Below are 144,179 nucleotides of genomic sequence, written 5' to 3'. Positions count from 1 at the left end.
CTCCCAACGTGGGAGGGGTGCCCATCGCACCATGACCCCCCTAATGTTCAAGATCCTGGCGGTGGCCTACCTGGAGTTGGATGGGCGCTTGAGGTCATCACAGCAGACACAAGGGGGTGAGTACACTCTCATTCTGCTGACTTTGTGCGCAGTGGCGTTGTCTGGGTGGGGGAGGAGGGCTGTGGGTTTCTCTAGGCCAGGGCGAGTTCCGTAGGCTAGGCCCATCCGTAAGGCAGGCCCTGTGGCACCACACCCCACCTCTGTAGAGTGCCAAGTACAGCTATTCATGCCCCTGTGTCATCTATGTGTGCAGATGTCGTCCATAGCCTTGTGGGCCATTTCCCAGGAAATGAACTGTGGAGCCCAAGAGCGCGTCATAGTGCAGGGGGCTTCTGTGTCTGTCTTGTCCGCCAACGGTAGCGGTAATCCATGCACTCAACATGTCTTTCTTCAGTCTCCCCCCCCCTTTTTGTGGTCTTCCTGTTCTTGTGTGCATTAGCATCATCAGGCGGAGGAGCAGTGGCACCGGAGCAGGAGGGAGCTGCATCCCACATGGCCCTGGAGGGCGAGACTACAGACTCGGAATTCACCAGTGGGACGGAGGGGGAGGTGAGCTCCACGGCAGAAACAGGAGCTGAGACCAGTGACACAGACTCGTCCTCTGATGGGAGCTCCCTTGTGGTGGCGGCAACATCTGTCCCCCCGCATCTACAGGTACAGCCGCCACCCCTCCTACCAGCACCGCCCTCCCAGCAGCCCCTCAGCCTTCGCCCCGTGCCCGCTCACCCAGGAGGGTGGGCATCACCTTCGCCCCAGGCACCTGACCTCCTCAGGTCACTCACTGTTGGGCAGTCTACCATTTTGAATGCCATCCAGGGTGTAGAAAGGCAGTTGCAACAAACTAATGCATTCCTGGAGGGCATTCATTCTGGTCAGGCTGCCCTTCACCGACCTTTTCAAACTCTGGCCTCAGCAGTGATGGCAGCCATTGTCCCCGTCTCTAGCCTCCCCCCTCCAACTTCCTCCACCCAGACCCAATCCCCTGTACCTCTGCCTATCCCAAGCACACCATCAGACCAGCCTGCACACACCTCACCACACAAGGGAAGCTCAGGCAAACATAAGCACCACACATCACACAGGCACTCACGCAAGCAACACACACATGAAGACACACCAACATCCACTGCCTCCACTGTGTTCCCCTTCTCGTCGTTTTCCTCCTCCCTCCCAGTCTCGTCTACACTCACACCTGCATGCACTATCTCTACAGCCACTACGTCCCTCACCAGCACACCCACCAGCACACCCCGCTCACGTGCAGTCACCACCCCCACTACCATTCACACGTCCCCTGTGTCCTCTCCCAGTGTGTCTGTGACGCCCCCTCCCAAGATACACAAACGCAGGCACACATCCACCCAACAGCCATCCCCCTCACAACAGCCTCCAGCGCATGCACCTGCACCCAAAGTCACCAAACGTACACCTCCTACAGCCACCACCTCTTCCTCCACTCCCAAACCCCCTCCAGCTACCCGTCCCAGTGTGTCCATAAGAATTTTCCTGTCCAGCTTTGACCTTTTTCCCACACCTCCCCCACCCCGTCCATCTCATAGGTCCCGAAGTAGCACCTCAGCCACAACATCTCCGGGACCTGTGGTGCATGTAGTCACAGGTATGTGGAGTGCACCGGCCACGAGGACAGCCAGTGTGGCACGGAGCCCCAGCACAGCCAGTCCCCCACCTGTGAAGCATCAGAAGTTGGCCAGTGCCCGGCGGGAGAGGGGGAAGACTCCAGCCACCAAAGCCGCTCCCAGGGGTCCCGTTGGGAGTGTGGAGTCAGCTGTGACACCTTCCAAGGTGGGGAAGGGCCACAAGAAACCCAGCAAGTCTGGGAAGGGCTGCACGGCGGAGAAGACCGCCTTCATACCCGCTGCCCAGGGGGCCACCGCCAGCACCAGCACAGCTGCCCAGGAGGCCACCGCCAGCCCCAGCACAGCTGCCCAGGAGGCCACCGCCAGCCCCAGCCCAGCTTCCCAGGAGGCCACCGCCAGCCCCAGCACAGCTGCCCAGGAGGCCACCGCCAGCCCCAGAACAGCTGCCCAGGAGGCCACCGCCAGCCCCAGCCCAGCTGCCCAGGAGGCCACCGCCAGCCCAGCTGCCCAGGAGGCCACCACCAGCCCCAGCACAGCTGCCCAGGAGGCCACCGCCAGCCCCAGCACAGCTGCCCAGGAGGCCACCGCCAGCCCCAGCCCAGCTGCCCAGGAGGCCACCGCCAGCCCCAGCCCAGCTGATCCATGAAGGACCGCCAGCACAAGCCCCGCTGGGCCATGAAGGACCGCCAGCACAAGCCCCGCTGGGCCATGAAGGACCGCCAGCACAAGCCCCGCTGGGCCATGAAGGAACGCCAAATCAAGCACCGCTGAACAGGGCACCGCCTACTCAAGCACAGCTGAACAGGGCACCGCCAAATCAAGCACCGCTGAACAGGGCACCGCCAAATCAAGCACCGCTGAACAGGGCACCGCCTACTCAAGCACCGCTGAACAGGGCACCGCCAACTCAAGCACCGCTGAACAGGGCACCGCCTACTCAAGCACCGCTGAACAGGGCACCGCCAAATCAAGCATCGCTGAACAGGGCACCGCCAACTCAAGCACCGCTGAACAGGGCACCGCCAAATCAAGCACCGCTGAACAGGGCACCGCCAACTCAAGCACCGCTGAACAGGGCACCGCCAAATCAAGCATCGCTGAACAGGGCACCGCCAAATCAAGCACCGCTAAACAGGGCACCGCCAAATCAAGCACCGCTGAACAGGGCACCGCCTACTCAAGCACCGCTGAACAGGGCACCGCCAAATCAAGCACCGCTGAACAGGGCACCGCCAAATCAAGCACCGTTGAACAGGGCACCGCCAAATCAAGCACTGCTAGCCCATGAGCAGCAGGGGCACTGACGCAACTGGGTCAGTCACGGGGTGAGTGATGCACTCTGGGCACCAGTCCCCCTCCAGAACCAGTGGAGACATCCATCCACTACCTCTGTCCTTCACAGGATGAAGCACTCTGGGCACCAGTCCCCCTCCAGAACCAGTGGAGACATTCATCCACTACCTCTGTCCTTCACAGGATGAAGCACTCTGGGTACCATGCCCCCTCCAGAACCAGTGGAGACTGTTATACACTTGTGAGACTGTGGCTTTGCACTCCCAGGATTGAACAGTGGGCAACCCACCCACTGTAGAGACTTGAGAGACTGCGGCTTTGCACTCCCCAGGATGTTACAGTGGGCAAACAACCCACTGTATAGACTTGAGAGACTGTGGCTTTGCACTCCCCAGGATTGAACAGTGGGCAACCCACCCACTGTAGAGACTTGAGAGACTGTGGCTTTGCACTCCCCAGGATTGAACAGTGGGTAACCCACCCACTGTAGAGACTTGAGAGACTGTGGCTTTGCACTCCCCAGGATTGAACAGTGGGCATGTGGCCCTCTCGTGGATTTGTCGTCATGCACTCAAGCGGCTGAGGTGCCCCCCCTTTACCTCCCTCTGAGGTGCCTGTTTTCTTGCTCTCTGATGCCCCTGCAGTGTTCTCTCCATCATGGTCGGGGATCTTGTGTGGGCCTCGCCCATACCGTGGGGTCCCAGTGTTCCACGGAATTTCTTGGTGCAGTACCTGGACTTCTATGCCTGTTATATATTTTGTACATGGTGTATATATATATTTCTGCCTACTTGTTTGTAATATATTCCGATGGTTACACTCATTTTCTTTGGTCTTTGCATTCTTCCTGGGGTGTTTGGGGGGTGTAACTGTGATGTATTGATATGCATTATTGTGTGTGTTGTAGTGGGTGAGGGTGGGGGTGTTGCGTGTGTGTGTCCCTGTTTTTTGCCTCCCCCCTCACCTGTGTCGTAGGTGCAGTACTCACCGTGGTCTTCGCTGCCGGCGTTCGTGCTCCTGGTAGAGGAGCAGGAAGACTATCGCCAGTAGGATTTGTAGTTCCGGTTCCATGGTGTTCTCGTTCCTCGTGGAATGTGTAGAGGTGAGCATTTTCCCTTCGAAATTCCTGTTTTCACCGTGTTTTTATCCGCGGTGTATCCGCCCAGGTAAAGGTGGCGGATTGGCCTGTCATAATAGTGTGGGCGGTACATTGCCTCCCGCCTGTCTGTTGGCGGTGACCGCCGCGCTGTTTGCTTGTACCGCCGTGGCAGTCGGAGTGTTAAAGTGGCTGTCTTTGTTGGCGGTTTCCGCCACGGTCGTAATTGTTATTTTTTTACCGCCGGCCTGTTGCCGGTTTTACCACCGCTTCAACACCGTCCGCCAGGGTTGTGATGACCACCTTGGTCTCCTCTCTCCACAGGTCTTCAGGTCCAGGAATCCATCGTTGGCTACTTGCAGTCTGTTCTGAGGAAACTTGCTGTACTTTACTCCTGCTTTCCTGGCCTCTTGGGTGAGGTAATTTAGGTGTTTTCCTACACTCCCAGCGCCCCTCTACACACTACATTTGCTTAGGGTGGAAACCGACATTCGCATTCCACTATTTTAGTATGTGGTTTGTGCTGCCCCTAGGACCATTGCAATCTATTGTGTTTTCCACTGTTTGCACTATTTTGTGACTGTTTACTTACCCGATTTTGGTTACTAGTGTGTATATTGTGTATAATACTTACCTCCAGATGGAGTATTGCCTCTAAGATATTTTGTGGCCTTGTGTCACTAAAATAAAGTACCTTTATTTTTGGTAACACTGAGTATTGTCTTTCTTGTGTATATGTACTGTGTGACTATAGTGGTATTGTAAGAGCTTTGCATATCTCCTAGTTCATCCCTGGCTGCTCTGCTACAGCTACCTCTAGACAGCCTAAGCTGCTAGACAATACCTACATGCCACTAAGGTGGATCAGTGGACCTGATGTAAGGTGTAACTACCTCTGGCACCCACTACAAATCAGACCAGCTTCTCACAGGGAGAAGAAAACGAACTCGACCTGGTAGAGCCAAACCAAGGGATGGTGGGGAGGCACATGACTCCCAGGCCGCAAGGTTGTGTGCAATACTGTCATGTGCAGCCCAAACATCGACAGGACCAGGAAGCCACAAACACAGGCAGGAAGCTGGACCAGCCCATGCCAGAATAGTACAGCATAGGCAGGGGCGGCCCATGCCAGAACAGCATGGCCAAAGAAGGACCTGCCAACAAACGCCCACAGCCTACTCCTCAATCCAGGCCCGTAATGCACGGAGGCCATGTGCATCCACAGCACACCAAGGCCCTGTGCCCCCCTCACCCCAACAATCAGAGGACAAGGACATTTGCCAGAAAAGGGGAACAACCCTGCCCCGCAGGGGCAGCCTCACCCTTTACCAGGTGCGCTAACCACAAGCAGAGGCACCAGTAACACTCACCCCGAGGAAGCAGCAGCACATGACCACCAGTTATCCAATGCCCTGACACCACCAGCAACAGCCAGGGCATGTGGCCACTCATCACACAATACCACTCCCCCAAGCCACGGAGGGAGGCAGGTGGGAATCCAGCCAGCAGACACCCGTACCCAGCTGGGATGCTGGCCAGTGACGAGAAACGCAATCCAGGAGGAGCCCCGGCCCTGCAGGAGCCACCATCCTTCCTTGTGTAGAACATCTGGTCGGCAGACAGAAAAACGAACAGGTGGAATGCTGGGTAAGTACGTCTTATGTACTTCCAGTGGGAGAGGGTGGGAGGGTAGGGTTCCCAGCATTCCTTGTTCTTTTTTTTCTGTAAGCGAAGTAGGGATATCTCACTAGTAATGAATGGGACAAGGACAGTAGGCACTTGGAGGTAATCTCACATTAAATTGTTTACCTCATAGATGCATTGCATACGAAAAATAGCTTTTTGTATTTTGCTTTTTTCACAGGTGCAGGTTTTTAATTGTTTCATTCAGGACACAAAAGTGGAAGCCCAGCTTATTCACTTTGCCAGTGGTAGTTAAACCAAGAAAATTCATTTTAAGTGAGAAAGAGCGTAAGAGTAGGTTGTGGGTATTCTCACTTGAACGTAAACTTTCCCTTGTCATAAGAATCACTCATAGACAAATATCTTACAGTGCACTTCATCTGCAATCTCCTCCACTTCAGCCTAACCCAACTGCTGTTGCTGAAAGCAGCATTTGACACCTCGTTTGAACTACTATGCATCCCACAGTGTGGTGAACTACTGGATAATCATAAATAGGTTTGCAAACCTATTTGCTGCACCATTAACTCTTACTGTGAGGAATTATTTTAATGTAGTTTTTATTGCTTTATAGTTGTTTTACTCTGCCCCATTAGGGCACTTTTTATGACTTGATTTCCTCCAGTAAGTTTCGACGCCATTAATTTAAGTTAACACACATAAATGAAAAAGTCATGAATAAACTGCCCATGCTGTCGGTGCCTCAGTCAGCCAATCATTTTTGATAGTGTGATTTATGAAAGAAGAACAGCTCCTCTCATTCAGCTATTGAAAAGAGTGATGAGGAGCCACTTTAATGTGGCTAATCTAGATTCCGATGCCCACATTTACAAACGTTTTGTATTGGATTTGCACAAAGTGTTCAGGTGGAATTTACAATCAATACAAAGTGGGAAAAGTCTTGAAGCACAGTATTTTCTACTGGAAGGGACTCTTTTCAGTACAAAAACTATGCTGGGCCTGAATGGCACACTGGCACCCAGATTTACATTGCAGCCGTGCAACGCAGGGCAGCAAGCAAAGTTGCCATGTTGTGTGAATGGGAAAGAGTAGAATAGCATCATTTCTACTAATATTTGTCTGCTCTCTACTTGAGCTGGCACACTTTAGACAGCCATGTGCCAAGGCAGTCATGCTTGACCCTTAGTAAAAGGGTGTCTGCGTTGTCCAAAGATTAGGCCAGATTCACAAAGAAGTCAAGCAACGCAGTGCAGCAAGTAAAATTGTTGTGCTTCTTTGGGTGGAGGGGAGACAACATAATAGTTCCATATTTACTAAGGTGTCATGCCAACGCAGACACCCTTGTGCCACAGCGCAATGGTGTCTGCATTGACTGAAGCTTAGGCCCAGATTTACTTAGAAGTCAAGCAACACAGAGCAGCAAGTAAAGTTGTTGCACTGAGTTGCATGATCAGGAAAGAGCAGAAAATCATCATATCTACTAAGATAAAGCACCAATGCACGGTAGTGGAAGGATGTTTGCATTTCTGAAGCATAGTTTTAGCACTGAAAGGGCTCCCTTCTAGTAAAAACACTATGCTTGTAGGCTTTTTCCACTTTGTATATGTGCTGTACAATGCACTACCCATGCAAAGTGGGAAATCGAGGAGAAATGAAATAACATCATATTTCTTTTTTACGTCTGCTTCGAGGAGGCACAGGATTTTGGTGCATAGCCCTGTCTACAGTTATTATTTGTAGACAGGTAATTGCATCAAAACTCATGAGATGTAGCATGGGAAAACCCATGTACCCCGCATAGAACACCCTCTCGATGCAAAGTAATTCAAACCAGCACATTCTGCAAAGTTGCATTACTTTGGGTTGCAAGCCAAAATAAATGTTTGAGTGGAAATCGTACCACAAGACTTTGGGCCCAATTCACAAAGGGCCTCCGCACTCGTAGTGGGGGGCCCACACTCCCGGTGGAACCTCTGCACTGCAGTTACCCATTGGGGAGGTCCCACCACAAGTGCAGGGCCCTCCCGCCACAACTGTGGGGCCTCCACCATGAGTGTGAAGGAGTTTTGTGAATCAGCCACTTTGTGTCGGGCTTGAATTAGAAAAGTAATGCAAACCACACATAAAACATTTGTAAATCTGGACCTGAGTCCATAGGAGCCTCCGCTCTGCTTCATGTCCTTTTATCCTTTTAATAAACAGTGAATGGATGACAAGAGAAGCTAGTGTTGAGTTGTGTAGAAATCTCTGAGTGAGTTACAAGGCTTAAGTTCGAATATCACCCTGAGCTTCTCAGATTTCTGCAGTCAATAAAATGATTGAACTGTTTAGCAAATATCTCTGCCCAGTTTTTCAAGATCCTAGGCAATATTTGATGTATAACTGTTATAACATGTTAATTGTTAACCTATGATTTTTCCAGATTAGCCAATGGCTGTAAAGTACCAATAATTATATGCACTAAATATTATATATTGGGTTCTGTTAAAAATCAACCTTTTATGGAATTGTTAGTATTCTTCAAAAATAAAAGGCACAATGCATGCTGAGGCCTCAAATGGCGCTTGACTTTGATGATACTTTAAGGGCAGAATAAACATTCCTCTGGCTAGAGTGCAAGGACGTCATTAAGGAGTTGCCAGGGGTCAAACCTGCAAGTACCTAGCTTGCCCCCTTGCAACATCTGGCACTGCATTTGTGACCCCTGGCCTCAGAGTTAGTGAAAAAAGTGCCAGAAACACAGAGGCAGTTCGCCCTTATCGGCATCGGTTGGGACACCAATCTTCTTGTTTTTTGTCAATATTTTTATTACCTTAATAGTCTGTAATAAAATATTATTCATCACTAGTGTAATAAAAATAGATTACAATTAGATGGAATATAACCCTCCTTGGCAGGAGAGTTAAGTAAAAAACGTTTCTAGATATTTGTGTGCATAAGTGCAGGGGAGTGTGTTTATGTGAGCGAGAGTGTGTGCATGTGTGATGATGTGTGCTTATGTGAGTGAACGTAAAGGGATAAATGGCGTATGGTGTCACTTCAATCAATCAGTTAATTTTTGAGCGCGCTACTCACCCAAGGGATCTCAAGGGGCTGTGGGTTATGTCCTCAGGGTTGAGTCGAAGAGCCAAGTTTTGAGGTCCTTCCTGAGTTGAGATAGCAATGGCGACAATCTGATATGGAGAATTAAGGTATTCCAACCTTTTGCTGCCAGGTAGATGAATGATCTTCCTCCATCTGAGGACTTCTTAATGTGGGGTACGCTAATGAGTGACTGCTGGGAGGAGGCGAGAGATCTGGAAGGGGAGTACCAGGTGATGTGATCGTTGAGGTAGCTGGGTCCGATGTTGTGGATGCTCTGTAGGCCTGTACGAGGAGTTTGAAGTTGATCCTCTGCTCGACGGTGAGCCAGTGAAGGTCTTTCAGGTGTCCTGTGATGTGTTCTCAGCGGGGGATATTCAGGATGAGTCTGGAAGCGGTGTTCTGGATTTGTTGCAGCTTTCTCAGGTTCTTCTTGGTGGTTCTGGCATAGAGGGTGTTGCCGTAGTCAAGCCTGTTTGTGATCAAGGCGTGTGCCACGGTTTTGTGGCTGTCACTTGATATCCATTGGAAAATCTTCTGTAGGAGTCAGGGGGTGTGAAAGCAGGTGGATGCAATTGAGTTGACCTGTCTGGTCATGGTGAGTGCTGAGTTGAGGATGACATGGAGGTTTTGTGTGTGGTCTGTGGGGGTGGGCAGCTGCCAAGTGTCAAGGGCTACCAGGAGTCATACCCGGCTGAGGAGGAAGGTCCCAGTATGAGGATCTTGGTCTTGTCCGAGTTCAGCTTAAGGAAGCTCTCCTTCATCCAGGTGGTGACTGCTTCCATCCTGTCTTTGAAATTCCCCTTGGTTTTTGAGGGGTTTTGGGTCACAGAGATGATCAGCTGGGTGTCCTCAGTGTAGGAGACAATGTTCATATCGTAGTTCCTGATGAATGGGGTGAGCAGTGTCATGTAGATATTGAACAGGGTGGGGCTCAACAGGGACCCTTGGGATACTCAACAGCTGATTTCAGTAGATTCTGACAGGTGTGGTGAGAGCCTGACTTTCTGTGTTCTGCCTGTCAGGAAGGAATGTATCTATTGAAGGGCCTTGCTGCATAAGCCTGCTGTGTGGAGTCTGGTGCATACGGTGTGGTGGAACACTGAATCAAAGGTGACTGAAAGATCTAGTAGGATAAGGGCTGCTGTTTTGCCACAGTTGAGGAGGGAGTGGATGTCATCTGTGGCGACGAGCAGGGCGGTCTCTGTACTGTGGTTAGTTCTGAATCCTGATTGGGAGATGTCCAGGATGTTGTCCTCGATGTATTGGTGGAGCTGATCGTTGATACCTTTCTCAGCAACCTTAGCTGGGAAAGGCAGCAGCAATATGGGATGGTTCTTGAGATCTGTTAGCCGTTTGGGGGTTTCTTCAAAAGCAGGCGGACCTATGTATACTTCCAATCCTCTAGGAAGATTGCTCACTCTAGGGAGAGCTCGGGTGCGATTGAGGCACTGGCCTTGTTGAAGGTGTAGTAGGGGCAGGGGTCATTAGAGTCTCCAGAATGGATGCTGCTCATGATTGAGTGAGTCTCGTCAGTCGTGAGGGGTTCCAGGCGTGCAGGAGCTGTGTGGGTTTGGTGGATCTTGTTTGAGGTGTTGTTGGTGAGTTCGGACAGTCTTGGGGTCCAAAGCTGTCGTAGATGTCCTTGATTTTCTGATGGAAGAAAGTGGCTAGTCTGTTGCAGAGGTCCTGAGGCATGTTAGGGGTCTCAGCTTGTGGTTTGGTGAATTCTTTGATGATGTTGAAGAGTTCTTTTGTTTTGTGTGTGGTGGTGTTGATGTGGTCCTGCAGGGTTGTTTTCCTGGTGGATCTGATGAGGCAATGGTGGGATCTTGTAGCGGCACTGAAGGCTGCAAGGTCTTCTCGGAATCTGCTGCTCCTCCATTTCTTCTCCAGCCTCCTGCAGGTGCGCTTTGATTCCTGGAGTGTGGGGTGAAGCAACTGGCTTTCCATTCGATGTTCCCCTGTGGCCATTTGGAGAGGAGCTAGGGTGTTGGCACAGTCGGTGAATCATTTGTGGGGGTTTCGTGCTGAGGTGTTGACATCTGTGGTGTCTATGAGTGGGATGTTGATGAGGGTGCTGACGAGTTGCTCCTCTGTGATCTGGTTCCATTTCCTGTGGGGGGAGATTTGTGTAAGTTTGTGCTGTAGGTGTGGAGATGGAGAATTGGATGAAGTAGTGGTCAGTCCGGTGCAGCGGGTTGGGTCGTTGATGGTGATGTTGCTGCTGGAGAGAGGATGGGGTCGAGAATGTGTATGGTGGTGTGTGTTGGTGAGGTGACCAGTTAATTGAGCCTGATTGTGTCCAGGTTCTTGAGTAGCGATGAGGTGTTGTGGTTGCTGAGATCGTCAGTGTGGAAGTTGAGGTCTCCGTGGAGTATGTAGTTGCTGGAGGTGAGTGCGTGGGGGGCCATGAGGTCGATGATGGAGTTGCTGAAGGCTAGGTGTGGTCGGAGTGGTCAGTAGATGGGGGTGTTGTGAGTCGTGGTTTTCGGGGTGGTGGGCACTTGGAAGTAGAGGTGTTCCAATGGGGAGTATAATTCCTGTTTGTTGATCTTTAGTCAGAGGGTGGTCTTGTGGGCGATGGCTATGCCGCCTCCTGGCCTGGAGGGTTGGTCCTTGCGGAGCAGCTTGTACTTGCTGGGGATGGCAATGAAAATGTCCGGATGTTGTGTTTGTCCATGTCTTGGTGAGGAAGGCGATGTCCGGGCAGATGGCGTCTATCAGGTCCCAAAGCTCCACGGCATGCTTGTGCAGCGGATGTTGAGGAGGATGCACTTGAGATGGTCTGGAGGAGGTTTTGGTGGTTCTGCCGCTGGGAAGCCTGGCGTTTGACATGCGGAGAAAGTGAGGTTGCAGTGGTGGCAGGAAAAAGATCTGTGAGTGTCCTTGGGGGAAGCATGGTGGCAGGTGATCTGATGTCCAGGGTTCAGTGCGTGAAGGGTTCCTGTGTCGTATCAGTGGATGGTGCAAGATCTAGGGTGTGTGGCGCTGAGAGCGGTCCAGGAGAGGACGGGCGCAGAAGGGTGAATTGATGTTCAATGGTATAGCACAGAAGTGACTTGCAAGCCACTGTAATAGGGAGAAAGTAGAGAAGTAGACCTAACTGATGAGAAGTGGACAGGAACTATAAACCTTCTTCGCGGTGTAAGTATGAAAAATTTATATATTTGCTTAGGTCAATTTCAGACCCTTGGTGTGATCGGTAAGGGTGAAGCGTGACTTCCGCATAGGTAATCTCTTTTGGAGAGTCCATCTGGCTCTGGTCCAAGATGTCCCTAAGTGGAGGAAAAAGAGAGCGCCTGGCAACTGAACTGCTATGTTGTGAAAAACATTTCTCTGGGCTAGCTATGCAGCCTAAAGCATTTCTTTCATCGTGTGCAGCAGGGCGGCCCAGATACATTCAATGATTGAATTTTCAAATAGCAAAAACAACGGTATTAGGCACAAAAAAATTAAGCTATTATTATTTTGAGAAGTAGTAATATAGCTCAAATCTATTATTATTATTGCTGTTGTTGTCTGTGAATTCCAAAGGACGGCGTTAGTGTGAATAACCGGATAAGAATCTAGTAATTCACTTTTGTGAAGTCACAACAGCAGTTCAAAGCAGGGGCTGATGACTCTGGGGACCATACATTACATGAAAGTATCCACGGGTAACAAGGGAATAACCTTAGGGTTCCCAAACACCCCTATTATACACTGCTACCCATCGATGATTTTCTATCATTTAAAATATTATTAGTTGTGGTATTATACTAATCATTATTCATAATTCAATTACTGCAATGCTGCAGCCACTGTCATTATTATTATTTTCAATACTACTACTAGTAAGAATAGTATTATTATCATCATTTTTATCATCATTACTATTTTTATTATTAATAGTAATATTATTCACAACGCTTTCTCGGTTACAGCACCCATCCTTTTTATTATTATTATTATTATTTGAATTGCACTCTAAGGTCAGGCATGTGTTAGAAATGCAGCAATGCACTTCCTACACATACGTGACCAAGCACCAAGTTACAAAAGACTACTTTCTAGGGTACCATGTGTAACACATAGGCACATTTTGCATTAGGTGATTTACTGCGTGATTTGGAAATAATTAGTTAATGCTCATGCAATAGTATTTCCTTTTCTCAAAAATTCGTGGGTTTTCTGTGGACAGAACCAGAGGACTGGGATATTCAGCAATCCAGTTGCTTTAAAGAAAACCAGGTAGCAGGAATGATTTCTGATGAGACACAACAAAACTTTGAGTAAACCTGAATCTTCATTATGATTCCCTCATGATAAAGATATGGGGCGGTGCAGCAACAGCAGGACTCCCTTGATCAGCAAGCTTCAGAGTCTTGAACTGTAGATTGGGCTATGCCAGTTAGAACCTGCTCGTCCTGGTTCTAATTCTGGGTATTCCAGATTCTTTGAGGAAATTACCAGCTAGAAGGAATAGAGGCCATCAAGATTATCAAGAGGGAGGCCTGTGAGCCAGACAGGCAATATATTGTCATTGCAGGCTATATATCCACAAAAGTTGCCAATTTACCATAGAGGGGTTTCACCTGTAGTTCCAACCTGGTATATTAATGGCTTTATGCTACTTCTGTGCAACCACACGGGCGCTCCAAAAAATCCAAGTTGTATTTTACTTCCACTTAGATAGCCACGTTATGAAGTATTGCCCATTGCCATCATGTGAAGTCACAGCATAGGCTAATCTTGTTGGTCAAAGGCCCAATCAATTATGTTTACCAGCTGTGATCTACAATGATAGTAATATATAATTTTGGGGATGGGCTACTGCATAATCCTACACACTATAATAGAGAATGTCCTGACAATCCTTTGCGCCTCCATCCCAGAGCTACACAGTTTTTAATCTGGCCTTTTTCATGGAATTTCTACATTATCTCACAAACGCAAGAACAATCTGCCAATGGAAAGGAAACAATGACCTAATGACCTTACATTCAGAGAAATACAAAACACTATTATGCAGTAATGTAGTATTTAAGTTGCAATAGTTTTGTTGTGATTTTAGTAGGTGTAAAGAACAACATCCAGGAGGGCATACCCATTGACATACTCTCCGACCCCTTCCCTCATACCAAAACGAAGAACTCCCTTGTACCTTCCCCTCCTCCATCATTGCCCAATTGCTTTTAAAGTTAACAATATTACTGTACTGTATTCACCCAGGCATGCTGGTGTCCCAAAAGGGAATCTTGTGGTGTAGTCAATAAGGCCTAGAGCTCTCAGAGACTGTGGACAAGTCATCTTTGTTCGGGTATATCAAATCTGAATTTTATAGACCATTAAATTGCCAGGCCTTTTGTGCCACATCGTGTGCAATTTTCTCATAACCCCAAAGTTCATAGGATGGTGTGGTGGTCTGAATCCACAGTGACAGAATTGTGTGCTTGGTGCCAACAAGAGGTGGGATATTCATCTGGACACCGAGGAGCGAAAAAGGTTCTCACGTAATTTGTCTATGGATTGGCCGTGGAATTGTGAAATGGCTAGAAAGATCTTGTCCTAGAAACCCCTCAGCCATGGGCAGGCTGACGTTATATGTAACAAATATTCCACTTTCCCAAAGCCCCTCCAGAAGGTGATGGGATACGCCTGATTAATGATGTGGGGCCATGTAGGTGTGAGGTGCTATTGGAATAGAATGTTGTTAAGAAACTCCTTGCCTTGGGAATGGTGAGTGATATTATTGGCACAAATAAATATTTCCTACCATTGCTTTGCTTCAGTGGCGATATTAAGATCTTTTTCCTATTATATTTGAAAGGGGATCTTATGTGTGTTTGCTAGGGAGTTTAGGAGGACATATATTTCCAGACTAGGGGCCAGATTTATCAAGATATTGAGTTGCACTTGCACCACATAGGGTGTCACAGGGGCAATGTAATCCATAAATCAGATTTACTAAGCAATGCTGGGCCACCTTGCATGGCTCTGTGTTGCTTGGTATATCTGGAGTAACGCAGGGTGGCGCAAGCTGCTGCCTTGTGTTACTCTGCCTGGGTAAGGCTTTCCATAGGTGGAACATTCTGCAGCACACTAAAAAAGGTGAAAAAGCATTAGAGGATTATTTGTGTGTAGAAAGGTGTTCCTTCCTGCACAAAAACAATTGTGCCTGTAATGCAGGCACTATTGTATCTTGGCTCAACAGTGCCGACATGGCCACTAAGCAACAGATTGTGCACCAGCACAGGCAAAGAGCAGGAATGTGCCTTATATATTGGTAAATATGGTACATTCCTGCCTTCTCCCTTTCACATGGTGGAGCCTAGCAATTTGCCTTGCTGCATTGTTTTGCATGAAACCTTGACGAATCTTGTGCTAGATGTTTAGTGGTGTGAAGATGCTGGAGGAACTTCATGAAACATGTGCGTTTCCTGGTGTCACCATCCTTAAAGCCAATCCATGGTACCAGTGGCCAGATGTACCAAGGTTTCTTGCAACACAATGCAGCAAGACAGCTTGCGCGACCATAGACTATCATTGGCGCTTTGTGCTTTTTGGTGCTATCTTCCCTTAAATCTTTGAAAACTCATATCTCTAGTTCTCCTTAAGGGATAATTGTCATTTCAGTGTCATTTTGTCAATTAATGTTTACTCTATGGTGCTATTTGTGTTTGGGATTTTTATTGTTTTGCATTTTGGCTTTATCACTGTTTCCTTACTGCATAAATACTTTATACATTGCGCTATGTTAGGCCTGCCTGCTCTGTGCCATATGTAGTAGGGGGTTGAGCTCATGTTCATTTAGTGAATTTGAAGGTTCACCCTAACAAGGGTTGATTTTATTCCTTGAGGTAGGTAGTCACCCACCTCAAATAATAATCCAATTTCTTACAATTATGTTAACCTTTTATTCTTGTCTGTGTTAGCTAAGGTGGAAGGAAAGTACTGTCTTTCTTTGTCCAATTCATGCACTCATGTTATGTTACACGAGACAACCTCGGGACAGTTATGGCCAAGACAGAGTCAGTAAAAGTGAAACTTGCTATTGTACCTGCATTCTTGAAGCGCTGCCAGTATGTGAGGGTCTGTTAGTTTTTACTCCACACAGCCTACAGGAGTATTTTCTATTTACAGTGCACACAACATAAACTACATTAAAAGACACAAATATTTCCTTTAATATGAAACTTCAGCCATGCTGCAAGAGGCACCGGCCTACCTGCAGATCTTTCCCAGAGCGCTCTTGTTTGACTGAATTGATCTAATTCAGCTTCCCGCATCTCTGTAGTCTGCCAAGCTCCACTTTGCAGCCCCTTCCGTTTTCTTTTACCAGAGTCGGGATGGTAGGCACTGAGAACATTACATCTCTCATTCTATTCTAGACTTGGCCTACCTCTGCCTCCTCAACGCACCTGCAACAGTTCCACCGCTGCTTCTTTCTCTGCTTAAAAATGTCAGTCAGGGAATTACAAATATTTGGAAACCATACCAGTTTTCATCTCTGAGACACGTTATCACTCCCCTCCCTAATAAATATTTTGAGAGATACTCTCTTGCCCGAATTCTTCAGCCTAACAGAAACATAATTGATCAGTTGTCAGTTTTGACTGGACGTGATTTGCATCTTTTCTTAATGCCGCTATCCCTCAGTTACAAGAGGAACAGTATCACAGGCATTGCTAGATAGTGTCTTGTGGCCGCTAGCTATTGCAACATGCAATGCTCGACATTTTTTGAATCTCATTTATACATTAAATAAATACTAAAGAAGTACCGGATTGGTATGTTGTTGTGTAGCATCTATATGATGTGCAAAACTCCTACTGGCCTCCAAAGTGCCCGGCCTTCTTGTAAATCTCCGGATTTATGGGATGCTTAAATTGTGTCTTGGGGCTGGGTACTGGTAGATTTATCTGCAATCTCATATTTTGCAACTAGCAGGATTTGCAATGTTCTTTCATCTCCTAATCCTTAAAAGACTGTTTGCTATTTTCATTCCAAAAATGTTGATGTAGTATCAGCTAGGTCGTTCTGTAGTAAGGATTACGGGAATGCAGGACCCACTCACTGGTCCTATCTCACACACAAACTTGCCATTCAATACACTTTTTCTTATTGAAAGTAGTCAGACCTATTCTTTGCTGATGGGTGTTTAGATTTGACTGTGAACGGCTTTAGGCTTTACGGCAGTTCTTTAGTTAGTCTGCAAACATGTAAGAGAACTTTCAGGAATGCGAATGGAATGGCGTTTTCTTTCGGTTCTCATTGGCCCATTGCACTGCCTTTTTGATTGATGGAGAGGAAAATTGTGCTGTGTCTGTATCAGATTCAAATCCAGTGCTTCATTTATCATTAAAACAAGGCCTGTAATATTATTTTTGCTTCAGGAGAATGTTGTGGAATTATTTTAAGCTTTTCTCCATGAGTCATAATATCAGTAACAAAAACGACACCTCAACAAACCATGCATTTTCTTTGCTCCAGTAAACAATATTTTCAAGATGTATTGCCTAGTAACCAACTCGTGATCACTTACATATATAATGCAGTAATTTTCTTTAGGTCTCGTCTGAGACAGAGCATGCTGTGTTGTTTGCAAATCATTTTGTTAGCTTACAGTTGGTTTGTAGTCAGTCCATTGTTTAGAATTGGTTGGCTTTGATGATCGCCTGCCGCTCTGCTGCGCGACGCATGCTAACTTTCTCCTGCTGTTTTACTCTGGGATTGCGACTGTGGGACGTGGGACTGGGGGCTGGTGGCGAAAGGACTGGCTGTCGAAATATGAGTGAATGGTGAACGAGGCCTCCCCAGTGGAATAGCTGCCGGTGGAGGCTGCGGAACCCCCCCTGCGGAAGCAACTAGAGACAGGGATTTGGTGGAGAAGCAGTGAATGGTGAGAACGGGCAAAGGACATCTGGTTGCTGGACATCGGCTGGTCATTGGCTTGCACCCCACTGAAGAGCTGCATGGAGCGAAGGGAGAGGCCCAGAAGTAGAGTGTACAGCAGTGCTTAATTTGTAAATAAAAACTTGTCGGTGCTCAAAGCCCTCCTCTTAAACACGGAGCTGCAGCAATTAAATGTGGGAACACAGAATACTGAGGCAGCTTAATCCTGAAGCCAACTCGGGCCTCTTCAATCCATTTAAACCACTCTCCGCCCCTTCAGCTCACTCTAGCATCTTTCTGCTTTCTCCCATTGTGACGCCTTTTTGTTTTTCTCTTCCTCCTTCTTTCCCATATGTGTCTTTTGCTCGCAGCAAATGCTTGGGGCAGAAGAATAAGCGCCAGACCTTAAAAAATAAGTGGCGGTGCTCAGCACCGGAAACAACAAGCACAAATTAAGCACTTGTGTACACTGGTCTCGTTGCTCCCGGCCCACCAGATCTTTGTAGATCTACTTGTTTATCAATACATTTGTTGCCTTCACGTCTGCTGTCTGTGTATCCTGAGTATCTGTCTGTTGCTCATTGGTTGTTTTCCTGCAGCCGAGAGGCAGAGACTGAAGTCAGGGACTTAAGGGGGTGGCTAATATTATCTGTTAGGATGGGACAAGTTTCTGATTCTAAGCCCTCCATGCTAGAAGCAATTGTGTGGTGCATTCAGGTAACGCGACAGGGAGTCTAGGGCTTGAGGGTTTGACCGCGATCCTCCTTGACCCCCTTCCCCTTTGTCTACTTGTCAACTATTTGTGAAGACAGAGTGGTAGTAAAGAAGCTCGTCCTTTGTTTCCTCTGGAATTCATTGTGATTCTTAATGAACAGTTTTGTGTAATTTGTGTAAAACCTAGGCCCATATTTATGCTTTTTGACGCAAACCAGCACCGGCGCTGGTTTGCATCAAAAAAATTACCGCCATCTAACGCCATTCCTACGCACCATGCGGGCGCCTTATTTAAGGAATTACGTTAGCCGGCGCTGCGGACTGGTCAGAGTAACAAAAAATGACTTAAACCAGGCAGCGCCGGCATAGGGGAAAATGGGGGTTGTGCGTCAAAAAATGGTGCAAGTCAGGTTTGAGGCAAAAATCATGCCTCAAACCGGACTTGCGCCATTTTTTGACACACAACCCCCATTGAAATGACTCCTTTCTTAGCAAAGACAGGAGTCATGCCACCTTTCCCAATGGCCATGCCCAGGGGACTTGTGTCCCCTGGGCATGGTCATTGGGCACAGTGGCATGTAGGGGGGCCCAAATTAGGCCCCCCATGCCACTTTAAAAAAATAAAAGAAAATACTTACCTGAAGTTACCTGTACTTACCTGGGATGGGTCCCCCCATCCATGGGTGTCCTCCTGGGGTGGGCGAGGGTGGCAGGGGGTGTCCCTGGGGGCAGGGAAGGGTACCTCTGGACTCCTTCCATTGTCAGAGACCATGGAAGTGAGCCCACAGGTCCCTTAACGCCTGCCCTGACCCAGGCGTTAAAAAACAGCGCACATCAGGCCTTAAAGTCATTTTTTGGGCGGGAACGCCTACCTTGCATGTCATTAACGCAAGGCAGTTTCCCGCATCCAAAAAATGACTTGGAGGAATTTTGGCGTCCGCGGACTCCGGCGTCAAAGTTTAAATATGGTGCAAGGTTTGCGCAGAATGTGCGTGAAAATGTTTGACGCACATTCGGCGCAAACAGAGTATAAATATGCCCCCTAATCTTTAGCCTCAATAGTGAGCATTACTTATATCACTTATATTACTGAAGGACTTAACGTTAGATTAATGATTGAATTAACTTAATTCAGTTTGTTTTGCTCCGATTCGATACTGACAAGGTGTTGAAATGGTGTTTGTAGAAAATATGAGGACCTTGAAGAACAATATAGAAGAAGTTGTAAAATCTGAGTCCGGTATGAACACTCCATTCGAGAGTAGTAAAGAAAAGAGATATGGGAAATAAACCTGGCCCCATAAGACTGGGAAGAAATCAGTTAGGAATTATATAACACCTGTTGTGGAAAGTGGTGATGATGAGAATAAAAAGGGTTATTATGGGTCTCAGGGCAATGTAGCATTTGACAATCAGTGGAAGTTCAGAAAGATAAAACAGCATTACAGGAAGCCATAGAAGGTATTGCAAAGGCTGATAGAGAACAGTTGGAAGAAATTAGATTGAAATCTGATCAGGTCTACGAGACACCAATAAAGATATTAAGTTATGAAACCACGCCTGACTTGGAAGAAGAGAGTGCCTCAAATAAAGAGTATACCCTGTCTAGTGTAGAAGTTTAATAAACTAAAAGGTACCCAGGGTTGACGTGTACAAACTGGTGCAAGTACATTGTGCCCGGAATAGTGACTCTACCTTGAGTATAAGTAACCAGCCTGGGCTCTCGGTTAAGAACACAGAAGCAGGGAGTCAAATAAAGTCTTAAGAAGTTGATGAAGTGTTCATTACAAATGCTAGGGATGTCCACAATGAGTTTAATGTGGTGAATGATAAGTCAGTGCTCGGGGCAGAATTAGATGCCATTGTGTTCTATGTTATCAGAAAATACAGTGGGAGAGATCCTGTAGCCCATAAGACTGAACAAGGTAAACCCTATCTCAAGAACAATTGATAGGCAAGGTAATTAAAGAAGGCTCTCTTTTCCTTTTCTCATTGATTTGTCCTCTATGCAAGAGGGAGAGGAGTTTGGGGTGGTAAAAAAAACAGAACAAGAAAGAAATCTGGAGACTCAAGAAGGAGAAATTGCATTACCTCATGATAAAAAACTGCAAGGGGGTGAAGTGCTAATAACACCAAATTGCTACACTCAATGAGCAATACACTGAAATTTGTAGCCTTTTTGCTGGTAAAACGTACTAACCATATTCACCATAACCAAGATACAAATATGTTAATATTACAACTCTCATGAAACTAAAATCCTTGCATCAATTGCCAAATAAAAATGAACCCGATATTCATATTCATGTACAGCAACGAGAGGGTGAAGGCTTCACTCCCTGTCAGACAGCTGCACAAACCATTGAATTGGAAGTAGAAGGCTGCGCTCCTAATCAATTTCGTATATAAAATTAATGACTTAGTGGGAGGGTTAGGGCAAAGGCATCACCCTTCCACAATGTCATAAATCATATGTGCAACTTAATACCATTGCCCGGGTAGAGGATACAAACATGAGTCCCTAGCAGTACCAACTAAAAAAGACACTTTGCATAAGGACTTTGAGGGAGGTATAGAAGTCCTAAAGTTTGAGAAAGAGGAGGGCAGGAACATAAGGTACATATTGATGTATTCTCAATCTTTCAAAAGAATAGGGTCTGAAAGAGATGCCAAGAACAAACTTGCCTAAAAAGGTCTAAGACAAGGAAAAATCAAAGAATAATAAAAAAGGTCAGAAGAATCATTAGGATCACACCTTAGAAAAGAAGAATATCTGGAAAAAGCAAAGTTCACGAAAGTAAGAACAGATATTGATGAGCAGACTATTTATAAACCAATGTTAATGGAAGGACATGATGAAAATAAAATCTTAGACTCAACCACAAAAAATCGGATTAATGTAGCAAGATTTGAAGAAAAGCCAGATGATATATTTTTGGAAGACCCAGCCTAGTTACTAAAAACCTCCTAGCTCCTGGGCCATCAATAAATCATCTCCACTAAAGTCTGGAATTCAGAATTGCTTTGGAGGATGAGCCCCCAGGAGACAAACCAAGATGTCAAGACAATGGTGTAGTGGGTTACTTATGAAACATCAGGAATCATGATAGGCATGACATAGATGGCAGAATAATGTTGCATATGAATATATTTTCAGGTAGGGATCATAAATGTTTCTTAAATCAATTATTTTGACAATAATAAAATCCAAAGATATAACATTGATCACATTACTCAAACAAAACAATCAAAGATATAAAGGCCAAACTGCATTGATACTCTTTCACTGAAGAATAGTTTCAGAAATGGTCTTGAATTACACAGATGGTTTATGAAATTCTGGTTTCAATATTTATGAAAATAATGAAAATATTGATTTCCATTTCAAAGGAAATAATATGTATTGGGAAGATCGAGGTCAATTTAATCAGCTAGGCAGTGCACCGCTTACAGACAGAGACAAGACTGGTGAGAAATATAATTTTGGGGAAAGTGAGTGGATTGTCATAACCAAAACTGATCAAGGAAGACTAATATTTAAATAGCAATGACAGTACCATTCTGAAAATTGATAATTTAAACTGGATAGCAACAGCTATGAACTTTGAGAGCCAGATCCCTAAATTACTACCCCGGAAAAAGTGGTGGCAAATCAATATGTTGTATGTCTTGGAATTTTGCTGGTTTAAGAAGGAACTGGCAATGGTTTGTTAAGAAATTGAGGGATATGGATATGGACATTTCTGTAGTTACATTACAGGAAACTTGGGAGTCATATGATGTCATGATGAGTGATTTTATTACCTATCATGTTAATGCTGTGAAAGGGCAATATGGTAGGTCGTCTGGTGGTCTCCTAACATTAGTATCTATGTAGAGGGATTTAAGGACCTGGAACATTTTAAATACATTTAAATACTTTTTAACCGTCCTAAAAAACAATTGTTTATTGGAAGCCCAGTGGAGCTAATGATTTTAATATTATAAGTACATAGTTTCCCCAGAACAAGCAAGCCCAACAAATGGTACTCCTCTTGCCACTTGGTGATTTCAATGCAAAAATCTCTAATCCTGACCTGGGTGATAAATTTCAAGCAGAAAGGGAAGTAACTGTAAATATCCCAACTCAGTTACTAATAAATAAAACTAGGCATCCCAAAGGGAGGAAAATGTTGAAAATCTTAAATGAATTTAGTTTGATAGTTATTGATGGAAAATGTAAAGGGGATCAACTGAGTAAGCCTACATTTGACAATGGCAAAAACATCCTTCTTGACCGATTATGCAAAAATGTGTATAGAGAAGTTCTGTTTAGTTGATGATTTGATCATAAGGGAATTAGCTGGGAGGAGTACAAATCTGATCCAGAGGCCAAAAATACGCTGATTAAGATGTATAGGAGAGATGTCGGATGGGAAATAAGAAAAGTAGATTGGAAAGAGAAGGATAGTTTACGGACGAAGGATATTACAGCCCTCTCTAGTGGCAGAGCAAAAATCTTTTGGAAAGTACTGGGTAAAACAATAGGGGTGATAAAGAAATTCAAGGCCTGTTCAGTAGATGAGAACAGTAAGTAAATTATGGGCTTTTATTGTGTTAAAAACAAAAGTAACAATGAAAATGAACTGCAGGAATACCTGGTTTGCTGTCAGCGGAACACAAATTCAAGTAGGGACGAGAAGAATCTAGTACCCTCAATAAAAGTGGTGACAACTATATTAAAGAACTTACAGTGCTCTCGTGCCCAAGGCCCGATGGGCTGTCAGCAAAAATGTTAAAATTGGAACCCAAGCTCTGGGCATGCATTCTAACCCCTCTGATTGCTAATATAGTTGGCGGGGATAGAATACCGGATTCCTGTCAGAGTAGTATTCATGTCCTTATCTTTAAGAAAGGATCAGGAGAAACCCCTAATAACTATAGAATGATTATGCTAATGGATATTACAAGTAAAATATATGAAAACCAACTGTTACAGGCCCTATGAAGCATGGGTTGAAAATGAAAACATCCCCAAAAGTCCAATTGGGTTTCAGAAAGAATCATTTAACCACTGATGGGTGCTTTGCCTTGAAACTGATAGTGGAAGACTATGGTCCTCATTATGACCTAGGCAGTAAATCCCGCCTACCGCCACGGCGATGGCTTCCAAAAGACCATCGCCATGGCTACCTACCATCTGTCATATTATGACTGTAGCGGGAATTCTGCCAGAGGGCTGGCAGAATTCCGGCTACGATCATGGTGGCGGACGGCGGTAAGGTGGCGCTGCTGCAAGCAGCAGTGTCACGCCAGTAGAACACCGCCAACCATATCATGACACATGATACGGCCTGGTGGTGTTCCGCTGGCGAATGCTGCTTCTAGCAGCAGCGCCGCATCCCATCCCCTGCCAGAGGACCCCCTGCAAGCAGGTAAGTCGGGTTCTCCAACAGGGGAGGGGGTGGGGGTGTTGTGTGTGTGACTGTTTTGTATGCATGCATGGGGGTGTGAGGCGTGTGGAATGCATGTGTGCAGGAATGGGTGTGAGTGTACGTGTATATTGTGTCGTGTGAATGCGTGTGTGCTTGTATGTTTGTCAGTGTGTGTTGCTGTGTGTGAATGAATGTATGCATGTGTGGGTGAATGTGGGTATGCGTGTGTGTATGAGTGTGTATGTCTGTGTGTGTAGGTGTGTGTATGGGGGGGTCGGGTACCATTGCACCAGTGTGTAAACCCTTGAGCCGCAGTATACCTGCGCCAGGTATATTGTATGCAAGGGAGGAGTTACCCTGCAAAAAGGCCAGTGGGAATCGTGCAGTGAAATCTACAAGATTTCACTGCATCATTCAGCATAATTTTTTTATGCCTGCTCAGTGCAGGCGTTAAAGTGACGCTAGGCTGTTTTCAATGGGCCTCCTCAAGCTTTGCTGGACTAGTGTCAACATTTTTTAAGCTAGTCCAGCAAAGCTCGACAACTACATCAGAAATTCTGATGCAGCTGTTCTAACGACTGCCATGGTGCACTGTATTGTAAATACAGCACTACCATTGTGTTGTTAGGGGCTGCAGGGCGGCGCAAGCAAACTGGTGCATTGTTATCGATGTACCAGTTTGTTGTAAATGAGACCCCATGTGTGGTGGGTATTACTCGCTGGCCTCATGTCATTCCTTCCCCTGTAGCGCCTTTCTGTCTTCAGTACTCTATTGCTCCCCCCCAGAAAGCCTGGACCATTGGCCCTTCAGTTATGTTGCTATGCAAGTTTAGGCTAGTTAGCACCTCAAGATATTACATGCCTATTTAGGATTGTCACGCTTCCACTGTGAACCACAGGATTGTACCATTATGCACTTGAGTTCTGTTGTACTTGTTGTTGTCCATTACCGTTTTCACCTGCTGGCTGTTAGGCCTCATATCCATTGTATGTAACACATGATTTTCCCAAGGTTCATCGGAAGATTCCATGCTTCCATGTAGGACACATGAGTTTCTGGAACACTCTTTGCTTCCTATACAAGTAAACCATTGGAACGTGCATCAGTGCTTGGTATTGTACCAGTACCCATCCCAGCCCTGCACAAACAATGTCCCTGCACTTATCTCCTGAGTCGACCAGATCTTCCTGCGTTCCTGTCCAGCACAAGCTTTGTCCCTGCACTCATCTCCTGAGTCACCCGGACCTCCATCACTTCAGTCCTGTGCAAGCATTGTCCTTGCACTCATCTCCTGAGTCACCCAGAAACTCCCAGCCCTCTACTCTTTCAAGCCTTCCTGACGACTCTGAGATCTTGACTTCTGTGACGCTTCCAATGTCTCCCTTCATGAGCTACAATTCTGCCTTTTCTTGAGCTTCTTACACCGACCTGATTATCTTTTTCAATCTCCAGTAGAGTACTGGTCAGGGCTAAGTACTTGTCTTCAGGTTAGTGTGCACTAATACTTAATAGTAATTGCAGGCCTGTCTGTCAACTTCTTCAAGGCTCTAGACTTAGCTCCAGCTCCATCTCAGTAATTTTCCTTCAGTGCTCCTCACTTGTCCTTGCTCCGGACCCTCCCTCCAAACCTTGGCACCTGAACGGTGTTGCTCATGGACCAGAGGCTGAATTCTGAATCATTCATGTAACCTCTACACATGTACTCAGTGAAACCTTGTTTTCTTCTATACCTTGAGAGTGTCCCCAACTCAAACCTATGCACTGAGTGTAACATTGTTTCTATCATACTCTGGGAGTGTCCCTGACTCCAATCCATGTTTCGAGTACAAACTTGGAAGTGTCAGTAGCTCCAACCTTGTGCAGAGAATAAGCATTTTCCGAGTATGATGCTTTTCTCCTCGTGTTACCTCGCTTCGAGTTTAACATTGTTTTTTTTAAAACAATTTTGTTTATTGGCATTTCAAGTTTTTTTTGTTCACAGAGCCATAGTATAATACTCGGGTGTCTCATTCACATTGCTGTACAGTTTTTGAGTGTCTATTACATGCATTATAATACCATTACCACAAAGTGATCTTTATTGCATTCAGACCCTAGCATATGGAATTGCATTGGCAGTGACTTAGTTGTCTCAGTTTCTCAGTGGCATGTGTGCAAGACAGGGAGTCATTGTCCACCGATGATAGCTTTGCAGACCTGCATACTTATCTTCCCCCTGAGCGTATACCAATAAAGAGATATAAGCAAACATAACTAAATAACCATAAAACCTATTAACTCGCCTATACATCTGTAATACATCCAGGTGGTGTGTGGATGCGTTGCCATATTGTGTCCCATAGCGCATCTCTGCACACTCCTCCACTGATCACCATCCAGTGGGAGCCACTTCTGAAGTGGGGGGTGGGGCCAGGGCACAGGGCCTGCCAGGTAGCCTGGGCACCGAGTGGCAGGGGGGGCGGCAGGGAGGGAGGGGGAGGCCCCCGCTCCTTATGTTGAATCGTTGTGGACTGGCCGGGGATTAGCGCTCATCTGTCACTGACTCACATCGGACTGATGTCCCGTCAGAGTCATCATCCGTGGAAGCATCCAGTGTCTCCGAAGTGACTACCACTTCTAGCCACATGGGGGCTATCAGTCGGCACCTCAGTCCCCTCGTCTCCTCCCTCCATAGTGCCCTCTCTTCTTCCCTCACCCAGTGAGTAACATCTGTTACCCACGTGTCCAGCCGAGGCCCATACCTATTTTTCCTGGTCTTCACCACTCTCTTGCGTGTCAGCACCAATGCTGGGTTTGCAAACCTGTTCTCCACTTTTTTAATTGTAAGCCTATCAAAAAGGCTGAGTAAACATACCACATGGCCATCGTCTAATTGTCTATTTAGGACGTTGTTGAGTCGAGCAACCACTCCCCCCCAGTATTGTCTTAGTGTTGGACATTCCCAAGTCATGTGGTGTAAGTCGGCGTCAGTCAACTGACATCGTGGGAATGCTCCTGTCGTCACCCCATAAATCCAATTAGTTCTGTTTGGGGTGAGGTATGTCTTGTGAACGTAATTGAACTGTATATACTTCAGTTGCGTATTACGTGTGCAGAGGCTAACATTTTAGGCCATTAGGTGTCTGTTATGTTCCTGCCTATATCTGTGTCCCATTTGAGTTGCAGTCCGTCTAGTGGTCATTCAATCATCCCATTCAGTGCCCTGTAGATCCAAGTGATCAGGTGAGATCCCCCCCAGCAACTAGCATAGTCTGGAGGGCCGGCATTGTGGGGGCCTTTTTTACACTGTCCCCCCACAACTCCTTCAGGGCCCGTGCAAAAGCCTCATAAGTTAAGAATTGGCCAGTATGTAAACCCCCCTGTTCCGCCAAGTCACCAAAGGGTATTAGCATCCCCCCTTGGTAGCAATCACCCACTCTAGTATTCCCTACTTCTGTCCAAGAGTTTAGTTGTCTGGGAGTGAAAGAGGTACAGGGTTCGCCATGTCGACTGCCAATGAGAGGTAGTGCTGGAGCATATGGGATAGTTGTGCTTGTTCTCTTAAGGGCCCTGTGCCACACCACCATGGCTGTGGATACTAATATATTTGGTCTAAGAGGTACACGTCTCCCTCTGAGAAGTCATACTAAGAAGTCCTCCCCTTGCTCAGCTTCACCATCCAGGGTGGTTTCTAATAAGTCTAATCCATTTAGCCATTGCGCCGGGCACTGTAATTGAGCCGCAGGTAGTATAGCTTGAAGTCAGAGACTCCAAGTCCCCCTCTCTCGGGTGACAGATGGAGAGTCCCCAGTGATACCTGACAATGTCCCCCATCCCACACCAATTCACGTAGTAAGGTGTCTAGGGTTCAGAACCAAGATGCTGATGTCTGTAGTGGCAGGTTGGTGAAATAGTAAAGGAGTCTAGGGAGCATCACCATCTTGGAAAGTGTGACCCTGGCCATGACTGGCAACTTTAACGAGTGCCAAAATGCCACCGCAGTTTTCAGTGCGCGGAATTCCCCCACCCAGGTTGCCCTCTCTAAGGTCCCGGCGATCATGATGTATCTGGATTCCCAGAGATCGAAACATTCAGGGAGCCCATTGTACGTCTTCCGGGCACAAGAGTGGGTGCGCCACTCCTTCGAGCATCAGGAACACACATGTTTTCCTTCTGGTATGTCATAAGCCCGAGTGCCTAACAAAGTCCTCCAGCATCCGGAGTACCTGGGGTATCACAGCATTCCCATTTCGTACATAAATAAGGAGATCGTCTGCATAAAGTGAGCTGATGTGTGGAACCCCTCCTCTATATACTCCCCACTCTGGTCCTTTCACCCAGAAACTCTATGCTACGGTTCTATGGCCATAGCAAACAGCATGGGCAAGAGCGGGCAGCCCTGTCTAGTCCCCATGTAGATATCGTAACTGGTGGATATCGTGCACCCAGTCTTGACCTTTGCTGTAGGGTGGGTGTAAAGTAATTTAACCCCCCCCAATCCGGTCCAAGGTCCATGCGCATCATCACAGTCTCCAGATAGTCCCAACGTATTGTATCAAAGGCCTTTTCCAGGTCCACCGACACAATCATTGCTACAGGGTCAGGCGGGTGTCTTTCGTTATACAGTAGCGTGTAGAGCCATCGCAGATTGTTTCACATGTTCCCCGCAGGGATGAACCAATTCTGGTCCTCATGTATGAGGTCCCTCATACATGAGAAAAATCGGTTCACTAGTACTTTGCTAAGTACCTTAAAGTCAGTGTTTAGTTTTGAGAGTGGGCGATTGTCGGCTACCGTCGCCTTGTCCTGTTTCCCTTTGGGCAGGGGTATCACCAATGCCTCCCTAGTGGAGGGAGGCATTTCTCCCTTCGCATAGGCCTCCAAGTACATTTCTACAAGTCGTGGTGTCATTGTTCTTACAACTTTTTGGTAAAATACAGAGGGGAGGCGGTCAGTTCCAGTGGTTTTCCCCGTCCCCAGAGCACTGAGAGCCATCTGCACCTCTTGCATGTCCACCGGTGTCCCTGGTTGTTTGCTATCCTGTGCTGAAAGTGTTCTCAGGTGTAGGTTTTGCAGGTAGTCGTGAAGTGTGTCCACCTCGGCGGTTTGCTGTATAGGGTCATGTAGTAAGATCTCAACTCATCATTGATATGTATCGGTGAGTACAGCATAGCCCCATCCCTAGCCGTCAGGTGAGTGATTGGCGTGCCCCAGCTTTCCCGTTTAATCAGCCAGGCCAGCAGCCCCCCTGCCCTCCCCTCCTCTTCATGTACCCGATTCGTGTGCATTTTTTAATTATAGCATCTAAGGTGCGTCCTGTTTTTCTAAGAGCTGTATCGGAGCCTCCGGATTGGTTCCTAACTCCGATTCCCACCTGCATAAGGTTTTTTCTATAAGAAGGTTGTCAGCCGTCAGCTCCCTCCTGATCCCTACCGTTTGTCCCATGCAGTGGCCTCGGACCACCACTTTTAATGCCTCCCATTCCGCCCTCCGGGTCGAGGCCGTTCCTGCATTTAGTGTAAGGTATTCTGTTAGCTTGGCCGGTCAGACGCCCCAGAAGACCTCGTCTTCCATAGGGTACAGACCGCCAGGCCGGGATCGGTGGAAGTTTCTCAAGTGTCTGCATTGTTTTACTAAAGGACAGCGATCGGACACTGTGCGGCCCAAATATTCTGATTGTATGAAGGTACTGCTGATGCCAGCTGTGCAAAACACATGGTCAATCCTGGTGTGTATTTGATAGATGTGGGAGTAGTGGGAAAATTCCCTACAGAAGGTGTGCTGAATCCACCAAATGTCCTCCATGTCCCACCTAGATCTCCACAACGTCAAGCCCTTTGCCACATTTATTGCCGCTGCCCCTTGCACAGGAGACGCAGAGCGGTCCAAGTCTGGGTCAGATACGCTATTGAAGTCTCACCTCAGGAGGTATGGGCCATCTGGCTAGCCGGGATGACAGCATGTGGAGGAAGGGAACCTGGTCTTGATTGGGGGCAGACATGCTCCCTAGCACTATTAATCTTCCGTACAGGCAGCCCTCTACCAAGACATACCGGACCTCCTTCTCTGTGTCTACCAAGAGAGGCTCAAAGGGTACTTCTGCCCGCACCCACACCAATGCTGCCTGTGCATAGGAGGAGTAAGAAGTGGCAAACAGCTGACCCCGCCAAAGTTTATGGAGGCGGTCAGTTTCCACCTTAGTAAGATGTGACTCCTGTAACATAGCAATGTGGAGATGCTATGTCGCTTTGAAGCGGTGCCCATCCCCCGTATATATTACAGGACATCAATTTAATAGTAGTATTGGCGTGCATCATGGATCTATTATGTCCATCCCCACCTTCCAATGCCCCTCCCCCCGATCCCAATCCCACACACCGATCACATATTTGGGCACCAAAAATAACAATAACAATAACAGGACTATTTGATCACCAATGTTATAAGATAGAATTTGCTAAAGAATGTCTTCTGCTGTCTGAGGTGTCACGTGTGGGAGATTGTCAAGTAGACTTGCAACCGAATCATGGTCAGAGGAGTCTTCTGCCTCACGGGCATCCATGTGGGAGTTTTTTTCTTTGTTTGATGAGGGCAACTCTGTCAAGGACGCAGCTGCCCTGATCACCACATGTTTTGCCTGACTTGCTTGCATTTGTGTCGTCCGTACCATTCTGTCATTTCGGGGCCGATCCCTGGACCGGTGTCTCTTTCTCCGGTGTCAAGGTGTGGCGGATTCATGCGATCCCAGGTCATCCTTTCCAGCTTTGTATGTTTTGAGCAGGTCCAGGCTTCTTCTGAACTCAGGCAGAAATAGGTGTAGCCGTCCCATTTTATCTTTAATTTTGAGGGAAATAAAAGGGCGTAGCGGATTCCTTCTGTTCTTAGAGCTTTCTTCACTTCCATGTAGGACGTCCTTTTGGCCTGCATTGCTGCTGTATAGTCCAGGAACATATTGACTCTGCTGTTCTCTACCTCAAAGGAGCCTGTGTCACTTGCTCTCTGAAGCAGTAAGTCCCTGTCCTTGTAGTGCAGCAGCTTGGCCACAGCTGATCTGGGAGGTCTTCCTGGCATGGGAGGTCTGGCTGGGACTCTGTGTGCTCTTTCCAGAGCAAAGAATGGTGTGAATTGTTGCTTGCCCATAAGCTCTTTCATCCAGGGCTCCAGGTAGGCTATCATGTCAGTGCTCTCTATACCTTCCAGGAGGCCTATGATACTTACATGATTATGCCGGCTTCGGCCCTCTGCGTCCTCCGCCCTGTGCTCCAGTTTCTGTACTCTGTCTGTGAAGTGGGCGAGTTGAGATTGCTGCACCCGCTGCCCAGCTGCCCAGCTCAATCAGTTGTTCCTCTGTGTTTTCCACCCTATCCGTCAATTTCTGGTGATCAGTTTTCAGCAGGCCCAACTCGGCCGACACTTTCCCTATCTCCTGCCGTAGTGTGTTCTTAGAGTCCTCAATCACCTCTAAGATCTTCTGTAAGGTGTCTTGCATTTGGGGCGGCTGGGTTGCCATCTGCAGCATCATTGTTCTGGCACTTTGCCTGTACTCTGGGCTAACCTCACACGACTCCTGTGGTTTAGGGCGTTGTTTCCCCATTAGGATCCCTCAACAGTATTTGACTGGTTCTAGCCTGTGTATTCCTGCTCGGATTGGGTGGGGGACCTCTTGCCACCAACATTGGTGCCCTCTCTGCTGTTAGGGACTCCTGGTGTCCCAACGTTTCTTACAGTTCCCTTCAGCGTGGGGCCTCTGGGGTTCTGAACCACCTGCTCATGTGTCTTCACCTCTGCCTCTGGTTGCTAATGCTAGCCTTGCAGTTTCCTGCTCAGGCAGGTAGCCCCTGCGTGCCTGAATGCCCTTGCCACTCTCAGTCTCACTTGGGTCCACAAGGGGTGGGGGGCTGCTCCCAGTTATACCAGCACTGGCCCTGTCCGCCACTCACTTTGAAGCTCTGGCCAACATACGGTTGCGCCTTGGCAAGGTAGGAACCCTTTCTGATTCATCTCAGGGTGTCTGAATGGCCACAAGTTTACAGGCACAGGAGTGTCAGCAGAAGTGACAGCGCAGAGCAGAGGCATCGGGAGCCTCAATCCCCTTGAATTGAGCTGCTGAGGCACAGCAGTGCAGTGGTTTCAGTGGGTAGGTGTGTCTGCGGGCCCCTGTCTTCACAGTGAGTGGGGCACTTTCTCAGTGTGCAGCCCCCTCGCCCAGAGCCATCCTTCACTGGCTCTCCCCCGGCTCCCAGATCTGAAGGGTGAGCTCGCCGCAACCAATCGCTCTGCTCAATAAGGCCATTTCCAGAAAGCCCCATTGGTCACACACCACTCCCAACACGCCTCACCTCTTATGTTTTGAGGGCCACTCTCCCCCACGTGGCTCATTTTCAGTTTGACCTCTGCTGGGGATGAGGAGAGGGAGAGGCAGGAGAGCCGCTGTTTCGTAGGCTCCCTCCGCTCCCTTCAGCTCACTTCGTTGCGCTTCTGCTCCTAAGGATCCCAGGGGCCTTATACCTTCTTCCCTCCTTGGGGCTGCGGGTGTTGGGGCACCCGCACCGCGACTGCATTCCCTGCTCGCAGCCGGCACCCACGGCCGTTTACTTTGCGCTGCCTTGCACCTGCCATCTTGGGCAGTAGAGTCTACACTGCTCACCATCTGTAACACGGCTGTGCGCCTGGCTGAGGGGGCCGCCACCAACCCTTCCCGGTCAGCTCGGGCCTCTGGCGTCTGTCTTCGCTCATGTTGTGTTGTTCTACCGGGAGCAGCACCGGAGTGTTCACGATTCTTAGAGGGCCAGTCCAGAGCTACTCCTCTATGTTGCCGTCGCGGTTAGCTCTGCCGCTCGAGTATAACCTTGTTTTGAGTTTAATCTTGATCCTAGTGTAACCAATGTACTAAGTACAACCTTGGTAGTGTCAGTAACTCCGACCTTGTGCCAAGTATAACCTTGTTTCAAGTATAACCCAGTTCTGTGTGTAATCCACATACTGAGTGTAAACTATTTCTGAGAGTAACCTGGTGCCTAGCATACCTTGAGAGTCTGTGTAAATTCCAACCTATGTACCTAGAGCAACCTTGTTTCTAGTATCCGTTGGGAGTATTCCCAATTCCAATTCATGCATCAAGTATAACCTTGGGAGTGCCAGTAACTCCAATTTATGTTCGGAGTTTACCCGGGAGTGCCTTAGACACCAACCAGTATTTCAAGTTCTTCCTCAAGAGTCTCAGAAGATTCTCTTCCAAGTATCTGGGTGTTCCGCTCTTATGTTGTGATTATGACGAAACCTGAAAGTGTTGATTATTGAAGCATTGCAGTGTAATTTGTGTAGAGGATGGTTGATGTATTAATGGTAAAATGCCTACTCTTGTTTCCAGTGTATTGCGTCTTCATGAAAACCAGAAGCGATGGTCCCATAAACGTCCAACTTTACATAACCAGAACGTCCCAGAAGTGACAATCCTGTTAAACAGAGTAGTACTGTTGCTGAGTGGAACCAGTACCTCTAGCGTTCTTTTATTATTCTGTCCGTTCCCCAACTTCACCCTCTGGAAGTAGGCAGATCTAGGCGTGGCATTATCTGGGGCCGCGTCTTCCTAACAGGGAGTGGCAGTCCAGCATCAGCTCCAGTGTTGCCCCCCGGTTGGAACCGGGTGAGTTCGTGGCAGAACCATTATTCTTCTTGCTACATATACCAGATAGCTTGTAAATGTAAGTCCCAGTCGTACTTTTCTACCAAAATTAGGAACGGAGTTAATCCCAGCTATATTATATGCTGATTAGAATATTATATTGGATCATACAGTATTAGGCCTTCAAAAGCGGTTTGACGTTTTCACTACTTGTTGTCTGCTACCTAATGAATGAAAAATTAGCATTTCAAAAGCTAAAGTAATTATATTCTCGAGAGAAAAAAAGAAGAGAAACCAGGTAAAATGGTGGATTACATCCAAAAACTTTGTGGTCCTAATTGAATATAAATACCTGAGTATACTTTTTAAAGATAATCTTGATTTTAAGCCTCATGTGGCCTGCCAAGAGCAGAGGGACAAGGTTGTTGCTTAGTCCTTAAATAAGATTAATGCTGCTCTGTTGCATAAGTCTGTTGAAGTTTTAAGAGAAACATCTACTCTAAAAATAGTAAATCTAATACTTTACTGCACTGGAATCATGGTGGAATCAGATATATTACACCTGCAATCAGTAGAAATGTCTATTTAGAAAAACTGGCTGAATCTTCCAAAAGACTCAATTAGAAGTACACTTAGACTGGAATTGGACCTTATTAATATTAAACAAAGATATTGGCAGAAAATTTTGAATAATGGAGTAAAATTATGTTCAGCGCCAAAAGTTGGGTATGTTCTCAAATGTCAGTTACAATTGAAGGATACAACCTGCTGTCAATATTCTAGCCATGAATCTGTTCTCTGTTTTTACTCCTAATGAACTCTAATTGCACGTTACTTAAAGTAAAATAAAAAATATGCTAAAACAACACGCTCAGCAATTTGATATTATTGATTGCAGGAAGAGACCACAGCTTGCCCATTTTATTATATACAAATCAAAATGGCAAGTTACAGCAGCACTTAAAAGATATAAAAGCGAAAATTGTAAGGTGATCGATGCTGAAGATAAAAATCGACCAAGTGCCGTTGTTTATAAAGTGTAAATATAGCACTTTGATCTCCAAAAAGGATCCCCAAATAGAGGTTTTCTGTCTGTGCTGCACATGGTGCGCTTTAGCCTTATGTCATATATTAATAACTTGTAGTGCTTTTAAATGTGTAAGACAGAAAGTGTTACTTCCTGTTTTTAGAGAGCTCCAGATACCACATACACAAGGCTTAATATTGGCATGTACCAATATTAAGCCATTTAATAGGGTTGGGAATTTTTAGGAACAGTAAATAGTAGTTTAAGCAAATGTTGTGATTAGAACTAGAATTTGAGACATGTTTCAGGGGTGACAAAGTATTGGCTTATTTATTCAATTGCCTTTGCATTTTATATTTTTATAGGCATACTATAAATTATATTAATTAAGGTTATTATGAGTTTTATGGAGTCAAATTGTATTTTGATTCATATATTTATTGTTTTTGTAATGTATGCACAAGAACACTTTATCCTGGAATAATATGCACTTTGTTGCAGTTGAGGGATGGGAAAGTAAAATGAACTATGGTAAAAAGATTGTTTCATTTGTTGTAAGTAGAAGCCAAATTACAGCTGATTGAGGAGGGGTATTGTTTCATTTTAGTTTAATGTGAATGAATTTGTAATGCTTGTGAGCCTTGTTTGGTTCACATTAAACAATAAATAAATGATGTTGGTTGGCTTAATCGTTACTTCCATGTGCTTGCTTCTCATTTGTTAAGAAATGCAGCATTCACGCTGTAGGAAAGTACCATCTTGCCTGGCATGTTACCCCCATTTTTACATGTATGTAAGTTTGTTTTCGCCTGTCTCCCTCGGATCCTGCTAGCCAGGATCCCAGTGCTCATAGTTTGTGGCCTGAATGTGTGTACCTGTGTAGCGACTAACTGTGTCACTGAGGCTCTGCTAACCAGAACCTCAGTGCTTATGCTCTCTCTGCCTTTAAAATTGTCACTATAGGCTAGTGACCATTTTCACCAATTCTAATTGGCACACTGGGACATCCTTATAATTCCCTAGTATATGGTACCTAGATACCCAGGGTATTGGGGTTCCAGGAGATCCCTATGGGCTGCAGCATTTCTTTTGCCACCCATAGGGAGCGCAGACAAATCTTACACAAGACTGCCACTGCAGCCTGAGTGAAATAACGCACACGTTATTTTTTCAGCCATTTTACACTGCACTTAAGTAACTTATAAGTCACCTACATGTCTAGCCCTCACTTAGTGAAGGTTAGGTGCGAAGTTACTAAGTGTGAGGGCACCCTTGCACTAGCAAAGGTGCCCCCACATAATTCAGGGCAATTTCCCCCGACTTTGTGAGTGCGGGGACACCATTACACACGTGCACTACATTTTTTTTTTTTAAATAGTTTTATTGCTTTTTATAATAGTGCAATGAAATACACTTAATAATAATATACTGTACTGAAATCCCCAACCTAACTTGACCCCACCTCCCCCCTTTTTGACACAAGATTGTTCATGACGGATTTTTGCTTAGCAATTCACATGCGTAAACAATTGATTCCAGTGTATGTGACGCTTAAGTTATGGGTATAGAAGACTGTTCAGTTTCAGATTCTGAGGTGTTATTTTCTTCTTCCGTTATGGATGCGTCTATATTTCTTAAGTTTTGTAGGATTGTATTCCATTGTGAAATATCGTCTCTGGGTCTTTGCCCATGTACGGCTTCTTTTAACAACGCTGTTCCCTCTGCTTCTGCTTGAGGGCCCACTGAGTCCTTCCAATGTGAGGTTATCTCTCTTCTGGCTAAAATTAAAGCGAGGTCCATGAATTTGCTGGTTATTTTATGAGCTGGTGGTCGGGTGAAGTCCCCCAGCATTGCCACGATTGGGGAGGGGGATAGATGTCTCCCAATACAAGAGGTAATTTTCTTAAAAATCTCCATCCAATAATTTCTGATTGAGGGTCAACTCCATAGCATGTGTAGTAGGTCTACTGTTGGTTCAAGACATCTAGGGCAGTTGGCATTGGTTGTACCATCCATTTTCGATATCATATGAGGGGTTAAGTATGCCCTATGATATATATATACATTTATCAGCTTAAATCTTGCGTTTCGCGACACAGTGTATATATGGGAGGTTATCCTGGTCCATTGCTCATCCTCTATGGTAGTTCCCAACTCCATCTGCCATTTGGTTTTAAGTTTGTCTAGGGGTAGGCATGCATTGTTCGATAGGGATTTATATATTCCTGAAATCACTCCTTTCTGTTCCCCTATTGAGCAGAGTAGGTTACAGCTCTCATGTGTATGTGGCTCGAGTATACCTGTTCGCCATCTCTTATTAATGGCTCTGGTGATGGTATTATGTATTAGGAACATTCCAGGTGGGAGTGCAAATTGTTCTTGAAGTTCCGCATATGTTCGAAATTTCCCATTTTCATACAAGTCGCCCAGTTTTGTAATATTATGTGTCACTAGTTTAGCGATGGTGTTATCGTGTCCTCTCCAGTAATGTATGTCAGGCTCGTTATGGGGGCTTCAGGTGTATATGGTGTCATGTTTCGGGTACGTTTTAAATGTTTCTCCCAGCAATATCTGGATGGTCCCATTCCATAGGAAGGGGTCTTTTCTGTTTTTTCGGATTCAGTAATATCCCCAGGATTTGCGCTGGTGGGCAGTTCAATGGGATCTGTAAGTCCCCAGGTATTGAAGGTTTAACAATTGTTTTTGCTAGCCATTGTAGTTGCCCCGCCCAGTAGTAAGTTTCCAGGTTCGGGACCGCCAGGCCTCCTTCAGCCGTGGGCCTCTGGAGGGTACGTAGTGCGATTCTGTGTCTGCTCGAGCCCCATATGAAACTTGTGACCATAGATTCTATATTTCTAAACACCGATTTTGGTATTAATAGTGGAATGGTGGAGAAGTAGTAGAGTAGTCTGGGCAACACTATCATTTTGATTAGAGCAACTCTACCGGAGACTGTCAGAGGGAGTGTCCTCCAAAACTGCATGTTCGCTCTGATCTTCAAGAGTGCACTATGTATGTTCCCGTCTAATAAGTCAATTGTGTTATGGTATATATTTACCCCCAGATATTTAAACGTGTTCGGGGTCCAGGGTAGACCTTTGGTGTCTGTGGGTTCTACAGTGCCCTTAATTGCTGGGAAGATGGAGGACTTCCTCCAGTTGATGCGGAGGCCAGATGCTGCTCCGTATGCCTCTAACATGCTCATTGCTCCCGGAAGATCCGCCTCCAGATTCTTAAGGAAAAGCAGCATGTCATCCGCGTAGAGAGCAATATGATGTGTCCAGCGATTTACTAATATACCCTCATAGTATTCTCTGGTTCTGGCCATTTGGGCCAGTGGTTCTACCGCTATTGCAAATCGCAGGGGTGATAGTGGGCAACCCTGTCTGGTACCTCTACCTATGAGGAAGGAATCGGATACTGTTCGACCCGTTCGTACTCGCACTGTGGGGTTGGTGTACAATAATTTAGTCCAACGGAGAAGCCGTCTCCTAGCCCCATTCGCAACATGACCTGTTCCAGGTAGTCCCATCTCAAGCTATCAAAGGGTTTCTCGATATCTACCGATATGATCGCTGCCTGTGGTGTGGTTGGTGAGATGTTATTAAGGACCGATAGAAGGTGCCTAATGTTTTGTGCCGTGCTGCGTGATGGTATAAAGCCTGACTGATCTTGGTGGATCAGTGAGGTCATGTGCGGTGATAACCTATCTGCTAATATTCTACTGAGAATCTTATAATCAAGGTTTAGCATGGATAGCGGGCGATATGATCGGACATCCGCTGGGGGTCTATCGGGTTTCAATAATGGGATCATTATGGCTTTGGAGGTTGATTGGGGTAAGTTATTATTGTTCCATGCTTCTGTATATAGAATGCAAAGTTGTGGTGCTAGTAAATCTTGGAATCGTAGATAGAACTCCATTGGAAGTCCATCCGCCCCTGGTACTTTACCTCTTGCCATATTTTGGATTGCTGATTTGACTTCTGCGCTCGAAATGGGAGCCGCCAGAGTCTGACAGTCCTCAGCCCCTAGTTGTGGGAGATTGAGGGTCTCCAGTTCCCTTATTTGGATCTCGGTTATCCCATCTTTAGGGGGAGCGTATAATGCTGAGTAATAATTAGCGAAGCTTGTGTTTATTTCATTCTGTCCAAATACTCTATGACCAGGGGTGTCTTCAATTTCTAATATAATCGTTTGTTGCGAGGGGGGTCTGGCTAACCAAGCCAGTAGAGCTCCTGACTTGTCCCCCTCTGCGTGTTGTCTGCTTAAATAGAGTTTGTAATCAAATCGGGACAGTTTAACATTCGATTCAGCATTCTTATTTTTAGTTTCGAGTATTAGGGAGGTCAGGTCAGGTTGCTTAGGGTATTTACATTCGAGTTCTCTGAGGGATTCTACTAGTCGCTGGAGTTCCCCTTCTAGTACTTTCCTAACACCCAGATTTTCGCTAATACATTGGCCCCTGGTGACTACTTTGAACGTTTCCCATTCTATAGTTCTAGAGGTGGCAGTTCCAGCGTTTTGTTTAAAAAAATCTTTAATGTTCTTGTGTAGGACTTGTCTAAATGCTTCGTCTTCTAAGGATTCTGCCCTCAAATGCCAAGTTGGTATTAAGGGTCTCTCTCCAGTCCATGCCAAGGAGATCATCAGTGGGTTGTGGTCTGATATGGTGCGGCTAAGATATTCAGCTGTTTCCACTCTACTATACACTTCCGGTGACACCAGTATGGTGTCAAGCCTTACATGTAGGGCGTGTGCTGCCGAATAATATGAATAATCCCTAGTATGTGGGTTGAGGTGTTGCCAGCAGTCTGTGAGGTGCCAGTGTAGCTGCCATTTTTTAAATATTTGGGCCATTTTACATATCGGGGACTGTGGGAGGGGTGGATGTGATCTATCTAGGTCAATGTTGGTTATGCAGTTAAAATCACCTCCGATTAACTTTGGGCCTGTCATGAGTGGGCCTATGTTACATGATATCCTGTCGAAGAATTTCCCTTGGTCTTGGTTTGGTGCATATGTCCCACTGACAGTTATCTCTTTCCCTTCCAGTCTCCCTGTGATCACCACATATCTCCCCTCGCTGTCTATGATCTTGTGTAATACTTGGAAGGGTACCCCTGGCCGGATCCATAACAATACTCCCCTCGCGAATGCTGAGCACGTAGTTGCGAAGATTTGACCTCTCCACCTTTTTTTCAGGGCACTAACTTCTTGTTCTATTAAGTGTGTCTCCTGTAGGATAACTATATGGATACCCCCTCCGTTTAAGGTAATTGTGTACTTTGTATCTTTTAGACATATTATTTAGGCCTCTAACATTCCAGGTTAGAATTTTATATAGTGTAGTCATGATCTATTTTAGTGGTGTAATGTAGATAGATTCCTTGTTCCTGTCGCCGTGTTTGGAACCATAATAATAGTTTCAATGTTTTGAATCGTGAATTGCTCATGTCGTTACTTACTTGTGTTTTTAGTACCCCAAGAACTAACTTAATTAACTTGTTCCCCAACTCCCATTCCCCAGGACCGGCACTTACAACTCCTTCCGTCCAAACTATATTTACTGTCTTACTTAGCGTCCTATTGGTGGGTGGCGTGGCAATGGCCGAGAGCCGTCGCCCTGGGCCGCTCCCCGAGCCCTTCCATGTTATCCCCATTGCACAGGCTAGTGTGTTTAAATAGTTTTTTTAGGGTCTGCGTCGTGTGCTTTTTTACTTATTCCTTGTTTTGGTGTTTTGTGAGGTAGGTCGGTATTCACAGAGTGGTTCTTCTTTTCAAGAGAGAGGTCAGATAATCTCATCTGCTGTTCTCAGCGTCACCGGAGGCAGGCTAACAAGGGTGTTCTGTGAGCACCTCGAGGAACCCCCACTGCACGAGTCTATATCTGAGACATTACCAGAGGTAGGAGATAAAGGTGGGATCCCCCCACTCAGTCTCGCCACTGTGTTTATGGCTTCTCTCATTTCCTGCAGGGATTGGTGCCGTGGAGGCGCTATCTCGGCGATCCGTCTCCTGGATCTGCTATGTTTTCCTTTGTGTGCACGGGAGAGTCGAGGGCCGGTTGTCGGTTTGGTTACGTTTCGGGACTCTAGCCAGTCCTCTACTGATTGTGGAGATAGAAAGAAGTGTGTTGTATTGTCATATTCCACTCTAAGCTTGGCCGGGAAGAGCATATCGTATTTTATACCATTCTCCCGCAAGATCCGCTTGGGCCCGTTGAAAGAAGCTCTTTGCCCTTGTGTTCCCCTGGTAAAGTCGGGGAAGATCATGATTCTTTGGTTCTCATATAGGATTTCGCCACATAGGCGGGACTGGGCTAAAATATGGTCTCTGTCTTTATAATGTAGTAGTTTTGCCATTATTATCCTCGGTCGGGCTCCGGGAGGAGGTAGTTTGGTGGGTATTCTGTGTGCTCTCTCCACTGCAAAGAATGCGGTGAGGCCCTCTGGTGCTACTTCATTTCTGAGCCACTGTTCTAAGAAGGCTTCTATGTTAATTGCTGATGATTCCGCTCCTTCTGGAATGCCAATTATTCTGAGGTTGTTCCGGCGGGCTCGGTTTTCAGCATCTTCAGCCCTGGATTCCAGTGTTTTAACCCTTGATGTGAGGTCCATAAACTCTGATGATGCGCTTTTTTGCGTTGTGGCTACGCTGGTAATAGTTTTTTAATTTGGTCCTACTATTTCTGCTAATTTCTTATGGTCGTCTCGCAGTAGAGAGAGGTCTATTGTTAAGTTGTCTATTTTGCGTTCCAGCGCTTCCCGTGACTCCTTAATGGCTAGGAGTACAGTGTCTAGGATTGTTACCTGGTTTTCTTGTGGGCTCGTGTGCTGTGACTGTCCCTGCTGTCCGGTAGTTGAGGTTCCATCTTGTTGATACTCTTCTCGCTTTTTGGGCTTTCCTATTGTTAGAGCTAGGAGATCTGTTGTTCTAGAGCGGGTTTATTCATACAATTTCAATGGGGTCGCTTCTTGAACAAAGTGCTCAAACACCCAGGAGATCGACTCTCCTCTATCTCCTGCAGGTCTGTCTGTGTAGAGCAATCCCTCTTCCCCCTGGAGATGCCAAGATTTTCCCGACCGTTCTTTCCGTCGCGGACCAGCTCAGCACTAGCGTTTAAATGCCTGATCTCTGATGCACTCCCTTTGTACTGCCGGGGTCGCGCTCATCCCCAAGTGGCTCAGCCCAGTGTTGGTGTTTAAGTGCCGGTTCCCCAATGTGATCAGTCTGCGCTGCCGTAGTTACGCGCTTCAGCAAGTGGGCCTTCCCCTCCGTCTACAAACTTCTGTGACTCTCATGGTACTCCCCCAGGGGCGTGCCGCTTTCCTCCACTGCGGCTTGATGCTGGGTTCTCTCCGCTCTCTGCTCGTCCTCCAACGCCACTCGGTCTGTGTTCTCACCGCCAATCACTATCACTGTGCGTGTCGAATAAGCGGTGCTATATCTGCGGGGGCGCCTCTTTCCAGAAGGTCTGTCTGTGTAGGGTAATCCCTCTTCCCGCTAGAGGTGCCAAGTTTTTCTCGACCGTTCCTCTCGTCGCGGCCTAGTTCAGCGCTGGTGTTTAAGTGCCGGAGTTACGCGCTTCATCGAGTGGGCCTTCCCCTCCTTCTACAAACTTCTGTGACTCTCATGGTACTCCTACTAGGTCGGGCCGCTTTCATCCAGTGCGGCTTGATGCAGGGTTCTCTCCGCTCTCTGCTCGTCCTCCGCCGCCACTCGGTCTGTGTTCTCACCGCCAATCACTATCACTGTGCGTGTCGAATAAGCGGTGCTTTATCTGCGGGGGCGCCTCTTTCCAGCAGGTCTGTCTGTGTAGGGTAATCCCTCTTCCCGCTAGGGGTACCAAGTTTTTCCTGACCGTTCCTCTCGTTGCAGCCTAGTTTAGCGCTGGTGTTTAAATGCCGGTTCCCCAATGTGCTCCGTTCACCTTACCGGAGTCACACACATCACCGTGTGGGCCTCTCCCCCTGTCTGCGATCTTCAGCGAACCTCATGGTACTCATCAGTGGTCGGGCCGCTTGTATCCAGTGCGGCTTGATATCGGATTCTCTCCGCTCTCCTCCCGCTCTCCGCCGCCACTCAATCCGCACTCCTTCCGTCGATCACTGCCCCTGTGCGTGGTAGGTAAGTGGTTCGAAGTCTGCCCGAGGCGCCTCTTTGAGTCAGGGGTGTTTCTCCTCCTCGGTATCGCACATGGTCCCTTCTTGCCTTTGCGGCTCCTCAGCAGGGGTATCGCTCGGTCGCGTCCGCCATCTTGTGCCTCAGCAGCATCGGGGTAAGCAGAGCATATCTCTCCGATTTCTCCTGTGTTCCTGACTGGCGGTAGGTCCACTATGTGCTACAGGTCTTCTGATCGCTATCCCTGTTATTTTCGTCAGCAATAGGGGTCTAATTATTGCTAGTATGATGTTCTGGCCCAGTTCGCAGCCCGGGAGCTCCACACTAGGCGTGTTGCTGCATCGGCTGCAGGCAACGCCCCCACACGTGCACTACATATAGGTCAATACCTATATGTAGCTTCACAATGGTAACTCCGAATATGGCCATGTAACATTTCTAAGATCATGGAATTTTCTCCCCATGCCAAATCTGGTATTGGGGTGCCAATCCCATGCATCCCCGGGGCTCCATTATGGACCCCGAGTACTGCTAAACCGGCTCTCTAGGGTTTTCTCTGCAGCTACCACTGCTGCCAACCCATAGACAGGGTTCTGCCCTCCTGGGGTCTGGGCAGCCCAGTCCCAGGTAGTCAGAACAAAGAATTTCCTCTGAAAGAGGGTGTTACACCCTCTCCCTTTGGAAATAGGTGTCAAGGGCTGGGGAGGAGTAGCCTCCCCCAGCCTCTGGAAATGCTTTGAAGGGCACAGATGGTGCCCTCCTTGCATAAGCCAGTCTACACTGGTTCAGGGAACTCCCAGTCCCTGCTCTGGTTCGAAACTGGACAAAGGAAAGGGGAGTGACCACTCCCCTGTCCATCACCACCCCAGGGGTGGTACCCAGAGCTCCTCCAGTGTGTCCCAGACCTCTGTCATCTTGAATCCAGAGGTGTAAGGGCACAATGGAGGCCTCTGAGTGGCCAGTGCCAGCAGGTGACGTCAGAGACCCCTCCTGATAGGTGCTTACCTGACTAGGTGGCCAATCCTCCTCAGAGGGCTTTTTAGGATCTCTCCAGTGGGCTTTCCCTCAGATATCGACTTGCAAGAATTCACCAGAGTTCCTCTGCATCTCCCTCTTTGACTTCTGCCAAGGATCGACTGCTGACTGCTCCAGGACGCCTGCAAAACTGCAACAAAGTAGCAAGAAGACTACCAGCGACTTTGTAGCACCTAATCCTGCTGGCTCTCTCAACTGTTTCCTGGTGGTGCATGCTTTGGGGGCTACCTGCCTTCATCCTGCACTGGAAACCACGAAGAAATCTCCCGTGGGTCAACGGAATCTTCCTACTGCTCCAGCAGGCACCAAAGTTCAGCATCACTGGTACTCTGGGACCCCTCTCATCCTGATCAGCGTGGCCCCTGGAACACAGGTGGTAGACCCCAGTGATCCAGACTGTCCAGTGGTCCAACTGTCCAAATTTGTAGGAGGTAAGTCCTTGCCTCCCCTCTCCAGACAGTAATCTTGTGCGCTGTGTGAACTGCAGCTGCTAGGGCTTCTGTGAACTTTTGCAAGGAATCCTTCATGCACAGCCTAGCCCAGGTACCCAGCACTCTGTCCTGCATTGCTCAACTTCCTGTGTTGACCTCTGGCTTCGTGGGACCCTCTTTTGTAGTGTTGAGATGACCGCCATGCTCATATTTCTTAAATGACTGTTCAAGTGCTTCTGCAGGTGCTATCTGCTTCTGCATGGGCTCTCTTTACTGCTGAGCACCCCCTCTGTCTCCTCTTCCAAGCGGCGACCTCCTGGTCCTTCATGGGCCCAGGCAGCACCCATTTTCTTCAACTGCGACCTTTGCAGCTAGCAAGGCTTGTTTGCGGTCTTTCTGGATGGAAATAACTATGCATCCTCCAGCACGCCGTGGAACATCTTCTGTGCAAAGGAGAAGTTCCTGACATCTTCTGTTGTTACAGAATCTTCAGCTTCTTCCACCCGGAGGCAGCCCTTTTGCACCTGCATCCGGGGTTTAGTGGGCTCCTGCCCCCCCTGGACACTTGCGAGACTCTTGGACTTGGTCCCCTTCCTTTACAGGTCTTCAGGTCCAGGAATCCGTCTTCAGTGCTTTGCAGTCAGTTGTTGTCTTTACAGAATCTCTTATCACAATTTTAGTGTGTTTCTGGGGAAGTAGGGTAACTTTACTCCTACTTTTCAGGGTCTTGGGGTGGGGTATCTTGGACACCCTTAGTGTTTTCTTACACTCCCAGCGACCCTCTACACACTACACTAGGCCTGGAGTCGATACGAGGTTCGCATTCCACTTTTAGAGTATATGGTTTGTGTTGCCCCTAGGCCTATTGCATCATATTGTATTCTACAGTGTTTGCACTACGTTTCTAACTGTTTACTTACCTGATTTTGGTTTGTGTGTATATTTTGTGTATTTTACTTACCTCTGAAATATTTCTGACACATTGTCACTAAAATAAAGTACCTTTATTTTTAGTAACTCTGGGTATTGTGTTTCTTATGATATTGTGCTATACGATATAAGTGGTATAGTAGGAGCTTTGCATGTCTAAGCTGCTCTCCTATAGCTACCTCTATGAGCCTAAGCTGTTAGAACACTACTAATCTACTAATAAGGGATAACTGGTCCTGGTACAAGGTGTAAGTACCATCAGGTACCCACTATAAGCCAGGCCAACCTCCTACAGCATTTTCTTCTGTATGTGCAACCTCTTTAGAACCATTTAGCATGCCAAAGAAAAAGGTGCCCTGCAAATTGTTCCATTTCAACCAGTTTAGAATATTCTTGCCTAGATCGTTATGTCTGCTCCATGCAAAAAATGTATTCTGTTTAAGTCAAATGAGTGGTGTGCATGCATTTTATCTGGCAGTGTCACCAGCATTTAAAATACAAAATGTAGTTTTGGGAGGCAAGAGCCGGGCGTTAGCACAGCTCGAATATTTATCCACACTGATTGAAGATGGCGTTAGCATTTTCGGAAACTGGATGCTCCTTTTTTTGATAGGTTTAGAATTCTGACAGGGTGGGATCCTTTTTAAAGTAATATCAGATTTTATTCTAGGGTTGCTACCATCCCTTTGTTCTGATGAATACCTTGTTGACGTTGCAATAGGGGTTCGAAACATCAACGCAATAAACTGTTGACTATGGTTAATTGTGGCTGTATGTACAGTACATCCAATCAGTGGGCCCTGTATGGAAAGATGTATTTTCAATTGGTTGACAGATCTTTTATTTTGTGTGTAACACCAACTATCACCACTATCGCAGCTCACTTGCACATCGCTGTTTTGTATGAAGCGCCTATTTGTTATTGACTAAAAATGTAGTCATTATACATCATGCTGCAAAAATAACTGTTTGTGTATTTGTCTTTTCAAAATCATTGAGTTTCACGTGTTGTATTTTCTGCGCTGTGCCAGCACAGAAGGTGTCTGCTTCCAAGTTAATTTTATAACAGCAGAGCTTGGAAAATAGGGCAGTAACCCCTATTATCTGAACTCTGCTTTTAGCAAAACAAGCATTAACTTTGAAATTTGTCCAGTTAATATATGTGCTGAAGATGCCAAAAAGAAGTGCACAGAAGCTTCTACACTGATGCAGCAACCTGCATCCTCATGCGTCCCCTCCCCCAAGGATTACAACTCCACCTCTAATCACACTCCCTGTGCTTGCTTGCCAGCACAAGTTTCAACATGCATACCTGATGCAAATCATAAGGACAAGCGGCACCACCTCTGAGTTTGTGCACACTGGAACAAGGGAAACATGCTCTATTAGGGCATTATCCCCTATTCTGAGGTTCACAACTTGGGGCATATCATGACGGGCTGTGCTGGCTCAGCTCAATGGAGCACTTGTTTTTATGCACCTTCAGTGTGTACATGAATTCATGCAACTCAATATTTCTCTTAGTACATTATTTTAGACAGCACAGTTGGGGAACAGAAAGAGGCAAACCTTGCTCACTGCTTCCAAGCTGTACTATTAGAGAATTATCAAGTTAAATGAATTCACTTTACAAACTGATGGCACCTAAATCCAGGTACTCGGCTCTGTGCTAACCCAGCACAGCACATTAAGTAATGTTCTTTGAATGGTTCAGCCACAGTGCACCTTCTAAAAACGAGACTCCACAATGGGCTGTATCATGATGGCTTTGTTGGCTCAGCGCAGGGCCCAGCCAGCTGTTTTTATGTGCCTGCGGTGACTAAAGTTAATTCATTTAATCTGATATTTATTTGAGTTAGTGCTTTATTTTAAGATTTAAGGCAGTACAGCTTGGAAACATTGACCGAGGCTTGCTTTTTTTGCCTCAGAGCTGTGCTTTCTAAAACAATGTGCTATCTCAAAGAAATATAGCATACAATTAATTCACTTTACACACCACAGGCACAAAAATGGGGGCTTAGTTCTAGACTGAGTCAGCAAAGCCCACCGTGATACCTCCCCTTGTCGGTATTTACAGCGTGCACGATTACTTCTAGGGACTTGGGAAATTTTGGAAAGAAATCCAGCCTCAGATTGGCAAGGTGGACAATCGGCCACCGGCCGATGGGCCTATGGTTGAGGCCCGCTGGCAGCCCAGTCTTTTGGCAGCCCTCTCCGTCTCAACCACAATGGCACAACTTCAAGGACAGTAATTAAAGCTTTTTAGCATATATATACATCTATATATAATTCACGAAAGTAATTAGCCGACCGCCGAACACTTTCCAAGTAGATGCATTCTTCCACATTGGTGACACCAGACCAATATTGACAAAAACTAACAAGAGGGGCACTCCCAGGTTCACATTTAATAAAATCGATTTCCAAGCAGACTTGTTTTGGCATTACCTCCCATCCCTTCCGCGCCTTCCTTAACAACCAATGAGGCTCCTTTGCCTTACATAGACTCCTCCCCTCGCTTTTCAAAAGAGCCCCCCCGCCCACTCCTGTTTTCTTTTGACTCTTTACCTAGTGAGACTTACCTCTTCTCTCCTCCTTGGCATGGCTAAGGGGGGCGTCGTCCTCTTCTGAGGCGCTGGTCTCAGTGCCTCTTCTGCAGTTTTTCCCTCGCTAGGCAACAGCATGGTAGAGGTGTGTGCGGCTGCCTCTCTGTGGTTTCCTGTAGCCTTGTCTGACGCGGTCGGATGGCTCTGCTGTGGCTGGGACTATGCTTCCAGGTTGAAGGTATTGCGGAGCACATCGATCACCCAGCAGCAAATTTCTACCTTTTGGGGTAAGGCAGGCATTTGGCCTGCGTTTTTTTTACATTTTTCGTTGGTTATCCTGATTGGGGGTGCCTATTAGGGATCAAGTTATGACTGGTGATCAGTGAGGTCGTTTTAGGCCTTTTTAAGCCCGGGAAGGTGGTGTTGGACATTTGTTTTGTTTCATCAAGTCGGGGAAGAAGGGTGCAAAACGCAGGAGAATGATTTCTTCCTCTTCCGAGGATGGGGGGGGGGGGGGTTTCTGTGCCATTGCAGTCTAGTAGAGTGGACAGGACTGATATGGCTAGTGCTACTCCTCATGTCTCGTGAGGAAGTTCAGGACATGATTGAGGTGGCAGTTTCCAGGGCTCTCCAGGCTGGGGCTGTTGGTGCAGGTTGTCCCTCAGCTGCTAACACCTCCATGGAGGTTGCGGGTTCCTCTTCTTCAGAGGAGGATGGTCCTTCTATGTTTTCTGGGGTCAAATATGTGCCTCGGAAATGTGGGGCATCCTGGCTCACGTCCGGGACAATTTGGGTTTTCCTGCTTTTCAACCTGCAGGGGAAAATTCTACCCTATTTCCTCAACATGTTACTCCTTCTCGGTTTGCTATGCCTTTCCTGGGGCCTGTAAAGGACATGGTTTTCCAGGAATGGAAAGAGGTGAACAAAGCCCAGGTTCCACGTTTTCGCCAAAAATTTTATTTTCTGGAAGGAGAGGATTCTCTGCCTCCTTTTGTGTGTTTAGATTCTATGCTGGCTACTTTGATTGGTAAAACAGCTGTTAACCCGGAAGACTGTACTCTTTGTGATGCCACTGATCGGAAGGTGGACTCTGGTTTGAAGAGGGCTTTTTCTGCTGGAAATTTGACCTTTTGGCTGGCATTTTTTTGGCTTATTCTGTGCAGTCCCTGGTTCAGGACTTTCACAAACTTGCGGTGGCTGTGCAGGATGGGTCGGAATGTTCTGAATTACTGTCCGTTGTGGAACACCAGGCTTGTTTATTGGCTGATTTTTCTTCGAATATTATCCGCTCTTTGGCTATGGCTTCTGGGGTAGTGATTTGGGCACGCTGGTCTCTTTGGTTGAGACAATGGAAAGCTGATCCAGGGGAGAAAGTGGCTCTCTTAAGACTTCCTTTTGAGGGTCAGGCTCTGTTTGGGGATCAAATGTCTCCATGATTTCTAAAGCTTTTAAGGACCGCAAGCATGCATTACCTTATAAGGGAAGCTCTGCATCTGGCAAAGGGTGGAAGCACCCCAGGTCCTCTCCCAAGTTTGTTCCTCGGTCCTCTTCTTCCAGGAAGCATAGGTTTCTGCCTAGGTTTTCTCCTAAGAGGTCAGTTCCATCGGCGAAAGGGGCTGCCAAGAAGGGTTCCTGTCAATTAAGGTTTTGGAGAGTGGCCAGGGGGAGGAAGGCTGAGACATTTTCTGTCCGAATGGAGAAAGGATGTCGCCGATCAGTGGGTCCTGACCATTTTAGAATATGGAAACTCCATAGAGTTCGATCTTGTTCCTCCAGACACTGGGGTTCGTCTGACTCTTTTACCTGTGGAAGAAGGCAGGCGGGAGGCTTTGGTGGAGGGAGTCCAATCTTCGCTGTCACAAGGGGCCATTTGCAGGGTTCCAGTGGAGGAATGGGGAAAGGGGACTTATTCTGTTCTGTTCCTTGTTCCAAAACTAACAGGGGGTTTCCGTCCTGTTTTGAATCTCAAATGGGTGAATTCTTGGATCAAGGCTGTGCACTTCCGGATGTTGTCCATTCAGGGTATTCTTCCTATCATTTTGCCAGGGGATTTTTTGGGGTCTCTAGATCTTCAGGATGCTTACCTTCACGTGCCTGTTGCAGTGTCTCCTCAAAGGTTTCTGCGCTTTGCAAGAGGTCTGGACCATTTTCAGTTTTGTGTTCTTCCCTTTGGCCTGAAGTCAGCTCCCAGGGTCTTCACGAAATCGCTGGCTCCTCTGGTTGTGCTTCTGCATGGGGAAGGGGTGTTTGTACATCCTTACCTGGACGATCTGTTGATTCAGGCTCCAGACGCAGATCTTGTGAGGTTTCATGTGGAAAGGGTCTTGGGGAACCTACAGGGTCATGGTTTCTTAATCAATTGGGGGAAATCAGGTTTGGTGCCTTCCCAGGAACTGGTGTTTATCGGGGATCGATTTCTGACTTTGCAAGGGTTGGTGACTGTGCCAGAGAGGAGATGGAAGGGTATTTAGGCTCAGGTGAAAGCTGTGCTGTCTCAAGTGGCTCCCAGGGAGCTTAAGTGGTTACGGCTTCAGGGTCACTTGGGTTCAGTGATCTTCTTGGTTCCTTGGGCGAGGTTTCATCTTCTTTGTCTGTTAATTGGTTGCTATCCTGATGGTCTCCGGATCCTTGCACTCTGCGGACTTGCATTCCTGTGTCAGTTTTCATTCGCCGGGAGTTGGGTTGGTGGATGGTGCCGGCTCCTCTACAGATTGAGGTTCCTTTGTCTCCTCCGATGCCTGTGGTGTTAACGACCGATGCCAGTCTCTCGGGGTGGGGGGCATGGCTGGGGTCGGGGCAGGTTCAGGAGTTTTGGTGCCTGAGAGAATCGGAGAGGTCTTCGAATTGGAGGGAATTGACTGTGGTCTGGCTAGCTCTGGTGCATTTTCAAGCACTCTTGCAAGGGGAGGTGGTGTTGGTACAGATGGACAACTGGGTGGCCCAGTCCTATATCAACAGGCAGGGACAGACCAGGTCCTACTCTCTGAATCTAGTTGCTTGGGTGATTTTTTTGTGGGCCCAGCATTCGGTTCTGTCTCTTCGGGCCACATCCATTCAGGGGTCGGACAATGTTCGGGCAGATCAATTGAGCAGGGTCATTCCTTCCTACCGGGAGTTCTCCTTTCGGGTGTCTCTATTCCGTTGTCTGGTGCTGAAATGGGGTCGTCTGGTTGTGGACTTGTTTGCATCTCTGGAAAATGCGAAGGTGGGGAAGTTCTACTCCCAGTATCGGTGTCCTCAGTCATGGGCAGTGGACGGTCTGAAGTGTCCATGGCCGCAGGGTCCTCTTTATGCGTTTCCTCCTTTTCAGTTGATCCAATCCTTTCTTGACCGGGTACGGCAGGTGGGGGCTCAGGTGATTTTGATCGCCCCCCCCCCGGTGGCCTCGTGCGAATTTATTTCCTCTACTTTAGAGGTTGGCCTTCGGGATGGAGTGGGTTCTTCCTCTCCATCCCTCTCCTCTGGTGTTTCCTCGTCTCTCCCGGGGATCCTAGCAGAGACTGCACTTGACGGCTTGGAGGTTGAACATCAGGGTTTGACTGTACTGGGGGTTCCTGGTCCTTTGGCTGTGACTTTGCAGGCTGCTAGGCGTAAATCCACGTTGCATTCCTATGGACGTCAGTGGAAGGGTTTTACCTCGTGGTGCTTGCAACAGCATATTGACCCTACGGTTGCTTCTCTGTTTGTGATCATGCAGTTTTTGCAAGAGGGTGCATATGGGGTTGTCGGTGGCTATGCTATGTGCTCAATGGGCGGCAATCCAAGCTTTTCGGGGTCCCTGGTGTAATTTGGAAGATGATGGTCATTTGATGCCTACATTTTTTCAGGGTCTGGTGAGTTTATTTCCGAGACCTGTGCGTACTTTCCCTGGCTGGAATCTGCCGTTGGTGTTAGATGTATTGCTGGACCCTCCTTTCGAACCTTGATTTAAAACATTGGACGCTGAAAACTTGTTTTTTGGTGGCTACTACTTCGGCCAGGCGTTTGGGGGAGTTGGGTGCGTTATCCTGCTCTTTTCCTTTTTGCAAAGCTTTTCCTGATCTGATTGTGCTGGTTCCTGTAACCTGTTTTGTGCCTAAGGTTAGTTCGGCTTTTCATGGTCGACAAGAGGTGATTCTTCCTGCTTTTTGTCCTGACCCATCCTCAGAGGAGGAGATCAGATTACATGCTTTGGATGTGCGATGGGCCTTGTTGTGTTATTTGAAGATGGTACTGTTGGCCTATGATTTGAAAGGGGTGGTGTCTCCTGCTGGGATTCAGGGATGTTCTACGCAGGTATGGCTGCTACCGTGGCTGAGTTGTAGGGCGCTTCCGCTACTTGGGCGTCTCCGTCCACTTTTGTAAAACACTACCATATTGCTGAATGGGGGCTTTTGGAGGTGGTTTTGGAGCACAGGGTTTTGTCCTCTATGAAGGAATAGGGGTTTCTCTGTGTATGACCTGGTTGTGATTAAATATGTTTTTTTGTGCATTGCAACTCAGTTGTATGTCTCCTGTTTTTCTTGCTATGTCTCATTGGTTGTTAAGGAAGGCGAGGGAGCGACGGGAGGTAAGGCGTCCATTACTTACTGTTAACGGCATTACTCCTAGTCCTCCTCCCTCGCCATCCTTACAGTTCCCTCCCTCTCTCCTGGTACAGGACAACTGAGTTGCCATTAGCTTCTTTCTGTACAGCAGTAGGCGGGGGTTGGGGTGGCTCTTTTAAAAAGAGAGGGGAGGGTTCTAGGTGAGGCAAAGGAGCCTCTTGGTTGTTAAGGAAGGCAAGGGAGGAGGACTAGGAGTAATGCCATTAACAGTAAGTAATGGACACATTTCCCATGCCTTTCTCAGTGCCAAAATGAATGGGCTGCAATACCGTTCACCTTTATATAAACATCCTTTACTCCCATTGGTTCACATAATTGATATTGAAATGAGTGGGACTTTTTTTGACTTGAACAAAATGGATTGTGGGCTTTGGAGGCCAGGGAATCTACTAGAGAGATCGTGAGGTTCTTGTACCAACCTGAAAAGTAATCCACCAATGGGATAATGGATGTTTATATAAAAGCCTAAACATTGATTTTTTTGGGGGGTGAGGGACCTCAGGTCGATCTCAGCCCCGGGTACCCCATCCCCTGGGGTGCGGCCTAATTATTATTATTTTTTTAGGGGAGGGGCCATGCAACCTCCCTCCCCAGGCCGATCTCGGCCCTTGGGACCCTTTCGTCCAGGGCCCAGTCTAATTATTGTTTTTTGGGGGGATGCGGCCCCCTCCCCATACTGATATCTGCCCTGGGATACCATTCTCCTGGGGTGCAGCCCAATTATGTTTTGGGGGGGATAGCTGGCCCCCCTCCCCAGGGCTGATCTTGGCCTCGGGACCACATCCACTGGGGCCAGGCCATGTGACCTGGGTGCCTCCTGGGGCAGCCTGTCACAATGTTAGGGACTGTGGGGTGTGCTGGAAGGCCCTCACAGTCCCAGCTGACTCCCCACCTCCTGCGGTGGCCAGCATTGCTGTCACAGAGAGGGCACTACTAAAGCAGCTCCCTCTCTGTGTGAGAGCAGCTTCCTTTGTCTCCGTGCCTACATCTCCTTGGGCAGGGAGACAGAGGAAACCTCTGATGCAGTCAAACAGCTCTCTCTGATTGTGAGCAGAGTGTTTGCGGTGGCTTCTCAGCAGCTGTCAGAGCTGCAGCCATGCAACCCTAACAGGAGCATGTCCTGGGGGTGGCAGTCCCCTGGGACATCATTTTTAACTTGTTTGGGGATGCACGGCCCCCCTCCAACAATCAATTTAGCTCTGGGGAGGTGGTGGTCCCTGGGGTTACGAAATCGCCCCCCTTGTCTTTTTTTAACATTTGTCCTGAGAGGTGGTGGTCCCTGGGACTGCTAAGGGACAGGAGGGCCCCCCACATTAAAAATGTATATGCCGCTGGGACCTGACCCACCAGGGCCTCACAGAAACAAGCATGGGAGCCCATGCTTGTTTTTTTCAAAAACATTTGCCAGAAATTTGCATATTCACTACAAAAAGTTTCCAAAAATGCTTTTAAGCCCTGGGTGGTACCTCTGGGACCATATCACCAGAGCTTAAGTGTCAGGGTGTTCCTACATGTAGGAAAGTAACATCTTTCTTGCCATGTTACCCCCAATTTCTGCCTGTTTGTCAGTGTGTTTTGCCTGTCTCACTGGGATACTGCTAGCCAGGACCCCAGTGCTCATAGTTTGTGGCCTAATTTGTGTATTGTGAGTATGCTAGACTGTGTCACTGAAGTTCTGCTAACCAGAACTTCAGTGCTTATGCTCTCTCTACTTACCAAACTAGTTTAGTGACTCCATATTCCAATTCCAATTGGCACAATGGACCCCCCTTATATGTCCCTAGTATATGGTACCCAGGTACCCAGGCCAGGAGATCCTTATGGGCTGCAGCATTTATTTTGCCACCCATAAGGAGCTCAGACAAACCTTTTTTCAGGACTGCCACTGCAGCCTGAGTGAAATAGTGCCCACACTATTTCACAGCCATTTTCACTGCACTTAAGTAACTTATAAGTCACCTATAGGTCTAACCTTCAATTACTGAAAGCTAGCTGCAAAGTTACTAAGTGTGAGGGCCCCCTTGCACTAGCAAAGGTGCCCCATGCTGTCCAGGGCCAATTCCCCGGACTTTGTGAGTGCGGCGATACCATTACACGTGTGCACTACATATATGTCAATACATATATGTAGCACCACAATGGTAACTCCGAATATGGCCATGTGAGGTGTCTAAGCTCATGGAATTGTCCCCATTCCAAATCTGGTATTGGGGGGCCAGTCCCATGCATCCTGGGGGCTCCACCATGGACCCTCAGTACTGCCAAACCAGCTCTCTGAGGATTCCATTGCAGCCCCAGCTGCTGCTACCTCACAGATAGGTTTCTGCCCCGCTGGGGACTGAGCAGCTCAGTCCCAGGTAGGCAGAACAATGCATTTCCTTTGGGAGGAGGGCGTTACACCCTCTCCCTTTGGAAATAGGTGTTACAGGCTTGGGAGGGGTAGCCTCCCAGAGCCTCTGTAAATGCTTTGAAGGGCACAGATGGTGCCCTCCTTGCATAAGACAGTCTACACCAGTTCAGAGACCCTCAGTCCTTGCTCTTGCACGAAACTGGAGTCCAGAGTCCATCACCCCCTCAGGGGTGGTGCCCCGAGCTCCTCCAGTGTGTCCCTTGCATTAGACATGTTGGATTCCAAGGTGTGGGGACACTCTGGAGACCTCTGAGTGGCCAGTGCCAGCAGGTGACGTCAGAGACCCCTCCTGAAAGGTGCATACCTGGGTAGGTAGCCAATCCTCCTCTCAGGGCTAATTAGGGTCTCTCCTCTGGGGTTTCCTCAGATTCAGCTTGCAAGACTCCTCCAGGAATCCTCTACATCCTCTGCTTCAGCTTCTGATCGTCGGATCAACTGTAGACTGCTCCAGGAACTGCTGTAACTGCAACAAAGTATCCAGGATGACTCCTGTGACCTGCAACTTCAGCTCCAGCCAGCAACAGTTTCCAAGGTGTGCACGCTCTGAGGACTGCTTGTCTTCATCCTGCACCAGAAGAACCTAAGGAATCGCCTGTGGCACCCTTCTATGATGATCACCGGTACTCTGGGACTCCTCTTCTGACGACAAACGTGCTCCCTGAAACACAGGTGGTGGACCGACGTGACCCATCTGTCCCTGTGCTGTGACAGTACCCCTGTGCACTGCATCTTCTCCAGCTCCTTGGGCTTCTGTGCACTTCTTCTAAGAATCCTTTATGCACAGTGTAACCTAGGTCCCCAGCACTCCAGCCTGCGACGCACAACTCGCATCTTCTTTGCACCTTGTCCTGGGACTCCTGTGGGTGCTGCCTGGCCTTCTGTGGGCTCTCTAAAGTGCTGGGAGCCCCCTCTGTCTCCTCAGTCTGAGTTGAGAACCCCAGGTCTCTCCTGGGTCCAGGCAGCTCCATTTTGACACAGCCCGCGAACTTGTGTGAACCTAGGGTTGTTGGTGAGGTCCAGCGACGCAAACAGCCTGCATCCAACAACTCAACGTGGGACATCTTCTGCACCATGCAGGAACCTGCAGCCATCTTTGGTGCTCTTCTGTACTCTTCTTCTTACCGGAGAATCCACTTTTGCACCATCTTCCAGGTTGGCAGGGGCTCCTGTCCTTCCTGGAATCTTCTGTGACTTTTCGACTTGGTCTCCTCTCTTCACAGGTCTTTAGGTCCAAGAATCCACTGGTTGTTGTTTCCAGTCTTGCTTGGTTCTTTCAAAATCTCTTATCATGACTTGTAGTGTGTCCTGAGGAAACTTGCAGTACTTTACTCCTACTTTCCTGGGCTTTGGGTGGGGTACGTTACTTACCTTTGGTGTTTTCTTGCACTCCCAGCTTCCCTCTACACACTACACTTGCCTAGGGGGCAATTTGTGATCCGCATTCCACTTTCTTAGTATATGGTTTGTGTTGCCCCTAGGCCCATTAAAATCCATTGTATTTTCTACTGTTTGCACTATTCTTTGACTGTTTACGTACCTGATTTTGGTTACTAGTGTATATATTGTGTATAATACTTACCTCCAGAAGGAGTATTGTCTCTAAGATATTTTTGGCCTTGTGTCACTAAAATAAAGTACCTTTATTTTTGGTAACACTGAGTATTGTATTTTATTGTGTATACGTACTGTGTAACTATAGTGGTATTGCAGGAGCATTGCATGTCTCCTAGTTCAGCCTAATCTGCTCTGCTACAGCTACCTCTAGACAGCCTAAGCTGCTAGAACACTGCCTGCATTTCACTAATAAGGGATAACTGGGCCTGCTATAAGGTGTAAGTACTTTAGGTACCCACCACAAACCACGCCAGCCTTCTACACTACCCTGGCCCTTTTTTCTTTTTTTTCACATTTTTTAGTGGGGCTCAACTGTAGCCAAGTCCCAAGATGGCTGGCAACACTTCCTGGTTTGAAGTGTTGGCAGACAATCAGAGCTGTGCATTTCCCTGCACGAGCTAGTCATTATTTGTGAATACATCACAAAGAATCCGCGCCTTTAGATATACACTTTTATTTTCCCTTTATTTTCTAAAAAAATACTGAATGGATTTACACCAAATAAGCAAAGTGTAATCTGCGTACCGAAAGCTAGAAAAATTCATGAAGATTTTTCAAACAGTGCCAAATATATAGGCAAGTCAAAAAACGCTTTTTTTTTATGGAAACACAGTCCTAACTATAGCTATCTAGTGGTGACTGCCACTTTGTAATATATATATATATTTTATAGATAGATAGATAGATAGATAGATAGATAGATAGATAGATAGATAGATAGATAGATAGATAGATAGATAGATAATTAATGAGCTGACTTGATGGACATTAAGGTCAGGCTGCTGCATGCATTATCAGTGGCAGAATGACAATGGGCTGCTCTGGCTGTCACAGCATGAGGTCTTCTTGCCTCCTAGTACCTTTCAGGTGTGACAGAGGCCTCAAAGAGCTGCTTTTGAGAAGCCATTAGCATTTGCTAGGCAGAGGACCGGGGCAGGAAAGAGGACTGGAGAGGGTGCTGTGGGAGTTGCTGAGGGCCAACAAGGGGGCCCTGGGGTCAATTTTGTCTCCCTCCCCCAAATGGAACAGGTGGAGATAAATTAGCCTCCGTTGTTTTCCTTTGCCTGCCATAATTCAATTACTGCAGTCAACAGGGAGAGATTGTGGCGTTAGCCAAAAGTGGAAAACCAGGTGTGAGTCCCACGGTAAGCTCAACATCCTGTGTAAAGCACTCCAATGCCTCTAGGGCTAGGCCAACATTGTGCTATATAAAACTGCATGTATTTGAGGAAAGTGACACTACTTTTTATAGTTGCATTTACATGCTATCATCGTTCCCTTTATTGGAACTTACACATGATGTTAGCAATGAAAAAAAACAGATACACCTTGTACCAGTCTGACCATTGGAGGGCCTGTTTTAAGTAAAAAATGTAAAATAAATATCTGAAAGCCCGTGGTGACTGTTTAAGACAGTCTAGGTCTGTGCCATTACTGAAAATGTTTGCCAAAACTTAGCTCCAAGATCGTAACCAAGCAGTTTATTGCGCAAGGTTGCGATCTGCGAATGTTGGCCTTAATGTAGCCTCACTCCAACCCTGAAAGAACCCACTTATTTCTCCCTATCGGTTAACATTTTCGATTTGACGTTTGCTCCCTGTTATTATGAAGTGTGTATTACCTCAGTATTCTTGTCTACTCGCGTTTATATGAGAACCTACACTTATAAAATACCTGCACAGCCACTTTCCCAGACTGCACTACCAGGGTAATAAAACTACAGGAGTAATCCAAGAAACTAAATGCCGGGCAAATTTGACGAAACCAATGCAGCGCATCAAAGCACCTGCAGGTGGAGCTCTCCGCCATTTATCTGCAGTCTTTATGGTAAACGACAATTGAAATCCCAAGTGACGAAACCTTAGACCTCTCACCCCCCCTAATGAGATCAGGATTTAGCTACAACTAATATTCTGTTAATTATATCAGTGGCACTCAGAGGAAAAATTGCTGCAGAGAGGAGCACTGTTTTAGCGACTCTTCAGACAGCTATTTAATGGTCTGCTTTATGGCCTCATTAAAAGAACAGCGTCAGTGCTTTGAAAAAAAGAAGGTTTCTGCCGTGCTTGCGTTCAGAATGTAATCCCTGTCACGCACAAAAACACTAAAGGAGCATGGAAACATTTATTATATTATTGGATCCCAGAGGAAAGAGCAGGATAGGTTCTTCCCTCGCCCCTTCCCTTGAATTTGTGCATAATTAGCCAAGGCAAAAGGGGATATTAGCCGATGCCTTACTGCCTTTCCTGCAGGTTGCCTAGTGCTGACCCAGTGTTGCTAAACCAATTATTTTTTTGAACTTTATAGCTTGAAGTAATCCTCTCCTCTAAAACTCCCTCTACCCCTCATCTTCTTAACCGCAGGCCCGGCTGCCCTAAATCCCTGTTTTATACTTTGTAGCTTTTTAAGCAAGGCCCCACTTTAAGTAGGCATAATCCCTTCTCTGTGGAAAACATGAAAGACCTTGAACAAATCAAGATTTCTCCATGGAGAATTCCGTTAATCCCGTGCTTAGCTCTTAACACGAAAATCCATCTCTCCACCAAGCACCCCATTACCAGGCCTAAAACCTGACAAGAATTACAAGCAAACGAGTCTGTGCTCTCGTCGCCACGCCGCTGTCACATGCCAAGGCGAGCGGCGACGTGACTTTCGTCTAAAACAGTTACCACCTTTATTTTTAATATATTTATTTTTCTTTTCACTGTATATTACCACTAATGTTCCAAATTAGGCTAAATTGGCGTCAGTGAATTTCGCACACAAAATAAATAATGAGCGCCAGCGGAGTCTGTCAGGAACGTAGCAGATAGTTATTTTGCCATCCTTTTGCTGTTTTCGAAAGATGGTTATTATCACTCATTACTCACAGCAGAGAGGTCGTCGTTTTTTTTTTTTTTTTAGTCATACTATCACATTTATATGCACGCGGTGTCAGGGCGCCGTCGTCGAGCCTGAAAGGCAGCGATCAAACACGGAAAATGAAAGGCCACGGAGAAGCGCAAGAAGGGCTCCCGCTGAGTTCAGTTGGCAAAGTAAATCACGAGGCCGGCTGCCCAAGATCAAGCCCTGACAGTCTCTCATCTCTGATGGTCTAAAATATGGATTCTGGTTCTGATGATTGGTCTCCCTTTCTCTTTTTTTACACTTTGCCCGAGTTCTTTGAAGCGCCGCATCCATATGCATGCTGCTCGTGGGCTGGAACAAGGCGGGAACATAGCGCCTGAATCAATAAAGGCGGAGGCGAGTGCTGATAAGCGGTAGCTGAACACGATTAGGAGTATGGAGAAGAAAAAAGACCAGACAAGGGATGAAAACTGGAGATTAAGGGCCGTATTTATACTCCGTTTGCGCCGAATTTGCGTCGTTTTTTTCGACGCAAATTCGACGCTAAACTAACGCCAACTAACGCCATATTTATACTATGGCGTTAGAGGCGTATAGCGCCAAAGTTCCCGGAATGTGCGTCATTTTTTAGCGTGAACCCCTTCCTTGCGTTAATGATATGCAAGGGAGGCGTTCCCGTCTAAAAAATGACTCCCAGGCCTTTACGTGGTATTTATACTCCCGGGCAAAAGAGACGCCCGGGAGTGTGCGTGGCTAAAAACGGCGCATTTGCGCCGCTTTTTAACGCCTGGGTCAGGCATGGCGTTAAGGGACAAGTGGGCTCAAAATGAGCCCAGAGTGCCCTCCCCTGCCCCCAGGGACCCCCCCTGCCACCCTTGCCCACCCCAGAAGGACACCCAAGGCTGGAGGGACCCACCCCAGGGACATTCAGGTAAGTTCAGGTAAGTATTTTTTTTCTTTTTTTTAATAATTTTTTTTGGCATAGGGGGGCCTGATTTGTGCCCCCCTACATGCCACTATGCCCAATGACCATGCCCAGGGGACAGAAGTCCCCTGGGCATGGCCATTGGGCAAGGGGGCATGACTCCTATCTTTACAATGATAGGAGTCATGTTGATGGGGGATGGGCGTCGAAAATAAATGGCGCAAGTCGGGTTACGATGATTTTTTCGACGTAACCTGACTTGCCCCATTTTAAGACGCCCATGCGCCATTTTCCCCCTACGCCGGCGCTGCCTGGTGTACGTGGTTTTTCTCGCGCACACCAGGCAGCGGTCAGGGTAGGCGTTAAGGGGCCTGTGGGCTCAAAATGAGCCCACAGGTGCCCTCCCCTGCCCCCAGGGACCCCCCCTGCCACCCCTGCCCACCCCAGGAGGACACCCAAGGATGGAGGGACCCACCCCAGGGACATTCAGGTAAGTTCAGGTAAGTATTATTTTTTATATTTTTTTACTTTTTTTGGGTGGCATAGGGGGGCCTTATTTGTGCCCCCCTACATGCCACTATGCCCAATGACCATGCCCAGGGGACACAAGTCCCCTGGGCATGGCCATTGGGCAAGGGGGCATGACTCCTGTCTTTACTAAGACAGGAGTCATGAAATGGCGTCTGGGCGTCGTAAAAAAATGGCGCAAATCGGGTTGAGGCGATTTTTTTGCCTCAACCTGACTTGCCCCATTTTAAGACGCCCTAACGTCATTTTTTCCCAACGCCGGCGCTGCCTGGTCTACGTGGTTTTTTTCCACGCAAACCAGGCAGCGCCGGTCTGCTTGCGCCGGCTAACGCCATTCCATAAATACGGCGCCCGCATGGCGCTTCAGAATGGCGTTAGACGGCGCTAAATTTTTTGACGCTAAACTGCGTTAGCGCAGTTTAGCGTCAAAAAGTATAAATATGGGCCTAAATGACTGAGGGTGGGTCCAGGAATTAGTTTGCATAATATCTGAGTAATGAGATAATGAAAATAGATTAAAAAGTTGTGCGTTGGCATAATGAAAATAGATTAAAAGGTTGTGCGCACAATGAGTCAAATTGGGCTGGCTTCTTTTTTCACAAGAGGCTGACAACAGAGGGTCAGCAGGTGGGCAGATGAAGGCGACAAGGCGCATACCAAGAACCCATTACATACACTGCATTCAATCAATCAATCAGAGATTTGTAAAGTGGGGATAATCACCCATAGGGTCTCGATGTGCTGAATGTAGGTGTGCTGCTCAGTTGAAGAACTAGGTCTTGAGGTCCTCCTGAACTGCTTCAGTAATGTGGTCTGCCTGAGCTTGAGGGGAAGGGTGTTCCATGTCCGGGCTGCGAGGTAGGAGAGGGATCTTTTTCCTGCTGTGTGTTCCCGGATCTTGGGGACAACTGCAAGGGCGAGTCAGGAGGAACGGAGACATCTGTTGCATACGTAGAAGGTGAGGCGGTGGTTGAGGTATGCTGGTCCTATATTGTGCAGTGCCTTAGAGGTGTGGATCAGGAGTTTGTATGTGATGCGCTTGTTGACTAGGAGTCAGTGTAGGTCTCTGAGGTGGGAGGAGGTTCGGCTATGTCGGGGGATGTCCAGGATGAGTCTGACTGCTGCATTCTGGACTCTTTGTAGTCTTGATTGAAGCTTCTTGGTAATACCAGCATAGAGTGCGTTGCCTTAGTCCAGATTGCTGGTAATGAGTGCGTGGGTGACTGTCTTCCTTGTGTAGGGGGGAATTCCTTTGAAAATCTTCCGCAGGAGATGGAGGGTGTGGAAGCTTGATGAGGAGACAGCGTTAACTTGATTGTTCATTGATAGAGAGGAGTCCAGGATGATAACCAGGTTGCACACATGGTCAGTGGAGGTGTAGGCGTTATCCAGAGTTGTGGGCCAACTGGAGTCTTTCCAGGCAGAAGAAGTGGAGCCGATCACGAGGATCTCTGTCTTGTCCTAGTTGAGTTTGAGGCAGCCAGCCTCCATCCAGGTGGCGACTGCCGTCATCCTGTTGTGGAAATCCCTCTTGGCTTGTGCAGAGTCCTCGGACAGAAAGAGGATCAATTGGGTGTCGTCGGCATAGGAGACTATGGCCCTCATTCTGACCTTGGCTGGCGGCGGAGGCCGCCCGCCAAAGTCCCGCCGTCAGGTTACCGTTCCGCGGTCGAAAGACCGCGGCGGTAATTCTGACTTTCCCGCTGGGCTGGCGGGCGGTCTCCTTCAGACCGCCAGCCAGCCCAGCGGGAAAGAGGCTTCCACGATGAAGCCGGCTCGGAATCGAGCCGGCGGAGTGGAAGCTGTGCGACGGGTGCAGTTGCACCCGTTGCGTATTTCACTGTCTGCGCAGCAGACAGTGAAATACATGTAGGGGCCCTCTTACGGGGGCCCCTGCAATGCCCATGCCAGTGGCATGGGCACTGCAGGGGCCCCCAGGGGCCCCGCGACCCCCCCTACCGCCATCCGGATCTCGGCGGTCCGACCGCCGGGATCTGGATGGCGGTAGGGGGGGTCGGAATCCCCGCGGCGGTGCAGCAAGCTGCGCCGCCGCGGAGGATTCAATGGGGCCGCGGTACACTGGCGGGACCCCGCCAGTGGTGCCGGTCCGACCGCGGCTTTACCGCCGCGGTCGGAATCCCCATTGGAGCACCGCCGGCTTGTCGGCGGTGCTCCCGCGGTCCTCCGCCCTGGCGGTCAAAGACCGCCAGGGTCAGAATGAGGGCCTATGTTTGGCTCATGTTGTTTGATGATCTTTGCGAGTGGGGCTATGTAGACATTGAAAAGAGTTGGGCTGAGTGAGGATCTTTGAGGCACTTCGTAGCAAGTGTCTATAGGTTCTGATGTGAACTGTGGTAGTCTGACCCTCTGTGTTCTTCCGGTGAGGAAGGACATGATCCAGTTCAGGGCTTTGTCTTGGGTGCTGGCATCGTGCAGTCTGTCTCAGAGGGCAGAGTGGAAGTCGGTGTCAAATGCAGCGGAAAGGTCAAGGAGAATGAGTGCAGCTGTGCCTCTGCGATCCAATATGATGCATATGTCGTCGGTGGCTGCTGAGTGCAGTTTTGGTGCTGTGGTTGCTTCTGAATCCAGACTGGGAAGGGTCTAGGATACGGTGTGCCTCAAGGAACTCGGTGAGTTGTTGGTTGACAGCTTTCTCTGTTACTTTGGCTGGGAAAGGGAGCAGAGAGATGGGTCTGTAGTTCTTCAGCTCCCTAGAGTCGGTGGTGGGTTTCTTGAGTAGCGGGCTGATTTTGGCTTGTTTCCAGTCTGAGGGGAATGTGGCAGTCTTGAAGGATAGGTTGATGGTTTGGCAGAGCTCCAGTGCTATGGAAGAGCTGGCCAAGTTGAGGATGTGATGAGGGCATGAATCCGAGGGTGCTCCTGAATGAATGGAGTTCATCAGTCTTTGGGTGTCCTCTATGGTGATGGGGGTCCAGGAGTTCAGGATCTGGTGGGGGTGCTACATCCGTGGAGGTGAGTGGTGCTGGCGGGCTTTGGTTCCTGGCTCCTTCGTAGATGTCCTGGATCTTACGGTGAAAGGTGGCGCGGTCGTTGCAGAGGTCATGGGAGGGAGGGATGGATGGATGAGGTGACTGTAGTTGTTTTCTTAAAAGATCGTCCACAGGAACATTGCTTAATTTAATTCATAAGACCTTGGAGAAATCACACTTTATGCAGTCAGTTACATTCCGTACATTGAACTTTTATGGTTAAAATTCCTTCAATAGATTCTCAACATTTTGGTCCTTATCACGAAAATACAAAGACTGCTTGTGTGAGTGGACGCATTGGATAGTGCCTAACTAACTACAAAGTAAAACAATGCTCACAGGACATGGGTGTGTGCAGAACATCGGTTCTGAAAAGCTTCAGTAAGCAACTAAGGACCATATTTAAGAAAAAGTGGTGCATTAGAGCTGATGCGCCACTTTTTCTGCTCTCCCTCTCCCAGCACCTAACGACACCATGGTTGTGCCTTATTTATGGTACAGTGCACCATGGCAGCTGTTAGCACAATAGCGTCAACATTTTTGATGCTATTGTAGCGCTGTAGGAGGCTGGCCTGGCTTGTAGTGGGTACCAAGGGGTACTTACACTCTGTACCAGGTCCAGTTATCCCTTATTAGTGTAGAAGAGGTGTTTCTAGCAGCTTAGGCTGATAGAAGGTAGCTTTAGCAGAGCAGCTTAGGCTGAGCTAGGAGACATGCAAAGCTCCTACTATACCACTGGTGTCATATGCACAATATCATAAGAAAACACAATACACAGATATACTAAAAATAAAGGTACTTTATTTTTATGACAATATGCCAAAAGTATCTCAGTGAGTACCCTCAGTATGAGGATGCCAAATATACACAAGATATATGTACACAATACCAAAAATATGCAGTAATAGCAAAAGGAAGTAATGCAAGCAGTGTAAAGTTACAATAGATTGCAATAGGAGCACATAGGTATAGGGGTAACACAAACCATATACTTCAAAAGTGGAATGCGAACCACAAATGGACCCCAAACCTATGTGAGCTTGTAGAGGGTTGCTGGGACTTTAACAAAACAGTGAGGGTTAGAAAAATAGCCCAGCCCAAGACCCTGTAAGGTAGGTGTAAAGTGCACCTACAACCCCCAGAGAGCACAGAAGACGTGATAGGGGGATTCTGCAAGGAAGACCAACACCAGCAATGCAACAACAGTGGATTTCCGGACCTGAGTACCTGTAAGACAAGGGGACCAAGTCCAAGAGTCGCGACAGTGTCGAGAGTGGGCAGATGCCCAGGAAATGCCAGCTGAGGGTGCAAAGAAGCTGCCACCGGATGGAAGAAGCTTTGTGTTCTGCAAGAACGAAGAGGACTAGGAACTTCCCCTTTGGAGGATGGATGTCCCACGTCGTGAAGAAGCTTGCAAAGGTGTTCCCACGCAGAAAGACTGCAAACAAGCCTTGCTAGCTGCAAGGGTCGCGGTTAGGGTTTTTGGATGCTGCTGTGGCCCAGGAGGGACCAGGATGTCGCCACTTGGATGAGGAGACAGAGGGGGCACCCAGCAAGTCAGGGAGCCCTCACAGAAGCAGGCAGCACCCACAGAAGTACCGGAACAGGCACTTGGAAGAGGAGTGAACCGGAGTCCACCTGAAGTCAGTATAGGGAGTCCCACGATGCCGGAGGACAACTCAGAAGGTTGTGCACTGCAGGTTAGAGTGTCGGGGATCCAGGCTTGGCTGTGCATGAAGGAAATCCTGGAAGAGTGCACAGGAGCCGGAGCAGCTGCAAATCACATGGTACCCAGCAATGCAGTCTAGCGTGGGGAGGCAAGGACTTACCTCCACCAAACTTGGACTGAATAGTCACTGGACTCTGGGAGTCACTTGGACAGAGTTGCTGAGTTCCAGGGACCATGCTCGTCATGCTGAGAGGGGACCCAGAGGACTGGTGATGAAGTCTTTTGTTGCCTGCGGTTGCAGGGGGAAGATTCCGTCGACCCACGGGAGATTTCTTCAGAGCTCCTGGTGCAAGAAGGAGGCAGGCTACCCCCAGAGCATGCACCACCAGGAAACAGTCGAGAAAGCCGGCAGGATGAAGCGATACAAGGTTGCAGTAGTCGTCTTTGCTACTTTGTTGCGGTTTTGCAGGCGTCCTGAGCAGTCAGCGGTCGATCCTTTGGCAGAAGGTGAAGAGGGAGATGCAGAGTAACTCTGGTGAGCTCTTGCATTCGGTATCAGAAGAATTCCCCAAAGCAGAGACCCTAAATAGCCAGAAAAGGAGGTTTGGCTACCTAGGAAGGAGGATAGGCTAGTAACACAGGTAACATCCTATCAGAAGGAGTCTCTGACGTCACCTGGTGACCCTGCCCACTCAGAGCAGTCCAGTGTGCCAGCACACCTCTGAATCCAAGATGGCAGAGGTCTGGGGCATGCTGTAGGAGCTCTGGGCACCTCCCCTGGGAGGTGCAGGTCAGGGGAGTGGTCACTCCCCTTTGCTTTGTCCAGTTTCGCGCCAGAGCAGGGCTGGGGGATCCTTGAACCGGTGTAGACTGGCTTATGCAGAGATGGGCACCATCTGTGCCCATCAAAGCATTTCCAGAGGCTGGGGGAGGCTACTCCTCCCCAGCCCTGACACCTTTTTCCAAAGGGAGAGGGTGTAACACCCTCTCTCTGAGGAAGTCCTTTGTTCTGCCTTCCTGGGCCAGGCCTGGCTGGATCCCAGGGGGGCAGAAACCTGTCTGAGGGGTTGGCATCAGCAGCAGCTGCAGTGAAACCCCGGGAAAGGCAGTTTGGCAGTACCCGGGTCTGTGCTAGAGACCCGGGGGATCATGGAATTGTCTCCCCAATGCCAGAATGGCATTGGGGTGACAATTCCATGATCTTAGACATGTTACATGGCCATGTTCGGAGTTACCATTGTGACGCTATACATAGGTAGTGACCTATGTATAGTGCACGCTTGAAATGGTGTCCCCGCACTCACAAAGTCTGGGGTATTTGCCCTGAACGATGTGGGGGCACCTTAGCTAGTGCCAGGGTGCCCACACACTAAGTAACTTTGCACCCAACCTTCACCAGGTGAAGGTTAGACATATAGGTGACTTATAAGTTACTTAAGTGTAGTGGTAAATGGCTGTGAAATAACGTGGACGTTATTTCACTCAGGCTGCAGTGGCAGGCCTGTGTAAGAATTGTCATAGCTCCCTATGGGTGGCAAAATAAATGCTGCAGCCCATAGGGATCTCCTGGAACCCCAATACCCTGGGTACCTCAGTACCATATACTAGGGATTTATAAGGGTGTTCCAGTATGCCAATGTGAATTGGTGACATTGGTCACTAGCCTGTTAGTGACAATTTGGAAAGCAATAGAGAGCATAACCACTGAGGTTCTGGTTAGCAGAGCCTCAGTGAGACAGTTAGTCATCACACAGGGAACACATACAGGGCACACTTATGAGCACTGGGGCCCTGGCTGGCAGGGTCCCAGTGACACATACACTAAAACAACATATATACAGTGAAATATGGGGGTAACATGCCAGGCAAGATGGTACTTTCCTACAAGTGCTATGCCACACTAGCATCAAAAATGTTGACGCTAGTGTAGCAAAGTGCAAGGAGGCCCATAGGTTTAATTGGGAGTGTCATTTTACCACCTGCTCTGAGCAGGCAATAAAAGTGATGCCGAAAATGGCGCAGTGAAATCTAGTAAGTTTCACTGTGCCATTTTTGCGGACCTCCTAGTGTCAGAACGCCCCTCTTGCATACATTATGCCTGGCGCAGGCATAAAGTGGTGCAAGGGTTTACAAAGTGGCACAATTTATGCAGGTAATATGGTGAATGGAAAACATCACTCTAGCACCGCCTCAGCATAAACAAAATAATGCTATGGTGGTGCTAAGATGGTGCTAGAGGCTCTTAAATAGGCCCCTAATATTTGCAAAGTAGAGGACTTTTGATAAGTTGACTGTGACCTGTCATATAAAGCACTGAGCATCTAACATTGTGCAGCAAATTGTTCAGAAACATATGATTACATGATGCATCAAATATTTCAAATATCGCATGGGTTTGTCCTGGCATTGCTTTTGTTTATGATTATTGATTTGTTTCGATTTATTGTGTAGAGTTGTATTATTGATTATGTCAAATTAACTGCGCCTTTTACCAAGTATGATATGGATTCCAGTCAGAATATTTTGTATTGAAGACTTTCACAATGGCTGTATGTCACATCATAGAATGACAAAATATGAATATGCAATTATATTGAGTGTAGAATATCGTCTGCTGCTATATCATCAAGATAAGTGTATAAAGATAGCTGTAGCTTTCCTATTCTCACTTCGTATGTTTGCACTTTGACACTATGGGGCATATTTATACTCTGTTTGCGCGAATGTGCGTCAAACCCTGCCCCATATTTATACTTTGACGTCCGACCCCGCGGGCGTCAAAGTTCCACCATGTGCGTCATTTTTTGGAAGGGGGAACCAGCCTTGCGTTAATTATATGCAAAAATGACTTTAAGGCCTGTGCCCCATATTTATACTGTGACGTCATTTTGACGCACAGGAGGGGGCACGCCTTAAAAAACGGCGCCCAGCCTGATGGGCGCCGTTTTTTAACACCTGGGTCAGGGCAGGCGTTAAGGGACCTGTGGGCTCGGAAGGAGCCCAGTGGTGCCCTCCCATGCCCCCAGGGACACCCCCTGCCACCCTTTCCCACCCCAGGAGGACACCCAAGGATGCAGGGACCCATCCCAGGGAAGTAAAGGTAAGTTGGGGTAAGTATTTTTTTTCGTATTTTTTTTGTGACATAGGGGGGCCTGATTTGGGCCCCCCTACATGCTACTATGCCCAATGACCATGCCCAGGGGACATAAGTCCCCTGGGCATGGTCATTGGGCAAGGGGGCATGACTCCTGTCTTTGCTAAGACAGGAGTCATTTCAATGGGGGTTGGGCGTCAAAAAAAATGGCGCAAATCGGGTTGAGGCCTGAATTTTGCCTCAGACCTGACTTGCCCCATTTTTTGACGCACAACCCCCATTTTCCCCTACGCCGGCGCTGCCTGGTGTGAGTCATTTTTTTGGACGCACACCAGTCCGCAGCGCCGGCTAACGTCATTCAATAAATAAGGCGCCCGCATGGCGCTTTGGAATGGCGTTAGCCGGCGGTAAAATTTTTGATGCACAACTGCGTTGGCGCAGTTGTGCGTCAAAAAGTATAAATATGGGCCTATATGTATCACCAAAAGTGCACAGATGTGAAATTGAGAAGCATACATTTACACTTACCATTTCTGCACTCAATATTGTTGCAGGTCGATATTAAAAGCTCAATATTGTGGGAGAAGACATCCCGAGCCACTCTTCTTCATACAATTAATTACTGAGGTTTCACAAGGCATATTGGATAGTATTAGTTTATGGTATGCGCTGGAGTTAGGTCAATCAGATGGTGTGAGGTTGGTGGGAGTTAGCCCTGTATTTTTCCCTAGAGGAAGCCATTTTACTGGTTTCGGAGAAGAACCAAGACTTATGGACCCATGAGCCTCAAGTACTGCCACTACTTCACGGGCCCCTCAAAAGAAACCCCAAAACATGCAGTTTTGTGAAATGTGCACATATTTTACAAACATGAGCTGTGAAATTCAAAAGAGCCATTGATGGTGGGCCTATGACCCTAACACTGGCTGCTTTATTCTGAGACTCTACTGCCCGTTGTCTCCAGTCACATCTTTATATCTTTATATCTTCCTCATTTCTCTATGAAACAGCATCCTGCGTCAGAGATTGTTGATGCATCCTACTGTGTACAGGTGCAGCATTGTGGTTGGCACAGCCCTGCTCTGCCACAGATGGACCTGCCAGCCAACTTCTCCTCTTCAGACACTGATGGCTCCAGTGCAGGCATGCAGGCTTTCAAGATGTTAAATCAGTTGCACACTATAAGGCATTGTGCTTGGCTTGAACTCTGCTCTGCCACTTAGCAAAGCTTTCCAGGCTCCTGGCTCCTGGCGTTTGTGCCTCACCACACCACCTGTGGCAGTGCAGTGAGTGGAGCAACCGGTTTTAGAGATTTCACTGCAGCTTCACTCACTGTCTTTCACTGGCAGGTGAGGATAGGGGTGGGAAGCAATCTTAGGGAGGCTTTTTTGGGTTTGTGGTGTGTTTTATGTGTTTCCCTGTCAGAAACATTATATGGCCCAAAATGTCACTCGGTGGCAGTGATGTAATCAGTCAGTGGGAGGTGGGCGGGACTTAATGGTTTAAGGTGTTTAAAACTCCAAGTCCTGTTCAGCTACCAGCTTCACCACTCTGAAAAATATGAATGTCTACAGTTTACATGCTGTGACTTTTATCTGTGGGTACAAGACCTTTTGTCTGATTTTGATTATGCATTGGCCTTCCAGGAATGAAAAATCAACCCCAGCTCTAATTTTTTCTCCATTGCATGCAATCATATCCCACTACTGAAACACCTGCAGACCCTCAGCACTATTCTGCACCATGTTGCGATAGCCCACCCCTGATATATTTACAGGACCCTACCCATATCCTGACCTTGCACTGATAATCCGAATCCCGGCATGGATATAACACAGAGCTTTCACTATGCCCTCTATTTTGCCTTCCACCAGACACAGATATTCCAGTGTGGTACATCTGTGTTATTCTTATGAAGCACATATGTAAGAGGCTGGCCTGGTTTGTAGTGGGTACCTATGGTACTTATACCTTATACCAGGTCCAGTTATCCTTTATTAGTGAAATTTAGGTAGTGTCTAGAAGCCAGGCACTCTAGGGGTAGCTGTGGATGAGCAGCCAAGGCTTATCTAGGAGACATGCACAGCTCATGCAATACCAGTGTACTCACACAGTACTCACACACATGAAAGAAAATACTTAGTATTACAATAATAAAGGTACTTTATTCTGGTGCCACTAATACTAAAATACCATAGAGACTATACTCCCTTAGGAGGTAAGTAATACACAAATTATATACACTTACACTAGTATGCAGAAAAAGGCATACAAACAGTTAGAGAACAGTGCAATTAGTGAAAATCACAATAGTTAGAAAAGGGCCTGGGGGAGCACAAACCATATACTAAAAAAGTGGAATGTGAAAGCCAGTCTCCCACCTAGGCAAGTGTAGTGTGTAGAGGGGAGCTGGGAGTACCAGAAAACCCCAAAGATAAGTACTAGAACCCACCCCAGTGACCAGGAAAGCAGGAGTAAAACACAGTAACTTTCCCAGAACACACACAGAAACGAAAAGGAGAATTATGCAAGAACCAGAAGAGACTCCAAGACACCAACAATGGATTCCTGAACCCGAAGACCTGTGGAAGAAGGGGACCAAGTCCAAGAAGCACAGAAGAGTCCAGGAAGAACAGGAGCCCCTGCTAACCCGGATGAAGGTGCAAAAGAAGAACCACCAGTGAAGAAAAACAGTCAGTATTGCACCCAAGAAGATGGAGTCGGTTGGTACGAGTGATGTCCCACGCCGAATGGAGGATTGCAGTCTGGTCTGCGTTGCTGGAGTCCACCAACAAGCCTTGGTAAATGCAAATCTTGTGATTAGCAGAAAATGGCGCTGCCCGGGACCAGGAAGGACCAGGTGGACTCTACCCAGGAGGGGGAGTCAGAGGTGGCTCTCAGCAACTCAGAGAGCTCACAGAAGACCAGGAAGCATGCACATTAGTCCCACAGCATAGGGGCAAGGAAGGTGCAAAAGAGGCACACACAACACTATGACAAAGGCCCCCATGTCGCTAGAGTACCACTCTGGAAGCTGCGTTTCGCAGGATAGAGTGATGGGGCGGAGCTGCAAGATGCATGAAGAACTTCATGGAAGGATGGCAACAAGCCTTGGTAGCTGCACAACACAAGGTGCATGGGGGTACTGTCTTGCGTGGGGAGGCAAGCTCTTACCTCCACCAAAGTTGGACAGTTGGACGTGAAGACCGTCGGGACCACTTCAGTCCACCACCCATGATACAGGATCCACCCAGCTCAGCAGGAGAGGGGATCCACGCAGCCAGTCGTCATTGCAGTCAGTGCCTGCTGAAGCAGGGGAGTGACTCCTTCACCCCGAGGGAGATTCCTTCGCTCTTCTGGTGCAGACTGAAGACGGGCTGTCCTCAGAGGATGTACGACTGGGAAACAGTTGCAGTAGGTGGAAGGAGCTGAAGATACAATGTTGCAGAAGGCGTCTTGCTTCTTTGTTGCAGTTTGTGGAGTTCCTGGAGGGTCCAGATGCAGTTTCTTCAATGAGAAGTCGAAGTGGAGGATGAAGAGGATTCCTACTGGAGGCTTGCAATCCGAATGTTATTAACCACCCAAAAGAGAGACCCTAAATTTCCCTGAAAAGGGGATAGGTCACCTAACCAGGTAAGCACCCATCAGGGGAGGGCTGTGACATCACCTGCTGGCACTAGCCACTCAGATGCTCCCAGTGTTCCCGTCCAATCTTGAATCCAAGATGGCAAAGCCCAGGGACCCTCTGGAGGAGCTCTGAACACCACCCCTGGGGTGGTGATGGACAGGGGAGTGGTCACTCTCCTTTCCTTTGTCCAGTTTCCCACCAGAGCAAAGACTGGGGGTCCCCGAACCAGTGTAGACTGGATTATGCAAGGAGGGCACCAAATGTGCCCTTCAAAGTTTTTCCATTGTCTTGGGGAGGCTCCCCCTCCCAAGCCTGCATCACTTATTTCCCAAGGGAGAGGGTGTAACACACCTCTCCCAAAGGAAATTCCTTGTTCTGCCTTCCTGGACTCGAGCTCTTCAAGCAACAGGAGGGAAGAAACCTGTCTGTGAGGTGGCAGCAGCTGGGGCTGCCTGAAAAACCTCAGAAGGCTGTTATGGCAGTACTGGGGGTCCTCTAAGGAGCCCCCAGAGTGCATGGAATCATGCAACCAATGCTTACAAAAGCATGGGGTATGATTCCTGCATGTTTGATACCAAACATGCCTATGTTTGGAGTTACAATTATGTAGCTGGACACATGTAAAATGGCGTCCCCGCACTCACGAAGTCTGGCAAAATGGTCGTGGGGGCACCTCTGCTAGTAAGGGGGTGCCCTCACACAGGTACTTTGCACCCTGTCCTCCGGATTGGAGGGGTGCCTGCTATAGGGTGGACTTAAAAGTGACCTCGTGCAGTGTAAATGGCAGTGAAAGGGTGCCTTCACCTTTTCACGTAGGCTGCCATGGCAGTCCTGCAGAAGCCTTTGCATGGGTTCCCTATGGGTGACAAAATATATGCTGCAGCCCAAAGGAATCCCCTGGAACCCTAATGCCCTGGGTCCCTAGGTACCATATACTAGGGACGTATAAGAGGTCACCAGTATGCCAATTGTGGGTGAAATACTGCGTTAACAGTATCCTACAACCAATTTTAGAAGGAGAGAGCATAACTACTGGGGTCCTGATTAGTAGGATCCCAGTAGAGACAGTCAAGCACACTGACATAAGGCAGAAAATGGGGTAACCATGCCAAGAAATAGGGTACTTTCCTACAACATATACTGTGACAAGCCCAGCAATCCATTTACTGAGACTTCATGTGATCACACTATGCACCATGCACATGGATACAGACCATGTTTAAAAGGGCTGCCCAAGGCTTGGCACACAGCAGATTTGGGCTCTTAGGGGCTTATTTATGAGGGGTTTGTGCCATGCTTGCACCACGCAATGTGGTACATGCGTAGCGCAAACCAATAAGTCATATTTTTAAAGTCATGAAAAGCCACTTTGCGTGACTTTGAATTACTTCAAAAATATGGAGTAAGGCAACGCAGAGCAAATTGCTGCGTTGCCTTACTCTGCGCTAGGGAGGCATTTCATGGGGATTGCTGGGGTGTTCCTATGCAATTCCCATGGTGCAAGGGTGTCTGAGTTGGCGGCTAGGGAGCCAAAGGTGTGCCAGCACGGGGGAAAGGATAGGTATGTGCCATATTGGATACATACAGCACATTCATGCCCTTTCCCTGTGATGACTTGCTATGCTACCCTGTGCCACATAGCAAATTAATCTGGGCTTAATGTTTAAATGATGTATACAATCAGAATCGCATGTTTAAGCTATCTGACCTGGATATGGTACACTGTGTATAATGGTGTTTCTTTCTACACTTTACATCCCCAATTGCTTGCTATGACAGAAAGCCTTCTCCCAACACACTGAAAATTCTGCATGAAAAATCGACCTTAACTTACTTACGCTTGATTCCTCTCCTTTGTTTTTTAAGAGTGACCACCTTCTTACATTCTATCCTCTGCATGTCTTCTATTTCTGACTATAGCCTCCTCTCAGTCTCATGCCTGTCTGCCTTAATCTCTTATTGTAATTCTGCAATTGGCTGAAACCTCATTTCAAAGGTCATAGCCTCTCCTCTTTAAAACCCTATCCCTGTAGCCTAATATTATTTAATCTCTGCCAGCCTATCCATCTCACTAATGATCACACCTAAATGGTATTAATATAATCTATTGCCAAGTTAATGGAGTAAATGCATGCAATCCTTTCTTGAGTGCACGACTAATCATAATAACCACTGGATTAACCAACAACCTTGGGTGCCAGAGTAGCATGGTAGTCATCCGAAAGTGCTGCAGCACCCCGTCAGGGGTAGTAAGCACTACATAAATACAATACAATACACTCTCTATACTGAGAAAATCATAACTCTGGACCTGCACCCTGCACTGATATTGCAGTAGGGAGATATTTAGACCGCGCAATAGACATTGATATTCAGCATGCATTTATATGCCAGCTTGAGAGTATAAAATAAAATGGCAGTAATCCAATGAGTTGAACATGTGCATGTGAGGTTGATCTATGGGGCATGTGGAGTAATACATAAGACAATCAGCCGACTTTGGACATATGAAGGTTAGATTTGGGCACTTTGAACTATACATAGACAGTTTTATAGAGGCACAGTAGGAAGTATCATACAGATTTGGGAACACTTATTGATGATAATATGGCATGCTTTGCGTGGTGCCAGGGTGGACTTTGTAACTCCAAGAGATTTAATGATTCACAAGGATGAAATCTAAGCTTTAAAGGCCTTTTTGACCCTAGTACTATTTGAGTTTATAAGATCTGTCAATCCTGAGTTGTAGTTATACTCAGTAAGAACTTAGATTTTGAGACATGGGTTACCTTTAATTTTTCAATCTTGCACCTCCAAGTAGATCCCAGGGGAAGGGTCAAGATTGGAAAATGTAATACCGATAGTCAACAGACAAACAAAACAGCATTGGCAAAACAAATAGGTCTCACTTTTTTTTCAGAGAGTGTGCTTGCATGCCTTTGAGAAGCAGCAATTGTCACTTTGCAATGCAGGCTGCAGTACCTTAGATTGCTCTTATACGCCCCTCCCTGAATTGCTTGTTCTGGTAGGCTGCAGTGCCTTGAACTGTTCCTAGAGGTCCCTGAAGTACTTGCTTTTGTAGATCCCTGAAGTACTTGCTCTGGCAGGCCACAGGATCTTACACTGTTCTTCGAGGTACCCGAAGTACTTGCTCTGGCAGCACCTTATACTGTTATTAGATGTCACTGAAGTACTTGCTGTGGCTGATTGCAGCATCTTATACTGTTCTTAAAGGTCCCTGAAGTACTTGCTGTGGCATGGCAGGCCGCAGTACCTTGGACTTTTCTTAGAGGTCTCTGGAGTACTTGCTCTGGGAGGTCGCTGAAGTACTTGCTTTGGCAGGCCGCAATACCTACATGCTTTGGCAGGAAGCAGTACCTTAAACTGTTATTAGAGGTCACTGAAGGACTTGCTCTGGCAGGTCCATGAAGTAGTTGCCCTGGCAAGCCTCTGAAGTACTTGCCCTGGCAGGCCACAGTACCCTAGACTGTTATTGTAGGTCATTGAAGTACTTGCTCTGGCAGGCCACAGTACCTTAGGCTGTTATTAGAGGCCACTGAAGTACTTGGTCTGGCAGGCCGCAGTACATTACACTGTTAATATAGGCCGCTGAAGTATTTGCTCTGGTAGGCAGCAGTGCCTTGGACTGTTCCTAGAGGTCCCCGAAGTACTTTCTCTGGCAGACCACAGTACCTTGAACTGTTCCTTGAGATGCTGTAAGTACCTGCTGCTCTGGCAGGCTGCAGTGCCTTAAACTGTTGTTAGAGTACTTGCTCTGGCAGGCCAAAGTACCTACGACTGTTCATAGAGGCCCCCGGAGTACTTGCTCTGGCAGGCAGCAGTACCTTATACTGTTAAAAACCTCTGCAGTACCCTAGACTGCTATTAGTCGCTCAAGTACTTACTCTGGCAGGCGACAGTACGTTATACTGCGCTTTGTGATCCCCGACGTACTTGCGCTGGCAGAACACAGTACCTTAGAATGTTATTAGAGGCACTTAAGTACTCACGCTGACAGGCAGCAGTACCTTAGGCTGTTATTAGAGGCACTGAAGTACTTGCTGTGGCAGGCTGCAGTGTCATAGACAGTTCTTAGAAGTTCCTGAGGCATTTGCTCTGGCATCTCAATGAAGTACTTGGTCTGGCAGGATGCAGCGCCTTGAGCCATTTGCAATGCTGCAAACAGCCCAACATTACAATAGTGGGAACTTGTAATTTGTTTTGGGGAGGCTTGTTTCAGCTACATATTGAAAACAAAGGGATAGAAATTGTTTAAAGAGGCATCAAGTGAACATATATCCAAATGTTCCGTTCTTTCTTTTGCACTGCTTCGATTATTTGGGACTAATAGGTAACAACACTGGCACAAATTCATAAGTAGGTGGTGGTACTGTGCCTTATTTCTTGCACTCAGTTCTTTGTAGCAGGTGCACTAACTAACTGAACCACTGTCACCAATCCATGAACCCTCTGCACAACATAATTCTGCAGATGCACGGATTATGTTTATGCAGCTAGCTACAAAAGTATGCTCTGTGGAGGAGAGTGACAGGGTGACGTTTACCTCAGTCCCTAGAACTGTGTTCTCTCTCTCTCGGCAGTAATAGCTTCAGTGATGCCTTCAGCAGATTGTACAGTCCACACAGAGGAGCTGCACTACCACCACCACACCCAGCTTCACAGAGCTGCAAACATTGTCTCCCATTGAATGCTCCAGCCAATGCTCACTGTCATTGATCTCTCTGAGCTGACAGATAAGCCATCCGTGCTGACCAGTCACCTCGGAGAACCCCAGAGAACCACAATGTTGGTTCCACACTGGGGACTTACTGGAGGGTCGGAGTATGGCTGCTGGTGTCACGTGGGCCTAGGGGGTATGAATTTGACAACACAAGGTACCAGTCAGGTGCCTCTGGAGACACTCGCCTGAGATTTCTTCTGCTAGAGCTGGTTTTACTTGAACTTTACATCGAAATGCTTTAGCCTGAAGGAATAATTTGGTGGGTCATAGAAGGAAAATTGTATTTCCTTTGTAGCTACGAGTGTAAATGCTAGTCAGACCTACCATTTTATAAAACAAATCAGACTGTTTTCCAAATGAGAGTGCCCATAATATGACGTTGGTCCAATATCAACATTTTAAAGTCAGAAAAAATAAAAAATGGCCACATTCCCAACAGCAATTAGCCCGTACGAGATGGATTGGGAGAAAGAAGGGTGAGTGATTGCATGGGTATGGCATGGTCCCCTCACCACCTCCTCCCACTATGAGGTTTTGTCTACCCCCTGCCCCATGGGCTAAGGATAATCAGAGGCAGTGGTCGGTGGCTAGAGGCAGCTGCTATTGGGATTACCACCTTCAGGTAAAGTGAACTTGGACTTGAAGCCCCACTCGTGAAAAAGTTACACCTCTTTCCAACACCTTTCTTACCACATAGAATATATATATATACTTAAGAAAACAAAGGTTAAACGGCTCTGTTATAGTTAGAAGGTGAAATGAGGCTGAAAAAAAACTACTGGTTAAAACACTGAAATTCACCAGTCATTTCATTTTATTGAACTAGCTGTAAATTGTGCCCCTGCCCTACACTACTTATGACCTCATATATTACGTCATTCATGACATGTTAGATGACATAATTGATGACATCACTGATAACATCTCAAATGACATAATTTAGGACACCACTGATGACAGCATCCAGTCATTGACATCATCCAATATGGTTAGTGGACGTGAAGAATTTCTACATAATAAATCTATAACCATCTGTTGTGAAGAGTATGAGGACTTCTTCCAGTGGTCCTCACCACAGATGCAAGTCAGTGGGGGTAGGAGCCACACTGGGCAACATGGAATTTCACCCAAGTTGGTTGTAATCAGAAAGGCTGTAGTCTTCCAATTGGAAAGAATTGGCAGCAATCCTGAATGTTCTTCAGGGTTTTAAAAGAAGCTAGTCCACAACTCAGTTCTTGTAAATACCGACACCCAGGAGCCAAAGTCCTACATAAAAAGGCAGTGGGGGGGAGGGGGGCAAGAAGGCAATCCTTAGCCTGGCTTGCCAAGAGGATCTTTGTTTGGTCAGAGGAAAATCTGCTGTTGATGAAAGCAAGGTAGATTCCACCCAGAAACAATGATCATGCAGATAGTTTCAGCAGAACTATCCTGTTGTCGCAGAATTTTGATCTCAGCCTACAGGTTTTTCAATTGGTAGTAAACTGGCTCAGCCCACCAAGAATATATGTGCATGAATCCCTGTGCAGTGCTCTTCTTCCCTGATTCAGTTCCAAGACATGGTGCCACGGAGGGTAGAGTATGGATGCTCTAGCAGGGCATTCCGTGCCCCTTTTCACCAGTTCCCCTGCTGAGTTTGCTTCAGAGGATTCAAAGGGAGGAGGTGCTTGTGATCTTGATTGGTCTTTTTTTTTAGCCCAGGGGGCCATGGTTTTCACTACTGATATAGTTTGCGATAGGCCAGCGTTTCCTTTTGCCTTTTCAACTAGCTCCTCTTCAATCGCCAAACCTGTTAATCCAGCAGTTGCAACAAATGATACTGACGGCTTGGAAGTTGAGATAGTGGGTTTGCAACAGCGAGGCTGCTCTAGGGAGGTTCTTTAGAAGTGTATGCCACACACTAGAAACATGTCTAGTTGTGGTGTACAAATAATGACTCTGATCCAATTCCAGATGACTCCTTATGTAGCTTGGAGTTCTTGAGAGAAGGATATATGAAAGATTTAGCCCCTGCTTCACTGACGGCTCAATGGGCAGCTATTAAGACCTTTAGAGGAGCTATAGAAAACTTTTCAAAGTTAGTCCCATTGACAATAACACTTGTGAGTCCCTGTCCACCGAACTCTATAAGTACCATCACCAAAAAGATCTGTAAAATATCTGTGCTGAATAACTGGGGGAAAGGGATCAACGGAACCAGAGGTAAAACTATGCCCTGTAACCTCTCAGGCCAATATTGGCATCACTGTTAATTGATAGGACAAAACTGATAAGACAAGATGTTGAAAGGGGCACATACATATTGCTGTATGGCCCCACCAAGAGGTAATGATTGAATGTTGAAGCAGAAAGCGTTTTAAAGTGAAATAATGCAATGTAATAAAAGCAAAAACAGTATATTGGTCTATATAATTACAAAGAATTACATGCGTTGGTTAACTCATAGTTTTGCTTAGCGAATGCTTACTGAATTGTAAATCAACAAGCATTGGCAAAGCCAAAATACGACTCAGCCTATGTAAGGTTGATCGCGGATAGGGTGGGCGCAGCGTGGCCTGTCTCCTGCAAAGAAAGTTCTTGGGGTGGGGGATTGATGTGGGGAAAAGATTGCGAAGGGGGGGTCGGCACTGTGCAGAGGCTGACATAGTGATTTCTTTAAACCCCTGTAACCTTATAAAAAAGGCCATGACTTTAAGGTCAGCCCACCCAACTAATAGCAAATCTTTTTTAAAAATGCCGGTGGCTGAAAGGGTCTGACCTAAACCCCACTCTTCTGTATTATATGCATATGTACACTGATGACATAAGGTCTCTGACAGACAATGATAACTGTATGTAGGTGAGAACTAAAAAGAGTGTCATTGTCAAAAGGACACGGATATAAGCGTATTTATGTTACTATACTTTTCGCAGTGTGGAAAAGTATTGAGCCTTTCTATGCTGCATATTGTGCTGCGCCTCCATGCCTTGTGATCTAGCACAATCTTATTCAGCTCTGCAGCTTGAGCATGATAAACAAAAGCATTATTTGTAATGTGTTATATTACTTGTTAATAAAACTGGGATTCAAAATGCTCAACTTTTATACAGGTAATGTAATCAATCAATCAATCAATTAGTGTCTGTAAAGCGCAGCTACTCACCTGTTAGGGTCTCAAGGCGCTGGGGAATGGGGGTAGTGTAGTGTGTACCGGTGAGGTGGATTAAAAAGCCATGTCTTCAGTTCCTTCGTGAAGCTGGGAAGGGAGGTGGTTTGTCTGATGTGGATGGGTAGGTTGTTCCAGGCGGTAGCTGCGTGGTAGGAGAAGGAGCGTCCTCCTGTTCTGGTTTTCCTGATGCAGGGTATTTCTGCCTGAGAGAGCTGGGCCGAGCGTAGGGCCCTGTGGGGTACTTGGAAGTTGAATCACTGGTTCAGGTAGGCTGGTCCGGTGTTGTGGAGGGCTTTGTGTGCTTAGGTGAGGATCCTGAAAGTGATTATTTTTTCTATGGGGAGCCACGGCAGTGTAGGTAGGTTTTGTGAGATGTGGCAGTGTCGGGGTAAGTCGAGGATCAGTCTGGCGGCGTTCTGGATGCTTTGCAATTTGCGGGTGAGTTTTTTGTTGATTGCGGCGTAGAGTGTGTTGCCGTAGTCCAGTCTGCTGGTGATGAGGGCGTGTGTGACGGTCTTCCTATGTTCGAGGGGGATCCATTTGAAGGTCTTGCGTAGAAGGTGGAGGGTGCTGAGTTGATTTGATGGTTCATGCTGATGTCGGGGTCCAGGATGATTCCAAAGTTGCGGGCTTGTCTGGCAGGGGTGGGCTGTTTTATCCACATAAATTCATCCTGTGGCACAGAGACTTTTTGAGGCATGGGCTAGCTGGGCAATTGGCAAGGGCCTCCACCTTCCAAGTGCCTTCTGTGAAAGTGATTTTTTTCTCTGTTCAGTTATCGTTCTCATCTTTGCCATAAAATTCAACGCTGTTTGGCATCATGGGGCTTGAATTAGCAAAAAATGGGTAATGAAATTCAAAGTTGTTTTTACCAGGGGACCCGAACATATTTCTTACCCAAGGCCCCCAACATCCTTAACATTACACTGCCATGGCACTGATAGTACCTGACAGTGAAAATGTCACCTCACGTGGAAAGCCTTTCCTGATTTTTTTTTTTTTTTTTACTAAACAGCACTTACACCGAACAAAGTGATGCGGTTTTACAGAAATCCGTTAGATGGCGGTAGATCTTTATAACACAAAAGATTTAGCTGAGCGTTGACCAACAAAGACCGATATGTCACAGAATATTGTGCAATCATTAAAAGCTTCGTCAGCCACAAGGGAAACCGAACACTGGCCTCGTCTATATACTAAGCAATCATCTTGCAAGCATGCAGAAAACTGTAATTATCAACTGAAAAAGGATGTTGCTGCCAACTAATAATTTGCTCGATTTTGATTCACATTATAATTTGTTTAATTTGTTTCAAGAAAATTACAAGCAGCTTAACTCCTCTTGAACAATCTTGCTTGCATAATGAAAGATAGCACTCCTATAATTGACGTTCAATTTGTTTAAATAGATGGCAAACTCGGCGAAATAATTCATAAAATGTATTGACTTTTGGGTGTGTTTAGACTCTGGTGAAATATTTCAGAACGTGTAGATTTGTTGTGTCATGGGATGTCTCTTTCAGCTTGCAACCGTAAAGCTACGTATTAGTGCAGAAGGTGCAGTGGCACGGGGCTTGAGGGGCCTGCAGCATCCCACTTATCGTTATCCTTTACAATCCAACTGGGAGCAAAGGAGATTATTTTGCTTGTTCGCATTAGGGCCCCTGTCTGCCTTGCCACACCACTGCTCACGTTGCTGCCCGGAGGACACGGTGAAAGCAGCTTGATTCGGACAGCAGCCAAATGCGGCAGCCCATGTTTCCCTTTGCACATAATGCACACACGTGTGGGCGCATGTTTCATGTGCATCAAATAATGGGAAGGTCAAGCAAGCATTGTTTTACTTTATTGGCATTTTACATGTATTACATTCAAACACAAAACTACCTCACAGGTGTTTATGTTTTACAGAAAGAGAAGAAGGGGAGCACATCGTTGTACTAGGAGGTTATAGGTTTAATATTTCAAAGTGTCAGGAAACGAAGCAGCGAGGGAAACTAACAGCGGCAAAAACTGCGGCCCGTATTTATACTTTTTTTGCGCCGCATTTGCGTCGTTTTTTGACGCAAAAACGGCGCAAACTTGCAAAATACCATTGTATTTTGTAGGTTTGCGCCGTTTTGCGTCAAAAAGCGGCGCAAATGCGGCGCTAAAAAAAGTATAAATACGGGCCTGCATTTGTTTCTCCATTACCTCTGTATTTGACTGCCTGGACCGAGGTGGGTTCCCGAGTCGTCCTGTCCTGGTTGCTGCACCAATGAGCTAACAGATCTGCGAGTTTCACCCTCACCAGGCATCTACTTCTGACCGCACAGCTCGGTTCCTTTGGCTTCTGTCCGTACAGAGGAATGCGTGAGCTAATTATGAACCATATTGGGCCATATTTATGCTTTTTTAGCACCACATTTGCGTCATTTTTTTACGCAAAAGTGGCGCAAACTTACAAAATACAATTGTAGGCCCATATTTATACTTTTTTAGCGCCGCATTTGCACCGCTTTTTAACTGAAAAGTGGCACAAACGTACAAAATACAATTGTATTTTGTAAGTTTGCGCCGCTTTTGTGTCAAAAAATGACGCAGATGCAGCGCTAAAAAAAGTATAAATATGGGCCGTATTTTGTAAGTTTGCGCCGCTTTTACGTCAAAAAGCAGGGCAAATGCGGCGTTAAAAAAGTATAAATATGGGCCATTATGTCATAACTCACATACATGCATGCAGACATGCATGCATATCTGAGCTAGTGATTACAGAAGCTCTGAGTGTCACTAGGTCCTCAGAAACTGGGTGGCATGTCTCAACTCCGCACGGTGTTAGTACCTTTAGGTATGTAGTAATGTTTATATATTAATGGTGATGTCTGGGTAATTGCCTCCTGTCATGGGATTCTGTTTCAGAACCAGAGCCTCTTTTATTGCATTGCCATCTTCACTTTTCAACACAGCAACAAAAATTGAAACAAAAATGTATTTAATAAAAAAAAAATCAGAACATAAAGCGGTACCTACTTAAGAGCTACCGCCTTTCAAGGGAGGAGGGAGCTTTCTACAGTTCTCCAAACCGAGTATCGCCCACGGGGTAGCTTTCTTCACTCGAGAAAACATTTCCTCTTGTGTGCTTCTCAAACACTGTTTGCTCTGAAGCTCTGATTTTGTTGACGTTTTATTTTTGCTTATTATATTTCAATACGTTTTAGTTGTCATTTATTACGTTTCATGAATACTATTGTTTAATTGCAACAGAACAGTACAGGCTCCCATTTGGTTGGTATTCTGATTTCAGACGAGGGCGCAACTTGAGGCTGTGTGTCTGTAGATGGTAGGTTAGAGGTTTATTTCTTGCTTTTCTCTTTCCTTTTTTTAAACTCTTCGACCACGCACCCACCACTCACTTCCCAACTCTCTCTTTTTCACTTTTACCCTCTTTCTTCTGAGAGCCGAATCCACAGCAGTTGCGTGTCTGAATTCAGTTACCTGAACATGCCCAGTTCGTCTCTTTGCCTCACTGGTGTCAATGAAAGCGCGAGCTAGCTCTTCTTTCAAAGAAGACGCTGGGGCTTATGTACATATTGGACACAATGAAAGGGGCAGCTGGACGTAGAGGCCCAATATTGCTGTGCAGTGCCCTGTGAAGGAGATGAAGCCACTGTTTGGCACTATAAACGAGCGTTAACATTCCTGAGGCATGGGACGCAATGAAAGAGGCTGCTTGTGCACTGCCCAGTTGAGGAGACGGGACTGTAAAAACGCGTTAGACATTCCCTTGCCGCGGTACGTGCCCATGTGCATGCCTGGACCTAGACTGGGCCAAGGCTGGGCCCATCTGTGGCCATCCACTGCCGAACAAGACTAGACCGGGACACTGCTTATTTGTTTGCTCTTTGATTCTCCACTCATCATGGGTAAGCGTCGGATCACTGCATATTGCTCTACATCCAGTAGCATCTCGCAGCGAGCCGAAGGGGCAGGGTGGCATGCATGAGGGGGGGGGGGGGGGGGGGGCAGCCTCAGGATTGGCTGGGAGCGCCATAGAGGAGAGCTCCGAAGCAGACTGGGAGCCTTTGCAGGCTCGCTCCAGCCCGGCAACTGTGTTGCTGGGCTGGAGAGAGCCTACTGCTCATGTGTGTTTGCCCAGCCAAGATGGACGACCAAACACACATGCACTCTGAGGGGGTGCACTCCCCCTCAGTGCTCGTCACTCCAGTGGCTCTGCCCGCTCCTCCACCCTAATGGAGTAGTCGCCCCTGTCTACATCTAGTCCTATTTCTCACCCTACTACTGCTAGTAAGGGCTGATGGTGTTTGGAGATAAGGACAGTGTTTACACAGTACAAATGTGGCGCAAATTCAGATCTCCACTATGTCTACTGGATTGTACATTTATCTCGAACTGACGCTAAAATAAAAAAGTCAGCAACATTTCAAAAGCAGACCAGCAGATTTTTTCTCACAAGAATGACCGAGAGAAGTAGTGTTACAAACCATGAAGGCGTATTACCAAATTAGTAAAATTAAAAAGCATTGGTTGTCAAGAGAGGGAAAGGGACGTTCTCCTGCAAAGGTGGACAGTGGCAAGTGTTGTAACTGAGTAAAAAGTTTTAAATAGGCAAAACATGATATTTAATCCAAGTGATACATTCTCCAAGTGATACATTCCACAGGTTTCCACTAACCAAGAGCCAATCAAAAAACTGTTCTCTCGCTACTTGGTATCTGCCTCCTTATCTTGGATAATACAATGGCAGCTTCTTTCATCATTGTGACCTTCATAATGCCTCACAAAGGAATATTCACTTCCTCTGTCTCCTATCCTGTGTAGGTGCTGAGAATCATTGTCCAAACTAGTTAATTGCTACACTACAACTTACAAATTCCAGACTAACAAAAACAATATTTCTAACAAGACCACAGTGACACTGGTGCCTGAAACAAAACAGAAAGTTATGCACAGGAAGCAGACATACACTGTTTACCTTTCAGTATGGGGTCAGGCACTTAGTCCCGCTTATGTAAATGTTAAGATACATATACACTAGCTATAGTTAAAGAACCATGTAAATCACTCGTTTCACTAAATCTAGGTGTAGAATAACCTGTGCAATCATATACGTAATGGTCATATGTACTACAGGTTACTATTTCATTAAGTGCAAATACATGATGGTAATACTGCATCACCAGGGCCACCTCCAAAAATCTTCAATAAAGTCATTTTTAATGATAGAGGTGGTGGTCATAACTGAGAAAATTATAAGTGTGCAGGAGGAATTAGGTCTCAATGGTAGGACCAGAGCGTTTGACATTATGAGCAGTGGGATCATTAAATCCACTTGTTCAGTGAGATGTCTTACTTCAAACTCGACTAACCCTGTGGATACTGTAAAGGAGGCTGTTCCCCTACTAATGCTCATCAAGTCAAAGTTGATATCTTGCATGAGTCTCAGCCGCCATGCTGCAATAGGTAAAAAAAAAGGAAAACCAATCAAGCAAAGCCTTTAGGAAGAGTTCATAGGCTGGACAAAGTTGGCCTACAGTCCTTTGATAATTTCATTGAAACTCTTTTTTTTCGAAATGTACAGGACATTGAAAACATTAGTAAAAACGTATTTTGATGACTGTACGAAAAGGTTAATTGAAATTGAAAATGAGATTTATAGCTTGACTGGAACAAATAATTCTAATTTTGTTCATCCAAATCTTGTGGAGGGCACAATGATGAAAGATGGCTGCTCTGTAGTTAACTGTCACGCATTGCCTCAGCCTGAGATCATCAACAGGGATGTTCCCAGGGTTCCGGTACAGCTTTTAGCAGTGCCTTTTTTCTTAAGGTACCCTCAGTGTCTAGCATTGTCCCTGCTGCTTTGCCGCTACCTACACCTCCCCAAATCTTTCATTAGTGGTCAGGGGAGGGATGGTGGTGAACTGAAGTGGGGACATTCTTCTCATCTATTTTTAGTTATGACCCCCTCTAGAGTAAATTTGCCACCTGATGCCACCCATTATCTGGTCATTCTGGTTAATGTCCTGCCATTAAAAAAAGGGTCAGTAGAAATATTTTCCCAGTTAAAAAACAAAGTAGTTTGATAGACATTTTGGGGTATGTTTCTTCCTTTTTCATCACATTAACATGGGTAGACATATTGGGTGGATTGGTTCAGACTCAAATTCTTAAGATGGAGATCGGGCAGTTGTGGATTTGTATCAACTTCACCTGGCAGGCAGTCTACTGTCACATCTTTCTCATATCCAACGTTTCCTAATAGTAATTTAGGTTCACCCACTACTTTTATAAACCTCACCTGAATCCAGCTGTCCCTAGCCCCTTCCCCTCCAGTAATCAGGAGGGCTCAGTTCCTTTGATAATTTTATCATGCAATTGTCTAACAGATTTGACTCCCCAGCACCCTAGAGTATCTTGATAAACTGAAATATACTCCTGCTAAAAGAATCGCCGCATGTTTTCCTGATGTTTGTATTTGATTTGCATTTCTAAAGCACATTCTGGCCATAACCATCGAAGCACTGAGGAGAAAGATGAGGTGGAACAGAGTAAGAAAGAGCAACAATTACTAGGAGGATAGTCAAGTTTTAAGATGTTTACGAAAAGATATGTGAGCCTCCCGCCTCCTAATGTACTTACAGGGATTTCCAGAGCCTTGCCACTGCAACTGAAAAGGCCTTGTCTCCCAATCTAGCTTTCTTACAGCAGGGCACAAGGACCTTCCGAAGGCCCGCTGATCTTAAAAGGCAGCACAGAGCATACCACCTTATCATAGATTGGAGGTATCCAGATCCTTGGGCATGAAGAGCTTTGTGTGTAAGACAACGAGCTTTGAAGGTGATGCGCTTCCTAACAGGAAGCCAGTGGAGCTGTCTGAGACTCTCACTAGCTGAAGCAGACCTGGGTAAACCCAAAACTAAATGAGCTGCAGCATTCTGTATGAATTGAAGCTTATGCAAAGAACATTGATTGATATTCAGAAGTAAGCCATTGCAGTGGTCCAGTCTAGAAATGATCAGAGTGAGGACCACTGGAATTCTGAGCTCAATAGGAAGAAGAGGTAAAACTTTCTTTAAGGTTTTAACCATCCTAAAACAGGCACTAGCTGTTTGGTTAACTTGTAGGTAAAAAGTCAGGGAACTGTCAAACAAGATGCCTACATTTTTTACTGCTGGCATCGGGAATGGTAGAGCCCCACAGGATTCTGGCCACCAACAGTTGCCCCATATAGTCCTGTCTGTGCCAAATACCAAAATCTCAGTCTATGCTCCTTTAATTTTAGCCAGTTCTGGCTCACCCATATGTTAATTTCCCTCATACAATTGTGGAACCTGTCAGCAACCTCTTCCAAGTCCCTATTAATAGAGACAAAAAGCTATGTGTCATCCGCATATGAGGAGGCCTGGAAACCATAAGAACGAACCAATTTCGCCAGGGATGACACATATAAATTAAAAAGGGTCGGACTAAGCGAAGACCCCTGAGGGACAGCACAAGGAAGTTGAAAAAGGACAGCTCTATAGTCCCCACAGCTCACTACAATAGATCTCTCAATCAAAAAGGACTCCAGAATGCCTAGTGCAGAGTTTCTCACCCCTGCCTATGGTAATTGCTATACCATGAGCTGCAGGGAAATGGTGTCAAATTCAGCCGAAAGATCCAATAGTACCAAGATGGCTACTCCTCCCTGGTCCACTTGTCTGCATATGGAGTCAGAAGTGGCAATTAAGGCAGACTCTGTACTATGGAACTGCTGGTATGTTGGGAGTAATCAAGGCAGCCATTTTCTAGAAAATATTTAGCAAGTTCAACATTCAGATGATTTTCAAGAATCTTAGCAGGTGCAGGCAGGAGGGAAATCAGGCATAAATTCTTCAAATCACAGGATCACCTCCAGGTTTCTTTTTCAGCGGTATAACAATCACCTCTTTCCAAGCAACAGGAAACACCCTAGACTCCAACACTTCTGAAAAGACAGCTTCTAGAACTTTGGAAGTATGATCCAGGACCAGTTGTAAAACCTGAGGTGGACAGGGATCATCCAGATAACTGGAAGTGATTCCTGCAAGGAGAGACTTGATCCTACCAGCAGAAAGCAGGGAGAACCTAACTAGTGATGCCATACTATCTGCTCCTACATCTGCTATAGATACCTTGTTAATAAGATCAGAAGCATGCTAGGGGAAGTTAGAATGAATCTGTAAGATTTTGTTCTTAAAAAAAACTGCCAACTTATCACAAAAACTTGTGAATTCTCTGCATCTTGAGAGGTAGTGAGGGATGCCAGGGAGCTTACCACTTTGAAAAGTTCTTTGGGGACATTAACGGGCACCTTAATCTTTTGAGAGAAGAAATCTGCTTTCGCTTTCCTGATGGCCTGTTTATAGTTACAAAGAAGTTCCCTAAGCTTATCTCTCTCTGTCGAATCTTGAGCCAACGTCCATTTACGCTTCTGGCATCTATGCAGTCTTTGAAGTTCCTTAAGCTCCTTAGTATACCATGGGGCTGAGGCTTTCCTAATGCGAGTCGATCTCTCCACTCTGTTTGGGATGATATCTTCTGCCACCACCCTGATCCATTGGTCATATTTCTCAACTAGCAGGCTTTGCCGCCCTTCTTCAAGTACCCATTGTCTTAGTGACATCATTATTGTATTGTATTGTAATAGTATTTATATAGCACTTACTACCGCTGACAAGGCGTCAAATCACTTTTCAGCGAGTAGCACGCTACTCCGGAACCCAAAAGGAATTAGTGGTGGATTAGTATGGGGAAATATGAGTAGTTTTAGTATTATTATGAGTTAATTTGAGCCACGGATATGAGAGTTTGTTAGTTAGACTGACTGGAGTAATGGAGGGGTGGAGGAGGGAAGAATCCAGAAGTGTTAATTGGGAGTATATGGTAATAGGATTTAGGCTTGGGATGAGTAAAGGGGGGATGGAGGTGGGAAGAGGCTGTGGAAAGGGTTAGGGAGATCATAGTAGCAGGGTGAGATAAATGAGGAGAATATAGTAGAGTTGTTCGGGAGATCATGGTAGAAAAGTGAGGTTTGGGTGAGTTAGATGTGGAAGCGGAGGGAAGAGCTTAGGCAGAGTTATTTAAGAGATTAAAGTAGTAGAATGGATTTGGGATGAGTCAGAGTGGGAATGCAGGATAGATTGATAGAGACATGACATATGTTGATGGGTAGATAAGTTTGATATAAGATGAGAGCAGGGATTCATATATATATCTCCCCTCCCCCCCCACACAAGGTGATACTATTTGGGAACAATGGCTAGTGAATGGAAATATGTGGAATACTGTCCACTTGATAATATACCATACGTTTTAAATGTTAGCCTTGAAAAAGCCCTAGGCTTGCATGCTTAAAAGGGCGAAACACATGTCTATATAAGTACTAGCTTTGAAAAGCAACAAAAGAAAGATAGAAATAAAAATAAATAAATCACAGAACGGAAAATACACTGCTGGTTTTGCTTTCAATCATTAAACCTATTCTAAAAACTGCATGACCAGGACTATTGGAGGAACCACAGAGGAATTGTTGCAAGGTAAAACTCATCATCCCCTGAAATAATTTAGGAAAATCTATGCATACCAAACCCTTATTGTCTGTTTGAGCAAGGCCTTAAAGAAAATACTTCTATAGCAAAAGCCTTTCAGGAAACCCAGTACAGCTAGAAAATAACCTAAATGTACTTCTTGTGATCTATATACCACCATTGGCTTCTTTTTCTTTAATGTTTCTGAGTTGGAACATTGCTGGTCTGGGTAAAAAAGAAAAGATACACTTTGGTTGGATCTTATTAAATGACATAGTATTGTCTGTTTCCAGGAAACCTGGCAGGTCTCTAACTCTTTTTTTGGGCTGATTTGGGGCCTCATTACGAGTTTGGTGGAGGGGATTACTCCATCGTGATTTTGCTTTGTGTTTAAACTTGGACTCGGAGGCTGGAGACATGTTATCCTCATTCAGTTCGATTTGTGAAAAAGTCAAAATGAACTAACTAGTTCAGCAATCTTAAATCTTCCATCAAACTGTAGATGGATTGACTGTAAATGCTACGGCCCATCGAGGCTTACTGAGGATATTAGAAAACCCAACGTCAGAGCAGATGTGTCTGGTTGCTGCTCATACTACAAAGAAGTGAACAGAGAGTGGAAATGCCTCCTGAAATAGAAACCTTGGGACTAGCTTCTCTAGGCAAGTACTCTCACTCATAGCTCCTTATTTTGGGAGATTGTTAATCTTCCCATCTTTACCCAGGCAGAGAGTATTTGTTGTCTTCCCATATTTCAGAGGATGGTTGGGTGAGACATTTTGACATACCACCCTTGAGTAATGAAACAAGGCTATTCCTAGGAATTTTGAACATCGTATGTTATCTGGAGAGGGTTAGCAAGGCAATATTGGGCTTATGAAAGAATAAAACACCCATTCCAGATGGGGTCACCTCTGATTTATACAAATTCTAGCCATATACTTGGGCCCTGCTCCTTACTCATAAATATTACTATTAGAGTGGATACACCGCCATCTTGGTCCCATTCCACAATTATTCCTGTGTTCAAGAAAGAGGACAAGAATGATCCCCTCATTACAGACCTATGTCGCTTATTGACACGGTTGTTAAAGTAATTGGTCAGGTAGTCTTATATTGGTTATCTCTACGGGCGGAAGACAATTGTATAATCTCTCATATTCAATATGGTTTTAGGACCTGCGTAAGCATACTCAACGAATGCCTAAACTTACACTTCCTCATTAACAAACGCACTGTGCCCAAGCAGGAATCATTACCCATGACGTTTATGTACCTCACATCAATAAGGGAGGGGCAGACAAGGGTGCATACTAGCCCTATTCCTTTTCAAATTATACATAAATCATCTGGAGGCAACTTCAGTGTTGGAAGGACAGGACATGCCTTGTTTTGGCTCTCGACCCATTCCAGCATTACCTTATGCAAACGATGCAGTCCTACTCTGCAGGAATACTCTGGATTTACACCAGTTACTCTATTCTTTTGTAACTTTCCTGAATTCTTTGGACCTGAGCACCAACTTCGGTAAATCACATATCATGGCAGTTGGTCCCAGATCCACAAAAACAAGATTGTTTAAAGTACAAGGTACCACGTTAGTAGGGTAGACTAATTTTCCTATTTGGGTGTGCTGTTTGACCATGCTAAATCTTGGTCCATGTTAATAACCTTGAAAAACACAAACAATTGGTTAAGAGCATCATGCATCATGATTTTAGTGCCAGATTGGGTAGTACACCCATAAAAGCCTTATTAAAAGTCTATTTGGCTAAATGTGTTTTGGTCATCTCATGTGGAAGTGTCATACAGGGTTATGCAGATCCTATTAACATCTACACTGTGAAAAATGATTTAGGAGATGTTTGTTATCTCCAGACCATAGCATGCTGTTCTGGATACTGCATACAGAATTAGGCCTAGGTTATATCTCGGATGTGTGTGCACTTTGCCCCTTTCTAAGAGAGATCTCAGTTTGGCTTAAGAAGGAAACAGAATCAGGGGCTAGATGTACTAAGATCTAATTGCAAAACACTGCTTGCAATTTGAGATCAGTATTTTTATGACCAATATAGTAATTTATGAACTGCTCCATATAGTAATAGGTCGGTTCATAAATTACAGATTCCCAGTGGGTTGCAATTCGACCACCCTCATGAATGTTAATGAGGTAGGTCAGAAACTGCGACCCATTTGGAATCACAACTATTACAGAGATGGTGGCTTTCCTTAAGGGAAAACAGGAGCATTAAAACATGTAAATAAAAAATATACATTTCTCTTTTTAATAGTAGGCAGTGGCGCATGGGACCGTTGCCTTTTTTTGTCAATGTTCACAAAGGGGAAAGGATATCTTGAATCACAGGAACATCAAAAGCAACCTGTTTAATCTTAAGGGCCTCATTTATGAAGAAGTGGTGTTAGCGCGTTAGACCTTATTTGTTTAACTGACATTAATTTGTAAGGGGATGCGTCTGTAGGTTGATGTATCTTTTGACTGTGCTTAGAGTAGTTCCCACCAAGAGACCCCAGTCCAATACAAATCAATAGCAGTAACAATCAATAGCTGTAGGAGGCTGGCCTGGTTTGTAGTGGGTACCTAAGGTACTTACAACTTTTACCAGGTCCAGTGATCCCTTATTAGTGAAATGTAGTAGTGTTCTAGCAGCTTAGGCTGTCTAGAGGTAGCTGTAGCAGAGCAGCTTAGGCTGAACCAGGAGACATCCAAAGCTCCTGCAATACCACTATAGTTACACAGTACTTATACACAATAAAATACAATACTCAGTATTACCAAAAATCAACACATTGTCACAAGGCCAAAAATATCTTAGAGGCAATACGTCTTCTGGAGGTAAGTATTATACACAATACATACACTAGTAACCAAAATCAGGTAAGTAAACAGTCACAGAATAGTGTAAACAGTAGAAAATACAATAGATTGCAATGGGCCTAGGGGCAACACAAACCATATATGAAAATAGTGGAATGCGAATAACAAATTCTCCTCTAGACAAGTGCAGTGTGTAGAGGGGTGATGAGGGTGTAGGAAAACACCAAAAGTAAGTAAAATACCCCACCACAGAGCCCAGGAAAGCAGGAGTAAAGTACAGCAAGTTTCCTCAGGACACACTACAAGTTGTGATAAGAGATTTAGCAAGAACCAAGCAAGACTGCAAGCAACAAAGGATAGATTCCTGGACCTGAAGACCTGTGGAGAGAGGAGACCAAGTCCAGAAGTCGAAGAGAAGCCCAGGAAGGACAGGAGCCCCTGCCAACCTATAAGAAGGTGAAAAAATGGATTCTCCGATCAGAAGAAAAGTACAGAAAAGCACCAAAGAAGATGGCTGCGGTTTCTTGCTTGGTGCAGGTGATGTCCCACGTCCAGTTGTTGGATGCAGGCTGTTTGCATCGCTGGATTCTGCCAACAAGCCATGGTTCAAGCAAGTGCGCGGTTTGCGTTAAAAAGGAGCTGCCTGGACCCAGGAGGGACCTGGGGGTCTCAACTCGGACTGAGGAGACAGAGGGGCTCTCAGCACTTCAGAGGGCCCTCAGAAGACCAGGCAGCACCCACGGGAGTCCCAAAACATGGGGACAAAGAAGAGGCAAAGAGCGCTTGTTGCAGCACTACACAGGAAGGCCCCACGTCACCGGAGAACAACTCAGGAAGCTGTGCATTGCAGGATTGAGTGTTGGGGACCTGGGCTATGCTGTTCATGAAGGATTCTTGGAAGAACTGCACAGAAGCCCAGGGAGCTGCAGAAGACGCTGTGCACAGGGGTACTGTCGCAGCACGGGGAAGCAAGCTCTTACCTCCACCAAATTTGGACAGCTGGACCTTTAAACAGTTGGGGTCACTTCAGTCCATCACCTGTCCATCACCTGTGCTCCAGGGAGCATGCTTGTTGTCAGGAGAGGAGTCCCAAAGTACTGGTCGTCATCGCAGAAGGGTGCCTGCAGAAGCAGGGAAGTGACTCCACAGGAGATTCCTTCGGTTCTTCTGGGGCAGGGTGAAGACAAGCAGTCCTCAGAGCATGAACACCTTGGAAACTGTTGCAAAAGTAGGCTGTAGCTGAAGTTGCAGGTCACAGGAGTCATCCTGGATACTTTGTTGCAGTTACAGCGGTTCTCAGAGCAGTCTGCGGTTGGTCCGATGGTCAGAAGCTGGAGCACAGGATGCAGAGGAGTCCTGGAGGAATCTTGCAAACCGAATCTGAGGAAATACCCAGAGGAGAGACCCTAAATAGCCCTGAGAGGGGGACTGGCTACCTACTCAGGTATGCACCTATCAGGAGGGATCTCTGGCATCACCTGCTGGCACTGGCCACTCAGAGGTCTCCATAGGGTCCCAACACCTTGGAATCCAAGATAGCTAACACCAGGGACACTCTGGAGGAGCTCTGGGCACCACCCCTGGGGTTGTGATGGACAGGGGAGTGGTCACTCCCCTTTCCTTTGTCCAGTTTCATGCCAGAGCAGGGACTGGGGGTCCCTGAACTGGTGTAGATTGGATTATGCAAGGAGGGCACTGTTTGTGCCCTTCAAAGCATTTCCAGAGGCTCTGGGAGGCTACCCCTCCCAAGCCTGTAACACCTATTTCCAAAGGAAGAGGGTGTAACACCCTCCTACCAAAGGAAATGCATTGTTCTGCCTTCCTGGGATTGAGCTGCTCAGACCCCAGGAGGGCAGCAACCTGTCTGTGAGGTGGCATCAGCTGGGGCTGCAGTGGAAACCTCAGAGAGCTGGTTTGGCAGTACTGGGGGTCTATGGTGGAGCCCCCAGGGTGCAGGGGATTGGCCCCCCAATACCAAAGTTGGATTGGCGTACAATTCCATGATCTTAGACACCTCACCTGGCCTTTTTCGGAGTTATCATTGTGAAGCTACATATATGTATTGACATATAAGTAGTTCATGCTTATAATGGTGTCCCCACACTCACGAAGTCCGGGGAATGGGCCCCTGGTGAACGTGGGGGCAGCTTTTCTAGTGCAAGGGTGCCCTCACACACAGTAACTTTGCAACTAGCCTTCAGTAAATGAAGGTTAGACATATAGGTGACTTATAAGTTACCTTAGTGCAGTGAAAATGGCTGTGAGATTGTGCACAATTTCACTCAGGCTGCAGAGGCAATCCTGATAAAAGGTTTGTATGAGCTCCTTATGGGTGGCAAATGAAATGCTGCAGGCCATAAGTATCTCCTGGAATGCCAATGCCCTGGGTACCTAGGTACCATATACTAGGGGCTTATAAGGGGGGTCCAGTGTGCCAATCAGAATTGGAATATGGAGTCACTAAACTGTAGTGACACATTTGGTGAGTAGCGAGAGCATAATCACTGGAGTTCTGGTTAGCAGAACTTCAGTGACACAGTTTAACATACTGACAACACACATAGGCCACTAACTATGAGCACTGGGGTCCTGGCTAGCAGGATCCCAGTGAGACAGTAAAAACACACTTACAAACACTCCATAAATGGGGGTAACCATGCTAGAAAGAGGCTACTTTCTCACAATAGCATTAACAATCATAAGAGTCAGTAATTTCCACACACCATGACCGCTCGGCCATGAATAACCACACCTTTATGTTATAGTGAGAGTGTTTATTTCCCTATATTAACAATGCTAAAGTTGTGTAACTTAGGCGGTCATTCCGACCCTGGGCCGGGGACCGCGGGAGCACCGCCAACAGGCTGGCGGTGCTCCCAAGGGCATTCTGACCGCGGCGGTACAGCCGCCGTCAGAAACTGAAAACCGGCGGTGTACCGCCGGTTTTCCGCTGCCCTGGGGAATCCTCCATCGGGATTCCGAACCCCATACCTCCATCCTGTTCCTGGCGGCTTTGGCCGCCAGGAACAGGATGGCGGTATGGGGTGTCGTGAGGCCCCTGGGGGCCCCTGCAGTGCCCATGCCAGTGGCATGGGCACTGCAGGGGCCCCCGTAACAGGGCCCCACCATGATTTTCAGTGTCTGCCATGCAGACACTGAAAATCGCGACGGGTGCAACTGCACCCGTCGCACCCCTTCCACTCCGCCGGCTCCATTCGGCTCCATTCCATCCTTGTGGAAGGGTGTTTCCCGTCGCCCGCCAGCCCAGCGGGAAACCCAGAATACCCGCGGCGGTCTTGTGACCGCGCAGCGGTATTCTGGCGGCTCCCGCCGGCCCTGCGGATACCGCGGCCGGCGGGAGTCAGAATGACCCCCTTAGTCTCAAAATCTAATTATAAGTATACAGAAACAACACTGGCTGACCAAATGTCTAAAGAATCACAATTTAATCAAGGCTTGGACCACTACACATTCTAAGGTTACAGTACACATTAAGAGCAAGAATGACTGCGCAGGAGAAATATCATACATTTAGATTCAGTAAAGAAAAGACATCATCTGTTATTACATGTGACGAGCATCATCAGTGAGAATCCTAACTAACCTTCAGATTAGAATGGCATGTTTGGGCTTCATCCAAAACAATTTCGTCAACACCAATTTGGAAAACATCCACCTATGGCTCTGTCAAAATTAGTGGTTGGTACCTAGGGACAAAAGCAAATATACGTGACAATCAGTAAGATCGCCTTATACCTAGCCTCAATTTGGTTCAGCAAGCTGCAACAGTCTTTGTCAACTTGACATCTGTTCGGTCAGCAAAACGTCAGAATTCAGCATTAAAGTTCAGGAAAGTAAGTCTCCTCATGCTATTTGGAAAAAGTTAGAACTAAACACTCAAGAAGAATGGGGAGAATGGCCTCTCTGGACCATTAGGAAAGAAAGGGTGCATGCCAAATGGCAAATCTCCTCTCGGAGCAGTCTGACTAAGTTAGATACCCTAAAGATACTTCCCACATTGCTATTGGTCAAAGAAACACACCTTTACATTTAGTCCAATGAAAGTAGCACCTCAAATTTAAGAATTTACTAGACAACTGTTCACATGTTGATGATAGGCTCCTCTTCTCCTATTCCCATCATTGGGCTCATCAGGTAACAAATTTGTATCAGCTTATACTCCAGTCAGTGCATCCATTGTCCGCTCCTGGGAACATCTTCTTTACACACACTAAGTTATACAATGTATCCTTAGCTAGTACAGCATATTCTAGCAAGCAGTTCTCATGGGAAAGTATTTGAGCTACTAACATTTGGTCATTGCAGTGGAAACTCACAATTTAACTCTCTAAGTAGCCATTTTATAGTTTGTCTAAGAAATGCAGCTTGACATGAGGCCGTGCAACTAGGCCCAAAACCTCGCTAAAGTAAGGCCTATTATTAATAAAGCATATACATGATAAATAACCTTTAATATGACATACTACTACATTAATCCAAACACGAGCGCAACGTTTTACATTAATAAGCTATTAATAAGTATACTTCCTGATCATTGGCGGCCGCTGAAGTCTGCACAATTACATATGTGTGTATTATTTTTCTATGTTAGCTTATTTTCTATGCAGATTCAACTCTCAGAATACATTTGATATTAAAAATTCAGCGTTAACACTCCCTCCTGTGATGACTAAATATGTCATCACATCTACATCTTCTGACCCAAATTTTCTGCATCAGCTAAAATGTATCATCTCTATTCCTTTTAATCTTCGTTCCCTCTTTGAATTTTCCCTAAACAAGTTTTCCCTCTTCATTTCTTACCTCCTCTGATCATTTTTCATTTTCCCTAATTTAATCATGCTACACAATTTACATATTCCCATGCTAGAATTATGCAAATCACAATAATCAATATTGCTTGTATTATTTTCAATATTATCCCTTTCCCAAAGTTGCTGAGCCAATTTCCCACTGAAGCAAAACCTTTACCAACTTTCTCTCAAACAGCTGGTTCTTTCAACTCTTTCAGATCAGCACACTCATTAGTCAGATTAGTAAGTAAGCTTCTAATTTCTTTACTATTATCATGAATGTATGAGCAGCAATGCCTCGAATTACGCATTTTGCAAACTTCGCCATCCTTTGCTAAAAGAATGTCTAACACAGGGTGGTTCTGAAGAATCAGAGATCTTACCGCAGCCATTTCTGTAGCCATTAGGATCATGGCTCCTGAAAAATGTGTCAACATGTTATCCACAAAAGTAGACAACTTTCAAATCTTTATAGAATTCAGAACAACACCTACTGAAGGAATCACTGCTCCAAATACATCTCCCCCTATACCAGAAGGTAACTCTCTCTTTTGTTTGAGGTGATATAACTCAGTCACTTTCGGTAATCCTTTCATGTCTTCAAGTTAGAATATCTTTGGGAAAACTATCCCCACGTGAGATGTGCCATACCATCCTCTTAGGAGACGGTAATAAGCATTCGACCAACAGGTGTAATAAATTCCAGGAATTCCTGGATCCTGTCCATTCAACATAAATGTCTATTTACTCTGAAGCAAAAACACATGTCTACATTCACTCATTCCCACAAACAAAGTGTCAGTACTAGATTTAGGCCTAAATATACAAAGCTTCCCTATGTGTTGCACATCTAAAGCTAACCTCCCTTGTGTTTTCATTTCACTAAACGCGTAATAATTTCTAAAAATCTTTTTCTCTAAACCCTTTTCTAATTTCTCCTTTAATGCCTTTCTCCTGTTGTTTGTCTTTTCTAGTGGTGTAAGCAAGCAAGTCAGGTTATTTTTTATGCGCATATGCCGTGCCAAAAGTTATGGTAGGCCTAAAGAATCCTCTCACTAATTCTATATTGTTATGCTCAGTTACTCTACTTAGGTACTTAATTATGGGGACAAAAAAAACACAAAGTCATGCTTAAAATAGAAATACTGGATGTACTCCTGGTTATAGAATCTTGTTAGTAACATACTACAACTTATCCCATAGGTGAGGGGCAAACGATGATAGGTAACTCTTTCTTCGACTGATGAAGGAATCTGTGTGCATACATAACAATTTCTCGCATCCATCATCTCAACATACTCACTCAATAAGCGATAGAAATGTTAGAAGAAAGTTCTCCTTGTGCACTGTGTACATGCAGATATTTCTTATCTATCCTAAACTTCTCTAGTTCTGGTATTGTGGTAGTTGCTTCTAAAGCTGAAGTATGGTTGGCTTTACTCTTGTCAAGAACACTCATTCCCACAATCAATACCAAGAACAATATCATGCACACAAATGCCAAACCAATACCCATGTATTTACAGCACCAATTCTTCCTACCCTGCTGGATAAGGTTACTCATGATCTGTAAAGAATCGGAAAGTAGAAGAGAATAATGGTAACTATGCAGCAAAACTCAAAAACAAAATCTTCACACTTCTTTTTAGCGAATATTTACAGCTTTCGGTCTCACTTCCAGGACCCCTTGTGAAAATCAGATTAGCAGTTTGTCAAATCAGGTTGTCTTGTCAAATCAGGTTATTACTCTTTTCCATTTACTTTCAACAGTCTCTTTTTCCTTGTATTTTTCTCAGCTTATAGTTTCAACAGTTCAGTTCATTGGTTTCCTCCAGGTGCCAAAATATTGACCTGGAATGTCTCGATCAAAAGAAAAAGACAAAAATTCTCTTTGCCATTCACTCGCTGTTGCATATGGCCATTCAGGACCTGCGTACCTTCAACTTGCAATTCTCTTTCGTTTCAGCTTTCGATCTCCATTCAACTCTCTTTCACTCAGGTCTTCTCTCCTTGTCGTGTCTACTTCCTCCTCAATCGTTGTCGCAACATTCGCTTCCTTGCTCTTTGCTTGTGACTTTGGCCACTTATCTCCTTTCAGTGGACCCTTGCTTAATGCTCTTTTCAGTGTTGAACTTGAAACATCTCCTTGCTCTGCAGGATTTTCTCTTGATGGACCTGTGACTGTTTCAGGGGGAGTCAGACCACATTGGCTTTGATTTGCCTCAACTCTTTCCCCCTCGGGATCTGACGTTTGCTCTGTTTGTTTCCCAAAATCATCTACTTCTGGGAGAGCCCTCCACTGACTAGACTCTTCTGCCGCCTCAATTGAGATTGGCTCACTCTCACTCTCCTGGAGGTCTTCTCCTTCGTCTCTAACAGGAGTGGCTGAACTGTTCTAAATGTGCACAGATCTGGTCTCAGTTCCTCTTTCTTCTCTTTCCCGCTCCGAGGTTGGTGTGGTTATTGTTGGTACTCTCAACAACTCCTCTTCATTGTCTAGAGGACATACCATTTTTCTCGAATGGCTTGCGTGGATCCAGATTGGAACTCCAAAGCACTTCACAGCTGTGGTGGTGATCTGAACAATCTGGAAAGGGCCTTTCCACCGAGGCTCCAAACAAGTCTTCCTCACGTGTTTTCTGATCACAACCCAGTCATCAACTCTCAGGTTGTGTCCTTGATTTTGAGACGGTTGCAGTGTGGTGGCTTTCACCTGATGAGAGAGAGAGCGAACTACATCAGCCAGACCCTTTCAGTAGTTCAACATCATGTCATCTGTTATGTTCACAAGAGCATTTGCAGGAACCGCTGGCAACCTCATTGCTCTGTCCATGAGGATCTCTTGCCGTGACAATCCTGTTTTTTTGTCGGTGTGTTTCTCATTGTCATCAGAGCTAACATTAGTGCATCTGGCCATTTCAGATCTATGGACGCACACGTTTTTGCCATTCTGGATTTCAAGGTTCCACAAGTCCTGATGCTTCAGGGCGGTAACTACAATGGAACTTCTGCTCCATGTTTAAGGCTGCACATAGTAATTTAACTACTTCATTGTTGAAGTGACTTCCTCTATCTGATTCTAAAGAGATCGGAAACCTAAAACGTGGTATCAATTCCCTAAGCAGTAATTTTGCTACTGTGAGGCTGTCATTTCTTCCTGTAGGGTAAGCTTCAATCCAATGACTAAAGATGCAGACAATCACCAACACATCTCTCAATCCTCCACATACAGGCATCTCAATAAAATCCATCTGCATTCTTCTGAATGGACCTCCTGCTCTTCAAATGTGGCTCAAATTGACCACTGTCCCTTTTCCCTCGTTCATTTGTTGACAAATGACACAACAATGGCAAACTGCTTCAGCAACTTGTCTAATTTTTGAATTTTTGTTCTGTTTGAACAGTTGAATCATGATACCCCTCCCAACGTGCGCTTGACCATGATAATATCTAGTCATTTAAGTCAACAAGCTGTCCAGCCAAAATACCTTCTTCTGAAACCCACAGTTCATCCTGTCGCTGTACACATTTCATTTTGCTCCATGACCGTTTTTCCTCCCTGTTGACATTATTTTGCAATGTTCTCAGCTCTTACAACGTATCTATAACATGTAAGGCATAGCTTGGACATGTCTCATCTTTGTCAGGTAACAATTTCCACTTATCCTTGAATGATATACAGTTCAATGTGCAAAACCTTGCGACTTGATCCGCATATCCATTTCCCATTGACACAAAATCTTGCGATTTCAGATGTGCACTGCATTTCACCACAGCAATCTTTGCAGGCATTTAAATAGCTTGCAACAACTCTTGAATTCTCTCACCATTTCTTACTGGTGAACCAGAAAAAGTCAGTAAACCTCTCTGTGGCTACAACTGGCCAAAATCATGCACTATTCCACATCCATACTGGCTACCTGTAAAGATGGTAACTTTAAGCTGAGCTGAAAAATGGCACGTTCTAGTAAGGGCTACCAGTTCCGCTAACTGTGCAGAATGTACTCCTCGAAGCCCAGACACCTCAAGTATACCAGAGATTGTGAACACAGCATATGCTGCTCTCAGTATTCCGGTATTGTCCTTTAGACAGGAGCCATCAACAAAGACAATTTGGCCATTTTCTTCTAATCGGATATTTCTGATATCAGGTCTCGGTTTTGTGCATAGATCAGTTACTTCAAGACAATCACGCTCAATATCCTCCAATTTTTCTATTTCAACATTTTGATATGGGAGTAAGGTTGCCAGGTTAAGCACTGTACACCCTTTCAATGACACATTAGGTGACCCTAAGATGCTCGTCTCATAGTGAGTCAATCTGTCACCTTTTAGGTATTGCATTTTGGTCCTTCTAAGTAAAAAGTCAGTGGAGTGAGGGACCATAATAGTCAGGGGATGTCCCATCACAGTGCCTTCACACTGTGCAAGCTCGGTCCAACCGCTGCAACTGAACACAAACAGCCTGGTAAAGGTGCTGTAACTGGGTTCAAAGTAGCTGAAAAATATGCTACTGAGCGGTTTACACCTCCATGGACTTAAGTCAAGACAGACAAAGAACATGCATAACACTCATGACAAAACAACATGAAGGGCTTAGTGTAGTCAGGTATTCCCAAAGCCGGAGCTTTGCACAAACTCTCTCTCAATTCAGAAAATGCTTTCATACAAGCCTGATCTAACACTAGTGTGTCAGTGACTTCTTTGTGAGTCACCTTCAGCAATGGCTTTCAAATGACTGAAAAGTTGGGAATCCATTCGCGACAGTAGCCTACCATCTCCAAAAAGATCCTGACATCTCTCTGTGTGGGTGGGGGACTTATCTGCAATATGGCTGTGACTCTTTCTCTGGATATTTTCCTAATTCCCTTCTCAATCTGGTGACCCAGGTACTTCACTTCTTTCTGACAGTATTGTAATTTAAGTGGAGACACTTTATGACCATTATTTCCCAAATGGTTCAGTAAGGCAATCGTGTCATACTTGCACTCTTCCTTCGTTTTGGATGAAATCAACAAGTCATCAATGTACTGTACCAATGTTGATTGGAAAGGCATTTCCAATGACTCCAGGTTCTTATTCAAGATTTCATTGAATTTGGTAGGTGATTCTGAAAACCCTTGAGGAATTCTACATCAACAGTAAACTTGATCTAAAAATGTGAAACAAAAGAGAAATTGACTATCCTCGTGAAGAGGCACAGAAAAGAATGCTTGTGGCAAATCTATGACGGTGAACCATTCAGCGTCACTTGGAATCTGAAACAAAATCACGTCTATATTTGGTACTACGGGGCAACATTTGATCACATTGTCATTTATTTTTCTCAAATCCTGAACAATTCGTACTTTCCCATAGGGCTTTCACAATCCCATTTTGGGTAAATTACATGGACTGCTCAACACTTCTTTCAAGACCCTTTGGTGTACGAATTATGCCGTTATGGGAGCAACCTTCTCAATGATGTCCTGTGCCATGTGGTACTGGGGAATCTGGGGAAAAATTGCGTTTGGCTTTACCGGAACTTTAACTGGCTCAACTCCCTTTATCAGGCCAATGCCTTTCTCTGTAAAATCTCACACTCTCTCTTTAACTGTTCTTTGCAAGTCCAGAGGAAGATCTTTTACTGTTAATACTGGAAAGAAACTAATCATGGGGTATTCCTCATTTATAGTCTCACACTCTGTCTCTGGAGCTGGGTCATCCTCATCATTACTGTTCATCTGTTCATCTGTATCTTGATTCCATCATTTGAAAGAGTAATTGAGCATCTTGTTTTACGCAGCAAGTCTCTTCCCAGTAGGGACACTTTGGAGTAACTCCCTATGGTGTGCTTTAATTCTTGAAAATCTCATGTGTTCAAAATCTTTTGTGTCAAAATCTAACCTGTAACTCCTCCTCAAATGTTTTGTTTTATCTATTTCTATGCTGTACTTCTCTGCCAAATCTGCTAGTTTTTTATGCACATTGCTCGCTTCCCTTGTAATTTTCAGGCACAAGTATCTCAATTCTGCTTCGGTGTAGGATTTGAGTCTGTTCACACCCATAACTCCTTCAATAAGCTCACCACTTCCATTACCAGTGTAGTATAGTTCAAGTACTCTTCTCCTCTAGGGGCACTCTGCAGCGTATTCAGTTTATCTAACCATTCAGTCAATTGTTGGACAGTCAAACCTTGCAACGAAATGTTGTTGGACAGAGTATTTGGCAACAGTTGCACAACTAGATTTGGAGAATGCAGTGTCAGGAATTTGAGGTTATGATGGATGTGTGACCCAGTTCCAGTATTTGGAGAAATGCAGAACGGACTGAGGTCCAACCGTGATCCTGTTCCATCAAAGGTCTGTCCCACAGGAGAGACTATTCGAGTATTCTCATTGAGGCCTCCCCTCATTGAATTCAGACTCAGAACTCCCTGTCCATTTGTTCTGTTATATTCCTTTGCAAATAAAGGTACGATTGGACCAATGGTGATGGGTACAGATACATCGTCTGGGCTTGATCTAACACTCTTGTTCTGTGGTTGCATAATTTCCGTATTCTGGCTCATCATAACAGACATATCTGTCTGTGTCCCAGTTACAGGAGTGTACTTCGGCATTGCTTGTGGCTGCACCTGAGGCAGTAAGAGTAGAGTTGGTTCTGTCTGACCCAATTTTGGTTTCGGGAAAACCTGCCCTGTTGACACTATTAGGTTTGTGGCAGTTTCCACAATAGGTACATCCGGGTACATTCTCAGGACATTTGGCTGTGGCATTTGATTTTGTGCTACCGGTGTAGTAGGCAGTTTAAGACTGCTCTGCATCGGGCTCTGTGTCATGCTAGGATTGATCTGCACTGGACTCATTGTCATGTTAACTGGTGTCGGTGCTGAAGGGTTTACACCAGTGTTCGGACCACTGTCTTGTGCTGCATATGGTGGGGGACGATTTCTCAATAACTGTAAAATAAACTTGTCATCATCTGACTCTTTCTCAAGTATTAAGGATCTCTTAGACTCATTTGATCTCCACTCCCCACTCTCGGACAGGCTTCTGTTTGTCTTTCTAGTGGCTTTCCTTCCTTCTCTCTCACTGTTCCGTGCAATTGCAGGAAACAATTTAAATGTAATCCCCTGCAAGGTCTCCAAAATGTCTGATCACTGTCCCATCTAACCTCTGCTAGTGTCTTTTCTGCATTTCTCATCCTACTCTCAAACTTCTGTTACTGTTGCTGTCTGGCTACTAATTCCCAGATCGTTAATGCCTTGAATTGTGCTGGTCTCAGAGGAGGTTTCACATCACACAGCACCCTCCTCAAATTCTTTAAGCTCCTCAAATTAAATGTTCCATGGGTAGGAAATGCTAAACTCCTATCTTTCTGTGTCACTTTGCACCATTGTTTCAGCCAAAGACATGATGCATTACCTTTTTCTTCAATTACAATGTAAGCTGGTGTCCTTCTGGCAATGCAGTATCCCCTATACTCGTTGTAATGTATGTATCTCCGCTTAAGGCACTCTTTAAAGCTTTGAATTTTTTTTTTTTTGCGACCTTTATGTTATTCTAAATCAAATCAGGAAATTGGTCAAAGAATTGTACATTTATGTTTAGTCCAATGAAAGTAGAACCTTAAATCTAAGAATTTACTAGACCACTGTTCACATGGCGATGATTGGCTCCTCTTCTCCGGTTCCCATCGTTGGACTTGTCAGGTAACAAATTTGTATCAGCTTATACTCCAGTCAGTGCATCCATTGTCTGCTCCTGGGAAGGTCGTCTTTATACACACGCTGAGTTATACATTGTATCCTTAGCTAGTACAGCATATTCTAGCAAGCAGTTGTCATGGGAAAAAATGTCAGCTGCTAACATTTGGTCAGCACAGTGGAAAATCACAATTTAATTTTCTAATCAGCCTTTTTTTTAGTTCACTTAAGAAATGCAGCTTGACATGAGGCCATGCAACTAGGCCCAAGACCCCGCTAAAGTAAAGCCTATTATTAATAAAGCAAATACATGATACATAACCTTCAATATGACATACTACTACATTAATCCAAACATGAGCTCAACATTTTCCATTAATAAGCTATTATATGTAATATGCAGCACACATAGGAAAAGCAAAAATGAGGACAAATAAAAGTATTTCTTCTCATTGCGCCATGCCAACTGGGGTTGGCTCAGATTTACAAATCCTCGAAAATCTGGGGCAACGTCAAAATGCAATGGGTGTTGCAGTGGAGCGCTCACAGCAACACCCATTGCACGCCCCTTTCATGCAAAGTGCTGCGTGTAAAGGGTCTGTATTAACAAAGCGGCGTTAAGCCACACATAAGTGGCTTCATGCAGCTTTGTAAACATGGGGTAGGGCTTTGCGCCACTGGTACACCGGTAAAAGTAACGTTCCAGTGGAGCAAGGCCCTTGTAAATGAGGGCATAAGTCTTAATGAAAACATCGCCTTCAATCGAACCTTAACTTACTCTTGCTACTAACCTCAACCATTAACTGTACTAACCAGGTTCAGGCTGAATTTGCTCCATGTTTTATTGGCAATTCCTAGAGAATGGTCTCATGTCAAGGGTCTTAGGACTCAACAGGACACCATGCACTTTACAATGTTTTGCGAGTTTATAAGCAATTCCTTAAGAGTTTTTCACCTCCTTTGGTAAAGGGTTTTTATTTCACTCAGGTCACACCTTCTCTGTTATATTAGGTACAAATGCTCTCAGAGTAACGGCTCTACATTGATGTGGCACGTTTTTTAAATGGTGCTGTTAATAAAATAAAAGACTATTGCTGAATTTGTAACCATAGTCATGTATTATCGTTACATTGCACTGTTCTCTTCGTGGTTTTGTTGTAAAACCAAAATAAAGATTTTAATGATGATGACTCTTCGACTTGCCCCTCTTCCTTCTGAGTGCGGAATCCACAGCATTTGAGGGTCTGAGTTCAGGTCGTAAGGCCCGGGCCGAGTCGGGCCGAGCCGGCAATTGCTTGAAGATGCACAATTATTCCTTTCCCATCACAGGTGTAAATTAATATGCTTTTTTCAAAGGAGACGCTGAAGCTGAAATAATTATTGCAAGTTCCGATGTATTGGATTTTCTTCGAAGCTTGTTTCAGTGGCAGTTTAAGGAGATAGAGAGGAATTGTTCTGATTAAACATACACAGCAGGCTACTTACTAAGTGTTTGTTGCTCCTTTCTTTTCTCTTATTAAAGCCTGTTTGGTTTCTATTTACAAGCTGCTCTTCTGAACAGTTGAATACGCCTCAAGAATGTTTACTCATCTGAGGATTCAGTTCCTCCAGTAACACTCAATGCAAGAAAGAGGTCTTAGAAGTGTAAACACTTGCCCTCTTTTCCTCTGGTTCTCTTAGACAAGGTGGTGGAGATACCTGTTTTATATTCTTCACTGGTAACGTTTTTATCCAAACAAGTGAAACACCATCGGAAGGAGATTCCTAAAGCTTTCAGAGCATGCTAAGGTAAATTGGAAGATATTTTGGACCCCCTTTCTGAAGTTCTGGTAACAACGGAAGAGGTGGCAGTCCAGCTTCAAAATCTCCTCATACTTCGGAATTGCAGTCATAGAGTGTTGTGCACCTGCTTGGTATTGCAGGCACGGCTTTATCTGCAGAGAGTTGTGAGGAGCTGTTGATGAGGCTGAATCCTAAGTTAATGGATACGGCTTCTCAAAAATGGGGACCTGCAGTCAATGCTCTTTTGTTCTGAGTCAAATTCATTTATGCCATCTCATCCTATGTCCCATTTACCGCATTAGACAACCCACTACACAATGTTGAAAGTGTTTCCAGCATGAAGTTTTCCCCCAAGACTAGAAGAGGTTGAGCTGCCTCATCTGACACTTCCATAGCTTTTTCACACCTTCACAATATCCAGCAAGATGGCCTCCTACATCTTCACTCAGCAGCACCAAGTCCCATTTTATGCCCAAAGAGGTTTCTCTTGGAAGAGAAGAAACCAAAGAGGACAATAAAGATCTCATCCACACCGCTTTATTTTGTTTCTGAATAAACACAGTTTTCCCTGAGAAAACTGGGTGGCAGGCTTGAACTATTTCCCCATCACTGAGAACGGTAACATCAGACACCTGGGTGCGCCAGTCTTTTCAGGGGTGTAAAATACCGTTTTATTGTCCTCCAGTTCCACTGCTCCAGCCATGGTCATTAATGTGTTTGGTTCCAGAAACATTGCTGATACAGAGAAAGGTTCAAGAACTAGGGTCAAAAGGGCAAAAAGAACAAGTTCTTAGGTTAATACTCAGATTCCTCAGTTGCCTTTCTCTGGGTAAGAAAAGAGCATAGAGGCTTTGTCCAGTAATCAACAGCAAATTGTTAAATCACCCTGGTTCCTACAGGTACAAAACGAAGATTATTCATTGCATCAAGAGATTTATCCTAAATATAGTTTGGATGATGATGGTGGGTCCAAAACATGCTTCTGTATCCTCACAGGTAGTTCCTTCGTTGTGTTTGGATTCACAAGGCATATACGTTAACGTCTCACCCATGCCCATTCTGTTATCAGCCTCTTGCTGGTGGTCAAAGTTGTTGAAGCAGGTAGAGTCAATCCTAAGAGCAAGGAAAAGCATGGTGGCAGTTCATTTGGGGTGCATGTTGTTTCATTCTCAGGGCAGATCATGTCTCCAATATCAGGTGAACATGGCTATGAGTTTGCTACAGGATCTAAGTTTTGTGTTACATTCAAAAGGATTGACTCCTCTTACTTTCCAAACAATTCGGTTTTTGAGTGTCACAACATATTCTGTGTATGCTACTCTTTGCCTTGCAGATTCAAAGACCAATCTACTTAGGAAGAACAAAAACCTGAGAAGCAACAATGGAAAACCATCCAACCTCTGCCTAAACATTTAGAATGCCTGGGCTATCTGAAACTGCTTCTTATGCATTGCCAATCGTCCTGGTCTCAGCCCTATTGCAAACACTGAAAACATCTAGTGCAGTCTTCAAAATAAGTTTTAAATGCTAATTATTTTACAATCTGCTAAATCATAGTGCAGATGGGTAAACCAAAACGGTTTAAAATGTATAACATTATTTTTAAAAACAAAGCCTAACAGTTGTTTACAGATATCATGAGCAAAAGATCCAAGGTATTTCCCTCTGGTAATTTAAGAAGGCATCCTTTGCTCATAATGCAGTTTGCTGATGATACCGGACATGTACATTCTACCAGCATTAGACCACAGCATACACTAATAAATTCAGTTCATACTCTCAACTAAAATAAACTTGAAGTTATCTATGAAAAGATAAAAGTACTGGATATTACTCACTGCAAGAGTTCTATCCATATCTGGAGTTTAGATGGGAAATCCATTGAGAATGCTTAAGCATATGTTATCTGGAGGTGGAGTTTCATATTAAGGAACATTCAAAGTACATCTACAAGCCCTGGAAATGAAAGCTGTAATATTAAAGTTTGCATTAATAATATCTAAAAACCTGGAGGATCCATCTATTTTACCACTTTTCAAGGTAAAACAAGCATTTGCAATGCAGTGGGTCTTGCATTTGCTCGACTTAGAGCTATTACCATTGTAAAGTCCTAACCGGACTTTTACTGCCACATAAACTGAAAATGAAAAGTAACACAGTTTTACATAAGCAAGACAATTTGAAGCGCCACGCCATGAGCATGAAGGACGACGCAAAAGGAAACAGAAGTTCGCTCACAGTCAAACGTATCAGCAAATGTCCAATTAGCAATGTAACAGGGTCGATTTAATTCAATGTGCTCGACTTCTGCCCAGCGAGATCGCGCTGTGTAGGAAATAAAAACAAAAAGTAGTCCAGAAGCCATGTTTTCAGTACTTAGCCAGTGCGCTCAAGGAGGGCTAAGCACCGAAAAAGGCATGATGTATGCATACCTTTCACAAATGAAAGCAAGCAATTTTTAAAAGGCAAGCCCACAAACCAACTAAACTGATTGGCGGGCGGTGGGCATGGGAACCGTCCAGAACAATGCATTGGGAACAACACAGATGTTTCCCACGCAATCGCAATCACCCTTCCGGAACAATGCATGGCTTTTTCTCTGCCTTAACCACGCATGTGCTGAACTACCCATATGCTTGGTTAAGGCAGAGAAAAAGGCAGTGTGGATAAGGAGAGGACGCGGTCAGGTAAGTGGGGTTGGGGGGTCGTTTTTAGGGTTGGGAGGTGGATAAGGGGCTTGGGGTGGGGGTGTTTGGGATTTTTTTTAAGGGTAGGGCTTAGGCTGGGGGTCGCGCAAGGTTGAAAGTAGATTTTAGGGGTAGGGTTGGAGAAAGGGCTTGGGGTGGGGGGTTCGGCTATTTTTTTTTAGGGGCAAGGTGGGGGATGTTTGTTTTTTTGTTTAGGGTGGATCGGGAGAGGGTGCGGTTAGGTAAGTGGGGCTGGGGCAGGGTTGGGGGCAGTTATTATGGGTGGGGGAGGATTAAGGGCTTGGGTGGGGAGTTGGGATATTTTTTTAGGGGCAGGGTGGGGGCTCGGGGTAATTTTGTTTTTAGGGCTGGTCAGTTGTTTTTAGGGCAGGTGGGGGGTCGGGGAAGGTTTTAGGGCTCAGGGTGGGTGGGGTGTCAGGCTAGTTTTGTTTTTAGGGGGTTGGGAGGGTCGGGATAGTTTTGTTTTTAGGGGGTTGGGAGGGTCGGGGTAGTTTTGTTTTTAGGGGTAGGGGTAGGGGGTCAGGGTAGTTATGTTTTTAGGGCTGGTGGGGGGTCGGGGAAGCTTTTAGGGTTCAGAGTGGGTAGGGGTGTTGGGGTAGTTCTGTTTTTAGGGGCGGGGTGGAGGTTGGGGTAATTTTGGGTTTAGGGGTGGGGGTCAGGTAATTTTTTTTTAGGGACAGGGATGGGGGGTCGGGGTACTTTTGTTTTAGGGGCGGGGTTAGGGTAGTTTTGTTTTTAGGGCAGGTGGGGTCGGGCTAGTTTTGTTTTTAGGGTTGGGGTGTGGGGTTTGGGGTAATTTTGTTTTTAGGGGCGGGGAGGGGGTCAGGTAGTTTTCTTTTTAGGGCGGGTGGGGGGCTGGGATAGTTTAAGTAATAGGGGTGAGGTACTTTTGGGCCTTAGAGCAGGTGGGGTGGTGGTATGATAAAACCATGCATGCCATTCCCACACATGCCTTTACTAGGCATGCTTTTACAATGAAAAATTGTTGTAAAGGCATGCGTTGTTAAGGCATGCGTGGTTACCGCATGCATTATTCCATCATACATTCGGTGGGCATGGTTAAAAGCCCGCAGAGAGATTACATCAGGCTAGAGCGCTTGAGCACTCGACCCTAAAAATTAAATTTCTACCCTTGGTAACTTAGATGTACAGGTTAAAGGCGTCTACAGCTGAAAATCATACCTATTTACATGATGCTCAGAGTTATTTAGATGAGTCTTTCGACTGCCTCTATCAACAAGCCATGTCCAGATGTGTTTCAAGTTTAAATGAATTGGTCAGTCATTGCCAATGAAAACAACCATGTTAAGATGTTGGTTCAAATTGAAAAGCGCTGACAAAATGTCCTTTAGGGGCTTTCTCAGTAAGGAAGATGGCTCGTCAAACTATTCTACAAAAACAATGTTGCATACATTTATCAATTTAACACTTCAGGCTATTGGTATGAAACCGCTGTGGGAGAACAATCACACACATCAAAGTTTCAAATAGATATTACAAAAGTGCGTGAATTTGAAATCAACTGCAAAAGACCTTAAAACATTTAACGATAGACCCAGTAGCCAAAGGGTTTCGGCAGTTATGAGTAAAACAACGTAGCTGAAAGTTCGATATTTCTGATTTTTCTTCGGCAAACGTTTTACCAAAAGGGAAACATAGTAGACATTACTAATTGCAGATTTTGTAAGTACAAGAATGAAAACCTAGTTCGTATTGTACGCTGCTGTCCACGTTTAAAACATGTGTATAAGAAGTTTTTAGCTCGAGTTTTTTGTGGCTCAAACATATGTATTTACAAAGCAGCAATAATTGCTTGTTTTACTAACTTAGAAGGTATTTTAGTCAGTGGAATTATAACATATATAGTAACTTTGGAGAAAATATTTGAATTTGGAAAAGACTGAAATTAGTGAAGCTTTGATATACCATTGTACAAAATGGCTCACTTGTTTTATTTGGTATTAAGAGCCACTGTTGCAATAAATCCTTTTACCTATTTTTGTGTTTACTGAATGTTTTTTTAATTATTTACTGATAAGGATGATAATAATTAATTTAGTCCCTCTCTGGGCTAACAGCAAGTGTTTCAGAAATTCACAGGAATTGTTTATTCCCAGGGCAGAAGAATACGGAGCCTCTAACTTCCAGCGACCTTGTGACCACTTTCATTGTAACAGCCTCCTCCCGGCCCCAGATCTGCCAAGTCAAACCATATTCTTGTGCAAGCGAACAAGCGCATGATGCATAGGCTTTAAACCCCTTTCAAACTCATCCGTCTGGTGTTGATTAACCAGTGGGATGGACAAAGAAACAAATAGTATGCAATGGGTGCACTAAAATATGTACCTGTGTATAGTGCACATAAATCATTAGGTGATGTTTAGAAACAGTACTTTGTTTATACAAGCACAACATTGCACTTGCACAACCAATGTGTTCATCATGGGAGTTATACACTTATACAAACCTACCACTACTTAGAGCATGGAAATCAATATGTTAAAACATGCAAACCAGGTGATTATGCACGAGCACCAGCATATCTCACATAGAAATCAGCATATTACACTTTCTATCCAATAGGTTTTACTTTTAAACCGATATTATGGATCCACAAATCACTATATTACAAAATTGAAGCACTATATTATTTATATGAACTATATAACTATGTATGAAGATAAGTACATTATGCATGCAATTCATTGTGTATTCAGCCGCTGCATCATGTTATGCTTCCGACCCATTAGACAATGCCTGCAAACCAGCTTGCAATACATTCAAATGTATACATTGCACATTGTAACCTATGTATTATGCATACAAACCCCCATAACAGTAGAATAGCAGGATTTGGAGCAGATTTGGAGCAATCCAGACAGTATAGTCTACTCTTGGATGGTCAGGTCAGTGGAAACTGAGGAGAGCAGGAACACTAGACTACTAAATACATGAACTTACTCACATCCTGGTGTTAAGGTCAAATCGGTGTCAACAATAGCAGCTCATTCAAGCTCATTCAGGGCTGAGAGTCTCCATTCGGCAACAAGTCATTATTAGCATTGGCTCTCTCTGTTTATGAACAAGTTAGCAAACATACCCGTTTCTCATGAGTGTTGTATTTTAACTCTTCGTTTTCGTTGGTCCTTCCCATTCTTATTTCCCTAGTTTCTGTTCATCTCATTAGCTGTGGTTAGTGAGATAACCTCTTGTAGCTCTTTATTACTGGCGTTTGTGTAGCGTTTTGGGGCTCAGGGATGGATTCCTGGTTGGTCCAAGGCTTAACACAGCAACCTCTGCTGCCAAAACAATACATTTGTATACTTATCTGCTATTACCTCTTTTGTATGTTAGATTTTCATACTCACCTTTCCTTCTCTGTTTCTAGCCACTGCAATACCTCAATCCCAACGCAGGGATCCACCCACTGGAAGCACATGGTGTGGGAAACAGCCCACCAGGCAAGAGCAAGCAGTCTTACATTTAAAAAAGTGGAACAGTGTTTCTCTCCCTTGCTCCCAGTCACCCATGGGGGAGCAGGGGCAGAATTCCTACCATTAGTCACCAGGGAGAAAACTTGTTTTAAAAAAAGAGTTGGGGTAGCCCTTCCTGATATCAGACCTGTACCCCACCCTGAATCAACCTCAACAGTCTTTCTGCCTCCCTTGGGGCAGACTGGGGAGACTATTCCCAATCTGCCCTTCCAGAGACAGAAAGCCCTCCAGACACCAGTGAAAAACGGTAAAAAATAAGGGGTGAGTGAGGCCTACACTGGCATTATGACAAGTTTGTAGCACCAGAACGGACACAGAATCTTGCTGCCTTGGTGGGGGGCAGTTTGGGGGAGACTTTGTCCCAATCATCCTAACCTATTCCCCCACATGGAACAGAGATGCCATAACATCTATAAGAGTAAATTGTGAAAACAATATATAAAAGAATGTATGGGAGGGGGCACTCAGGCACCAGCTGTGCCCCCACCACAGAATGGACCCAGCTTTTTTTTCTGACCCTTGGGGGGGGGGGGGCAGATTGGTGCTTATTTCAGTCTGGCCCCAGGGGGGTGCAAAACCCACTTGACACCAGTGAAAATTATATAAACATAAGGAAAGGGAGACCTGCCCAGGCATCGGCTGCCCCTCCCCCCCCAGGCCTAGAACAGGTCCAACAGTCTTTCTACCTCACCTGGGGAAAATGCAGGACTTTGGGTGGTCAGATTAATGTTAAAGTTAGAAAGAGAAGGGACTCCATGCAAGAGTCTGAAGGTATTAAGTTTGGGAGGTAAGTTCTTTAATTCAAGTTAGTTTCTTAGGTTACTGCCACAGCCTGATAGGTCAGGTTAGGGCTACATTATCCCTCCAAATGTAATCAACTCCCAGGCTTCACACAGACAACATTCCATACATCCTCACATTCTCACAGAATGCACACTCAGTATTCTACTGCATGCCCTCTCAGCCCATGCATACACACACACATCATGCCTCTACATCATACCCTTCACTTACACAGGACAAATCAGACTTGCCACATATCTACATTGTTCTCTTTCCTTACACATAAGAAAAACATCAAACCAGTGTAAGATTGATCCAGAAAGAAGACCGACTCTAAAAACGTTTATGTTCTGCATGTTTCACAAGCAACGTACAGATGCCCACAAGGATAATACACTCCATCATGCTCGCTCACACACACATAAAAGTGCAGCCTGGCACTCCGCCATGCCCAACACCCAGTCACATTAGGTGGTCAAACCAACATGATCATGTGCCGGATGGAAGAAAGCTCCTAAATCTGCACCTAGCACAGCGTCCTCCGGATAGCACCAGAAGGAAAATCTCCCACACATAATGATGACAGCCTCCAGTATAGGAAGACAAAAACTTCTGAAAATACAACATCCTAACACTTGTGTAGTCCAGTCCTACCACTTCACCACCTGCTCTCATCAGTATATCAGCCCAATGCCTTACAGTGCCTAGACGGCTAAGTACCTTCATACCACAGCCTACACTCGCACACTTTGAATCCAAGTCAGATCCTCCTATCAATACTCAGTAATACCTTACTCCATTACATACAATGGCACGCACACACATGACAATCATTTGTGTACTCTTACTCTAGTACCAATTCTTCTCTTTGCACAAAATGGGGACTGGTCCAAGAGCATATGTAGCTGAAACAAAAAGACAATAGAAAACAAAGACACAATATATCTTACACTTATGCATTCTGCCTCCAGTACAATGCACCTATCGAAACTTCCATTTCATACCTATTGACGACTGCCAGCAGAGCACACTCAGAGCTTGTGGCTTCAGGCCACCATCCAAGGGGTACTACACTCTCCATGTTTCCTGGTGTGGCTGGGACCTACTCTTCCCCACTTTGACACACCAACGAGAAATGCTTCATGCAGCCGCATGGGACAGTGTACTCCTTTTCCTCAATTTCACACACCACAGGTGACTCCCCATGCATGTTGTCATAACACTGGTAAAGGTCTTCTCCCAACTGCACATTAAACTGCATGTTCCCATAAGCACAAACTGGTAATGCCATACAATACACCTTACAACATGATACTCCTGTTCCCCATTTTTGCATGCAAGAATCCGCACATACATATGTCACACTACATAAGTCCAACACTCCCTATACTATAAATGCCCGTAACACTTCAATGATAAAGAAGGGTATAAAAAAAACAAAACATGAGATTAAAATAACATTGCCTTCCCGCTTTAGCATAAAGGTCCCAGTTCTCACATACTTTTTTAACCCTAGCTAAGTTTTTTTTAATATGTATCTTTATTGCTGAAGTTAACTTCAGCTAACTGAACGACATCAGTAATCGCAGAGATAAGAAAAATAGCATTTCCCTGCAAATAAATGCATCTAGTAAATGTAAAGACTACGCTTCCATTTGAACTCCCTACACAAGGCTTAAAAGACAACTTGCCACTGCTGTACATTACCGCCACAGAGCTAAAAATACTCTGTACAACAGTGTTTCTTTGCCTTTGACAGTAGTCCATTGTCCTTGACCATGATGCTGCCCAATCACTCTTTTTTTTAAATCCTTCCTCGACTTCTGTCATGATGCAGGAAAACATCTCTGCAACAGCGATCCTTTTTTGCTTCTTATGGCTCCTACCGCACCCACATGCTGGAACTCTGACTTGCTCACTTTGGAGTGCACAGTTTTCAACATTTTGGTGTAGTCTTTTTGTCAACCACGTCAATGGCAGCATTCATAGGAGCGGAGCCCACGCTTTAGGTAGGCCTTCTACGTAGGTCCTAGGCATGATGCCAATGTAGCCACCATGCACCACCTTTTCCTCTCTTTACCATCGGGGACACTGGTTGCCAAATAATTTTGACATCCAGCGCTTCTCCATTCTGGCTTATGAGGTTAACTGTGTCAAGAGCTATCAGATGAAGACATGGAGAAGCTGGGTGCTCTCTGCTCAAATGACTTGCTGAACTCTTTACCTTGGAATCTTTAGTACATGTTTTGCCATAGAGGTACCTCCAATGCTCATAAAATCTGTGATGTTAGGGGAGCTTGTGTCTCAAACCACAAGCAGTGACTGAGCTCATGAGCGTGAGAAGCTGATTTTCAAACAGCATAGCTGTCACTGTGACAGACATTGCATACTAAAAAATGAAGCCATCACCACTGACCCAATAACGTGATACAAGCTTGACATTATTCTTCTATCCTTTGTCAATCCAAGGGGCCTTCATCACTTCTGTATACAATAGAGATAAACCAAGGCACGCCATCAATGTCCGTTCCTTATTGTTGTAGTAATCAAGTTCCAACTCAGCGTAAGTGTTATAATGGATATTTTTTATTTCTCAATGTGCTCCAAGTGAGTAACAGCCATCATGAGGCCAAAGAAACATCAGCCAACACGTGTTTCATCCACAATTACTTTTTCAAGGTTGTAGAATATATACACCAGAAACAATATGTATCCATAAACATAGTACCAAACAAGAAACAGGGAATAAAGTTCACAAAAGACTCCCACTAAAGAGACCCCTATCCAACATATTTGAAAAGTGTGCACTCCATGCGTACAAGAAAGTGCCACAGTAGTGAAGGAAAGTGATCCAACGTGACTTGAGTTGACAATATCTCAATTAGCTAGGCCATATACCAATTTCTGTGAAAAGTTGTCACCCACAAGCAGTGTACAGTGACAGATGCCACATGCAGAACATTAAAAACCCAAACTGTGAATCCCCTAATGCGAAAAAGAAGTTGTAAAATTAAAAGTAAAAGAAAAAATAAATTATACATATGCTGCGGGTTTCAGAGATTGTCTGGATAGATCAAAAGTCCGGAAATACAAGTATGAACTCCTCCTTGAGTACGAACTGATTCCAAAAGGGTATGGCCATGATAAGCCTGGTTGCACAAAAAAAAGGGGAATCCAAATGACACCACGGAAAGAGAAAAAATATGGGAAATATATGTTATAATCAGTAGCACACAAACCATAATGCGCCTAAAAAAATAAAAGGTCACAATCATGACAAAGAACAGGAATGGTGCAAAAAGTCGAAATGTCCACTTGCTTATACTACGCGGACATTGCTCTACACTCCGGATAAAAAGTAGAGAGCAAATGCTAACATGAGAGATTGTCACGCACTCGCACCAAACGTTAAAACAAACACAGGAATGTTAACCAATAAACGTTCTGCACGCGTGCATCAAAACACAAAAGGCTGGCCAGATATATATGTGTGTGACCAGACCAGTATTTTTATACAAGGATGTCATAATGTAGAATTGTATAAGTCATCCCAAATCGTATTTGGATAAAAGAACAACATATACAAGCAAAATTCTGGGAATTTCAAGTAGTCAAATGTGTAAACGCTAACCGTATAGTCGGAAAAAACACACACCAGGCCCAGTTAGCTTGTAAAGAAACAGAGATTCTTCTTACCGTTAGGTAAACGCGACCCCAATACACAATGTTTTGTCGATAAGAGCGTGCAGCCATTTTGGCATATATAGTGAGGAAAGCAGTAGCTATAGAAAGTGGACTAAAAGCGGCAGTTCAGATGTGAGTACCGTTCTTTTCACATATATATTGAAGAAGCGGTCATTATAGAAAGAGGACTTAGAGCGTCAGTAAGAAACCATAGTATCGAATAGATAGTGTCAAACCCAATGTGCAAAGGAAAAGTCTCATGAATATAGTATCATGCAAAACGAGGAAAGGAAAAAGAAGTACCTTACACATTATAAAAAATAACATAAGACATAACATCGCAAGTAAGGAAGACTATGACATGTACATTACATATTACAAAAGGGATATCGGTTGTAACATATACATACGCATATACAGATACAAAGAAAAGGTAAACATGCGGCAACCCCAAAGGCTTATATTGATAATGTAAAGAGAATAGTAGGTACACCAAAATAAACAAAAAGTCAAAACCAAACCCCCCCCCCCAAAAAAACTCCAAGACACCATGAGTACAAATATATACAATCCATACTCCAAAGAATATTGCGAGTACATATTAAATATCAAAACCTGAAACCAAAAAGATATATTTATCAAACGACTCTTTCAGATATATAGTAAGAAGATATGGCATAGTACAGATAAGGCTACATGTGGTGCACCTGCTTGCAAAAATACATGCAAATCCTTATCTGTATTGAGCCCCTTCTCTACAGCTCTTAATTTCAAAATCCATTTGCTCTCCTTTTGTCTCAGCATTAAGGTCCTGTTCCCAGGCCGTGGGCAACTATTTAGCCTGTCAATGCCATGTACAGTAATCCCCAAAACTTCTCTCTGTCCATGCATAGAATTGTAGTAAGCTGCGAAAGGATAATCAATAGTATTGTGGCTAATGGCCCTAATATGTTCCTGAATCCTTTCCTTGAAGGCCCTGATTGTACTGCCCACATATGTAAGTTTACAAATACAAACTATGCAGTAAACCACATATTTAGTGTTACAATTCATAAATTTGGAGATCCTGTAAGATCTTCTGGTATTATACTGAAAGGTCAATAGTTTGTCTTGCACATAACAACAAATGCTACAGTGGCTACATTTATGGAAACCATTCGGTGGTTCAGATAACCATGACTTAGTCAATGCAGGTGGCATAAAACTGTGACACAACTGGTTACGTAGTGCAAATCCCCTGCCGTGTATAATACTTTGTCTGCCTGAAATCTCTTTTTTCATAGTATCATCATCAAGTAAAAAGGACCATTATAAAAAATAAATTGTGTACATTTGTGCACTGAGAATGCTATAAAGGGTAACTGGGGACAATGTATTGAGTTGTTTACATTTCTCCTTGGCAGGTGCAATAAGGAGAGTTTTTCGATCAATCTTGGAAACTCTCTTGTTAGTATTTGTTAGGAGGGTCTTCGTGTAGCCCGCATCTGGAGGCGTTGTTCAAATCCATGAAGTTCATGAACAAAAATATCATCCTGGCTGCAATTTCGTCTTATCCTAATGGCTTCACCATAGGCTTAATTTGCGACTGAGGGTGCAAACTCGTAGCATGTACTATTGAGTTGCACGCTGTTGGTTTCCTAAATATCTTCGAGCATATTTTATCATTTTCGATATAGAGGGTGACATCCAAAAAGTCAACACTCGTGTCACTTTGCACACTCATAAATTTAATGTTAAATGTATTGTTATTGAGATGTTGAGTAAACAAACCTAAGGAATTGATGTCTCCAGATTAAAACATTCCAGAATAGGACATGTTGAATCAAATCAGGGGGACAATTCTGCCATAAATGTTCCATCTCAAAGAAACCTATATATAGGTTGGCAAAGGAGGGAGAAAATGTCGCCCCCATGGCTACTCCTTGTATTTGACGGTACCATGAGCCATTGTGTATAAATATGTTACTCTCTAGAACTGTCCCTATGAGATCAACCAACATGTTAGAGTGTTCAAGTAGAGTGGCATCACATTTGTCAAGAAAATGTTGTACAGCAACCATGCCTCCTATTATGGGGATACTAGTATAAAGTGAGGCAACATCTAAGGTAACCAGGAGGTGACCCCTCGTCCATTCAAAATCACTGACTTTGCAAAGTAGATCTTTTGCGTCCCTAATATATGATGGTAATTTGACAACAAATGGTTGTAAAAATAATTCGATATATTCTGATAGTCTCTCTGTAGGGGATCCTATCCCTGAGATAATGGGCCTACCAGGTGGAAAAGCATCCGTCTTGTGAATTTTAGGAAGAATGTAAATACATGGAGATTTCGGTGTGGGATTATACAAATATCGATATTCAGTATCAGTATCTGTTAAGAGACAACGGTCCCTCCAATAACAAAGTTTGTCTTGTATGGTCCTGTTAACATCTTTGACCGGATTTTGAGAAAGTTTACAATAAGACAATGAATCAGACAACTGCCTGTCAATCTCACAAATATAGTCCTCTTTGTTCATTAAGACTATGTTGCCCCTATTATCTGCCTCCTTGATGACGACATCTTGTACCTCAGAAAGTGACCGTATTGGCTTCATGTTCTTGTTTAGTGATATTGTATTTGATGCCTTTATGTCTAGAGACATACAAATCTTCCAGTTTATAAAGATCCAAAGTCACACGTTTGTAAAAAGTGTCAATCATAATGTCAGGTGGTAAGGATGGAGTAAATTTAGAGGTAGGTTTAAGTCCGCTATCAACACTAAGATAGGGGTCAACATTCAAATCTGCCAAGATCTCAGACAGGGACGGACTAGCGGTATCATTAGTGGCATGCTCCAAAGACAATAGTGTTTGCATATCTTTTCCATCCTTAATGGTGAAATCACTAGATGCATGAATGCAGCGATAGAGGAAGCTGTTGTATTCTCATCATGAAAAAACTTAAACAATTTACACTTGTGAATATATTTATATAAGTTGATGTGTATTTCAGAAAAATCAGGCAAGGCAGAGGGAACAAAGCTCAATCCTTTACTCAAAATCTTTATTTGTTGTTAATCAAGTATTTTGTTAGACAAATTTATGATAGAGATCCCAGACCGAGATGGATTAGGGCCTGGTAAACTCAAACTTAGTTTTTCTGATTGTGGGATGCTGCCCTCGTGGTTACACCCTCCCTCCCTTTCTCTGTTGCTTTTGTTTTTCCTTTTCCCTCTTCTGATTCTCTTATATAGACTTCCTGGTCCATGTGAGATGGTTTCTGACCCTTTCGGTATCTCTCCCTAGTTCTACTAAAAAAGGTGCTTTATCGTTAGCAGCATTGAGTTGTAGTCTGTTAATGCTGTTTGTGTCATTACTTGCTATGCTCGAGATGCTAGATACCTCACTGTCACTGGTGGAGGCAGTGGATGTCAGATCCTCGTGTTGTATCTGATTAATATCCATCTGTGTATCCACTTTTATATTGTCATATCTGCATGCATACGTAAAAACCCTGCCATTCCTGTAATCATTTGCATCCCTTTTTAGTGTTCGTAATTTCTTTTCTTTGATATATTGTTGATGTTTTTGAAGAACATCCCTGAGTTTCCTATAGTTTTTGTCTATTGTCTCAGTAAGATTGGTTTCTCTCATCTCTTTTTCCAAGATTTGGATATCATGTAAAAGTTTCTCCCTTTTGTTTATGGCATCCCTAATGAGGATATCCATCATACCATATGAAGAAGTAATCAAAAGTTGTTCTCACTCTTTGAGGAGTGCAGGACTCAAATCCTCAAATGAGGGGAAGAGGACCACACGTAATCCCCTAGGTATCTGTTTGTTCTCTATATATTTTTGTAAGATTGTATAGTCCCACCACCTGGACAATTCCTGTTTTTTCAGTCGTTCTAGTCTTACAAACTTCATTTTTGAGCCCTCTTTGTTGGTGATATTAGTGCTAGCCGAAGCTATTTCTCATATATTGGTATTGAAAAGTTCTTCTAATAAAGTATCCCTGTTATCATCAAAAGTTGCCATTGCCCAAAATCTGAATATTAGTATATAGGTACAAGTTCATATAGTCTTAGTGAAATTCAAGATACACAGAGTGCAGAACCACACAATATAAATAACAACAAAAAACAGTGGCTATGCACAAGGTTCGCACCTCCTATTTATGAATGCAATATAAATAAAGAAAGCAATGTCCATAGGTTATATGAAGTATTTTAGAGGGTGCCAAACTGGTAAGCACCCAGCCACCACGGGTGCAGTTGTGTTGGTTGAAGATCAATCAACACATGAAGATTCAACAGTGATAAACCAAGGCACACCATCAATGTCCATTCCTTATTGTTGTAGTAATCAAGTTCCAACTCAGCGTAAGTGATATAGTGGATATCTTGTATTTCTCAATGTGGTCCAAGCGAGTAACAGCCATCATGAGTCCAAAGAAACCTCAGCCAACACGTATTTCGTCAACAATGACTTTTTCAAGGCAGTAGAATATATACACAAGAAACAATACATATCCATAAACATAGTACCAAACAAGAAACAGGGAATAAGGTTCACAAAAGGCTCCCACTAAAGAGACCCCTATACAACATATTTGAAAAGTGTGCACTTTGTGCATACAACAAAGTGCCACAGTAGTAAAGGAAAGTGATCCAACGTGACTTGAGTTGACAAAATCTTAATTAGCTGAGCCCAATACCAATTTCTGTGAAAAGTTGTCACCCACAAGCAGTGTACAGTGAAGAACATTAAAAACCCATAATGTGAATCCCCTAATGCTAAAAAGAAGTTGTAAAATTAAAAGTAAAAGAAAAAAAAGAAAATAGAAACCAATGTTACATACCCTAAGAGTAAATCAACTCTGAGATCCCGAAACAATTATACATATGCTGCGGGTTTCAGAGATTGTCTTGATAGATCAAAAGTCCAGATACGTATGCATATTTAAAAGCACTTCTATGCTACTACCCTAGAGACCTAATCTAACCCTCCAACAATTCACAGTCACATAACGCTTAATAATACTCCTTATTACGAAAACATAATCAATACAAATTAAAAAATAGGATTACTAATGACCTGTTAACCGCTTAGGTGCGGGCGTCGGCCACTGGCCGACGCCCACACACCCTCCCTGGTGCGGGTCACGACCAGTGGCCGACACCAGGAAGGGCATTAATAAATCCTCGGGTGCGTCGCACCCGAGGATTTATTTATTTATTTTTTTCTTCCCTGGGGAGACACGGAAGCTACCGTATCTCCCCCCGCCCCCCACCCGCCCCTTTGTGACGTCAGCGCGCCGCGAGGCGCGCTGACGTTGCAAAGGTGTTTTCCCCATCAAAGCAGGAAGCAGCCTTGCGGCCGCTTCCTGCTTTAATGGGGAAAACGGCCTTTTACACGTTCGGGATGGCCTCGCAAGAAAGGGGAGAGTCTCCCCTTTCTTACGAGGCCTTCCTGAAAGTGTTTCCTGGCCCCCGGTCGCAGCTGTGCTGCGATCGGGGGCCAGGAAACACTTTCAGGTTTCCTGGCTCCCCCGATCGCAGCACAGCTGCGATCGGGGGGGCCAGGAAACACTTTGAAAAGGCCTCGTAAGAAAGGGGAGAGTCTCCCCTTTCTTACGAGGCCTTCTGAAACGGTTTCCTGGCACAGCTGCGATCGGGGGCCAGGAAACCCCACTAGACACCAGGGATTTCACTTTTTGGGGGGCGGCCCCCCCGGAAAACGGTAGGAGCCCCCTGTGAGGGTCTCAAGGCGCTGGGGGGGGAGGACGGGGGGAGGGAAAGGGGCTGGGAGGTTCACTGTTCAAAAAGCCAGGTTTTGAGGCCCTTCCTGAAAAGAATTAGGTTTTGGGTCTTGCGAAGGTGGGTTGTGAGTGCGTTCCAGGTTTTGGGTGCAATGTAGGAGAAGGATCTGCCCCCGGTGGTGGTGTGATTGATGCGGGGGACAGAGGCGAGAGAGAGGTCAGCTGAGCGGACGTTTCGTGTGAGGGTGTGGAATGTGACTCTCGTTGAGGTAGGCAGGGCCTGTGTTGTGGAGTGATTTGTGTGCGAGGATGAGGATCTTGAAGGTGATCCTTTTGTCAATGGGGAGCCAGTGGAGGGATTTGAGGTGTGGAGAGATGTGTTGGTGTCGGCGGAGGTCGAGGATGAGTCGTGCTGCTGAGTTCTGGATGCGTGTAGTTTGCGCTTGAGTTTTAGAGTGGTGCCGGCGTAGAGGGCGTTTCCGTAATCAAGCCTGCTGCTGATGAGTGCGTGAGTGACAGTTTTTCTGGTCTCTGTGGGGATCCATTTGAATGTTTTTCAGTATACGGAGTTTGTTGAAGCATGAGGAGGTAAGAGCGTTGATTTGTTGGGTCATCGAGAGGGAGGAGTCTAGGATGATGCTGAGGTTGCGTGCGTGGTTGGCGGGGGTGAGTGCAGGGCCTAGCGTGGTGGGCCACCATGGGGGGTCCCAGGTGTTTTTGTGTGGGCCAAAGAGGATTATTTTGGTTTTGCTTGAGTTGAGTTTCAGGTGGTTGGCTGTCATATATATATCACTTTTGTCAATATGTGTGTGGTTTCCCTGGGGGGAGAAGGGTCCGACTTGTCTAGTGGCAGTTTTAGTGCCATAAAGAAGCGCAGAAGGTTTATATGCCTACTGCAAAGAGCACATCTGTATTTTATGTAAATAGCTGAGTACATTAGTAAAGTCTATGGAGAGATGAAGGGCACTTTTGCTGGGTGGTAATGAGGGAATCCGAGGAGGAGGGAGTGGGAGCACCAATAATGATTGTTGGACTGGGCGCAGGAGGTGCTAAAGACTGTGACGAATGGTATGTGACAAGGTGCTTTTTGAGTGTCTTGAAAGTACGTGCTGATTGAGGGAAGAAGCGCAGGTAAGGTGGCCTCTACTGTTGCACGTATCTCACACACACCATCGATTTTGTGACTGTCTACGTAGGCTAGTGTTTTAGAGCAACAGTTTAGCCAATAGCAGAGATGGCATCTTGATGGATGACTGCTGCCTGCACTCGGGTTATAGAGGACCGCTCTGACATAGGATCAGAGACTGAGACATCAGATACTGAGACAGCATCTGAGGGATAGGACAATGGCGCAGACTCTGGGAGTGATTTTTCAGTCAGAGGAGTCCCATTCGAAAACTCCTCTTCCAGTACATTATGAGGGAGGTGATGAGGATAGTCCTGCTGTCCCTTCGCAAGCTGTTCGTGCAACTGGGTAATAGTGGGTTAGGCCAACCCAGAGAGCAGGTGAATGCGGCGGCAAGCAGAGAGAGAGTGCTCTCTTGGGAGCTCACCAATTTAGTTCAGCCCCAAATTCCACCCCCCAAATCATATTGTGGAGACATCAAAATTGTCTATGGCAAAACAAACTGGTTTTGTAAGGCAGGCACCTGTGTTTTTGGTCCTGGATTCGGCGGCCATATAGAGAAACACACTAAACCCAAACATTTCTGGAAACTAGACATTCGGGGGAGTCCACAGAGGTGTGACTTGTGTGGATTCCCCAACGTTTTCTTACCCAGAATACCCTGCAAAGCTGAAATGTTGAAAAAAAACTCTATTTTTCTCGCATTTCTGTCACACAAACTACAGGAATATGCTGGGATCCACAACATTCCTACCACCCAGTGACTCCTCACCTGTCCAGATAAAAACACTACCCCACTTGAGTGCCTACACCTAGTGCCTGTGTCAGGAATGGATCACCCCATCGTCAACAGCTGCCTCACGTAAGGACCAACATTGACCGTTGTGTGATCTATTCCTGTTGCAGGCACCAGGCCTAACCACACAAGTGAGGTATCATATTTATCGGGAGACTTGGGGGAACGCTGGGTGGAAGGAAATTTGTGGCTCCTCTCAGATTCCAGAACTTTCTGTCACCGAAATGTGAGGAAAACTTGTTTTTTTAGCCACTTTTTGAGGTTTGTAAAGGATTCTGGGTAATAGAACCTGGTCCGAGCCCCGCAAGTCACCCCTCCTTGGATTCCCCTAGGTCTCTAGTTTTCAGAAATGCACAGGTTTGGTAGGTTTCCCTAGGTGCCGGCTGAGCTAGAGGCCAAAATCTACAGGTAGGCACTTCTCAAAAAACACCTCTGTTTTCTTCCAAAAATGTTGATGTGTCCACGTTGCGCTTTGGGGCGTTTCCTGTCGCAGGCGCTTGGCCTACCCACACAAGTGAGGTATCATTTTTATCGGGAGACTTGGGGGAACGCCGGGTGGAAGGAAATTTGTGGCTCCTCTCAGATTCCAGAACTTTCTGTCACCGAAATGTGAGGAAAACTTGTTTTTTTAGCCACTTTTTGAGGTTTGCAAAGGATTCTGGGTAACAGAACCAGGTCCGAGCCCCGCAAGTCACCCCTCCTTGGATTCCCCTAGGTCTCTAGTTTTCAGAAATGCACAGGTTTGGTAGGTTTCCCTAGGTGCCGGCTGAGCTAGAGGCCAAAATCTACAGGTAGGCACTTCTCAAAAAACACCTCAGTTTTCTTCCAAAAATTTGGATGTGTCCACGTTGCGCTTTGGGGCGTTTCCTGTTGCAGGCGCTAGGCCTACCCACACAAGTGAGGTATCATTTTTATCGGGAGACTTGGGGGAACGCCGGGTGGAAGGAAATTTGTGGCTCCTCTCAGATTCCAGAACTTTCTGTCACCGAAATGTGAGGAAAACTTGTTTTTTTAGCCACTTTTTGAGGTTTGCAAAGGATTCTGGGTAACAGAACCTGGTCCGAGCCCCGCAAGTCACCCCTCCTTGGATTCCCCTAGGCCTCTAGTTTTCAGAAATGCACAGGTTTGGTAGGTTTCCCTAGGTGCCGGCTGAGCTAGACGCCAAAATCTACAGGTAGGCACTTCTCAAAAAACACCTCTGTTTTCTTCCAAAAATTTGGATGTGTCCACGTTGCGCTTTGGGGCGTTTCCTGTCGCAGGCGCTAGGCCTACCCACACAAGTGAGGTATCATTTTTATCGGGAGACTTGGGGGAACGCCGGGTGGAAGGAAATTTGTGGCTCCTCTCAGATTCCAGAACTTTCTGTCACCGAAATGTGAGGAAAACTTGTTTTTTTAGCCACTTTTTGAGGTTTGCAAAGGATTCTGGGTAACAGAACCTGGTCCGAGCCCCGCATATCACCCCTCCTTGGATTCCCCTAGGTCTCTAGTTTTCAGAAATGCACAGGTTTGGTAGGTTTCCCTATGTGCCGGCTGAGCTAGAGGCCAAAATCTACAGGTAGGCACTTTGGAAAAAACAGCTGTGTTTTCTATAAAAAAAATAGGATGTGTCCATGTTGTGTTTTGGGGCATTTCCTGTCGCGGGCACTAGGCCTACCCACACAAGTGAGGTATCATTTTTATCGGGAGACTTGGGGGAACATAGAATAGCAAAGCAAGTGTTTTGGCCCTTATCTTTCTCTACATTTTTTCCTTCCAAATATAAGAGAGTGTATAAAAAAGACGTCTATTTGAGAAATGCCCTGCAATTCACATGCTAGTATGGGCACCTCGGAATTCAGCGATGTGCAAATAACCACTGCTCCTCAAAACCTTATCTTGATCACATTTTGGAAATGCAAAGGTTTTCTTGACACCTCTTTTTCACTCTTCATATTTCAGCAAATGAATTGCTGCATACCCAGTATAGAATGAAAACCAACTGCAGGGTGCAGCTCATTTATTGGCTCTGGGTACCTAGGGTTCTTGATGAACCTACAAGCCCTTTATATCCCCGCAACCAGAAGAGTCCAGCAGACAAAACGGTATATAGCTTTCAGAAATCTGACATCGCAGGAAAAAGTTACAGAGTAAAACATATAGAAAAAAGGTCTGTTGTTTTCAGCTCAATTTCAATATTTTTTTATTTCAGCTGTTATTTTCTGTAAGAAAACCTTGTAGGATCTACACAAATGACCCCTTGCTGAATTCAGAATTTTGTCTAGTTTTCAGAAATGTTTAGCATTCCGGGATCCAGCATTGGTTTCACACCCATTCCTGTCACTAACTGGAAGGAGGCTGAAAGCACCAAACATAGTAAAAATGGGGTATGTCCCAGTAAAATGCCAAATTTGTGTTGAAAAATGTGGTTTTCTGATTCAAGTCTGCCCGTTCCTGAAAGGTGGGAAGATAGTGATTTCAGCACCAGAAACCCTTTGTTGATGGCATTTTCAGGGAAAAAACCACAAGCCTTCTTCGACAGCCCTTTTTTCCCATTTTTTTGGAAAAAACTAAATTTTCACTGTATTTTGGCTATTTTCTTGGTCTCCTCCAGGGGAAACCACAAACTCTGGGTACCATTAGAATCCCTAGGATGTTGGAAAAAAAGGACGCAAATTTGGCGTGGTTAGCTTATGTGGACAAAAAGTTATGAAGCCCTAAGCGCGAACTACCCCAAATAGCCAAAAAAGGGCTCAGCACTGGGGGGGAAAAGGCCCAGCAGCTAAGGGGTTAGCTAAATAATTACATAATTTACATCATTCTCATTAATCAACTAACAATTAAAAATATAAAACAAAATACAAAACACATATATTAAAAACACTTCCCACCCTACTCCCCTACAAATCCAACAACAAATATACAAATCTAAATGTATAATACTAAAAATGTTTTGCAAAGAAAATCCATAAAACAAAAAAAGTAAACAAATTAAGAATAAAATACAATAATTAAAGAGAAAAAGATATCAGATACAGTGATATTGAAGAAATTGATATTATAAACTTTGATATTTTCTACAATGTAAAAAAAAGGGATAGCAAGACTTATGTGCATGTTGTGGTGCTAACATGTCCCATGGTATTTTGGATATCACTATATTTTTCCTATAATTGTATCTATAAAAAATATTGCTTAGTTAATATTAAGGTGGATGATCATGTTGAATAACAAGGGTGCTAAGGCAAGCATTAGAATACAGTAAGGCTTTATGTTAGGTTTAGTGGTTGGGCTATGGTTATGTCTTGGATAAGGATTAGTGTTAAGTTTAGGTTAGTTGATAGGATTACTTGAATGTTAGTGTTAGTGTTAGGTAGAGAGTGAAGGTGTGTACTACGTCTAGGGGTAAGGGTAGAATGAGGTTTTGTGTTAGATGCAAGGTTAAGGTTAGGGATTTGACAAGAGTAAAAGCTGGGCCTATGTAATGGGTAGGCTTAGCCATTTGGTTTTGGGTGGAAATAATTTTAAGGTGAATCTTAGGGTTGCGCCTATGTTAAAGGTTAGGGTAAAGCTAAAAGTTCTGGTTATGGATAAGCTTCATGTTTGCATTGAAATACTTATCTTTGTTCAGTGCAAGCGGTGTTCAACATACTGGTATTTTCAGTATGAGTAATTTCGATCTGATCACTTCTACATAGTGGTATCTCCAATGCATTTGTATTCTACGCAGCAACATACACCCACCAAACTATGGGGGTGATTCTGACCCAGGGTCGGCGGGAGCACCGCCAACAGGCTGGCGGTGCCCCGCAGGGCATTCTGACAGCGGCGGTTTGGCCGCGGTCAGATGCGGAAAACCGGCGGTCTCCCGCCGGTTTTCCGCTGACCATTAGAATCCTCCATGGCGGCGCAGCTCGCTCCGCCGCCATGGGGATTCTGACAGCCCATACCGCTATCCTGTTCCTGGCGGTTCTCCCGCCAGGAACAGGATGGCGGTATAGGTTGTCGTGGGGCACCTGGGGGCCCCTGCAGTGCCCATGCCAATGGCATGGGCACTGCAGGGGCCCCCGTAAGAGGGCCCCACTTTGTATTTCAGTGTCTGCTTTGCAGACACTGAAATACACGACGGGTGCCACTGCACCCGTCGCACCTTCCCACTCCGCCGGCTCAATTCTGAGCCGGCGTCCTAGTGGGAAGGGTCTTTTGCACTGGGCTGGCGGGCGGCCTTTTGGCGGTCGCCCGCCAGCCCAGTGCAAAAGCCAAAATACCCTCAGCGGTCTTTCGACCGCGGAGCGGTATTTTGGAGGGGGGAAGTCTGGCGGGCGGCCTCCGCCGCCCGCCAGACTCAGAATGACCCCCTATATGTTGATGGCACCCGATGTATAATAGTGGTAACCTTTCAAAGGGGAGCTATTGTGTTTTCTGACAAAAGTCTTCTAATCAGAAATTCACGGTAGCTGAAACATGATGAGCAATATATGTATTGGCACAGTATTTTAAAGTGGTAGTATTTTTGTAATGCACAGGTTTAATGATGAACATTTCTATGGAGTAGAAGGTGCCATGTAGGCAGAATGTCTTCAGTGGCACAAAAATGTTTCTTTTATGTAGCCATTGCTTCTACTGGGCTTACAATTTTCCTGAGAACACCCGCATGCATTTGCTGCTGAATTTGAATATTGCTCTTGTGGTCTGTGGCCGACCTTGCACCACTAACTCTTTCATTAAATCAATTTAAAAACTGCCTTCAACACTTTCTTTTTGAAGATATGTTTAGAAGAGTGTTTAGAAAAAAGCTGGAGGTGAAGACCTCTCTTCCTCCAAACTTCATTTTGAAAAATGTTGGCTAACTGTTGGTGGTAGTTTCTTTTTACATTATCTGTTTTCAACCTTTCGGAATTTAGTAGGGTGACACCTATAACAGTGGGTAAGTCTATGTTTTAAGATGTTGAATTGGTAAAGGAATTATAGAAATACATATTGCCTGTTGAAATACAGATGGTTTGTGCTTTTTACCCTGCCTTCAATGTGGTCTTAAGAATTTTGGTAATTGTGGGTAATTTGTTGGGCCTGTGTTTCTATCACAGTAGTTCTAGGGCCTTGCTGGTTTTCAGCAATTACGTTCCTCTCACCAAATATCAGTTGCATTTCAGATTTATTTTGTTTTCCTGACCTCCAAGTTGTGGAATGCTCTTTCTCTTGGCTTGCAAAGCAGTCCCTCTACAGCTGTTTTCAGAAACAGCCTCAAACCCTTGCTTTTTGATTCCTGCCTAGAGGTCATCTAGCCTCCATGCTTTTAGGTTTTCCTTTGTCGTGACCTTTCCCCTAGCACTTGTTTGAGGCAGCTGCGTGCTATACAAATGCCTTGTATTGTTTAAATTGTTTAGTTATTACATGTAAGCTTCTTCAGTTGTGTGCACTGCTCAACTGACCCAGGATGAGTCTATTAAAACAAAACGTGTTTTTCCAATATTTTGATTAGAAGCCACCGTTTCAACATGCGACCTGCCTTTGAAACCTTCACGCACACTGTTTAGCATGCTCCCTACCTCTGCCTTGTGGGAATAATCATTTACATAGCAATCGAAAGACTTCTCAGTAATAAGTAGTCAGAGGTGTAACTAACCATGGCGTCAATTCACCTAAAGGGCAGGGGTAGCCGAAGTGACAGCACGTGCCATTTGACTTTTACATTCACTCACACACGCATGCTTACACATACACACAGAATCACACATACACTCAATTGTTCTCACATAAACACAGTCATCTTCACACATGCACACAACATATATATAAAAGCAGTTGTTACATCTGCTGCAAGGAAGGGTTATATTCCATTTAATTGTATTACACTAATAGTGAACAATGTATTATCATTCACTGTTAGTGTAATAAAATGAAAAGTTGACAAAAAACAAGGAGATTAGAGTCCCAAACGAACCGATGTCCATAGGTTCGAGCTGCCACTGTGTACCAATGCAAAAAGAACAGATGATAGACGGAATGCTGAACAATGCAAACATTCACCCCCTGTCACAAAGATCTGGGTTTAATCCATCGTTTTTTTGCTCAGAGTCAAGACTGATTTGCATACGGCTGGGTCCAAACAGGAATGGCATGGCAGGCAAAAGAACTGTTGGATTAAACCCAGATCTGTGACTGGGGGTGAATATTTGATTTATTCTGCATTCCATCCATCATGTGTTGTGTTTGCATTTTTTGTCCCTGTGTACTAGGCATTGATTTTGCTACCGCTGAGGCCAGGGGTTGCAAATTCAGTGCCAGAGGTCACAAGGGACAAGCCAGGAGTCACAACTGCGACCCTTGGGGACCCCTAAATGACATCCATGGGTGTGACTCAACATCTTTAGGGCGCACCATACAGCAGTCCCTGGCAGTGTGTCAGGACCCAGCTGTCAGTGACACAGCGTTTTTCTGGGAGTGGTATGCTGATCAGGCACCAGTTATACTATGGGTAGTAAGAGTGTCATGCAGTGAGTGCCCCTTCATTTTGCAGAATGTGATCCACAGTGTTTCACGTTAGAGTCATGAACGTCAATTCACCAAAATCCCAGGGATCGCAGCAGTGACATCACGCACGTTTTGTTGCTCTGTTGTGACACTCTACATCCATCAACAGTCACCGCTTTATTTCTGAGCGGCTAGGAGGCGGCCACTGTGGGCAACGACCTATTGAGTTCAGGGGTGAGAAAGGCAGTGCTAGGGGTACCAAAATGAAGGCCGGTGATAGCAGACCCCAAGTTGACTTTCTCCAGTATGTTCAAGCAGCGCAAGAGTGAGGGCGTTTGGAAATAAATGTGCCAACCTCTGCAGCAAAAGTGATTCAGAAGGCATCAGGTCGTGCCAATCACATGCTTTTAACCAAAAAGATCGACTGTAATTTGAAAAGTGCATGCTGAATGGAGAAGGGATTCGGAAGCCTGTAAACCTTAGCAGTAAAGTGGAGCCCAGTGAATAGATGCATTTTCCAGGGCTGAATGTAATGGGCTTTTCTGACTTATGAGACAAAAATTCCAAGTATTTGCAAGCAGCTTCTTATTCAGGTCCACTTAAAAGACTGCATGCAGTGCCTCAATATTTTTAAAACCTTGTTATAATGTTCTAAGGTTTGGCTGAGCTCTTTGAAAACACGGTTTACCAACACACAAAGTAAGATTTGGCCGCGGCCAAGATATTAGAGCTTGTTAGGTCTTAGAACATGCAAGGCACTGATCTTCAACTGTTTGCTGACTTCAAAGAAATCTGTACTAGTGAGACCGTTTGCATTTAATCTCGGGATAGTGCTACGAAGCGTAGGAGCCCTTCGGCTGGGATCCTGTGCGGGATATTCCAGCCCAAAACATGAGGATGACGCCTCGAGTCAGAAAATCTAAATCTGTAGTTCTAAACCCCCAGGCAAGTTTACCTTTTTTATATTTCAGATCTCACAAAACATAATTTTGAAGGCTGGAAAAAGAATGTCGTCCTATTCGCGTTACTCAGTAGCATTGGGATGATGTTTTTTTAGAATAACACAACTATTTTACTTTCGGTTGTAAGAGACAAAGGCCCATATTTATACTTTTTTAGCGCCGCATTTGTGTCATTTTTTGATGTAAAAGCTCCGCAAACTTGCAAAATACAATTGTATTTTCTAAGTTTGCGCCGTTTTTGCATTAAAAAGCGGAGCAAATGCAGCGCTTAAAATGTATAAATTTGGGCCAAAGGGGCATATTTACAAGAAAGTGGTGCATTGGTCACGATGTGCCACCTTTCTTGTGGCCCAATACCGCCACCTAACGACACCATGGTTGCGCCGTATTTATAATACAGCACACCATGACAGTGGTTAGCATAATGGCATCAACAATTTTTACACTATTGTGGCGCTTTGCGGCACTGGCGTAAACAATGTTGACACTAGTGCAGCAAAGCACAGGGAGGCTTGTAGGTTAATATGGGTGCGTCGTTTTAACGCCTGGTCTGAGCAGTTGTTAAAAATGACAGAAAAATGGCGCAGTGAAATGTTGTAAATTTTACTGCACCATTTTTCCGGGACTCTCTGTGTACGAATGCCCCCTTGCATACATTATGCTTGATGCAGGCATTATGTAGTTCAAGGGTATACAAAGAGGTACAATGCATGCATTGCACACATGGCCCCCTTAACGCCACCTTAGAGTAAAAAAGAAAATTAATGGAGCTTGTTAATATGCCCCAAAATATATTCTTTTAAAAATGTTGAACTATTTGTAAAACACTATAACTATTGTGACACACTGCACCAGGAATGTAAAGGTCAGTTTGATTGAGAAGAACTCAGATGCAATCATTTAGTTTGCTGCATTAGCACCAAACATGTGCAGTATCGCCAATTTAGTATTTTGTGAGTGATTTGGTAATACACCAGTTATAGCAAAGTAATTTTACGTATAAGCACAGTATTTCAGTGACAGCTTACCAGCAGCTAAAATTTTATTGTCGCAAACTGCAAATAAACGCAGATGAAAATGTGCAATGACATTATTTCTCATTTATTTGTTCAGAGCGCTCGAATCCAGTAGTAAAACATGCTATTATCATAGTTAGGCTATTATCTTACATTTAGTGCTCCAAATTAAATGAATGAGTTATGTCAGGTTTTTGTCCGTGCAGTAGCTGGTGTTTCCCATTAAACAGAAGACTGAGCGCTTGGTTTGCGAATAAATATAGGCCTCCTAAGCCTCTCTCACTCACTTGGTAGACTGAGGCGAGCAGTCAATGCCTAGCAGGGGGGGTGGTTTTGTAGAGTGTAGCCAGTGTACAGTATAATACAACCATCACAGTTTCAGCAACGAAGTGTTCTGTGTACATTTACAGGCTATCCATAGAACACTAGATGTGCAGGTTAAGGACCCATAGCATTAGAAAGCCCTCAAAACGAGGCAAACAAGAAACAAGACAGGGAATTGCAGGTGCAGAAAAAAATTAGTGGAGGTGGGACAACCTATTCAGTCAGCCAGGAGCCTTCATACTGACGCTCAGGTATTGGGTTGTGATAGAAATTGAGTTTTGGGTTAGCAGAGGTATGCACTCTGTCCACGCAGTAACCACAATCCTAGTCAGAATAAGTCAAATTCACACCATAAATTAACCTGTGCTCACCCTCTGGTAGCTTGGCACAGAGTAGACAGGTTTAACTTGGGAAGCAATGTGTAACGTATTTGCGCAACACTTCAACCAGTAAAACAGTGAAAACATCACACACAAAGATATCACACAAGGTTAGAAAAATTGATCTTAATTTAATGAACAAAACAAAACCAAAACAGCAAAAATCCAATACTTAGAAGTCGGGATATTATTTTATAAAGAATAAACTTAATTGTAGTGCTTAGAAGCATAAAGCAGCAACTGGTCACACTAGACTGGATCAAATCTGAAACGTCAAGCCGACCACGATGGAGCATGGGTCAGATACACAGGACCTAGGTTCAGAGTTGCGCCAATGTTGAGAACAAGATGTGAGGAGCAAAGGAGGCGGAGCGCCGGTGTCAATCCCGAAGATGCAGGCGATGCATCAGCTTCAAGCTGTGCAAAGTCGGACATATGTCGGGAATGGAGGTGATGTGCCGTGCAGTCTGTAATGCGGTTCTCCCAATCCTCTTAGCAGCGGCTATGCTTCGGCGTCACTGAGGATGCACCAGTTCCGATTATTGCAACAGCGTTGATATGCAGGGTCTGGCAGTTGCAGCATTGTATACCCACGTCCAAGCGCCCAGGACTGGATTTGACATCACTTGGCAGGGCAAGACTTGCAGTAGGCAAAGTCCAGGTGCTGTTGTAGGATGAAGAGAAATCTTTGATGTCCCTGAGACATCAGAAGAACAAGAGGCAAGCCAGCAAGCCCTTGGACTCACTTTGGTTCTTGGTTGGCGAGATTCACCTCCATTCCTTCTCACTACCAGGCAAGGAGGGCAGCAGGTCAGCACAGCAGGAGTCCAGCAGAGCATAGCAGTGTGACATTACTTTCAGCAGCACAGAAGTCCAGAAGAGTACTGAGTATTAGGGCAGTGGTCCAGTACTTATACCCAGTTGTGCCTTTGAAGTGTGGGTGACATCAAAGAAGGGTCTTTGAAGCGCACAGAGGTCCTTTCTTCCTGCCCTGGCTCCAGACTGACTAGAGGAGGTTAGGCAGCCATTTATGTCGAAGCAGGACACTGCCTATTTGGGTGTGTCAATCAGCTCCTCCCTCCCATCCTGCCCAGGATGGCCCATCAGGATATTGATGGTCCATCAGTCACACCTAAGGTCCCTTTGTGGTGGCTGTCTAGAGGGAATGCACAAAGTCAAGCTGTCACACAGCCGAGACCTGTGTTGGAGACAGGCTGAAGGCAACCAGAGCTAGGAGCAGGAAAACGTCACCTTTATAGAGGTGGCATTTTCAATTCAAAATGTTTACAGTAAATCCAACTTTACCATTAAAGAGGTATTATTATGAGAGTTCCATAGGTACTAAGGACATATCTACTCCTTCACAATTAGGAATTACAGTTTATCCCCAATGTTAACCTATGAGAGAGGTTGGCCTCACAGAAGTGAAAAACGAATTTGGGAGTTTTTCAGTGCCAGGACATGTAAAATCTAAAAATATATGTCCTGCCTTTTAATTATAGAGCACCCTGCCCTACGGGCTATGTAGGGCCTATCTTAGGGGTGACTTATATGTAATAAAAGGGGACTTTTAAGGCTTGGCAATGTGTTTTAAATGTCAAGTCATCCTAACAATGTAAATTACACACACAGGCTCTGCAGTGGCAGGCCTGAGACATGTCTGAATGGCTACTGAAGTGGGTGGCACAATCAGTGCTTCAGGCCCACCAGTAGCAGTTAATTTACAAGCTCTAGGCACAGGTAGTGCACTTTATTAGGGGATTATAAGTAAATTTATTATGCCAATTGTGTATAAACCAATGTAACTATGTTTGAAGCAGAGAGCACATGCACTTTAGAAGTGGTTAGCAGTGCCAAGAGTCCTAAATCCAACAAAAGTGAATTCAGCAAAACAAGGAAGAGGAATGCAAAATGTCTGAGGATGACCCTGCAGAAAAGGCCAGGCCCAATAGGTTGTAAGTGCTTGCATATAAATCTATTCAATGTTCACTTGTTAAATATGTAGTTTAGTTGTACCTGTTGCACCTATGTTTCTATGTTTCCCAGTACACAGCGTGGTTCTGTATTCACACATGCCACAATATCTGTATCTGAGAGTGCCACAATATTCTTTCCTTTGTGTATATATGGAGTTTTCAAGAAAATATAGGCCCTCATTACAACCCTGGCGGTCAGTGTTAAAGCGGCGGTAATACTGCAAACAGTCCGGTGGAAAAAATAATGGAATCATGACCATGGCGGAAACCGCCAACATAGACAGCCACTTTAACACTCCGACAGCCACGGCGGTAGAAACAAACACCACGGCGGTAACTGCCAACTGACAGGCAGAAGACAATGTACCACCCACCGTATCACAACAGGCCTATCTGCCACCTTTTCCAGGGCGGGACCAACACGAATAAAAACACGGCGGAAACAGTACACAGAAGGGAAAACACTCACCTCTCCACACCCCACGAGGAACCAGGACGCCATGGAGCCCGAATTGCAGATACTGCCGATGCTGGTCTTCCTTCTCTTCTATCAGGAGCACCAAAGAAGGCGGCGACGACCACGGTGAGTACTGCACCTACAACAAAGGGGAGGGAGGGGGGAAAAGAGAGTGACACACACACGCAACATGCAACACCCCCACCCCCACCCTCACCCACAACACCATACACACAAATACATACAGCAACATTACACATACCTCCCTCCCACCCCCTGGAAGAATGCAAGGACAAAAGGAAATTATTTGAATGAATGTAATCATGTGAATTCTCATTATCAAAGTTCAAAATCCAGTAAATACAATTATGTACACCAACTACACAAGTCCGGATAGTGCACCAATCATTGTCCATGGACCACTGGGCCCAAAATGCATGGGCAAAGTCCACACTAGATACCTGACTGGAAATGGAGAGAACACTGGAGGGGCATCAGATCGAAATGAAACAGACACCTCAGGGGGAGGGGGAGAAGGCACCTCAGCCAGATGAACGCACAACGCCACTGCTGCAAGAGGGGGCTCCATGCCCACTGCTTTATCCTGGGGAGTGAAAAGCCACAGTCTCTCAAGTCTCTCCAGTGGGTGGTTTTCCCACTGCTTTACCCTGGGGAGTGCAAAGCCGCAGTCGCTCAAGTATCTCCAGTGGGTGGTTTGCCCACTGCTTTATCCTGGGGAGTGCAAAGCCACAGTCTCTCAAGTCTCTCCAGAGGGTGGGTTGCCCACTGCTTTATCCAGGGGAGTGCAAAGCCACAGTCTCTCAAGTGGATAACAGTCTCCACTGGTTTTTGGAGGGGGCCTGGTGCCCAGAGTGCTTCATCCTGCCAAAGACTGAGGTAGTGGATGTGATTCTCAATGTTAGCCAGGAAAAGTTTTTTAGACACACTGGGACAGGTAGATGGAGGGGGTTTGGGAGTGGAAGAAGAGGCAGTGGTTGTAGGAGGTGTACGTCTGCTGAATTTGGGTGAAGGTGCATGGGCTGGAGGCTGTTGTGAGGTGGATGGCTGTTGGGTGGGTGTGTACTTTGAGAGGAGGGCTCACAGACACACTCGTAGAGGACACTGGGGATGTGTGAATGGTAGTGGGGGTGGTGATTGCACATGAGCGGTGTGTGGTGATGGGCGTGCTGGTGATGGAGGTAGTGGCTGAGGATGTAGTGCATGCAGGTGTGAGTGGAGACGAGACTGGGAGGGAGGAGGGAGACGTGGGGGAGGGGGACACAGTGGAGGAAGTGGATGTTGGTATGTGTGCATGGGTATGTTGCTTGTGTGAGTGCCTGTGGGATGTGTGGTGCTTATGTTTGCCTGAGCCACTCTTGTGTGTTGATGTGTGTGCATGCTGGTCTGATGGTGTGCTTGGGATAGGCAGAGGTACAGGGGATTGGGTTTGGGTGGAGGAGGTTGGAGGAGGGAGGCTGGACACATGGACAATGGCTGCCATCAGTGCTGAGGCCAGTGCCTGAAATGCTCTCTGTTGGGCTGCCTGGCCAGAAAGAATGCCCTCCAGGTATGCATTTGTTTGTTGCAAATGCCTCTCAACACCCTGCATGGCATTCAGAATGGTAGACTGCCCAACAGTGAGGGATCTCAGGAGGTCAATAGCCTCCTCACTGAGGGCAGCATGGCTGACTGGGGCAGGGCCTGAGGTGCCTGGGGTGAAGGAGATGCTCACCCTCCTGGGTGAGTGGGCATGGGACAGATGCTGAGGGGCTGCTGGGAGGGTGGTGCTGGTTGGGGGCGGTGGCGGCTGTACCTGTTGATGCGGTGGGATGCGGTGGGCACAGAGGGGCCCACCACCGCAAGGGAGCTCCCATCAGAGGAGGAGTCGCTGTCGCTGGTCTCTGCTCCTGTCCCCGCCGTGGAGCTCCCCTGGCCCTCCGTCCCACTGGTGGCTTCAGACTCCATAGCTTCACCCTCCAGGTCCAAGTGGGATGCAGCTCCCTCCTGCTCCGGTGCCAATGCTCATCTGCCTGATGATGCTATTGCACACAAGAACAGGGAGGCCACAAAAAGGGGGTGGAAAGACAGAAGAAAGACATGTTCAGTGCATGCAACACCACTACCGTTGGTGGACACAACAGACAGTGAGCAGCCCTCTGCACTACGCCATTCACATATAGTTCCTAGATTTTTCACATGCCCATGGGGTACGAGGCCTAAGCCCAATTGCTGCACACCTGGAAGTCACAGAAGACTGACTAGGTTTACATGGCTCTTACCACTAGTGGGGTTGGGGTGCCACATAGCCTGCCTCACAAGGGACCTTGCCTACCAAGATCCCCCTGGCATAGGGGAACCCACTGCCCACCTCCCCCGCCCAGACACCTCATAATGCACGCAGAGTCTGCTGAATGAGAGTGTACTCACCCCCTTGTGGCTGCTGTGATGCCCAAAAGCGCCCATCCAACTCCGGATAGGCCACCGCCAGGATCTGGAACATCAGGGGGGTGATGGTGCGACGGGCACCCCTCCCGCGTTGGGAGGCCATCCCCAGCTGGGCCTCCGCCGTCTTCTTGCTCCAGCGGCACAGGTCCTCCCATCTTTTACGGCGGTGGGTGCTCTGTCTGTGGTAGATCCCTAGGGTCCGGACGTCCTTGGCGATGGCACGCCAAAAAGTCTTCTTCTGGTGGGCGCTGCCCTAGAGGAATGGTACAGGGGGAAAGGACATTACTCACCCGGCCGGACCTTCATACTCATTGCCCACCAGTTCCCACCCATGCAATGACGCAGATACACTCAGCATCCGCACATGTAGGCCTCAGCCCCCCCCCATGTATCTTCCAGCCACACCACCCAAAGCAGGTATTGCCCATTCAGCATGCTCACAGTTTACTCACCTGTTTGTCTGGAGGATTGTACAGTTGCGTGTACTGGGGGAGGACCCCATCCACTAGTTTCTCCAACTTCTCCGAAGTGAAGGCAGGGGCCCTTTCCCCAGACGCTGTATCCATCGTCGCTTCCAGACACAGGTCACAGCAGCACTTGCAGTGTAGGTCCTCTCCTGTTGAAGGTCAGGTATCTAGTGAGTGAACAGACAGAAAATGGCGGTCACGTCTGCGGCGGTGTGTACCTTCACCGCCGGCGTACATCGTCATTGGCTCATCGGACCCATAGGGCCCAATGTTAACCAATGCTGAATTGCATCACGGTCTTTGACAGCCCACCGCAACGGTGCACAATGCCAGCACAGTTACCTCATATCCCCTTGTCCCACATTACAGGTCAGGCAGCCGCCATTTCAGGGAGCCGCATGGCACGAATAATAACTGCGTCACACCTATCTAGGCCTGGAATACACACAGTTACAGGCACATTGCGGATTAATACATTTCTGCAAATGACATTTTGTGATACCTCAGTGTTGGCTGACTCTTTGCTCACTGTTCTTCTCCATAGGGCACGTCTGCTGGGGCAGGTGATGAGATGGCGGCATCCTCCGGTGTACAGACCCCTGGTGGACCTGTTGACAATGGAAGAGAGACACATCATAGTCACATACAGACTTGATCGTGCAACTATCCAGGAAAAGTGTGCCCAGTTGGAGCCAGACCTTATGTCAGCTATCCGCCATCCCACAAGGATACCCCCTCAAGTGCAGGTCCTGTCAGTACTCCATTTCCTGGCAAGTGGTTCCTTTCAAACAACAGTGCCATTGCATCCGGGATGTCCCAGCCAATGTTCTCTAACGTGTGGTCCAGAGTGTTGTCTGCCATGCTGAAACACATGCACAGCTACATCGTGTTCCCTCAGGGGGAGGATTTGCCCACAGTGAAAGGTGACTTCTATGCCCTGGGACATATCCCCAACATCATTGGTGCCATTGATGGGACACATGTGATATTAGTACCCCCACGCAGGAGTGAACAGCTGTACAGAAACCGGAAGAGCTACCATTCGATGAATGTGCAGATGATGTGTTTGGCAGACCAATATATCTCCCATGTGAATGCCAAGTTTCCTGGCTCAGTGCATGACCCTTACATTTTGAGGAATAGCAGCATCCCTTATGTGATGCGGCAACTCCAGAGGCACCGTGTGAGGCTAATAAGTGAGGCCAAGGACCCAATACAGTGTGAATAGGTGTCTGGGTATGGGGTTGTCCCTAAGGGTTAGTGTGTGTCTAACAGTTGTCCCTCGATATTTGCAGGTGACTATGGTTACCCCAACCTGTCATGGCTACTGACCCCAGTGAGGAATCCCAGGACAAGGGCAGAGGAACGCTACAATAAGGCACATGGGCGAACTAGGAGGGTGATCGAATGCACCTTCGGCCTCCTGAAGGCCAGATTCCGATGTCTCCATATGACAGGTGGTTCCCCACACTACTCACCAAAGAAGGTGTATCAAGTGTGTGTATTTCGAATTGTCCAATGTGGTTGTGTTTTGTATATGTGGGTGTATTATGAGTGCGGCGGTGTGTACCGCCAATGGTTTACCGCGGTTGAAAGTCGGCTGCGTTGATTCGTGGGTCGTGATAGTGTGGGCGTATTCTTGTTAGCGTGACAGTGTCAGTTTTGGTATCACCAGTTTATCACTGACCTTTGGTTTAGCGGACTTGTGTGGGTGTCTGTATTGTGGCGGATTCCGAACTGTTGGTCGTAATACCTGTAGTGGAATTCCGCGGCCGCAGCGGTATGTTGGTGGTCTTCTGCACGGCGGTAAGCGGGATTTACCGCCAGGGTTGTAATGGGGGCCATAGTTATTTATTGAACATAGTGTTCTTTAAGTATTCGGATAGTTCACCTATTTGAAGCATAGCTGTTCTCTGCTGTCAGATTTCTGTCTGTTAATACAATGACAAGCAAAAGGTCATTGACATGGTTTGTCTTTTATAATTTGTATTCAAGACCGCCTCTGAGATCCATGAGTAGCATCAAACTGTCCAACTTATGGAAGGGGTTACAAAAGGCTGGCAATTGCCTTCATGAATCTGGCCACTAATCATATTGCATTCACGATGTGAGAACTGCATTTAGTAAGATCTAGGATGATGCAGGCAAGATTACAGATGATCAAACCCATGAGAAGGACAGGGTCTAACTGAATGGAACCTGCCCCCCCCACACACAATCACACACCCATTACACAGACTGAAAGGACTCAAGTAATGACAGGAATTATGGGCAACTGTGCAGAGGTTTGGAAGGACTGCTTGGAAGTGTCTCCCTTGCAGTAAGGAACCAGTGCCTGTGAAACTATAGCCACCTTTAATTAGCTACCCTACAACCTGGCATAAGGGATCCAGCCCCCCCCCCTTTAATGTAGATAAGGATAGTCTTTGTCTACATCCCTAGATGGCAGAGCTTTGTGAATGTCACAAAAGCATGGAACTGAATAAACGAAACACAACATTTAACAAACATAGCTTCGGACAGACACAAGAGCATGCTTATATCACCAGCGGGTCACAATAGAAATCTAAAATATCTTAATAGCTATTAAAGTGGGTAAGCTTGTAAATGCTCAGACACTGCCTCATAGAAATTAACCCCTCACGTTAAAACAGTTCATGCTCCCTATGTATACCGAACCCTAGCCCTGATGATATGCCCTTTCTTACTCCAAAAGTGGAGAGGACCAATGCCAGGTCTTTTTTTAATTACACTTTAATAACTGTAGAAAAGCATACAAACACAATTTAATTAAGGCACATTATACATACATCAAGTTCACATGTAAGACAATTGTTATAATCTGACTTTCGTTAATGCAGAGTCACATGGAAAAACAATGTTTCACGTACTTTGATAGACAATTTACATCTAGCCTTTGGTCATGGATGATCATAATCCCCCAAATCTATTCCATGGATTTGAAATGATATACTATAACCTTCACTATTTAAAAACAATGAATGGGAGCGAGGATAATATAGCTTGGCATGATTTAGCATCCCCACTTATTGCACTGCATTAGACTCAGAGGACCAAAGCTAAGTGCACACACTACCCCATATTTCTGAAGGCCCACTCATTTATTGGGCTGAAGAAATAGATGGTATCAGATATTTCAATGTAGTACCCCATATTCCAGGTCCATATAGTGTGGGTCAAGGGTGGATACCAAAATCATTTCTCCACTACCCTTTTCTTGGAAAGCAGTCAGACCATGGGAAGGTATTTTCTGTGTATCGTGCAGACCTCACTTATGTAGCCCAACAATGCCTCCAAGGGCACCCACCTTATATCTTCTCCAACCTTAGTAAATATAGAGAAAACACTCTCACAGAACTCTCAGGGTGGCAAACCCATGATGCATGGAAGAAGTCATTATTTTGTAACCTACTGTGGTGACATTGGCCATCAAAGGATGGAAAGTACCACCCCAGCTTCCCTGAACTGTAATATACTCTATGTTGGAAATTCACCCTTCCTGATGGGGCTAATCAACATTTTTGTGTTTTTGAGGAACCCTATTTGTGCTGGCTATAGAACCATGTGCACTTTACCCTTCTTAGCCAGTGGTACAGTGCTTGTGCTCCTCCTCTCAACATGGTCAAATTGGTATACTTCTTATTGGAATATTTAACTTACATATAAGTCCCAAGTGTATGGTATCAAGCTGTGCCCAGGGCCTATAAATTAAAGGGCAGATTTATGGAAAGTGGTGCTGCAGCAAGTGCAGCGCCACTTTCCCTGCACCCCTTAGCGCTCCCCTACCACCACCATGTGTGCGCTGTATTTAAAATATGGTGCACCCTGGTGTAGGGTAGGGGCAATAGCATAATTTTTCAAGACGCTATTGATGTACTCTGGAGGAGTAGCACCAAACAATTGGTGCTACTCCTGCAGAGTGCATCGGGGCCCGTTCTAAATAATGGAAGCCCCCTTTTAATGTCTGCTTGAGCAGGCATTAAAAGTTTCGTATAAAATGACGCAAGGAAATCTCCTAGATTTCCTTGCGCCCTTTTTTTCGCCCCCCAACAGGTAAACGCCCCCTTTGCATACATTATACCTGGCACAGGCATAATGTAAAAGGGTTACAAAGTGGCGCATGCATGCTTTACGCCACTTTGTAAATATGGCGCTAGGATTTTGGTCTCCTCGGGCCACATTAGCATAAAAAAGTGACGTTAATGTGGCGCAAGGTGGCGCTATGGGCTTATAAAAAAGCCCCTAAATGTCACACACGGGCTGCAAAACCAATTGTGCCATCTACTACAATGACAATGTAAGCAATGAATGAAGACCTGCCACAATTAGCCTGGCTGTGCAGGCTTTGACAGCTAATTCAATCTGCCAAATAATCCCTTTTGACAGGCCTAAACATTCCTTCTATTTATTTATAAGTCACCCCTATGTATTCCTTGCTGCCTATTATGGCAGAGTGCATGGTACTTAAAAGGAGGACATGTAAAGGTTTAATGGTAAATGCAATTTAAATAAATGGCCTAAATCCATTTTCACTAGAAAAAAGTTAGCTTTCCATAGGAATGCCTTGGGATACAATAATAGGTTTAATAAATGTTATCTCTACCTAGGAAACAGCTAAAGAAATATTTCAGGGACTCTTTTTAGTAGTTAAACAACATCCAATTTAATGGAAATGCCAATTTTGTCCACCTATTACAGAACGGTACTTTAAATGTTACTCTCTGTCTGCATAAAGCCTCTGGAGGTCTTTCTGTGAGTATTCACCTGCCATCTGATAGCTTGATGGCTCCCTGTGGTGGAGCTTGAACTGTTTCCAGAGCTGGGGCAATGGGCATAAGGTTTAGGGGAGGTTTCCCTCCCCTTGACATGATGGCCCGGGCTCTGTGTCCAGACCCTTAGTGCACTTCAATGGGGCCACCCCTGTCCCATGCAGATGTAGCTCACACCTGGGTCTTCGTCCCCTTTTGTCCTTCTCATCAGCCAAGCACCAAACTCAGTGGAAGTGAGAGCTGCCCCAGAAAT

The sequence above is a fragment of the Pleurodeles waltl genome, chromosome 1_1, assembly GCF_031143425.1.
Source record: "Pleurodeles waltl isolate 20211129_DDA chromosome 1_1, aPleWal1.hap1.20221129, whole genome shotgun sequence".
Classification (NCBI taxonomy): Eukaryota; Metazoa; Chordata; class Amphibia; order Caudata; family Salamandridae; genus Pleurodeles; species Pleurodeles waltl.
Note: the sequence above shows the minus strand (reverse complement) of the source record.